This window comes from Anguilla anguilla, chromosome 8 (assembly GCF_013347855.1).
Source record: "Anguilla anguilla isolate fAngAng1 chromosome 8, fAngAng1.pri, whole genome shotgun sequence".
Taxonomy (NCBI): domain Eukaryota; kingdom Metazoa; phylum Chordata; class Actinopteri; order Anguilliformes; family Anguillidae; genus Anguilla; species Anguilla anguilla.
The window spans coordinates 46,280,494-46,386,318 of record NC_049208.1 but is presented as its reverse complement, the minus strand read 5'-3'; the positions used below and the strand labels follow the sequence as shown (position 1 = coordinate 46,386,318).

The 105,825-nt window shown below is 46.5% G+C and overlaps 2 protein-coding genes and 2 long non-coding RNA genes across 9 annotated transcripts; all 4 read left to right on the top strand.

Moving 5' to 3' along the window:
• Positions 1-6,413: 6,413 nt before the first annotated feature.
• On the top strand, positions 6,414-49,935 carry LOC118233319. 3 transcript variants are annotated; one of them, XR_004766514.1, is made up of 6 exons: positions 6,414-6,500; positions 18,672-18,742; positions 27,819-27,880; positions 27,982-28,154; positions 29,806-29,887; positions 49,737-49,935. It is a non-coding gene; the product is annotated as an uncharacterized LOC118233319 (long non-coding RNA). The 3 variants fall into 3 exon arrangements; XR_004766513.1 differs by having other exon boundaries at positions 6,421-6,643; XR_004766515.1 differs by lacking the exon at positions 29,806-29,887 and having other exon boundaries at positions 6,421-6,643.
• A 639-nt stretch (positions 49,936-50,574) lies between these two features.
• LOC118233321 lies at positions 50,575-53,022 on the top strand. Its single transcript, XR_004766517.1, has 2 exons — positions 50,575-51,427; positions 52,224-53,022. It is a non-coding gene; the product is annotated as an uncharacterized LOC118233321 (long non-coding RNA).
• Positions 53,023-69,613: 16,591 nt separating this feature from the next.
• LOC118233313 (vacuolar protein sorting-associated protein 72 homolog) lies at positions 69,614-76,119 on the top strand. Of its 2 annotated transcripts, XM_035428883.1 has the most exons (8): positions 69,614-69,738; positions 70,044-70,170; positions 70,667-70,819; positions 71,294-71,417; positions 72,166-72,326; positions 72,375-72,390; positions 73,403-73,547; positions 75,058-76,119. In XM_035428883.1, exons 2-8 carry the CDS (start codon positions 70,054-70,056, stop codon positions 75,476-75,478), a joined length of 1,137 nt encoding a protein of 378 aa, XP_035284774.1. In that variant the 5' UTR covers positions 69,614-69,738; positions 70,044-70,053; the 3' UTR covers positions 75,479-76,119. The 2 variants fall into 2 exon arrangements, with proteins under 2 accessions (XP_035284774.1, XP_035284772.1); XM_035428881.1 differs by lacking the exon at positions 72,375-72,390 and having other exon boundaries at positions 72,166-72,342.
• Positions 76,120-78,437: 2,318 nt separating this feature from the next.
• LOC118233314 (tropomodulin-4-like) lies at positions 78,438-99,505 on the top strand. Of its 3 annotated transcripts, none has more exons than XM_035428884.1 (10): positions 78,438-78,525; positions 84,951-85,126; positions 87,501-87,657; positions 90,715-90,837; positions 93,810-93,902; positions 95,827-95,957; positions 96,329-96,436; positions 97,029-97,172; positions 98,717-98,861; positions 98,965-99,505. In XM_035428884.1, exons 2-10 carry the CDS (start codon positions 85,016-85,018, stop codon positions 98,985-98,987), a joined length of 1,035 nt encoding a protein of 344 aa, XP_035284775.1. In that variant the 5' UTR covers positions 78,438-78,525; positions 84,951-85,015; the 3' UTR covers positions 98,988-99,505. The 3 variants fall into 3 exon arrangements, with proteins under 3 accessions (XP_035284775.1, XP_035284777.1, XP_035284776.1); XM_035428886.1 differs by having other exon boundaries at positions 78,473-78,525; positions 84,955-85,126; XM_035428885.1 differs by lacking the exon at positions 78,438-78,525 and adding an exon at positions 83,259-83,302.
• Positions 99,506-105,825: the final 6,320 nt, after the last annotated feature.

Sequence of the window (105,825 nt, the reverse complement as noted above, 5' to 3'; positions counted from 1 at the left end):
GCATGCGATCATTATGACATCATCGGGGGCCCCTTTTCCTGTAACAGGCCCAGTCTCCATTCATAGCTCAGTGCAGACTCCAGACTCACGCCACCTCCCCCCCCCCCCCCCCCCCCATTTGAGTGTGGTTCCTGGGGAAACCGTAAACTGCTGTGGGTTGTGTTAAATATGTGACCCTCTGAACAGAAATGAGTCTCATCGAACAGCAACCAGGGCTTAGACTTCAGACAAAGAGACAATATCTGTGGTTCTTCTTCACAAGTCTTTACTGGTTACATTTTTACATATAATCCATTAAAACATTTGGGTGTGTGACTGAAGAAATTCAGGTTACGTACTTTACTCCAGGGTACAAATGCTGCGCCTCAGCAAGGAATCAAACTCGCAACCTTTCAGATACAAGCGCAATTCCCGACCACATGCCCTTCCATTATCTTAACCAGGGCTTTAAACCAGTCTGGAAGTGGTGTGGGGAAAAATATGTTACAAATTACAAATGCCGATTTAAGCGAACCCTTGCGAAAGAGGTTTTCTTGCATTGCCCCTTTGAAGAGCAGGTTTTTTTGTAATGTTTTTCAAAATTCTAAGCTTTTTAGAACTCCATTTCTGTTAACTACCTGGCTTGTTACATCAGCATTAGAATGTTTAGTTAAGAACATTCTAATCACATATTTGTGATATCACACCTTAAAGGGTTTAAATAAACAGTTCCAGATTAGTGGCCCCACAATCATCACTCATAAAATTTTGAGAATGTAAGAGGTATATGTAATGCTCAAGTAGATTCACTAGTAATGAGATACTCTTCATACAGGACTTTACATAGATTATTCTACACCAGAGAAAACTACTAAAGATGAACCAACATGCCACAGGCTTGTGTTCAAAGCATTCTGACTAACAGGTCATTCATTTACCAGCTGTGGGTCTGCAAATATCTTCAACACCTATGGACAGTTATTGCTAAAAAGATCCTGGATAATCTAATGGTACAGATCCCATTCACCACATTTGCACGTATCCTGGTTGATTTGTCAAGTTAAAAGGTCCCAGAGAAACAAAATAACTTTTGTTCCGTGTTGGCTCCTTACTTGTTTAAAGCGGCAGAGAAAGTCGACTCAGCCTTTGAGTTTGAAAAGTACAAATTGTTCTGTGTGTGTGTGTGTGTGTTGCTAATGAAACCTGGCGATCACATGAATGGAGTGTATTGAGGGAAAAGTGGAAAAATGTGACCCTGTCTCCTGTCCACATCAGAGCCTCACGTGCGTACCGACTGACGTCTTGCGACACTATTGACGTTATTTCCAGTGGACAAACCCCCCCCCCCCCCCCCCCCGACAATCACCCGGATCCTAGCCAATCACAGTGCAGAACTGCCACGTGGCGGTGATTCACCCTCGCCTTGTCCAGTCAGGCGGGCCATTAAAACGAATGAACACTGAATCAAACTGCCCTAGGTATTATCATTTCCCACAATCCCTTTCACAACCTGGAAAGGGAATCCCAGAAAGGTCCTCCTCCTGTCCGTTCCCCATTCAGGTGTTACTTATTCGTGAATAGGGGTCACTTTTTTGTTACCACTTTGGACTTTAGAATTAAACTGAAACTTTTTCCAGTTAATTTTCAGTTTTCTGGAAAGAATGGGAAGTATTTGAATACCATTTCCTTCTCTCGCCTCCCTCCCCTCCCTGCTTGGAGGTGTGACTGTGGTTGGTGTTAGGATGAGTTTGGGGATGTATCTTCGGAATCGGTAGAAGGAGACAGCAGCCTCCGAGGGCCAACCTCCGCTCTTCCCCCCCAAAATAAATAAAACAAAATACACTTAAGTTCTTGGTCTTTGCTGATTCAGGGACCACAGATGCAACGCATATCATTTTCCATCAGCTCTTGCAGTTGCACAAGTTAAGGCTTACTGTAAAGCGACAATCTTACACCACACAAGCTGCAATCAAGATGTTTTGAAAGTCAAAAAAAGACCAGACCAGACTTCTGCATCACTGAACTCAGCCTGCTCTGAGAAATTTTTTTTTTTTTAAATCCATGGTGTCGTGGCTACCAGCTGATTCGAGTTTTTGGATCTTGTCGTCATATTCATGTCAAAATTTACTTCCTGTTCTTTTTCGCTCAGATGAAATAAGGACGTTAAGCAAATGTGTTTGTGTTCTGACATGACCCCAGGTGCTACAGTTGTGTGTTTTTCTTTTTAATCGTTGACAACACAAGCAAGAAGCAACTGCAATTATAGTTTTTTTCAATGAAAAGGTTTACTGTACTTGCCTGGTGCACTAGCTTTGATGTGATCAACATGGTCTTCATGCAGACTGATTCAGGTTGAAAACAAGGGCCCAGCGATCCTGATGTGCATGCTATGCAGCGTCGACGTCGAGGTTGCTGTTCTGCATGCGCGTCCGTTTATGTGCTTAGTGCGCTCTTTTTTTAACCAGAAAAATTCTTTCCGTTCAAGTTTACCGTGTCAGCGTTCCTCGGTCTTAACGCTTCCCATGTGACCAGCAATTTCTGCCTTTCAAAGTTTGCCGGCCCTCGTATTTTTTAAAAATCCTTTGCTTTTAAATCTGTTGCTAATTCCAATGCTGAAAACAACACGCGAAGCAGAAAGAAGCGCGATTTTCCTCTTTCAGCCGGTGGTAACCAACCCTGTTCCTGGAGATCTGCCATCCTGTAGGTTTTAATTTTAACCGTAATTTGGCGCACCTGACTCTACTAATTAGCAGCTCAACAATTAGCTGTTGAATGAGGTGTGCTTTGTTAGGGCTGGAGTGAAAACCTACAGGACAGTAGATCTCTATGAACAGGGTTGGGTAGCCCTGTCTAGCTGTTGAATGAGGTGTACTTTGTTAGGGCTGGAATGAAAAGCCACAGGATGGTAGATCTCTGTGAACAGGGTTGGGTAGCCTTGCTCTAGCTGTTGAGTGAGGTGTGCTTTGTTAGGGTTGGAATGAAAAGCCACAGGACGATAGATCTCCAGGAACCTGGTTGGTTACCGCTGCTCTAAGCTGTTCTGTAACTGAAATACACTGAAACCAATAATAAACAGGGCTGCTTGAAGCCAAACCCCAGCTGCTCGCAGCCCCAGCTGCATGCATCAACTTTAACTTTCACCCCCCCCCCCTCCCCTCGGCTTGGCTGAACCTGCAGAAGTAGGCCAGTCTGTCAGCTGTGTGGTGCAGCGTAGCGGTTGCACTACTTTCAGGTGCTGGAGAGGTTTATTTTGAGAGAGAGAGAGATGGAGAGACAAAAAGAGAGAGATGGAGAGATAGAGAGAGAAAGAGAGAGTGTGGAGGCATGCTGCTGCGTTTGGTCTCTGGGATTCTGCATCCCACCCCAACACACACACACACACACACACCCTTTGCATAGTCACCTCAATTTTCTTTTTTGCTCTGGTCAATGCAATAAAAGGCTGAGGGCACACTGAGGGTATTGCAAAGAATGTGTTTTTTAATGACAAGCTTTCGGTACAAGACCTTCGTCAGGTCTCTTTTGCTTCCGTCCCCTTCACCTCAGTTCACTGGAGCTAAGGCCGGAGTCCAGGAAGTCCTGCCGTTTCATTTCATTTGCATATCGACCTGGCAACCTGGCAACCTGGCAACCCCCCCCTCCTCCCCCAAAAAAATAAGTAAATCATTTACACGGCTTTGTTACCGTTGGCTCCTTTTTCAGTGCCTACATGGGTCTCCCCAGGGTTCCACGACGAAACGCACTCATCCCGTTCTCTAGTGTTCCACGGCATTTCCATTTAGGCACGCAGCCGACACGCTCGTCCCCAGCCACTTACAAAAGCCCAATCAGGGTCCCGACTGAAAGGCCGTGGTTGGTTCATTAGTGGCAGGCCGCAACAAAAGCCTGCAGCCTCATTGGCCCTTCTTGGGTGAAACTGAGGCTCCCTGTGTTACAAGTTGAGTACATATGTGATGCTGCCTTCTTGGCTGCTACGAGTTAAGTAATATTGAAGGAATCTACATGTCCCAAACACCCTCCTCGTCCCCCACCCCACCCGTCAAGACGGTAAGTGGAAACGGGGGGGGGCACAGCCTCTTTATTGCTGCCACAATGCCCTTCGATTGTAGGATTGTGTTATGTGAGTCTTCCGGGAGGAGATTTGATTAGGAAGCACACTGGGGTCATTCAGCTGAGGCTGGGGACAAGAACTTTCCAGAAATAAACACGCTTTTGACGCACCAAACGGAACTTTCTCCAGCATTCTCTGTGTGTCTTAATTACCATGTCTTTCCTGGGGAGGGGGGGGGCAGCCCTTTTGTTACCCCTTGAATTTTCACAATGAGATACTTCCTCAAATCCAGGGAGAGGCGATGGGTCACGTTTGATACCCTGGGTGGTGCACCAGATGGTTGTTAGTTTGAGTTCACTCATGCAGATCACCAAGGGCTGCTCAGTTGAACCACAAAAAAAAAAAAAAAACAAGTTGCAAAATTAGTTTTGTCGACAGATAACCGACAGATCAGGCTTGGCGTAATGGGGTGGCGGTGCAGTATAATGGGTGACGAGTTGGTCTTGTTACCTAAAGGTCACAGGTACAATTCCCAGGTAGGACCCTGCTATAGGAACCTTGAGCGGAGTACTTATTACCTGCATTGCTTCAGTATACATCCAGCTGCATAAATGCAATGTAAATGCCAGAGTTGCGTAGGTTGATCTGGATAAGAGTGTCTGATAAATGCCTGTAATATAATGTAATGTAATGTAATGTAATGACTTTTCTAGAAAAGACCCCAATGTGCCGCCATGCCCTCTCTACCTCTCTGCCCTGCTTTCGACGGCTCGTCAGACACAGACGCCGTGCTCGCGGCAAGATAGCATCTCTCTTCGCCTCCTGGCGGATGTCTGTTGCCACGGTTACCTGAAAACCCTCGAGCACCTCTGTCACCCGAGCAACGCCGCAACCTGGCAACCATGTTTGTGAGGCGAAGAGAAGCCTTTTCACCTATTTCCCTTTCCTGTTACATTTGTTTTCATCAAAAACCATTTAAAATTTTTTTGTTTAATGAAGGCCTGGTGATTCTTGAACATAGGCCATTATCCCTTTTTTATGACCAAATAATCTCATAATTAGTTTTATTTTAAATACGTTGGCATCATTCCAAGGACCTGGTTTCTCAGTCCTGTTATGTAACACGTAAAGGCTGGTACCACTGTTCACCCTCGCCCTACGGGCCCGACTCCTCCATTGGTCAGGGTTCAACTGAGGCGGCAGTGAGGGTAAAAGTTATTTGCGAGTTCATTGGAAGCCTGTAATATAACACATATATTGTTCTTCGAGTTGCTGCAGACACGAGAGGGAGGCCAAACAGCGCATGGCTCGTTCCTCGAAAACAGCCGCCACGGTCGACTCCAGCAACACCTCTTCTTCTCTTTCGATATCTGCTTCGCGCATCTCTCTCGAGCTCGAGCTCGAGCTCGGCTGATGACCGCAATCTGTAAAACTCGTATCTAGAGATACAACATTTCACCCACCGCCACCACCCCCTCCACTCTCCTCCTCTGCCCCCCCCCCCCTTCTTCTCGCCATGCCCTCAACACCTCCGCCCCTCCCCCCGATGCGAGCGCTGAAACCAACCCCACGATCAGCTGTTCACCTACTTTCGCGAGCGGTTCTGGAGCGAGAGGAAGACGAGGCGTGCGTCAGAGGCGAGGGCCGCTGAAGCGGGGTGGGTAAATAACTTCCCCCCACAGCGAACACCAAATTCAGCTGTTTTCTTTTTGCAGTTGCACACCCCCCCCCCCTCCCAAACCCCCACCCCATTGTTTGCCTGATGTCATATTTTTTTGTTGCATTGTTTGTCTTTAGCCTTCTATAAAGTGTGACATATGACCATCTGTATGGAGGGCTGTGTGTTCAACTTTTCTAAACCAAAAAAAACAAAACAAGTAAATGTTCCTGATGATGTCAACATATAATGTTTATGTCTATGTTAATAGGTCAATAAATTGCATTCATTAATTTTTAAATGACATTTATTTAATGCATTTAATTTAAATTAAAAATACACATAATTACAAGCTAACATAATAAAAGTATAATATAATGTTTTATAATATAAGTACTGCAATTGTTTATACACTGAGCACTATGAGTTCAGCTGACCATCTGCAGTCTGTACGAATGAACACAGAACATTTTGCTGTGTGTATGCAGCACTTAAAGTGTATGTTGGTACCTAGCACGTATCTAACACTCCTGGTTATTGTTTACAGTCAGTGCACATATCGCACGAGACAACTTGGATGGAGTCCTTTTTCGGCAAATTGTTTATTGTCAAGGAGACCACGCACTGCTTTGGCTTCACAGCACGTTCCGCTCTGGCCACCCTACGAGAGGGACGTGCAGGACGATGCTGACGTGCGCAATCCTTGCAGGAACATGTTCTCGGTATGTCATATGTTTTGAGCGCCTCTCAAAGATGCACGAGGGGTAGACGCGCAAGACACGGAAAACTGGCGACAACTGGTTTTGGGGGCAGGTGGGTCAATGAGTTTATTATCCCAGGGTCCTCGGGTTCCTTTAACAAACAAATAGAGCAGTCCAACTCGTCTTTGACACCGGAAACTTTTTTTGCAGCGTGAATTCACCTGACGATGCGATGGAAATATACAAGAGTTTTCGGTTAGTCTTATCTACCGATCTGCTTATATATTTCAAACCGATGCATTGAAAACGGCATATAACATAAAACACGTATTTTTAATAGAATACAATATTTTTAAAACACACACACATACGCACGCGCAAAACAAAGATATACGAAGACCTTTAACCCAATGTTTTAATGCTGTCATATTGGCTTTATTGCGTATTGCGTTCCAATACGCTGTTGGTGCCTAAAATAAATCGAGTGCTTTCCTTTTTCTTTTCAATATTATATATAGCCTATATAATTATTATTACAAGGCTGTGCCGTTCTGTGAGATTCTATACCTGTTAGGATTTCTTTCATTTTCACTTTGAATTCCATGTACATGCTTGTTGTTGAGGGTAGTTGCACTGCCACATTTGCACTGGTTTCCAGCTCGGTGCTGGGGAACTGGTCTTGCTGCCAATCTGTAGCTATGCCCAGGCTCTTGTTTCTCTTCATACATACATTACAACATGTATGAACGCTTCCATGTTGCCCGTGAAAGTCAAGATCATCCACCAAAAACATTATCATTATCGGTAGAAATTATAATGATAACCACACTGCTTCTACTACTGCTACTGCTACTGCTAATAATAATAATAATAATAAGAAGAAGAAGAAGATAATAATAAGAAGAAGATAAGATGACAAAGAAGAACATGAAGAAAAAAAAGAAGAAGATCATGAATGAACACTCAAATGTCAATAATGGGTCAGCAAGTCTCCTGTCCTAATGTAAAAAAAAAATGTAGGGCTGGGGCAGAAACCTTATTAGTTTAATTTCATATCATTTTAATGAATGAGTCCACGTTTCATTTTCAGAGGTAAGAGGTACTGTGCGCTAGTTTCAGGTGGAAGTGGTCATCACAGACGGGGCGACTTCCCCGTTTGGTACGTCCTCCCCAGCTTGACGTTCTCACTCCCACCACGCTAAACACTCCTGTGACGTCGGTGAACCACATCCCCGAAAAAGCAGTTTATTTTCGGGCATGGAAATGTCATTAAAAAGCTGACGGCGTCACCGGCGTCTCCACGCTCAGGTTTCCCCCCTCAGTCGGAGAGGAAAAGTACATCGCTGATGATGATGAGAGCTGTTTTAGAGTCTGGTTCAAGTTCCATGGCACCAAGGGTTTCAGCAAAGCCTTTCAAACAGCAGCTGCCTGACATCCAGATCAAAGGGACTCCATTGCAGTAATTAAGTCCCAAACCTTATCAAAGGCCAAACCCGAACTGGACCCCATATGTCGCCCCACCCCCAACTGGTTTGAAATATGAATTTAAATCCTCCTAAGACCCAGTAATTAATTTCTGTCCCCTGCAGGGGACATGTGTCTCTGGGCTTAAACTCAAGGACCTTGAGAGGGAGTCAAAAGGAACGAACCGGCCTCCTGTTTCACCACATAAGCGTTCTGTTCCCCTTTTTCAAAAGTCACGTGAACACCAACCGACTTTGAGGCGAAAAAGCTTGAATGAACAATGAGCGGCATAAATTCCAGGAAAGTAGAAGTAGCGACCGCATGTTCTGACCTCATGACCAAGAAGATGGCTTTTCGGGAGGGGTTTCGGGGGAGGGGGGGTGTTGCGTCACAGGGAGACGCCAGAGGGTGGCGAAACGTTCACAGAGTGGAGGCACACGGGTTCTGAGCTCGCCTGTTGATGGCGGAACCACCCCTTGTTTTCTGACTCCCTGAATCATTCCTCCCCAATGGCTCACAATTAAACCTCAGGCTATTATTTAGGTCACAGTTCACCAGCCAGTCGGTGTACAACAAGAACGTTTTTGGTAACTAATCGTTTTTGTCATACGCATTGAGGTGAGGTAACCTATTTTATTTTATTTTATTTGAATATCGGTGCCCAATTTGGGGGAAGTTCAATTCCCGCCCTAATTTGGAACGCTCATTGCATTATGAGCAACAACAGCTGCGTTTGGCGGACCTGAAATTGCGTGTCACCCTCTGGAGTTATCGTCCACGGTCGGCACTGTTACGGTCTGGATTCGGTTGTGGTGCCCATCTGTGCAACACAACGTGGTGCCTTAACCGAACGAGCCAACTGGCATCCCTGAGCAACCTCGACTTTTGAAATAATCAACTGAATTGACCAGGTTCTTGGTTCTTGGCCCAGGGCGGAGGCTGTTATAGGCTGAGTCAGTTGGGCAGAGGCTACGATAGGCTGAGTCAGCTAGGCGGAGACTGTGATTGGCTGTGTGGTGGTCAGAGTGGGGAATCAGGCACAGAGCCTCTCCTTGGCATTTCCACCTCAGCTGTTAACCCTTTCATTCTGATAACGGTACATTTTAGGGTCTAACAATGGGCCCCAGTCAAATCCAGCTTGATGACTAAATTATGGTGCATATGGTACTTTAGGCTTGGTCATGCCAGATTCCTGTCATTAGATCAGTTCTGCAGAACTTTTCTGTTTTTTTTGAAGTATCTCACTTGATTTAATCTGACTTCATCACTTTTCTATGTCATGGTTTTAGTCTTAGTGAAACCACTGTTTGCTCTTAAGAGGCATGTTACTAAATCATCATGGAATTTTCTTCATACATTTTCTCTACAGGAGATTGCTGTAATTACATTCTGTTGCACTCCTTTAAGAGCCTGTCAGTCTCCAGACTCACACACATAAAAATGGTACAAATCTTTTAAAACTATGTATTTTATAAATACCCCCCCCCCCTTCTACTCAATGTCTCATGTTTTGAGTAAAAAGTACTACAGGCATATGCATACAGTAGGTTTGGGGGGGGGCGGCTGGAAGACATGTTGCTCCCAAAAAATTTTTATCAATTGCTGGATTAGCTAGAATGTTTGCGAGACTTGACGCTTGACAGCAGGGGAGAAGTGTGTCTTTCCCTGACCACCGCTGGTAGCCTGTGGTAGCCTGGGAGAGTGCATAGCTAATGCAGCAGTATTCCAGTACATCAATCCGGATCAAAGTATCGGTTCGAAGGGCAACGATCTGATCCAGTCGATACAATGTGCAAAAATTGATCCGTATCTTTATGGATCGTAGCAAAATACTTAATTAAATGTTTGTAATCTCATGGTGGTTTTCTCTGTAGCAACTGTGCCAACATCACTGTTTATGTTTCTGGCTCCACATCATCACTCAAGATAGTGCCATTACATTACATTACAGGCATTTAGCAGACGCTCTTATCCAGAGCGACTTACACAACTTTTACATAGCATTTTTACATTGTATCCATTTATACAGCTGGATACATACTGAAGCAATTTCGGTTAAGTACCTTGCTCAAGGGTACAACGGCAGTGTCCTACCCAGGAATCGAACCTGCGACCTTTCGGTCACAAGCCCAGTTCCTTACTCACTGTGCTACACTCCGTCACTGCCGTTTGTCCTTCTGTTAAACGCGGTGTGAATACAGCCTCACTTTGGTTGTATGTGTAAATTGTAACAGGATTGCTTTTGCTGGATCATATATATTGATTGTTTCTTACTGTATCTGATAGTTTTAGATCGTACCGTAGCTAAATTCGATATTGACAAATATCGAATGGTAGCCTCCACGAATCAAAATCGCATTCTTTCCGGGTGACGCCTGAGGTTTACACCCCTACAGCGAACCCCGCGATAGGCTGGGGCAGCGGGGGAGCTCACGGGCCGATATCCCAGAATTCCTGGGGCCATTCAGTAACCCGTGAATGGGTGAATGAGAGGCATCGATTGTGAAGCGCTTTAGATAAAAGCGCTATATAAACGCGGCCCATTTAACCCAGGTAACCCAGGTAACCCTGCGCCAGCGTCCTCTGCTCACACCGCCCCCCTGCTGAGAACCTGAGATGAGCCGGCCGGCCTTGGCGCCGGCGACGGGTGTTCTGACCGCCTGGCGGAAAAGTAAAAATGCTGCCAAGGTTTTTTGACAGACAACCCAGACGGCGAGAGAGAGAGAGAGAGAGAGAAACAGCGTCTCGTCTGTCGCCCGAACCGTGGAAAGTCCCGCGAAGACGTCACGTCATTCGCGACCTTTCATCCCGGCAAGTTTTTTTTTGGCTCCAACCCCCCAACGTGCTAATGACTGCCTCTGCTGGTTTTTGTGCTGCACCTTTTGAACAGTAGCCGACTTGGGCCTTAGAAACTAGGTGTGCGGGCTCTTCAGCCAATCGGTGACTTGAACTGAGCAGTTTAAAAGCCGAAAAGTACCAAGAACCAACAGACTCCTGGACTGGACTCCTGCTATAGAGTGCATGTGGGTGAGAGGAGGAATGCCGAATAAGCCGATTTAAACTGGAGCTTCGTCTCAATTTGCATACTTGCATACTACATGCTGCACTCTGCACGTATTACATACTTTGAACGCGCACTGCGTGCAAAAATGTGAATTGCTATGTGCTACGAATTATGTTACTATAACACTGAGTTGCATCAACTCCCAAGGCATGATGGGATATCGTAAGTGAATAGTACATGCTGTCTCGTGCTTAATTTCTCACCCGTGCCCGAAGACATAGGACTGTGATATCAAACTAGCACACCAGCTAGGACGCAAGCAACCGCTCCTGTCTGTGGTGCTCCTATCTTCTTCCACAAGGCTGGCTGGTAGACATTGCCCAAGATGGGGTTACACTTTTCCCCCTCTATCTCTGTCTCTCTTTCTCTCTCTCTCTCTCTTTCTCTCTTTCTTTCACTCACTCTCTGCACTGCAAAAACCAAGAACATGTAAATCTCAACAATTATTTTGGTATTATATTTACACTTAAAACCTTATTTCTATTACTTTTTTGTTAAATGAGACAACACAAATATTGAAAATGAGATTAAACGGTTTTGTCTCATTTCAAGATTTGCCAATGGGGTAAGAATATTCCACTTGTCAAGCAAACAGTTGCTTAAAACAAACTAATACAGATAATATTTTAAGTCTCGTTACAGGATTTTGAGCCTCATTACAAGACTAAAGCACTTGTTAAGATAATTCTTTCCAGTGCTCTCTCTCTCTCTCTATCTATCTGCCCCTCTCTCTTCCACGTCCTCTTGTCTACGTGTTGCTTTTATGAACTCATTAACGCGTGGGATTAAATAGAATCTTCTGCAGGCCGCGGCCAGACTTTGGTCTCACACACGCTCTTCCGCTGAGTCAGCGTGGCTGGGCGGAGATCAGGTCAAGCTGTGCAGAAGTGTGCAGAAATGTGCAGTGTGTGTGGTGTGTGCAGTGTGTGCAGAAGTGTACAGTGTGTGCAGCGTGTGTGGTGTGTGCAGTGTGTGCAGAAGTGTGCAGTGTGTGCAGAAGTGTGCAGAAATGTGCAGCGTGTGTGGTGTGTGCAGTGTGTGCAGAAGTGTGCGGTGTGTGCAGAAGTGTACAGTGTGTGCAGCGTGTGTGGTGTGTGCAGTGTGTGCAGAAGTGTGCAGTGTGTGCAGAAGTGTGCAGTGTGTGCAGCGTGTGTGGTGTGTGCAGTGTGTGCGGTGTGTGCAGTGTGTGCAGAAGTGTGCGGTGTGTGCAGAAGTGTACAGTGTGTGCAGCGTGTGTGGTGTGTGCAGTGTGTGCAGAAGTGTGCGGTGTGTGCAGAAGTGTACAGTGTGTGCAGCGTGTGTGGTGTGTGCAGTGTGTGCAGAAGTGTGCAGTGTGTGCAGAAGTGTGCAGTGTGTGCAGTGTGTGCAGAAGTGTGCGGTGTGTGCAGAAGTGTACAGTGTGTGCAGTTTGTGCAGTGTGTGCAGAAGTGTGTGGTGTGTGCAGTGTGTGCAGTGTGTGCAGAAGTGTGCAGCGTGTGCAGTGTGTGCAGTGTGTGCAGAAGTGTGTGGTGTGTGCAGCGTGTGCAGTGTGTGCAGCGTGTGCAGTGTGTGTGGTGTGTGCAGTGTGTGCAGAAGTGTGCGGTGTGTGCAGCGTGTGCAGTGTGTGCAGAAGTGTGCGGTGTGTGCAGAAGTGTGCGGTGTGTGCAGCGTGTGCAGTGTGTGCAGAAGTGTGCAGTGTGTGCAGAAGAGTGCAGAAGTGTGTGGTGTGTGCGGTGTGTGCAGTGTATGCAGAAGTGTGTGGTGTGTGCAGTGTGTGTAGAATAGTGCAGAAGTGTGTGGTGTGTGCGGTGTGTCCAGAAGTGTGCAGAAGTGTGCAGTGTGTACAGAAGAGTGTGGTGTGTGCAGTGTGTGCGGTATGTGCAGAAATGTGTGGTGTGTGGTGTGTGCGGTGTGTGCAGAAGAGTGCGGTGTGTGCAGAAGTGTGCGGTGTGTGCAGCGTGTGCAGTGTGTGCAGAAGTGTGCAGTGTGTGCAGAAGAGTGCAGAAGTGTGTGGTGTGTGCGGTGTGTGCAGTGTATGCAGAAGTGTGTGGTGTGTGCAGTGTGTGTAGAAGAGTGCAGAAGTGTGTGGTGTGTGCGGTGTGTGCAGTGTGTGCAGTGTGTGTGGTGTGTGCAGTGTGTGCAGAAGTGTGCGATGTATGCAGAAGTGTGCAGTGTGTGCGGTGTGTCCAGAAGTGTGCAGAAGTGTGCAGTGTGTACAGAAGAGTGTGGTGTGTGCAGTGTGTGCGGTATGTGCAGAAATGTGTGGTGTGTGGTGTGTGCAGTGTGTGCAGAAGAGTGTGGTGTGTGCAGAAATGTGTGGTGTGTGGTGTGTGCGGTGTGTGCAGAAGAGTGAGGTGTGTGCGGAAATGTACGGTGTGTGCAGTTTGTGCAGAAAAGTGTTATGTGTGCGGTGTGTGCAAAAGTGTGTGGTGTGTGCAGTGTGTGCAGAAGAGTGTGGTGTGTGTGGTGTGTGCAGAAGAGTGTGGTGTGTGTGGTGTGTGCAGAAGAGTGTGGTGTGTGTGGTGTGTGCGGTGTGTGCAGAAGATTGTGGTGTGCGTGGTGTGTGCGGTGTGTGTGGTGTGTGCGGTGTGTGCAGAAGTCTGTGGTGTGTGCGGTGTGTGCAGTGTGTGTAGAAGAGTGTGGTGTGTGTGGTGTGTGCAGAAGAGTGTGGTGTGTGTGGTGTGTGTGGTGTGTGCGGTGCGTGCAGTGTGTGTAGAAGAGTGTGGTGTGTGTGGTGTGTGCGGTGTGTGCAGAAGATTGTGGTGTGCGTGGTGTGTGTGGTGTGTGCGGTGTGTGCAGAAGATTGTGGTGTGCGTGGTGTGTGTGGTGTGTGCGGTGTGTGCAGAAGATTGTGGTGTGTGTGGTGTGTGTGGTGTGTGCGGTGTGTACAGAAGTGTGTGGTGTGTGCGGTGTGTACAGAAGTGTGTGTGGTGTGTGCGGTGTGTACAGAAGTGTGTGGTGTGTGCGGTGTGTACAGAAGTGTGCGGTGTGTGTGGTGTGTGCGGTGTGTACAGAAGTGTGCGGTGTGTGCAGACGTGTGCAGCTGGACTCGGTAAAAGTGCTAATCCAGCCCTACGCTGCAAAAACAACAAAAATATGTCAGCCTTAGCAAGTATATAAAAGCCTTATATTCAAACTTTTTTTGCTAAATAAGACAAAAAGAGGTGAGTCAGTTTCACCCATTAAAAAATGTGGCAATACAGTAAGACAGTTTAACTTGGAGACTGGAGGGGGGGGGAGTCTTTTGAAACCCTTTTCTTCGGAGAGTGTGTCATTTGTGCACACGGTCTTTTTGGATTTTTTATGTCTTCTCGATGGCTCTGTTCTCATCAGAGAGGGAGGGGCAGACACGCCCCTTTCTTCCCATCTGTGATAGCTCTCCTGCTTAACGATGCGTAATGTTACGTAATGTGTAACATAACATAATGACCAGAACAGGCCACTTAGCCCAACATGCTTGCCATTTTCCTCCCACTAAAGTGTACCTACCTGCTTGGTTTACCTACAAACTACATAGTATCCAACCCCGTATCAAGCCTGGTCTTGAAAATCTCTCAGAGTCTCTGCCTCTACTACGTGACCTGGCAAACTATTCCACACATTGACAACTCGCTGCGAGGAAAAAAATATTTCCTAACATCTGTGCAGAACTTACCTTCTGCAAATTTGCGTTTATGTCCCCTCATTCTACTACCAGAAGTCAGCCTGAAGAATTTCTTGTCGTTCACTCAGTTAATCCCTCATATGAATTTTATGGCCTAAACCAAAGAGTCTCCTTTTACTAAACCATGTGGCCAAGCCCGAGTTCTTTGGACGAGCTCCTGAGCTTCAGCTGGACTCCTGCTCCTACGGGTGTGGGCAGCGAGTTGAGAGACACTGTTGACCCGCCAGGAACCACCCGGCTGGCCCCGTGCCTTCGCACCTTCAACCTGCCACTGAGGAAGACGAGCTGCGAGCGCGTGGGCGCCGTCTTCGCTCTAACCGCTCATTGTTCTCGCGGGCGTGCCCGATGCTCGTTAACGCTCGCCCTGTGCGGTTATGACAGGTGTGCCTCGCGCTGTTGAATTTGCACAAAGTACCTGTCGATGGCTATGAACGCAAACACACCTTGGTTGCGTCCATGCAGTAGAAAGTCCCGACTAAATCCTTCCAGGGCAAACAGGTTTTTGCGGCTTTCCTGTAACCTGGCCCAGAATGATGTCTCAACGTCTGCCTCGCTTCAAACGAAATTAAATCAAATTAATTTGGATGGGGAATTTCACTCTCGTTATCGCCATCAGTATCATCGTTATCATTAACATGTATCACAATGCACAATTCACAACAGACCATGGGCTCCCATTAAAACTAGTGTAGGGCCTCCAGCTGGGTAGCAGTGTAGTTTAATGGGTTCAATGGGTAAGGAACTGGGCTTGTAACCTAGAGGTTGCCGGTTTGATTCCCTGGTAGACACTGCTGTAATGCCCCTGAGAAAGCAGCAGCGCTCAACCTGATTTGCTCAACCTTCAATGTATATCCAGCTGTGTAAATGGGTACTGTGTAAAAATAATCACCCAATTTGTACCCGACCTCACTACTGCTCTTCTGGCTGAATGGAAGCAAATCCCTGCAGCATTGCTCCAACATCTAGTATAAAGCCTTCCCAGGAGAGTGGAGGTTGTTATAGCAACAAAGAGCGGACCAACTCCATATTAATGCCCATTGCCTCACAGCTAGAAGGTCTCAGGTACGAATCCGGCCTGGGTCTTTCTGTGCAGAGTTTGCATGTTCTCTCTGTGTCCGCATGGGTTTCCTCCAGTCACTTCTGTTTTCTCCCACAGTCTAAAAACATGCAGGTAGGCTAATTTGAGACTCTAAATTGCCCATAGGTACGAGTGTGTGAGTGAATGGTGAGTCACACCACCTGTGACCCTGACCAGGATAAGCAGGTGTAGATAATGGATGGATGTTATTACTACACTAATGGGCTCAGTGCTGATTCAACTCAGACAGTATTTGTGTGTTTGTGTGAGTACACAAGGGCTAAACATGTACTCTGTCAGAGTAAAATGAACTCTATCAGAGTTCATTAAAGGCTGTCACTGCACACTAGCGCACAGCACTTCTACCATATTTTGTTGTGTGGTAGAGTGCAGTTACCTGTGAAGCAAAGCTTCCTTGTAATAAAAAAAGAAAATTTGTGACATTTTTTTAGGGTGTGATGGGGCTTGTGGTGACGCGACTGTGGCTGCTGAAAATGAAAATGAAACCGATCGCTGCATTTTAATTTTTATTTCACACGAATGAAAGCCGGTCTGTGCGCTAAAAATGTGTTAACGTGAAGATGTGTGTGTGAGAGTGTGTGTTAGTGTGTGTGCGTGAGTGTGTATTAGTGTGTGTGTGTTAGTGTGTGTGTGTGTGTGCGTGTTAGTGTGCATTTGTGTGTGTGTGTGAGTGTGTATTAGTGTGTGTGCGAGAGTGTGTGTGTGTGTGTGTGTGTGAGAGTGTGTGTTAGTGTGTATGTGTGTGTGTTAGTGTGCATTTGTGTGTGTGTGTGTGTGAGAGAGTGTGTGTTAGTGTGTGTGTGTCAGTGTGCATTTGTTTGTGTCTGTATTAGTGTGTATGTGTGTGTGTGAGAGAGAGTGTGTATGTGAGAGTGTTTGTTAGTGTGTGTGTGTGTATGTGACAGTGTGTGTGTGTGTGTGTGTGTGTGTGTATTAGAGTGTGTGTGTGCGGCCATCCTCACCTCAGGCCCTATATAAAGCCTACAAGGCCACGGATGGTGCTGGTGCTGGTCGGGGAGCAGTTGGGGGAAATGGGCCGTGTGAACCACGCCTGGGCGGCTCACAGCACCTGTCCGTTTCCTTTCAATCAGCAAAAAAATATCATAACACTAGAAAAACACACCCGTGTGTGCATGGATGGGAAACGAGTTGTCTGCCTTTGTATGTGTGTGTGTGTGTGTGTGTGCGCATGCATGTGTGTGATACACGTGGGAAATGAGGTGTGTGTGTGTGAGTGTGTGTGAGTGTGTGTGTGTGATACATGTGGAAAATGAGGTGTGTGTTTGAGTGTGTGTGATATACGTGAGAAATTAGATGTGTGTGTGTGTGTGATATACGTGGTTAATGAGGTGTGTGTGTGTTTGTGCGTGCGTGTGTGTGTGTGTGAGTGCATGTGTGTGCGTGTGTGCATGTGAGTGTGTGTGATACACATGGGAAATGTGTGTGTGTGTATGAGTGTGTGTAAATGTGTGTGTGCGATACATGTGGGAAATGAGGTGTGTGTGTGTGTGTGTGTGTGTGTGATACAGGCGGGAAATGAAGTGCGTGTGTAAGCTCTGGAGTTGTTTGACAGTCTGTCTCCAGAGGTCTTAAACTCGTGACTAATGGAGTATATGGTGACAACAGCGGCCTGTGTTACCTTTCACCTGGTCCCTAACCCATCTGAAACCCTGCCTCTGTGTTACCTTTCACCCGGTCCCTAACCCATCTGAAACCCTGCCTCTGTGTTACCTTTCACCCGGTCCCTAACCCATCTGAAACCCTGCCTCTGTGTTACCTTTCACCCGGTCCCTAACCCATCTGAAACCCTGCCTCTGTGTTACCTTTCACCCGGTCCCTAACCCATCTGAAACCCTGCCTCTGTGTTACCTTTCACCCGGTCCCTAACCCATCTGAAACCCTGCCTCTGTGTTACCTTTCACCTGGTCCCTAACCCATCTGAAACCCTGCCTCTGTGTTACCTTTCACCCGGTCCCTAACCCATCTGAAACCCTGCCTCTGTGTTACCTTTCACCCGGTCCCTAACCCATCTGAAACCCTGCCTCTGTGTTACCTTTCACTCGGTCCCTAACCCATCTGAAACCCTGCCTCTGTGTTACCTTTCACCTGGTCCCTAACCCATCTGAAACCCTGCCTCTGTGTTACCTTTCACCTGGTCCCTAACCCATCTGAAACCCTGCCTCTGTGTTACCTTTCACCCGGTCCCTAACCCATCTGAAACCCTGCCTCTGTGTTACCTTTCACCCGGTCCCTAACCCATCTGAAACCCTGCCTCTGTGTTACCTTTCACCCGGTCCCTAACCCATCTGAAACCCTGCCTCTGTGCTACCTTTCAAACCCTGCCTCTGTGTTACCTTTCACCCGGTCCCTAACCCATCTGAAACCCTGCCTCTGTGCTACCTTTCACCTGGTCCCTAACCCATCTGAAACCCTGCCTCTGTGCTACCTTGCAAACCCTGCCTCTGTGCTGGAACATGTAACAGCCGGGCGGATTATTGACAGCTAAACTCTGATATGACTCGTGTGAGTCATTGTGACACTTTGGCGTTCCTTTACAGAACTTAGACTCCAGAGGCCCTCGAGCCAAGTTTAATTTTGACAAGCCCCCCACGCGCATCTCTCACAAATCATAAAATTGAACTTTCCTGTCCCTGGAAGATTCATTTCTCTGTTTTTCTGTTCCATCCTAAAAATTACTGGATAGTATTTCTGTATCAAAATAACCAACGTGGAAAATTTCCAATCGCTCTTTGTTTTATCTGACAGATTGCATTGTTTACCTTTTGTATCTCTTCCAAGGCCCACACTACTTTCACACTGAATCCGACGGACCAAGACAAGCCATTCCCACTCCTGGTATATAAAATATCCTAAATTCAATTCAGAGATGGATGCGGCTGAAAGTTTAGGGTATTTCCCCGGGTCTCTGAAACCCTCCCTCTGCCCCCAGGTGATTTGCATTCTACTATCAATCAGCGGCAGCTGAGTTTCACCCTTATTTATTTATTTGCAGAACAGGAAGCTGGAGTGAAGGAAAAGCGGAACCGAAGCTGGTAGACAGAAGCAGGTCTGACCTCAGGCATGGTGAGGTTTAAAAAAATACAAAACTTTTTTTTTACGAGAATGGGGAAGAGTCTCTGACCCACTGAACCAAACCATTGGCTTCTCTTTTTTTCTGTTTGCGTCAGACAATCAGAGACATTTTCAGGTTCCTCCTGCCTGTTAATGGTGTGTGTAGTCGCGTGGGGTTTATTAAAATCTTTTAGCCGAGGTCTGAGAGAGAGAGATGGAGGGTGACAGAGAGGCAGAGAGAGAGAGGGAGAGAAAGAGAAAGAGAGAGGGAGGGAGAGAGAGAGAGAGAGAGGGAGGGAGACACAGAGGCAGAGGGATAGAGGGAGAGAGAGAGAGAGAAGTGGGACACATGGTATTGGATGTCCCACTTACTCTCCCATTATCGTAAGTAGGCCATTGCACGCTGCAGAGAATCTTCACAATCCGGCGTTTTTGAACCGAAGGGTAATCGGGTTCTCCGAGTGCTACATAAAAAATAAAAAAATTCTGTGTTACTATAGAAACGTGTTTTGTTTGTGGTCCTGACATGGAAAGGACCCCCATGAGTGTCCAGAAAGGGTGACGTTACGCACCGGGGGGATTCCCAGGGGCGGTAACGGGAATGGAGCTGCTGAATGCATCCATACTGATCACATACAGGTGAGATCACATACAGGTGAGGAGATCACATACAGGTGAGCTGATCACATACAGGTGAGGAGATCACATACAGGTGAGGAGATCACATACAGGTGAGCTGATCACATACAGGTGAGGAGATCACATACAGGTGAGCTGATCACATACAGGTGAGGAGATCACATACAGGTGAGATCACATACAGGTGAGCTGATCGCATACAGGTGAGCTGATCACATACAGGTGAGGTGATCACATATAGGTGAGGAGATCACACAGGTGAGCTGATCACATACAGGTGAGCTGATCACATACAGGTGAGCTGATCGCATACAGGTGAGCTGATCGCATACAGGTGAGCTGATCGCATACAGGTGAGGTGATCACATATAGGTGAGGAGACCACACAGGTGAGCTGATCACATACAGGTGAGCTGATCACATACAGGTGAGCTGATCACGTACAGGTGAGGAGATCACATACAAGTGAGATCACATACAGGTGAGGAGATCACATACAGGTGAGCTGATCACATACAAGTGAGGAGATCACATACAGGTGAGGAGATCACATACAAGTGAGATCACATACAGGTGAGGATATCACATACAGGTGAAGTGATCACATACAGGTGAAGTGATCACATACAGGTGAGGAGATCACATACAGGTGAGCTGATCACATACAGGTGAGGAGATCACATACAGGTGAGGAGATCACATACAGGTGAGCTGATCACATACAGGTGAGCTGATCACATACAGGTGAGGAGATCACATACAGGTGAAGTGATCACATACAGGTGAGGAGATCACATACAGGCGGACTTCACTGCATTTTCACAGTCTCTACCATTAAATCCACTTTAAAATACGACTATTTAAACACAAAATTCTTTGCAATTATTTTCGACTTCCTGCCCCACCTCCGCCCCTGTTGTTATTGTTGCGCGAAGCATGTGACAATCGGCAAACAGAGAGGCGGAATTGCGCCACGAGACGCAGCGGTTGAAAATATTTTCGATGTGGGCCTGATGACCGGGCGCGAGCAGGATCCGGGTGAGGAACAGAACGGCGCGAGGCGGTGCCGCGTGTTTGCGTTTCCGCCCTCTTCCTGTTTGCCTTTGGTGACTTAGGCCCGGTCATGCGGCTCGGTTTTCCAGGGAAAGCCAAGTACGCGGTGGGTAAACTCTGCCGCTGACTGCGCCTGCATGGACAGGCAGAGCTTGCGGGGGCCATTTTCAATCTGCCTCCCGAAATAGCCTAGCACACCTTCAAGCGCTCAGCTACCTTAGCACACTGGACCTTTTGCATCTTGGACTTGTTACTGCAGCATCAGGCAGGCTCAATATGTGTCCAGTGCCATCTTAAGTGCCATCTTGAAATGAGTCAAACTGTCTCACCTCATTGGTAATATCTGTGCCCTATTTCAATGGTCTCCAACCCTGGTCCTGGAGAGCTACAGGTTCTGCTGGTTTTTGTTCTCACCTTAAAATCAGCACCCAATTGAGACCCAGACACCAGGTGAGTTGTGTAATCAACTGCTCTAATTGATTCATGAAGTGCAGAGTCACTATGAAAACCAGCAGACCCTGTAGCTTTCCAGGACCAGGGTTGGAGACCACTGCCCTATTTCACAAAACAAATAATAGAAATAATTACAAAATATAAGGCAGGCTCCTGTATAACTTAATATGATAGTGGTGGGGCCCAATATGAGATCCTTTCATGGGGCTCAAAATCACTAGTGGTGCCCCTACATGTGTCTAAATATGGGATAATTAAATATGGGATTAAAAAAAAAAAAAAAAAAATTGAAGGTTTAACATTTAACTTATTACACTATGCTTAATTATTTTCAGCTTTCACCAGCGTCCTTCGTGAGTAACCATTCACATCAGTGTAGTGACGTGCGACGATTTTATCAGTGAACATGAATTTTGCGTTTGCCAATTAGCCTACTCCGTCCAGGATGGAGACTGAACATGGGTCCTATTCATCTGCAAGCGAAAACCGAAGAGAAAGGTGGAACGACATCAGATGTTTTGAGACACTCGGCCCGCACGCAACTTGAGAGATAAATCAATTCAGATGGAAAAAATGTGACTTAGCCAGCTACCGTTAAAGTAGCAACCCATACCTTTGCTAACCTGGCTGATTCATTTGCTCACGTTGCTAACCAGGAAGTTTGTGAGCACGCATTCCAACTATAGTAGACGAGGCCCTTAACGTTTTTAATTTCACACAATCAGTATAAATATTTTGATTCAAATATTCGCTGACGTTCAATAAACGAGTTCATATTTAGTACGAGATTCAGTTTGATAAACCGACTTTTTCTGCGACATTAAAACGAGTCGGCTATTTCTCCAACATGCCGACAATAATAAGAGAATTGCTCTGCCTGCACCATAAATGCAAAACCTTGAACTGAGTATGCAGTTGGATATTATCGGGTTCTCAAACACTGGTCTGCTTACAGCTTAATGACTATGGTATGTCTTTTGGTATGTCTTCTGGTATGAGGTTAAGCAATCATCTCTCGCTGTTGCAAAAGATTATGCATTGCTATACAGTGAGTTGACTGCATGCTTTACACTGTTGACATAGTTCGTCCTTTTTCATCTCATAAAAAAAAGAAGCAACCGGTATCGTCGAAGTCCCCGCTCCTCTTTCTGTGTTGTGTTGTAACAGCGGAAGCTTCTTCTGCACTTTTGCAGCTAGAAAACATTTGTAGATTTGTGCATTATTTCACACCCATGCCCCACTCAAACTGACAAAACTATCCAATTCAATCATTTACAAAGAAAAAAAAGGAAGATACAATTTTGATTCAGTGCCCCTTTCTCTTCTTTTGTAATCTCAAAATTAAAATTTGACATCATGGATAGTGGGGGCTAACCCTAACCACACTTCTTGACATAATTGACATGGCTTCAGACTGAAGCTTGACTGAAGAAGGACGTTCCAGTTGCCTAATACACGTTTCCTCGATTCTTCCATCCTCAATTCCTTTCCTCGCATACTTTCCTAGCATCCTCCGTTGGGTGGAGCTAAGGAAGCGAGGAAAGGACACGAAGAAAGGATACAAGGAAGTTATATAGGTGATTGGAAAGAGCCCATGGGGGTGGTGGTGGTGGTGGGGGGGGTCCTTTGTTCTGTTAGGAGCAGATAGGTGGCCAAGAGGAAGCCTGTCATGTATGTTGCAGAGAATGGAAGATAGCGGGACCCCTCTCCACCAGTGGTGAGTTTCAAGAGTGTTATGGGAGAGTAGCGTGTCCGTTGAATAATCGATGTGTGGAATAGCCTGCCAGGTCACGTAGTAGAGGCAGAAACTCGGGATTTTTAAGACTAGGCTTGATACGGTATTAGATACTATCTAGTTTGTAGGTAAAGGAAGTGTTTTATTGCCCATAGATCTGGTATGGAACGGCCTGTCAGGTCACGTAATGGAGACTGTAGAGGTGCAGTGCTGGATGCTGCCTAGACCAGGTCCTGAAGCAGCCGAGATGTTTTTCTCTCCGGCCAAACCCCAAACTGCACGCTTGTATTAATTATTAGGCTCAATGGACGCAGTTTGGCATGTGCTGGAGGACCCTGTACCGGGGGAAGGGGGGTGTGGACGCGGGGATCCCGATATAAATCGCCCTGTGACACTCCAGAGAGCTTTGGCAGGACAGGATATCCTACCGGCTGCTGTGTCCGCTCGTGGCTCCGGTCCAGGAGAAGCTGCACGCTCTGCCAAGAGCTGAATTCCTATGGCTGTCCGGTGTCTGGACACGGCTGAGATGCTTTATCTCTGTGTTCTTCTACACGGTGTTCCTCACGCACGTGTTCACCTTGTGATTCTGTGTGTTGCTTGTGTTGAGCTGCACTTGCACCCCTCCCCGAAGAAGAATTAACTTGGAGACACTCAACATGTTCTTATGTTCTAGATGGGCTGAATGGCCTGTTCTCCTCATTTTGCATTTTTATGTTTTTATCCATATTTTCCATTTGAGTCCTTCCTGTCTAAAGAAGGGTGCATTTCCTCTGAGTTTCACAGTGTGTGATCCCTCGGACTGACGTATGAGAAGGTTGACGTGAATGCTGTCGTGGCCGACCGGGCACTCGACCGCAGCCTACCCACACTGCACAGCGGTGCGCCCGTACCATAGACATGCACATTTAACTAGACAGGCAGGGCAGGCACACTTTCAGCTAACCTAAGCTTGTGAAGTCGCGGAAGTAAGACTGTACTGCACGTGTTGAGGGAAAAACATTGGAGCTCTGATTAAAGTGAATGGGGAATATCTGACTTTTGAAGGCAACACAAAATGTCCTCGATTGTATTTTGAAACTCGATTGATGTCTGTTCCATTTCATATGAAAAGCAGATTGAAAAATATGCATTATGTAATAAAATATGCACAATTAAATAAATATTTTCCCAAGACATCTGGACCAAAACAACCATTGTTTCAGAAACTGCTGCTGCACATAATGAAATTTATGACCACAAAAAAAGGGCCGATGAGGTTTTCTTTGGTAGTTAAATCACCTCGGATTTCTACATTGAAGTCAATGGGCAGCAAGCGCTTTTGCCCTCAACACGCGCAGTAGAGGCTGTTTCTCGTTACTTCCTGGACTTCACCGCCTGGCCCCTCCCGCCCTGTCCGGGCTCTGCGGCCCGTACGGTGGGGCGCGTGCGGTAAACGCATCGGAACACCTCCGATTCTCTCTGTTTACACGCCGCCGAAAATCTGACCATCACGCGGGCCTATTCCAGCAAGGCTGTCAGTAGCCTGCAGGGAGGGGGGTGGCGGTGGGGGTGGGGGTAGGGGGGGGGTTGTTTCGGGAAGGGGGCGGGGCAGCCGGGGATAAGCGCACAAAAGCTCCCATTTAGCCGCGCGAGCTAGCCGAGGGAGGACAGCACGTCCCGTTTCTCCCGGCCCGTGTGACAGATGGCGTAATGTTTATTTCTGTTTTACGTCAACCCCCCCCCCCCCCCCCCCCCATCCCCACCCCCCCCCCCACACTTTGAGGCCCGCGTCAGCCCGTGAGAGGAATAGCCGTGCCGCAGCAGGGCTCACCTCTATTTACACGTGGTCTACTGGGCACAAGTGCAGGGCTATTGCTGGTAAATGACACCTTTGGGGGGAAAAGGGGGCCGGATTTAACCCTTTGAAATGAGCACGGCCACGGATCTATTTTTCTCTCTGTCCCTGTTATTGGGTAATTGGAAAATAACTGCCATTTGCCACGGTGCCGACAGGCTGGGAGATGCATGGCTATTGGGGGGGGGGTCGAGGGGTGGGTGTCGTGGGGGCGGGATCTCTGAAATCAAATCAAAAGCGTCTTGTGCTGTTTGCACACCAGCGAACGTGACGCGTGGCTATTGCCGGGATGTGTCATGTGCAAGCGTGTTTGTGGACATGCATGGAGCAATGGGCCTTGACAAGCCTCCTCCTGCTCCGGTCCCTGTTATCTGTAACCTTTTTTGGCGGATGGCGACACCGCGCAGCAACTTATTTATTATTAAACACTGCACACGCTTCGGGAAGCCGTTCATTTTAGGAGCATGGTGACTTCACGGTTTGGGTATTTGATTTCAGCTCCTTGGCTGGCCAGCTTAATGGTGTGCTAGAGAGAATTTTTAACAATAGTCACTTGTTTATTTGCATCCGTTAACCCCTGCTGGCTGTTCATTGGCTCACAAGCTGACCTGCACTTGGATAACTGTGACATCACGATAGCAGCATCGGTTCATTGGCTGCTGATATTCAACTGACCTGCTGGTAAAAAAAAGACAGAGGAGAGCTAGAATAACCCCATAAGGTCTCCAAATAGGTTGTGTTTTAATACCTTACAAAAGCATAGCAAGGCTTAAATCGTAAAGATGTAAAATGATACGCAAAGATGTCCGTCTCTCAGGACAATGCTGGCCGTGTCCTCCAATCTATTTCTGTCCTTATGGTGTTTTTTTATTTCTGACAAACCACAGCGTGCTGAAAGGTTGGTAAATATTTGGTAAATAAATTATATTTTGGAGCATAAAGAGTGTGCGCCATTCTTTTCCCTTTTTAATTATTTTTTGTTCATCACACAATTTCCCACATGTTATACACAGTGTTCTTTTCAGGTTTACAGAGGGCAATTTCTCATTTTGCTAAATTTCTCTTTTTGGTTCAACAGATGTTTTTTTTTTTTCATGTCTTTTATTCCCAGGCAGCGAAGCGCTCCCCGCTTCTGCTGCACGTCGCCAGCGCATACGCAGAAAAGCCCGCAGACTGAGGGCGTGTCTCCGTCCTCGCCTCTGGCCCCGGGTTCTGGAGTATTTTGGGCTTTGCCGCTGGGGCGGGCACCGGGGAACTGGTCTCTGGCGATTCGGGCGTCTGAGGACCTCGGTCGATTGTTCTCCCTCGCTACACAACCTCGCCGCCGCGTTTGTTCCAGTGACGTCCCTTTGTCTCGCCGTGCGACTGGGTAACCGAGGCACGCCTGAGATATAAATGCAGCTCGGGTTCCTGAGAAGCGAAATGCGCACCGACCTGAATTTGGACTCAGCGCTGAGAACGTCCGTTTGTCTTCCAGTGCAATTCGAACGCTGCCAAATCCGCGAGGGTGGAGATGTGACTATCTTAGCTGACCTCCCGCCCTTGTCACGCACGGCTCGAGATAATCATGGCCTGACAAACCAGGCGTGTTGTCGAAGGTTGCAGCTGCGCTGGGAAGAATTTCCTTATACCTCCAAACCGCCGTAATCAAGCAACCAGCAAACAACCAGCCGGTCAATCAATGAAGCAACCAACCAATCCCTCACTCAAACAGATGAAGCAACCAACCAATCCCTCACTCAAACAGATGAAGCAACCAACCAATCCCTCACTCAAACAGATAAATCAACTGACCAGTCATCCAACTGATCTGTTTTATTTAGAGTACCTACAGTATAATTGCACAAAACGGAACATATTATATAGATATTCATGCAGCGCTCTTCACGAAGAAATAGCCCACGACATGCCAAGTGTGGCTGACCCTATTGCAGGGTGGAGTAGGCCCTGCGCCAGCTCCCAGCATGACTAGACAGTTAAATACGCAGAACCGCGCCGTCCGTGTGACTGTCGAACAGCAGGCACATTGAAATATCCCAGCTATTAGTGGAACGGCGAAGCCGTGCTGCGACCTGGCTCTTATCGGTCATTGGCGGTCGGTAGCGGGGCCTCTGGTTTGCGTCTCTCCGTTTAAAAACCCGACCGACCGGGCGCACGAATTCCTGCCTGCATTCTGGGGCGCGTGACGTCACTGTGACGTCCTCTTCCTCTTTTCACCGGGGCAGCGCGTTTGTTTTGGCAACGGGAGATGCATGACCTGATACTGCGCGGTTGCTGCCGCAGCGCGGGGGGGGGGGGGGGGGGGGCAAACCGCAACGTGCCCGCGAGCTGCAGCTGCTGTGGCATGCGCGTCTAAATATGATTTACGCAGAAATATGGTTTTCGCAGAAATATGGTTTAAAAGCATCTGACCCCGTTTTTTAAAAAAGAATTCACGGGAAATTCCTCGATGGTGACAACAAAACACGCGTATCCATGGCGACGCAGACAGCCTCGCTGGGACGGGCCGAGCCACACCCCCATGGAACGTGTCACTGGTGGTCGGCCGAAAGGTTCGTGTGCCTTTTTGAAAGTTGTAAAATCTCCAATGCATGACTACAAACACGTTGTCCATGGCAATGGGGACTCAATGGGAGGGGCCAATCAAAGGCCATCAGCCTGGCGTTCATATTTTGGGGCCTCCGACGTAAATACTGGTGCCCTCGTTCTGCACAATCCTCCAAAAACAACGCCGCCATCTTTAAAAATACAAGACAGCACTTGCGCGGCAAAGGTTTGCAAATCTGCTGCATTTCCATTAAAACAACCAGCAAGGGAGAAAAATAAATAATAGAATTTGTTAATTCACTTGTTAAGTGAAAAATTGAGAAGGGAAGTGGTTAGCCGGTTAGTCGGCGAGACCGACAAGCGCGAAGCTGCATCGTTGGGTTCCTGAGTGTGTGCGGAGATGCAGCCGTTGGGTTCCTGAGTGTGTGCGGAGATGCAGCCGTTGGGTTCCTGAGTGTGTGCGGAGATGCAGCCGTTGGGTTCCTGAGTGTGTGCGGAGATGCAGCCGTTGGGTTCCTGAGTGTGTGCGGAGATGCAGCCGTTGGGTTCCTGAGTGTGTGCGGAGATGCAGCCTTCCTCTGCCTGTAAAGGTGGAGAACATGCAAACTGCAGCCTTTGTGCGACTGCAAACGTGCACTTTCGCCCCACTGGAATTGAATGGGGAACCAGACATGCTGGATGTGTAACCCCCCCCCGCGTGCGCGAGCTAGAACCAGCCCTGCGACTGCAGCGCAGTCTGTAATTGTTTATGTGGGTCAGGTTATATAACACAACCCCCCCTCCCCACCCCCACCACCACCACCACCACCCCCCCTTTGTGCATCCAGGAAATGCTGAAAATAGGGAAGCGGTGAAGGAGGAAGAGATGAGATGATGTCGTCAGGAACCAGTGGGTGCTCTTCTTCCCTGGTTTTATTTCTGTCCCCTGAGGGGAAAAAAACAAGAGAAGAAGAGTCCTGTTAAAAATGATCATTTTTTTAAAAACCACAGGTACCTCCAGAGGAGGAAACCAGCAGACCTGGGAACGGCTTCACCCGCGTGCCTCGCATAGCTTAGCGGAGGCCGCCGCCAACGTCTGTTTCAGCGAGACGGGCGGTATGCGGTGGTGGAGTGGGAGGAGGAGGAGGAGGAAGATAATTTGTTGGAAGAATGTTCTGCCACAGGTATGCGCTTGGGTAAAGGATGAAAAAAAAGACTTTGGCATAAGAACAAGCCCCCCACCCCCCCCACCCCCCCCCCCCCCAACAGCCATCCTGCAAGCCCTGCCATCGAGCTCATATTAGAGAAAGCCACACTGCATGAAGTTCTCCCTTCAGTTTGACTGCGTGCACATTATGCAAGCGGTGGCCAGTTGCAGTTTCAAAGAAAAAGAAAAAGCAAGAATGCGTCTGACTAGCTGTTGCATGACAAGTGCATTTTAGGTCCTGTTCTTTTTAAAATTATTTTATTTACTTCCAGTTCAAAAAAGATTTAGCCTTGCTGCAAAACAATTTACAAAACTCTGGTGCATACTTTGCAGAAGTACCTACTGGTAACTTGCTAGTTACTCATACTTTTTTCTTAACATACTGCTGCAGGTCATGCACTTTCACCAAAACTTTTCAAAACATGTTTCCTGTCCTTTCAGAAACACGAATGGTACAAAATCAACTTTTCTTATTTGAAAAAGAAAACTGTACCACTTATTAAGCAAACTCTCTCTAGAAAAGTCTTACAGGGAGGTTGGGCGGAACTTTTGGAGGAAGTGGTTGCTGATTGGCCAGTCCTTGTCTGCCTGGCCTAGCAACAGCCGTCCCACGTTGCTTTAAAAAGCAACGAAAACAACGTTTCCCATAAGTCAGCTGACCGAAAAGTTGCCGGGGGGAGGGGCTGACAGGTTGAAAATTGAAAGATTTGGCTCTAACTTCTAAACTGGCCCTCCGGGGGCTGGTCTGTGGATTGAAACCAGAGCAAACTTGTGGGCTTTAAACGGTCACCGCGACGACAGGGAATGCATCCACGTGTTCCATGACTCCTGGAGAGTCTGGGGAGAGTTATAATGCACTGCAGGGCTGGCTGTCTGTGAATGTGGAAAGTTTGTGTTTGCAGTCGAATGAAAGTTTTCCAGCTGTGATCTCAGCCTAGCAGTCATGTGCAAAGATCTTTCTTTATTTATTTTTTTTAGTGCTGCTGGCTTTTAGCTAAAAGCATCAGCAACCAGCATGAGATATTATTAACATTACTGTATTATCTGCACTTTATATGCTGTATGTTTGTTTTGGTTATTTTATACATGACCTTGTACTTAGTGACTTCACCTTCCATTTCTGCTAATGTAACATGAGTGCTGCTGCTATTACAACAACAGCAGCAACAACAACAACAACAGAAATGGTGACCCTTAACATACATAGCTAAACACCCCCAGAGTTATAACCTAAAGTTATCTCTGAACTGCTTTTTAAATAACTGTCATATATCTCAAATAAACCGCTGCTCATATCACACGGTCGTTGAGCCCGGGTACTTATTCTGTCGGTCTGTGTCCCCATACTGTTTTGATGGATGATTAGATCCTGCTCAGAGGGCGGTGCTGGTGAGCAGTGGACGATAAGCTGCAATCGAGAAAAAAAAAAAAAAAACTTGGGGTGGGAGAACTTTCGTGTGTTACTTGTACTTCTGACTTTCAACGGTTGAATTTCTTCCTCTGAATTGGAAGAGAATGGGGACTGGATTTCCCACTCATTAGAATGACGCAAGCATCCAAAACCCTCAACTTTCAATTTCAATTTCAAGTCGGTTCAGTTCAATGTATTTATTTATCACGTTTTACAGATACGCTGTCGAAGAATCCCCCCAAAAAACCAGCAAATGAGAACTCCCCAGTAGAAAGAAGGAAAAAAAACACTGAACTGTGGTGAGAAAATACTCTTGGTTGGGAAGAAATTTTTTTTGGGAGGGGGGTGGTGGGGGCAGGGGTGATTAGGGAGTGGCTAGAGAGTGACAGTTACCCCTAAATACACACAGTGAAGTGCATTATGGGATTGAGACTTAAATTATTGCCCCAAACCACCAAATCACCAAATATCCGCAGAAGGGTGTTATTACATAACATATAAATAAATAATATTTCAAATATGTATAAATAAGGGCTGGGCTTTTCAGTGTGGATTCGTCAATAGAGAGTGAATAAAAAAAGGTGTTTATGTAATTGCGTTAGGACTGTGATCGAATGAGAGCAGGAGGACATGAGGCTGTCATCACTACGTCTCCTAATCACTCATACTTTACTGTTATCTCAACATTGATGCTCCTTACACACACACTGGCTAATGTTTGAACAGAAACATTGTTGTACCAATGGTGACATGGCACTAGGCGTTTACAGTATACAACGCACATAACTGTATGTGTGCGGGTCTATTAGAACACTGCCAGCCTGGATCGCCACCGGTTTTAGTGGGTGTGGCCAGTATAGTAGAGTATAATGGGTGAGGAACTGGTCTTGCAACCTAGAGGTTGCAGGTTCGATTCCCGAGTACGACCCTGCCGTTGTACCCTTGAGCAAGGTACTTAAACTGCATTGCTTCAGCATATATCCAGCTGTATAAATGGATGCAATGGAAATTTTGTGTAAGTCGCTCTGGATAAGAGTGCCTGCTAAATGCCTGAAATGTAATGTCTACAGTATTGTAACCAGTGTGGTTGCCCGGCGACCAACCCGATTTTGACCCCACGACCTTCGCTGCCTCTCGTAGCCTCTTAATGCTAAAAGCGGGTAAAACCTTTGTGTCTTAAGCAGGAGGGACATCGAGTCAGAAAAAGAACAGCGCACGTCGCCTATTCGTCACACCCAAGGCGGACCCGCCCGGTTTCAAATGTTTGCGTGAAAAAGCACGCGTGTCCGGAAGGTTCCTCGCTGTGCGGTGCGGAAGAAGCCATGTCCGCTTCACAGCAGGAGTTCAGGCGAGGCTGGGAGACACACCCAGGAACTGACCCTAGCCTGTCTGCCGCCCTGGGCGAGATTTCGGAGTGGGGTGGGAGGTATGGGGTGTGGGAGATAATGATTTTGGACCTGTTTGGCGTCCCCCTGGCACCCAAGGCAACCGCTATGTTGCGTATGGCTAGAACCAGCCCTGGCAACCACTATGTTGCGTATGGCTAGAACCAGCCCTGGCAACCGCTATGTTGCGTATGGCTAGAACCAGCCCTGGCAACCGCTATGTTGCGTATGGCTAGAACCAGCCCTGGCAACCGCTATGTTGCGTATGGCTAGAACCAGCCCTGGCAACCGCTATGTTGCGTATGGCTAGAACCAGCCCTGGCAACAGCTGCACACATAAGTGCACCAGCTAGCAGGGCCCTATAAACAGACACTGACAGTGTTATGGGGTCTTTTACTGAAAATGCAAAGCAAAACAGAAATGCTACTTTTTTTTTTGCACTGATATAATTACATATTAACATACAGTATTTATTGTGGTAGTTTCATATTTGTTCCACCTCAGCCTCAACCTGTATTCTTTTTATCTATTTATGGAGCTCGGCACATGGATTCGCCCACACCTCTTATTTGCTCCCAAACTGAGACCTATTTTTGACTCAGCCCATTCATACAATGATAGATTAAACGCTTATGAATCATTGCATTTATTATCGAGGGTTCTTATCTTTACAGGACAATAAAACAAAATAAAGAAACATGCATGTGACATTGCAAAGTTAACTGCATGTAGTCTAGAGTCCATTTTCTGTATCCTAACCCGCCCCCCCCCCCCCCCCCATTCCCTCAGGCTGCATTGTCATTCCAGCATGTTTAACCATTTTTAGTGTGCGATCAGAAATATGGGATTAGAATGTTCTTAACTGGACATTCTAATGCTGATGCCACAATCACTACTGGTAACTGAAAGCAGTGGAGTCATAGAACACTGACTTAAACTTTTCAAAAAACATTTTGTAGCAGTCGGTCTGCTGGAGAGGCGGGCTGGTCTCGGCTGCGCCGGCTGGTGGAGAGAGCACACGCACCTGGGCTGCGTTAGCTAATCAGCCCAGGTGCTTATAGGTGCGCTGCTCTCCACAGTTCGGGGCCGAGACTGGGAGCTAACACCGAGAGCGCAGTTATGATTTTCGTTTCATTTTTTTTTTTTTAGAGCGCTAAAAAAAAAAAAGAGAAAAATCATCCTCAGCTGGGATGCTGGACCTGGGCTGGGTCAGCTACGGGCGGCGCGCGGGGAAGGGGTCGCGCCGTTTTACTTTCTTTTGTCTGCGTTATTTTAGCTTGTCGTTTTAGTTCATTGTTTTTGGTCGGAACCCGTGAGGGGGAAGGGTGAAGAAGGGCGTTTATTTTATTTCATGTTTGTGTGGGTGCTCTCTCTCTCTCTCTCTCTCTCTCTCCGTGCGACAGACAGCGGTTTTCCCCAGCCAGGGGCGTCACACTGGTTTGTGACACATTCCTACCTTTTCAAAGGGTTAACTGACACGGTGCTTGGTAGGACCGCACTGTTAACCTGCTATTCAGTGCAACGTTCTACTTGACGCTAGTTCTCGCAGTTTAGCTGTTTTTTTTTTTTCTTCGAACAGGATCAGGTCTCCTGTACCGTATCTTCTTTTGCCCGTGCCCTAAAAATAGCCTTCCTAACCTGCCATGGAAACAGGCCAGAGGCCAGGGGGGGGGGCAGATTCTCTGAAACCTGGCGCAACCGTGAAATCGATCCCCGCTTCCCCTCGTCCATAATTCAGTCTCGAGCAGGGGACCCGTCCAAATAGGCGCGCTTCAGACTGCATTAAGGCGAGCAGGGCCGCTGGCCAACCTCGAGGAACGCCAAAACTGATTTCACAGCTCTTTATGTGAGGTAAATGTCGGAGTCTGAACGACGATGGACCCTCGTTCCATCAGCCTTTTTGAATTATTTTAACTTTAGAGCCATTTACAGCGTGAGGTGTTATTCACCTCTCTGGCAGGTCAGGTGAGACATAATCATGCACATTCTTGTCTCAGTCATTGATCGCTGTCTCTCTGTCTCTCTTTGTCTCTATCTCTCTCTGCATCTCGCTCTCTATCTTTCTCTGTCTCTCTGTCTCTCTGTGTGTGTCTCTCGCTATCTCTCTCTCTCTCTCTCTCGTTCTTCTAAGAAAATTGAATCCTAAACCTGCAAAAATAAATAAATAAAATGTAAGAATGCGATGACGCGGGTCTGTGTACAATGGAACACCAGCGTCATTGTGATCCTTCTCCACTGTCCTGGCGGCACATTTCCAGGGTCGAGGAGTTGCCAAGGAACTCGCCAACGGAAGAAATCTGAAATAATAGCGGACAGCTGTTGTGCTAAGCCGCCATGGAGACTGATTTATTTATTTATTTATTTATTTTGGTTTCTGTGGTGGGGCCAGCAGAGCCCATAAGGGTGATGTGAGGGTGTGAGATGTTTTGAAACTTTGACCCGGGGTTAGAAGACTCAGATCATTCACTTTGCAAAATAAAAGCGCAATTTGCCAACCTCTGCACGCCCTTATTTGTGGAAAGGCCAGAGAAATACAGGCGGGCAAAGACACCAGCTTACACAGCTTAAAATTAAAGCCTTTTTATGGATCTCTACCTGCTGAATGAGGTGTGTTTTGTTTGGTTTGGAGTGAGAACCTATTGGACAGTATATCTCCAGGAATAGGGTAGGGCAGCCCTGCTCTACCTGCTGAATGAGGTGTGCTTTGTTAGGGTTGGCGTGAAAACCTATAGGACAGTATATCTCCAGGAACAGGGTAGGGCAGCCCTGCTCTACCTGCTGAATGAGGTGTGCTTTGTTCGGGTTGGAGTGAGAACCTATAGGACAGTATATCTCCAGGAACAGGGTAGGGCAGCCCTGCTCTACCTGCTGAATGAGGTGTGCTTTGTTAGGGTTGGAGTGAAACCCTACAAGCCAGTAGATCTCCAGGTTTGAGAGCCTCTGTCTTAGAATATGTCCATAACTTTAGATACAGAAAAGAGGGCAGTAATTATTTCTTCATATTAATGCTGTTATCATGGAAAAAATAAACTTAATATACAATCAGCATAGTAACCCACTGAACCTCTTATCTGAGTGGTGCCTGATCCTGCTCTGCCCAATCTGAACGGGCAAACGCACTGGCCTGGTGGCATGGAACACAAATTCGGCGGCTTTTGTTTTTCGGATTTCCAGGGAAGGTTCACAGCCCCGGTGTTTTTTCTTTTGCATTCCAGGCGGGGCTTTTTTTGAGTGATGGTGCCCCCCGCTCCGTGCAGTGTTATGCTGCCTTTAACCCTTACCCCTTACGGTGCACATTCACAGGTACGGGATTAGAATGGTCTTGACCGAATATTCTAATGCTGATGTAAAAATTGGTACTGGCTACTAAAAAGGCAACGGAGTCCTAGTCCAAGGGGCGACATAGCTCAGGAGGTAAGACCGATTGTCTGGCAGTCGGAGGGTTGCCGGTTCAAACCCCGCCCTGGGCGTGTCGAAGTGTCCTTGAGCAAGACACCTAACCCCTAACTGCTCTGGCAAATGAGAGGCATCAATTGTAAAGTGCTTTGGATAAAAGCGCTATATAAATGCAGTCCATTTACAGAATTTAAAACAAAACAAAAAAAAAAAAACACCCCGAAAAACACGCAGGGGTTAATTTGTGGAAAATCAGCAGGCCTGGGAACAACAGCTGGTTTCCCAGAAACTCCCTTCCCCTCGGGCTCTAGTGGACGGCTCCATTGTTCTCCTGTTGATGTTGATTCAAAATGTCCCGGGCAGAAGTTGGAAGGAACCACTTGGGATCACGGCTAAGAATATCGTTCCAGGAAATAAGCGCATTCTTGAGCGGTCTGTTCCGGATTTCCTCCACCGCGTCATGATGGCGAGTCTCCGTGCCAGAAAAATCCACGAAAACAAGCGGGGCGCAAGTTTCTGTTTTTTATGAACCGAGACTTTCTGGACATCAAATTCGCTTTCTGTGGCTTTTTTTCCCAAAGGCTTTGCGGATTTGTTTCCTGGCTTTAAAAGGTGTTTTCTTGCTCCCAGAAATATTAAGTTGTGTCATGTGAATTACCCATAAGCATCATCCTATTCTGGTAAATTACAGACTTCGAGTCTTTTGTTTTGCATAAGTACACTGCCACTTTCAGTTTGACACACATTTGAATATGTTGGTCTGGATAGAACTGGCATTTGTCCTGGGCTTTCACTTACCGTCAAAATGCTTTTGCTTTAGTTTTGTTATCTTCTCGTCTAAAACAGATGGACGAGTTCACCAAACAACGGAATGATTTTGCCATGCTACAAAAAAAGTATGTGCAAACAAGTATTTTAGTCTTGTAATTTTTTCTGAAGTCGAAAATATTAGCTTGTGTGGTGTGGGGATGGCTGGTTTAAGCAGCCACAACTGCCCTGGGTCAAGATAATTAGACCGGGCTAATTAGATAACTGGTTAGGAATTAGATAATTGGCCAGGCTAATTGGACCCGGGAACAGGGGTGGCTGTACCTGTGCGTAGTGAGGCAATCAGTGCGCACAGGTTAAATCTGCCATCCCCACCCACACAAAGGAGAGCCTCTCGGTCATGACAGTGTTAACATCTGCTCTTTGGCTGTAACATCTTGCCACCCTCGTAAATGAACGTGGACTGTTTGAACATCATCTCCCTGTGTCTCTGTGCTGGAGGGCCCCTTGGAAAGCCACTTCGGTGCCCTGTGGCAGGCTTGTTTGCCACAGCTTGTTTTAAGTAACTGTTTGCTTGACAAATTAAATTGTCTTACCCCACTGGCAAATCTTTAAATGACTCAAACTGTTGCCACCTCGATGGCAATATCTTTGTCTTGTTTAGCAATAAAGTAATAGGATTAAGTTTTTAAGTCTAAATATAAGAATAAAATATTGTTAAGTAAGATTGACTTATGTTTTTACTTTTGCAGTGCAAACTGTGTCCAAAATAATCATTGTTCTTTTTGAGTAGCTGGACGTCAATGCTGTGGTTGGATCAAACCATCCTTCCTTCATTCACATACCAATGAGCACTAGTCTCTTTCATATTTTACACATAATTTCATAGTGCCACTCATGAGGCCATCTTAGACGCATACTTTGGTGATGTTTTCATCTTGATTATTGCACCTATCCTTGGAAATCGTGGAGTCATCAACGTCATAGGTCATAGGTCATTGACTGTATTAATAGAATGACTGCAAAAGATGCAAGGATTATGACCAGTGCAAAACCAGAGTAAGGATGTAAATGAATGTTTGTTTGCTTAATGCGATGCTCAAGTTATTTATCTGGCCGCAACACCATCTTCATCAAGTCAAATTGGGGCGAAAGTGTGGTATAATGGATAAAGAACTGGTCTTGTAACCTGAAGGTCACAAGTTTGATCCCCGCACTAGGGTCCCGAACGGCTAGGACCCTGCCGTTGTATCATTGAGCAAGGCACTTAACCTGCATTGTTTCAGTATATATCCGGCTGTACAAATGGATGCAATGTAAACGTAAAATAAAAGTTGTGTAAGTCGCTCTGGATAAATGCCTGTAATGTATATCAATTGAATAAATCAATTGAATAACCAATCCCTGGACCTGGGAGCCCCATGGTGGGCTGGTTTTCTTTGTTACTCAACACATAACAGATGAGTTAAAGCAGTTGATTACAGGTAGCTCACCTCACACGGTGCCTTAGATCTGAATTATGACTGGGCCTATGGTTTTACTGCAGACCTGAGCCATAATGACATCAGGCGACCAGAGTACACAATGACTGTTGAAACTGTATGCTCACAGAGCGGTAGTTTCGTGTAACAGAACTCAACTTTGCAGGTTATTTTAGGTCTCCCATTCTCGACAGCCCTCAGTGTGCGTTTGCCTAATTAGCGATCCGGTTACATAATTAAGGGTTTCAGGTGAACTAATAAAAGCGGAAGGATATTCGTCACCGCGGCAACCGGGGATGCATGTTCCTGATCTGAAGCATTCACACCTGTGACACAGATCCTTTAAGGCTGACAGCATACTCAACTCAGTGTTCTTAGTGTAGAAACTTCAGCGACTCTGTCGCAGACGACCAAACATCACGATTTTAGGTGTCGCTCGTACATGACGGGGTCGGGGCCGAGAGCATGTCGTGGCAGCGGAACGGTTGGTGACGGGTGAGAGGCTAGCGCTCCATCAGAACCCCCCGCAGTGCTGGAAGCAGAAAGAGTTGAAGGAAAGTTGGAGCAGAGTATCTGGTTTGTCTATAGAATCTGTGCTGGTCTCAGCACTGAAACAGTGAAAACCAGCCGCTTTGTTTCTTTCTCTGGTTGGATGTGAAGGTTCAGCACCCTCAGCTTGTCATGAGCCAGAGAAGAGACGTGTCACCCATGCAAAACCAACCACTCTTCCACCATCTCACTTCCACCATTTTGTTTACATCCATATTGTATGGTGGAGGCCTGTTTCTTGATGTGTAGCTCCCCTATGTACGGCATGTCTGTAGCTAATCTGTAGTTGCAGGAGGACTTTGGCCACCATAAGCGTGTCAACCAGCAGGTCCCAGCAAGCCTCCAGGTCAAAAACAAAACGCCACCTCCCGTTCCTTTCCCCTACTTGTTGATTGGCTGGTTCCGCGGCAACAACAATAGACCTGCGTGCCGTGGCCTGGGGCCTGAATGGCCAAGGTGTCGAGGGGTTGAGTGGGGGCATGTTTTTATAACCTGGAGGCTTGCTGGGGGGGGAGTTGTGATAGCGTTGAGTGATAGTGTTGTCTGGCTACAAGGCTACAGGCCCGGGCTTGTCCATCCGGACGCACGCCGCCGTTGCCCTGTTTGGTCTGCGAAAACCATTAGGCCCTCCTGGTCGCGCAGCCCCTAGCCCCTCTGGCCTCGCTCTCCCTGTTCTGGGTGAGCGGTGAGACCAGTGAGGGGTGCGGGGGGGTGGGGAGGGGGGGGGGGGGGGGCGGCAGGGCCTCAGCCGGGGAGTCCCGCGGCGTTATGAGCTCGGGAGGGCTCGGATTTCAAAAGCCCCGACTCCCGACGCCTCCGCCGCGCGCAAACCGTCTCGAGAGCGAACCCCGGCGACGGCCCGCCTGCCGTCAGCTCTGCTGTCTGCGGCGCAGGCCTCGGTGCGCCAGAGCGTTAACCCTCTGAAGAGTAGGCTTTCTGGAATGTTTGTGTTTTTTTCAGTGTTCTAGAACTCCATTGTTACATCAGGATTAGAACATTCCGTTCAGAAAATACTAATCACATTCCTCGTGGGGTACCTGGGCTCAAGCAAGCAGATGACATTATGGCCTTTGTCAACACAGAGAAGTATTTCTTTTTTTTTAAAAGGCAAGGAGATGATTCTACTGACGGGAACTGCAGTTGTCAGAAATGCAGAATCACTCTGAAATCACTCTGAGTTAATCTGAACCAAGATATAATAGAAAAACGGTTTTCAATAGCCCTGCTCGGTCTTCTGATGCAGAGAAACAGACAAGTGTTGTCAAAAATAATGTGTCTGTCATTATTGTCTGTCAAGTGTCTGGCTTCCCTAAATCAATCAGCCTGCCAATCATTACGGGGTCTGATGGTCTAGCTAGTCTATTGTTAATCAAGCCTCCTTGGTTTGAATAGCTCTTGATTACTCACTCCCAGTTGCTATTCTGTAATTACGTAAGTGCAATGCACATCAGTGGCAACAAGTCATTGCCTATACTCATCACGCCCATTGTCCTTTTTTACAGTGTTTGAGGCTTGAGTGGATCTCATCAACTCCAGAATCTTACAGAATGTAGTGTCTCTCTGTGTCTGAGTTGGTCAACAGGTCAGACTGCTTGCGGTGGAAAATAATTGAGAACAATTTGGTAAATATATGATTTGCTGCTCATTTTCTGTATTGTTTAGCAATTACACAGAAAGACAGCCAATGACTGATTGCTAGTAAGCAAGGGGTTGGTGACCACTGACGCAGAACGAACACATATAAACACACACACAGGCTTGTTCAACGCATGCACGCGTATACACATGCATGCACATACTATCTCAACCATCTGGTTGCCAGCTTGACCATCTCCAAACCAGCCTCAGACCAGCTGGACTTGGTAAAACTAGCGTGAGCAGTGTAAAAACCAGACAGGAACCCAAACTGGAATTTCCACCAGGGCAGCGATGTGGTAATGTCTGTGTGGTTGCTAAATCAGAGTCTGGTGATGCAGACATTCCTGTTGCCAGAGGTGGGGTTGATTAGTCAGTTGGTCTGTGGTGAGCTGCCTCTTCATGTCAGGCAGTCAATGTTTGCTTGTTATTAATATATTTGCATTTTTCATCTATCTTGAGTTATTAATAAGAGAAGAAGACTCCTGGGTCTGAAGGACTGTTTTTGTTTGGAAGGAGCAGTGAGGTCAGTGTGGGGATGTACTCCAAAGTGGCTCTTGAACAAAGCAGTTGTCATGAATGGTCAACAGGTCAAAGGTCATAGCTGGTCATAACAGGTCAAAGGTCATCCTGACCCAAAATGGCTAGCTTAACCATGGAATCATGGAAAGTGGTGGCTTTGATGTCATTTTATTTTTTTTATGACTTTATAATTTCTAAATGTGGGCATCTAATGTGACATGAAACATTTAACCACATTTCTGAACTGAGGATGATGGGATTAATTGATTCAAAGTATCTATTTGTTTACCTTCGCTTCGCCTGACTGGTGAACTCAGTTGTCATTTACAGTAACAACCTGGGGATTCATTGTGAGTTAGGAACGTAAGCAACCAATCAGATATAGGGGAAAAAAATGTGTAACACACCAGGTGTAGGGAAATGTGTTAAGGCGGAGGTCCATGTATATTGGCTTATACTTGAATCATGAAGAACAAAGCATCTCTGACAGGGAAAGTGCTTTATCTGAAGACACTGGCCAGTCTTTTCAATGCTTTCAACAAAGTGCAGGTTGCCATCATGGTTCAGCAAACAGATGTTCAACTGAACCTGAGACAGGAGGCATAAAACCCCATCCTTCTGTTTTCAGAAATAAAAACACAAAAGGTCACGCGATTCTGATCCAGCCACATCCTGGCTGCCGTTAGATGAGCTAATCAAGATGGCGTCATTCGGGCCGGGCCAGCACAGCGGCTGCTGTTGTTGCAGGTTATCGCCTGGCTTTATCCCGCTCTGTTAGCTGCTTCCGCCGTGAGGAGCAGAGGGGGGCGTTTATAGCACCCTTCGCTGGGATTGCGAACCCTGACTCACCCTTGTTATCTTTTAGTTTAAACACTACCCCCCTTTTTTCCTGTTTTGGTTGTAATTGTTATTATTATTTTTTACCATCAAGCTCTACCATTTTCACTCGGTGTTGCCAAACAGGAACAGGTGCAGCCAATGAGAGGCCGAGGGCCGGGTGAGCCAGCAATAATAAACATGTGAAGCACGTGGACGTCAGTTTGCCCAAGATATTCACCACTCCCCTGTTTTCACACACCCTCCTTTGATTTCAGTATGTATATCTCACAATAGAAATATACAGGTTTTTTTTTTTTTTGCAATAGAAATCCATTTTCTAACTGCAGAAATAGATGGATTTTTAAAGTAGATGTGGATGTTTTTACAATAGAAATAGATTGATTTTTAAAGTAGATGTGGATGTACAATAAAAATAGATCAAAGTACAAAGGAAAGAGAGAAAAGAGGATAAAGGATAAAAGAGTAAAAAGGAGAAAAGGAGAAATAAATACTGTCCCTGATTTTTCTTCTTTAAAAAAAAAAAAAAACCTTCTTGGGGAATGGGTTTTTTTGTAGTGCCAGTAAGCATATTTTACCATTTGTTGATGTGTAATGCTTTTTCATAAATGTAGGACACATGAGGTGGTGTAGAAATGTCATATTTGCCTGGACTTCACCTTCGGTGAGTTATTACGCCCTGAAACTTTACGACTTTCCACGGGCACAACTGAACGCATTACCCTTCCGCTCGTCTTTGTCTTTGCTTCCCATTTACAGAAATAACAAAAACAAAAACATTGTAAAACACTAAACACATTTTTCAGCGGGGCCTTTCCAGAAACCCGTATCTGCCATTTCGAAAATCGCGTCACGTACAGAAACCGCAAGGTCATTACTAGCAAGTGCATTCCCATGACAGGACGGTGAGAAAATCGCTCGGGGAAAAAAAAAGAGAAAGACCGAACCAAAACAGCCGCAGCGTGGGAAAGTTACGGCGGTTCCCAAGAGTGCTGATAAAAGCGCGAAGCGTGGGAAGCGCAGGGTCGCCGCGTCCACAGCCTGTCACAGGTGGGAAGCCGACTTTATCACCGCTCGGTGCGGTCCGATCATAAAGCACGCGTGACGGCTTTTATTATTATTGGGGGGGGGGCGAGAAGGAAATTAAAACAAGCCGTGCCTAATTCGACTTCCGTATTCCCATCGGTGTAAAGACATTGCCGTCCTGTCAATCATTGACCTGCGTTTGACCTGCTGCCATCAGGGATGTTTATGTGGGACAGACGGTTACCACAGGGCAAAAGGCTCATTACAGTTCCCCCCCTCCCATTCCCCCCCTCCCATCCCCCCCCCCCCCCCCCCCCCCCAAGTAAAGAAGGGCCGTGGAACCTAGCAACCAGCACTTCTGCCGAGCTGTAAAAACATTAAAGCAGCCTTCTTCTGCTCGACCACTGCGTGGAAACTTTAGGGATGGGAGGACAGGCAGGGTGCTCAACACGTGATACGGCCACATTCCTGCCATACCCCCCCCACCCCCCCCAAACCCCCCAAACCCCCTGGCCTAGGATGCCGAGAACAGTGAAAGCTAACGCCTGTTAGAGTGTCCTGTTACAGTGACTCCATGTTATTAACCAGCGGCATTCAAACTAACATCTGCTGCTGGCTTGCTCAAGACCACAGTACAGATGGAGAAGGATGAGCAGGCCTGACGAATCCACCTAAAGGCGCCTTGAGGTCCTAATCTCACAGTAGCTCCTTAGCTCCTTCTTTTTATTTATTTGTGTAGTTTTGTTTACCAGTATCGGGGATTTGAATGGATGAGCGTTGAACATATTGTGCAATGGTTATGTCTGCTCAAGATGCCCATTGTGTTAATCACTGTGCTACTGTCTGCACGTGTTGTGTTTTCCTTAGTGTTACCTGTCGAGGGTGAATAGGTAACATGCAGCTTGACGGCTAACTCTGGGACAGCTGACCCGCTGTGCGCTGTCTGTCAAATAAATAGTTAAATCAAATGAACCCGGAGAGGAGAACCAACTCTGTTGATGGTTCACTTGAGTGGTTAAGGTTTTGTGTGAATTGCCCCAAGCTATTGTTCCTGACAGTTTATATAAAAACACAATTTTAAAAAAAGTAAATACAAAAAAAAAAACAATTTACACTAGGGGGTGAGTTGTGGATTAGCTGTGTTTATGCAATAAAAAACAGAGGCAGTGTTTACCTGCAAAACAACCCCAAGCTCTGGTTTAACGTCAACAGTGTCCTCACGCTGACTGGGGAGCAGCGGTCCTGTTCAAGGCCAAGGGCCGTGTTCTACCTGCGGGGGTCTTCTGAATCTCTCGACGTCTAAAGGTCCCTTGAAGGTACAGTAGGGGGTCCCAGACTTGATATCCATACATCCATTATCTATACCCGCTGATCCTGGGCAGGGTCGCGGGGGTGCAGGAGCCTATCCCAGCATGCATTGGGCAAGAGGCAGGAATACACCCTGGACTGGCCCCCATTCTATCACAGGGCACACTCACCATTCACTCACCATTCGCACACTCACCATCCACTCACACATCCACTCACACATCCACACCAACAGCCAATTTTTCAGCCTACCTGTATATCTTTGGACTGTGGGGGGAAACCAGAGCACCTGGAGGATACCCACGTGGACACGGGGAGAACATGCAAACTCCACACAAAAAGGCCCTGGCCAGATTCAAACCCAGAACCTTCTTGCTGTGAGGTGACAGTGCTACCCACTGCACTATTTTTGACTCATGATGGGGGTCCCCTGGATGCCTTTGAGCCTGGTTGAGGGGGGGTCCTGAATCAGAAAAGGTTGAAGACCCCTGGTCTAAACCGAACCTTCGAATGCTTTGTGTGGGGATTCTAGGAGACAGTTGCTGAAACTCAGGGCAAGGGTTTGGGTTCGGTTGGGCCTTGCCTAGCTCTAGTTATCCGGCCCTCTGGGAACCCTAAACCCAGCAGGCGTTTGGGGAATCCAGCTGGAATCACCAGGGGGCTTTTTCTCAACTAAACTTCCAGGTCCAGGTGGGGTACATATGCAATTATGTTTATGAAGTTACAGTTTTGATTTTGCCTTACATTAACAGCTTGACCTAAAATGAGAGCTTGTCTTTGAGCTGTATGTATATAGTTCATATAAACACACATGACAGAAAGCAGCAATGTATGAAGTCATTCATAGTTTTTCCCCCCCACACAGACACAGATATTTGTCAAAGTTTAATCTAAGGCTCTTCATAGCAGACCACATCGTCTATCGACTTGTGTTACAGGAAGTGCAGCAACATGCAAGCAAATTCAAAAAGGAAAAAAAAAACAATTCTTAGCCGAAAAGTGGAGAATTTCAGAGAACTGGAAGGCGGACGGAGCAATGCATTGTGGGCCTGATTGAATATAGACCTGTTAAAATTGTAATTTAAAGAAAAAAAAAGTCAGACTTTTCAATCATAATTAAAAAGAAATGTCAGAAGGCAGCACAGCAGATGTCAGACTTGTTGTCTGGTGTGAAAATGAGAGCCGAGCGTTTCCCGTGTGCGCCGCCGTGCCGCAGCTGTGTCTGTTTTTCTTCTCTTTTTTTTTCTCGTTCACAAAGAGTGATGCACTGTGGGAAGAGTCACCTTAGGCCGATGGCTTTGGAAACCTCTCGGGCACACGCACGAGAACGAAAATGATCGCGGTAATTGCCCGCTGGAAGGACGACTTGGACGGGGTCTTGTTAATTAGCAGGTGTCTCACACAGTGGTCACACCTCGTTTTGAAAGCCAGACGGTCGGACCTCGAGAGGCTCGATTTACCATCTGGAAACTGCACATGACAGTGGCAAGCCATGCCTACCATTGGTCATATTCTCTTGTTACCATAGCAGCTAACACTAAATGTTCTTGCAATGTTGCTAGAATGTTTTTTCAATGTTGTAACATTGCCATTACATTGCAGCAGCATTGTGAGGATATTTTGTTTAGCTGGGATATTAAACTTTGGCAATCTCTAATTTGCAAAGACCTTTAGCACATACAAATCAAATAATGCAACCACTGATTGGTGCAAAACAAATATCCTGACCAATAATGTTATTTGTTTTTGCATGTGCTAAAATGTTTTGCAAGTGTTGAAGGTCTGAGTAGATCATTACACTTAGGGCTTAATTTTCTAAGACCTTTAGCACGTGTAAAACCTTTTAGCACACTCAAAAATAATTACACAACCAGTGATTGGTGCAAAACAAATACCATGACCAATCATAGGTGACGTTATTGGTTTTGCGTGTGCTGAAAGGTTTTTCACGTGGTAGAAGTCTTAGTAAAGGACAAATACGCTCCTGTTCTCGGCTGAACCAGCGGCCGGGGATCAAAAAAAGGTTCAGGAGCTGACTCAGGGCTCAGTAATGCAGTACCCCTCCCCACCCCCCCCCCCCCCCCCCCCACCCCCGCCAGGAAGAATGAGAACCAAGCAGAGCTGCATGAGGACTCGATTTCCTACACCGAGGGCGGCCGACCCAAGGACCTGTCCCTACACCGAGGGCGGCCGACCCAAGAACCTGTCCCTACACCGAGGGCGGCCGACCCAAGGACCTGTCCCTACACCGAGGGCGGCCGACCCAAGGACCTGTCCCTACACCGAGGGCGGCCGACCCAAGAACCTGTCCCTACACCGAGGGCGGCCGACCCAAGGACCTGTCCCTACACCGAGGGCGGCCGACCCAAGGACCTGTCCCTACACCGAGGGCGGCCGACCCAAGAACCTGTCCCTACACCGAGGGCGGCCGACCCAAGGACCTGTCCCTACACCGCTTTCTCTCCGAGAGGGCAAGCCACCACCCCCGCCTCGCTCACGTAGGCCGCATCGTTCCGCCCAACAGCACCCCGAAGGACCGTCGCCACGGCGACCCTAGCATCAGTCCTGCCCTGGGGGTGTTGGGTTTCGGCAGGTCGTGTACCTCTGCAGCTCTGAGGGGAGGGTGTCCAAACGGGCGGCCAAACAATTATCGACACATTCAGAGAGCGGATGTTTCTTTGGCTCTCACCAAAACAAATCTATCAAGGTTTCCAGGTGCGTCTGCTCCCTTGTGCTGGCGTGACAGAGGCCAGATTTGTTCAGCTCTCTTATAATGTGCCTTCCAGACCCTGGGTCCAGTGCATTATTTGCTGATACTTTTGGTCATATAGTGTATATCTTGGGGGGGGGGGGGCTCCCAATATATTTAGTCCCGAGCCTGAGAATTCATAGCTGCGTTTCTGCTCCAGGTAATGTTTCACAGGCTCATGTTCAGTAAGCCTGTAGGTTTACAATGCTGTGGTGAGTATTTAATTGCCCATCATTGTTCCTTCAGAACTTCTTGTTCTCAAAATTCAAGTCTCTTGTGAATGTGGGTTATTCACAAAGGCCAGCAAAAGCACAGGTGTTTCCGTCGCTCAGGCGCTGATTGCCGTTTGGGCTTTGTGGCGCCTCTTTGAGAACATTTATGAAACGGGTCGGGTGAGCGTCTGGCTTTGTCGCAGGTGCAGCGTACCTGTCTGCTGCCGTGGCAGTTGGTCGCTCGGATTGTGGGTTGGACCTCGAACCTGTGGGGTCTGAATCGTTTGCTTCAATTCCACCTGTCTGCCCCCCAGGCGTCAGAAGCTGGCTCTGACTTTATCCAAACCCTCACACTCATTGGACTAGGGTAACTGGGTGTGGACACAAAGTCAGCCGATTGGTTAAGGGCAGTGTGAAGAACCGCGATTTTACCGCCAGTGAATCTTGGAAAACCCCAGTCGATTCCTCGAAGCAGGCCGTCCACGTCGAATCAGGGCAGGAAGCCCATGGGAGGGAAAGTGAAAAGCGGAATAAAGGGGAATAAAATAAATAAATCACCCTTTCAAAAAAAAAAAAAAAAAACCAACCGTCACCCGTGCTGGAAAAACAAATCCATATATCTTTCACGGTGAGAAGAAAGGGCCTGAGCACTCGAGGGCGGGGAGGGGGGGGGGGGGGGGGGGGGGGGGGGGGGTTTACACTCGATATGCCCTAGGGTCCTCTCAACGATGGCTCATGTCTGGAATTCAAGAGTTGAGTGCACCCCCCGCCCCCTCTGAACTCTCCCCGCCTCCCCCACTTCAAAAGAGTCTGGCGACACCATGCTTCAGACAACTCCTGCCACCCATTCCGTTTTTCGGTCTTGTGGGTGTGAGGGTCTGAAAGGGGGGTGGGGGTGATGGGGGACCGTGGAAAACAAAAGCGTGACCAGAGGAGAATGCATGAGCTCTGCTGCAGTGGGCTGAGGCCCGACTGCTTCCCGAAGCTCTCAGCTAGCTCCAGTTTCATCAGTTATTAAATAAAAAGACATTAATATTACTTTTTTTTTTAATTCACCTGAAGCTCATATTACCAGAAGATCAAAACAGAACATGCCTGACAAACTGAGTGCCCTTGTGCATTTATGAATGGCTTCATACAGCTCTTCCAGTGAGACCAGGGTAATGTTCGTCTTTCTGAAGGAATACTTTGACGAGATTGTCATTATTATCACCTTTTATCCTTTCCTTTTTTCAGAGGATTGCAGAGAGGGATGCATCACAGTACCCATACAATCTGCGTTGATTCAAAGAACAACAACAGTTGTTCGGGTCTTATTCAGCCCTTTGAAGAGTACATTTTTTGCGATGTTTTTTTTTTTCCAGAAACTGTATGTCTAGTAAGTGTTCCAGAACTCCCATTGTTTACAGTTACCAGCAGTGATTATTACATTAGCATAGAATGTTCAGTTAAGAACGTTCTAATCACATATTTGTGACCTCACACCTTAAAAGAGTTCATTGTTTCAGACCAGCCAGACCCAGCACAAGCTGCTTTGAGAGACAGAGACGGTGGCCAGGAGACACAAAGGGGTTTGTGGAATTTGAAGGCCCCCGCTGCGTGGGGGGGCAACACAAGCTGACCTAGATTAGGGCATTTCTCCGAGGCAACACTTTGCGAGAATGTCAGGGCCCAAATCTGGGGGCTTTGCAAAGGCTGAGTGGCTTAATCCTACACACTTACCCCAGATACTGCGCATTACTGTACATCTGCACCAGAAACATGTTCTTTGTGTCTGCCTGCAACAAAGCTGGAAGATCACTCTCTATGTCTCCCTCTTCCTCTCTCCCTCCCTGTCTCTCTCACCCTCTCCCTCTTTCTCCCTTTTTCTCTGAACGTCATTCGGGTTCATGAAGTTAAAGAAGAGTTACTTCCCTGGAGCTGACGGTGGGCCATCCTGGTCCTTCTCCCCAAGAAGGGGGACCTTTGTCTTCTTAAAAACTGGAGACCTGCAGCCCTTCTCTGTACAGACTATAAGATTTTATCAAAGTGTCTAGCTAATAGGGTAAAGCTGCAGCTGGACACCTTGATACATGGAGACCAGTCATACCGTGTGCCTGGTTGGACAATCAATAACAACCTCATTTTATTATGGGACTTGCTGGTGCACCCAGAGCAGCATGGGATAAATGTGGGTTTGCTGTCCTTGGACCAGGAGAAAGCTTTCGACAGGGTCAACCACAGCTTCCTCTACAGTAATAATTCAGGGGCAGGCAGACATGCGTGAAACACTGTGAAACAGGCCCTATCAGTTTATGAAAGGGCTTCTTCAGCACGGGTGAATTGGGGGAAATGCGAGGCATTATGGTGGGGCACGGGCGAGGAGGGGGATCTTACTAGGTTGCCACAGTAGGGTAGGGGAGGGATTAAGTGTTCAGTAGTGTTTTTGGGAACATCTTTGTTAGGAAATATTGGGAGGGGTTAGTGGAGAAGATGTGTGCTAGGTTGTCTAGATGGAAATAGTTACTACCCCAGCTATCCTATAGGGGCAGTGTGCTGGTTATAAATAACTTAGCTGCTTCAGCACTGTGGCACAAGTTAGCAGTACTGGACCCTCCAAGTGGATTGGTGGAGAATATCCAGAAGGTTTTTTATCAACTTTTTCTGGTCTGGGCAACATTGGCTGAGATCACCAATCCTTTTGTTGCCAGTACAGGAGGGGGGACAAGGACTCATTAATCAGGTGCAGAGTGGCTGCTTTCCGACTGTTGGCGGTTCGTCACCTCAGAGCTGATGGAGGGCGGCTGATGGCGGAGCAGGTTGCAGCAGCGATGGGGTACCATTCAGTGCATGTTTGTCAGCAGCTGCTGGACAACCTAGCTGCTACCCTACCTACCACAGCCGATGCCTTTCTGGACCAGAGCGAGACTACGGAGAGTCGGAAGCAGGAAGGGCGACCTTTCCCTGAGGTGTCAGTCGAAGTGGCAAAAGAAGGAGGGGGAGATTCTCTCTTTCAGCACATCAGAGCTGGGAAGGTTCAAAATACTTGGAAAAAAGGCCCTTTACATTATTTGGGTGAAGGTGCTGAATATTTGTGCTTTCCAGGGGCCTTAAGGAATCTAAATGGAGCTCTTTTTTAGGACCATACACTTCCTCGAAAGGTAGCTGGCGGGTCTTGTACAAGGTCACCATTGATAAAAGATCAGGTGATCTGCAATGGAGGATTGTGCATGGGACTCAGAGACACAAACAGACACAAGACGCACCTGGATCCAACAGTGGGCGAGGGGTGCTCTTTTAGTGGGGTGTCAGAAACTGCTTTTCACATATTTGTTGAATGCGCACGTCTGGAGGGTGTCTTGCGTTTAGTTAGGGAGTGGTGCACGGTGTTGGGTGGTGGGTATTCTCAGGCACTATGAGCCCAGATACAGTGGATAGCATGGGCTCATCGGAGCCTGTATATTACAGGCATTTAGCAGACGCTTTTATCCAGAGCGATTTACACAACTTTTACATAGCATTTTACATAGTTGTATCCATTTATACAGCTGGATATATACTGAAGCAATTCCGGTTAAGTACCTTGCTCAAGGGTACAACGGCAGTGTTCTACCCGGGAATCGAACCTGCAACCTTTCGGTTACAAGCCCAGTTCCTTACCCACTGTGCTACGCTCCGTCCGTGTATATGTCTTAGGAGGGCTTGTTCACAAGCGCCTGCTTACTGAGTTAGCGTTTTTCACTGTGGTGATTTATGTTCAGGGTTTCTGGGACATGTGGAGAGTGGAGGGGTTGTTTATGTGCAGTGAATGACATAAAGTATTAGAATTGCTCTTCTGAAGTCATAGTAGGATCTTTTCTCTTTTATTCTGTACTATATGTTTTCTGTTTGTGCCGTTTTGTTCAATATCTTGTCTTTTCGTTTCTTCAAGTTTTGTTTTTTGTAATGGTCTCTAATTGAGTGTTTATTACATTTAATTATGTATGCATTTTTATTTTTTGGTTTTACTTGTTTCTCATTTTATTTTTCTTTAAAATAAAAAAATAAAAAAATATTTTTTTCTCTGCATGTGTCTGAGTGGGCATTTGTGTTAATGTGGTCTCTCTTTATGTTTTGTCTTATGCAATAAAGGAGACCCAAAAGTCAAAACAGTATTTCTCCTCCTCTCTCTCTCCCCCTCTCTCTCTCTCTCTCTCTCTCTCCCCCCTCCTCTCTCTCCCCCCCACCCTCTCTCTCCCCCTCTCTCCCCCCTCCTCTCTCTCCCCCCCACCCTCTCTCTCTCCCTCTCTCTCTCTCTCAGGGCTGTGTAAAACAGACCCCCTTCTGTTCTGCTAAGAGGCCGCAGCTGCTCAGGTGCCTGAGGTAATGAGGGGTTTGACTGATCCCCAGGTCGCTCGGCACACCCAATCGGAGTGGGCCGGGAAAGCAAGCGGAGGATCAAAGCGGATGAACTGGGATCAGGCAGGTGAAGGGACACCTGAGCCTGGGTCCCTGGGCTTCCCGGCTCCGGCCAGAGGGGCCTGCCCGCTTTTTGTTTTCATCTGAGGCGGGCTACCTGTAAGTGGGCCACTCTGAGCGACCGCTTAAGTGCTGACTCCGCCGAAAAGCAGCCCGCCCTCCAGCTCTGCAGGACCAGGGTCCCTCACAGCGCAGCCAGAGTTATCACCGGAATCAGGAAATTTGGGCGTATCACTCCTGTCCTGGCTGCGCTCCATTGGCTTCCGGTCAGCTTCGGGATCGACTTTAAGACGCTGCTGCTGGTTTTTAACGCGTTGCATGGTGATGGCCACTCCTACCTTTCTGAACTCCTGTCTCCCTTGGAATCCCACCGCTCACTGAGGTCCAACAGTCGTAGCCTCTTAGCAGTTCCCAGAACTCGGCTCCGTACTGTGGGTGATCGAGCTTTTTGCTCCATGGCACCACGCCTTTGGAACAGTCTGCCCGATCACCTACGTCTGGAACAGTCAGTCTCGGCATTCAAAGCCGGGCTTAAAACCCATTTTTATCAGTGTGCCTATGCCTATTTTTTGCACTTTGTTTTATTGTTGCCTTCTGTGAAGCACTTTGAGATCATCTCTGTATGATGAAAAAGTGCTATATAAATAAAATCTATTATTATTTTTATTATTATCCGATCACAGCGTTTGTTTTCATCTTTTTTTCTGGAAGACTGTCAAGAAGAAAAAAAAAAGGCTTGTCAGGCTTTTATCGGTCACATAACTCCAGAATGCCCCGCCCACATTCCTTTCCTCTGGGAGAAAAACACCGCAGCGCAGCAGCAAGACTGAAAAAAATATCCCTCAGGAATTCGTCAGTAAATCAGTCACTTGAATTTCGGTTCATTGCCTGAGTTGACTGACTTGAGAGAGAGCTGATGCGCAGCTCTGCTCTGGAGACTGTGCTGTTCTAACAGGCTGCCTGTATGAAGTCGCGTGTATAAATGCAGCCATTAGCTGATGCCATAGCGCTTTATCTGTGCAACATGCCAGTCATGGCAGTATATTGTAAATGGATGCCAAATGTTATGGCTTGAAGTGTTACCGTGTATCTACTCCTATACGCCTATTTTATCAGAGGTGGAAAATGTCGGTTCAGAAATGATAAGTCCACCCCAATATTTTGTTCCAATCAGCAGGGTTTGCTAAATAGTGCAATTCTTCTGCCAAGAAGCAGAGGTAATTAGTGAAATCAGCTGGCTGAGTTAATGGGTGAAAGAAACACACGGCAGGTCTTTTACTTTCTGACCCCTGGACTTTTCCTCCCCTGCTTATTTTCTTCGCAAAATGCTTTTTGTATTTATTGTATTTCGCAAAATGAGAGCCAGCTTTGTGCCATCCTGCAGGCATGTCAACCACAGACAGCCCTGGCATCCATCCATCCACTGGCACAGAGCCTTAACAGGATGAGCCACCCAGCACACCGCTCGTATAAGGATATGATTCCACCTCGTCTTATATTTATTTATTTCGGGTTGCTTCCTCCTTCCTTCATGTAAGTGTCTTTGTCTTTACTACCTGTGCATGCCAGCTTGTCAGAAAGAGAAAGAGACAGTGTGTGTGTGAGAGAGAGAGAGAGAGAGAGAGAGAGGTGTTTGATTGTATATTGTACATTGTATTGCCAATAAAGCCATTTGGATTTGAGAGAGGGGGAAGTACAAAAGAGAGGGGTGAGAATGGAGGGGGGGGGGGGTGCAGAGAGAGAGGGGTGAGGGAGGCTGGAAAGCGGTTATTAACCCTTTAATCGTATGCTCACCTTTCAAAATCAAATCAAATTTTATTTGTATAGCGTATTTTACAACAGTTGTCACAATTCGCTTTACAAACAACCCTAGCCTAAACCCCCACAGGAGCAAGCCTCAGGCAACAGTGGCAAGGAAAAACTCCCTGTGGCAGATGGGGAGAAACCTTGGAAGGAACCAGGGGAAACAAGGGGGAAACCCATCCTCAAATGGGTTCTCAAATAGCGAATGTAACCTTTGCTATAGGCTACATTCGAACTCATGCGTGATCACATTGAGAAACTTGGTGGGGGCCCTTAAAGGGTTCAAATAAGACTGTGTGTTGTTATCGCTGTCATTACAGAACGTTCCGTGTTCTGCTCTGTAATCAGAGCGGAAAATCTGCTGAAAGCGGGCATTGCTGAGCGGAAAATTACCGCGGCTGATCGAAGCGTACGAAACGAAAGGCACGACGTATTCCTCTGTGACATTTTCCCGCTCGAACCGCAACGGTTTCAGGCTCTCCTTTCTTTCTTTTCTCTCGGTCCTTCCTCTTCGCTGCCGTATGAGGAACCCGTCGCTCTTGGAGGAACTTCCAGAACATTCTTTCGGGGAGTTCCTCCTTCCTCCAATCAAGGGACGGACGGACTGACCGCCGTCACTGGTGAAGAAAAGGGCATTGCCGTGAATCTTTGAAATGACGAGACCAACTCCATTTCTGATTTATTCGTTCTGGACTAGCATCCAGCCAACAATGTTTATTTCAGGCCCTGTAAATACAATGGATGAGAAGCAGTTAATAAGGACATCATTTTAGATCAATACTTACTGCAAATTATAATACATAATTGTCTCTCATGGTAACCTTATGTTAAAAAAATCTCCCGTTTGTCTTTTAGACAGTACATACACCTCATTTATGATTATCTGCGTACATATTTCATGTGCGGTAAATATGCTATATTGCATTGCTGTTGAGTGTGTCCAGCTCAACCCTGTAGCCATTGTCAAAAATGCGGCAATTGTAAAAAAAAAGTTATAAAAAATGTAGGATTTTTTTTTTTTTTTTTTTTTTAAGAGAAAAGTACCCATGGTGCCATGAAAAGTACCAAAGAGGTAAAAACCAACAGGTAATTCCCAGTGGTCAGTAATAATTCTACCGTTGGAATTTACCAGCTTTGCCAGGCTGGGGATGATTTTGCAAAAAAAAACCAAAAACAATAATTACCTAGTATAACATTTATGCTGTAAATGTTTAACAAGCCTAGCATGCCTTTTTGATTCAGTGGAAGTTCCAAAGTCTAACCACGCAGCAAACTCAATGCGCCTCCTCCTTTATTACAGAGAAATAAATGCAGGTGCAACTGTGTGACTTTTTTGGTCTCTTGCTCAACAAAAGAGATTGTTAATCTGGTAAGTGCATATAGTATCAATGCCATATCCTTCACAACGTCCCTTAATGAAAACATGTGAAAGTGAAACAGAGCCAGGGGGGCACGGTGGTCCTGGGTTCGAATCTGGCCGGGGCCTTTCTGTGTGGAGTTTGCACGTTCTCCCCGTGCCCGTGTGGGTTCCCTCCGGGTACTCCAGTTTCCTCCCACAGTCCAAAGACATGCAGGCTAGGTTAACTGGAGACTCTAAAATTGCCCATAGGTTTGAGTGTGTGAGTGAATGGTGTGTGTGCCCTGCGATAGATTGGCGGCCTGTCCAGGGTGTATTCCTGCCTCTCGCCCAATGCATGCTGGGATAGGCTCCAGCACCCCCCACGACCCTGACCAGTATAAGCAAGTATAGATAATGGATGGATGTATGGAAAAAAAGCCACTGGAATAATTGTTTAGTCAAAGATATTAATTTGTGAAACAATTTGAATGCATTTTAGCTCATATTAACCGAACCAAATTGCCCTTACAAGCCATTTCACCGTGTGGTGCTCTTGGAATTAAACGTTATTTAAGATTTCTTCTCCTCAGCCTTTTGTTTGAAGTGGCTATGTATAAGCCTTGGAAATGAGGGACTTGGGAATCATTTGTATGTTTCAAGTGAAACTTGTGGCACATCTCGAGAGAGACGGAAAGTCCAGGGGTCAGAAAGTAAAAGTCCTGCCACGTGTTTCTTCCACCCAACTCAGCCAGCTGATTCTACGAATTAGTTCCACCTCCTGGCTGAATAATTGTGCTGATTGGTAAATTCAGGAGATTGGAAGAAAATGCTGAGGGGGAAGGGGGTGGGGGCTTTTGCTTCCTGAATCTGGATTTTCCCCCTCCACACATCACTGAGGATTACCACTTTCGCCTTTCACATTACCAGCAGTATGGTTCTCACCAAACATTGCACGGAATCTGTGTGAGAAAGAAAAAAGCTTGTGATACTTGCTGCTACTTACACACCGTAGGCACATTACTTGAAAAATTTAAAGCAGTTAGCTCACAAACCTGTACCAGCCTTGACAGGAACCCCAGAGGAGGGCGGAGCACTTGGTAAACCCGCCCACTTGGGAGCCCCACGCCCCCACTAAGCCTAATTTTCCAGTCATAGCATGCAGGTATAACAACATATGTAAAAGGGGAAGAGCACCACGAGCGATTTATGTGCAGACTTTTCCGGTTTGAGTGGGTGTGGTTTTTGTAAATATTTATCCCTGCAAACATTCATTTTCAAAATGTCAAATGTTTCACCCGAATGGGAATTGTGAGAAATAAAAAACTAAATGGATATGCTTAAAAAATGGGTAGACCTTGTGGCACAGTCAGTAGGGTGGCCTACCATCAGCCTTCAACAAATCCACCTGCCCAGCCATGATACTTTCTGCACTGTGATCCTGCCACTGTGATCGTTATGAATTTATAATCATTAAGTTCGTTCGTATTTATTTACATGGATCAGACTGCCCAGTCACTAAAGAAAATAATAATTGCAAAAATGTAATACCCAACTAAAAATATCCAACGGTGAAGTCCAGCCTAAAACATAGCCGCACCTTCTAGTTATTGATAAATCATTAAATGTTTATTGTAAGACTTTTCCACTTTTCCAACATGCGGCGCTTTTAAAAAAAATGTTTAACAGTGCTTGGAATGTGTTTTGAGCAAATGATCGCTGTCTTATTTCACAAGACAGCCTATCCATTCGAATTATCTGGAAACACCTCTCGTTTAAAATGGTTTCAATCTCGTGCTTTTAAAAATTTTATTTATTTCAAATGCACAGCTGCAGAATGCTCTCTTCCGTTTCCTTTTCCTTCTTCTTTGAATGAATATTAGTGCATGACTCCCTTATCCAGAGCGCCGTGCAGAGCGGATGTTTACACACACGGTTTTGTTCTCGATGTTCTCGTCTTATTTACATCTGGGCGCGGTTCATGATGAATAAGAATGCGATGACGCTGAAGGATTATGATGATTAACGTTCAGACAGTCGGATTGTGAACACAGTGGTCATGTTGTTTAAGAATCTCCAAACAGACTGAAAATGACACGGCTGCATATGAGTCCTTATAGGTGTGGTCTGTGTGCAGTGACACTTTCTTCCTATTATCCTTAAATTTCCATTTAAATTACACTCAAAATAAAAAAAGGTTTTCTTATTTTTTCCTCGTTGCAAAGTTGAAAACCCTTGCTTTTCCATGACTTGCATGAGCATGAGTAATTCTGCGCATGCATTAGCGTTAGGAATGCTGTGTGGATGGGCACATAATGTTCCTGCTTAATGTGTGTTTATACAGCTGGACAGTTACCCACATCCGGTGCTTGACGGAGGTGAGTCATAATGGGAAGGTATACTGTACATGGCTTGACACAGTGGTTTCTCTTTCACCAGGGCCCTATGTGTGAACGGATGGGAAGGGCCGGCCCTGCCATGCGCACATGGTTAGGGTCGCATTTCGTGAACGCTGATGTTACCGTCTTATTATCCCACGATTCTTCTCCTTCCTCTTCTTTTTATTCTACTTATTTTAATATTATTATCATTAGTGGTATTCTCATCCCCGCCAAGTTACGCATTATTATTATTATTATTATTATTATTATTATTATTATTATTATTATTATTATTATCCCGTTTGATAAAGAGAGGAAATGAGGGGAAGAGATGGAGAGTGCAAAAGAGAGAGGGTGAGTGCATGACCTCACAATGTGACAGAAGATCAAGGCGAGAGAGAGAGAGAGAGAGTCCAGTCTGGTCTGAAATGCAGATGCATGGCACACTTAAGAGGATGTACCCTCCCATGTATCTCCCAGGCTTATGTAAGTCCCTGCGAAGGGCACACGAGTGCAGCCGTCAATTAGCCGCCTGCAGCTGCTGCCCAGAACGTGTCGTCTGTGTCCGTTTGTAAAGAGATGTTCCCCTTGCTGTGTCCGTTTGTAAAGAGATGTTCCCCTTGCCGTGTCCATTTGTAAAGAGATGTTCCCCTTGCCGTGTCCGTTTGTAAAGAGATGTTCCCCTCGCCGTGTCCGTTGGGATTCCCGGCTGTTTGTGACGCGCGTGGGTGTCGCATAGTTCACGGAAAACGCGCTCGCGCCCCGAGGCTGTTATTGTACTGTATTCGTATAGTAATGAATTTGTCATACGTTCGAATCGCCGCGGGGTTCTGCGTTTCTCGGATTGACGCGCTCCGGGGCAAGAGGCCCGTGCCCCGGCACGTCAGCGGCACATTCCTCGGCTGGCGAGCTTTATTAAATCAAGCGATGAGACTGAAGTCGGTTGGTTAATTACAGATGGAATGCGGGGAAGGCTGCAGACCTTCCCGTGTTTCCGCGATCGTTGTCCTTCGACCCAGTTAGCGCTCGTTTGAACACAAAGGCGGCGAGCGAGTTCTCGAAGAGCAGCGCGCCGCCCGCGTCCGTCAACGGCGGCGCCTTCAGCCACAGCCATGTAAAGATATAACGCCGCGGCAGCATCATTGTGCTTCTGCAGTACGTAACTGAATGCGAACACCGCGCTAGCTCCGTGCGACGCTTTCACGCATAGAGATTTACAAGGAGGTCAGGAGGTAGAGAGAGTCATCGCCAGCCCGGTTGTTTTTGACGGTGGCCTACTAGTGACGCACCGGTCGTTCAGAACGTTTTGAACCGGAGAGGCAAGCGGGCGAGCGTGTGTCAGGGTACACGTGCTGAACGCGCTCCTCGCTTTCCCCCGCGCGCGGAGTTTATAAACAGAGCGCGGCTCGCGGCTGACACGTACGGAACGGTCGCGCCCGCAGGGAGAGGCGCGGGGGGCGCTCGTGAGAATTCCAAAAACGGCGCTCCCATGATCTGGCAGGCAAATCCGCCGCCGGCGCATCCTGCGTCTGTCCGCACCGTCCTTTCCGATTTGAATCGCAATTTTGTGTTAACCAAATGCTCGGATCGTGAAAACACACACACACACACACACACACACACACACACAGCTCATGCAAGTTCACATGCCGATGAAGTAAAATGCACGGCGCCGAACATCCGCTTAGGGGCTGTGCGCGCGTGTCCAAAAATAAAAAATAAAAAAAAACCCCTGGTTGTATAGTGTGAACTTTATCAGTTATTTCGATTCAGGGGGGCAGTTTCGGATGATGGGTTTCCGAAGAAGAAAGCACCTGACAGATGTAATTTCGGAGGCTGCGTCGGCCAGATGTGGCCCAGCAGCTGTGCGGGCGCTGCAGTTGCGTAACTTATTTTCACTATGAAAGGCCCACGTCCGGCATGTGGTTGAGCCGCACAGAATCTGTCCTGCTGGGGCACGGGCCAGCCGGTAATCCCTCCAGCCCCCTCTGATCCGTCATTGGACGACCGGTGGTCTGTTTTTCAATGAAAATCCGTCCTTCTTGCAGCTGTCCTCTGCAGTTTTTCCCTCTTCTTGTGTTGTTACAGTCAGCAGTTTTCTCCCTTGTGGGGCAGATTCTGTATTTAAGCTGATCTCATCTGTCTGAGCTTCTCCCAGCCTGCTCTCTCCGTCCGGACCCAGAGGAGGACCAAGGATGGGAAAGCACACAGCTGTTTCCCTTTAAATCCTGTGTATTTGTGTGTGTGTGTGCGTGTGTGTGTGTGTGTGTGTGTGTGTGTGCGTGTGTGCGTGTGTGTGTGTGCCGGCACAGGCCTTCGTATGTGCTTGTGCGTGTACTGTATATACGTGTGTATGTGCGTGCACATGTGTGTTTGTGTGTGTATGTGTGTGTGTGTGTGTGCGCGTGTGCACAGGCCTGTGTATGTGCATGTGTGCTTGTGTACTGTACGTGTGTGTGTGTGTGTGTGTGTGTGCGTGCATGGGCTTGTGTATGTGCGTGTGTGCTTGTGTACTGTATGTACGTGTGTGTGTGTACATGTGTGTGTGTGTGTGTGTGCGTGTGCACGGGCCTGCGTATGTGCGTGTGTGCTTGTGTACTGTATGTACGTGTGTGTCTGTGTGTGAGTCTGAATGCGTATTTGTGTGTACAGGCCTGTGCATGCGCTCGTGTGTGTGTCTTTGTGCATGTATGCGTGAGTGCATGCACACGTGTGTACATGTGTTTGAGTGCACACGCGCTCATATGTTTGGGAAAGCTAGCGCACGCGCGCACGCATGCATTGCGAGGGAATCTGCAGTGCCATGCGCGCGTGACTGCACTTCCCCCCCCCCGCCCCCCCGCCCCGCAGCCGAACAGGATGTCCACGGTTACATAAGCCTGGAATGTTGCGCAGTGATTTCACGTCTCTGGCCCCGAGCCTCGGTCTGGCCACGGCGCAGTCGGCACACTCTGTACTGAGACGCAGGGGCGGAACCCGGGGCCACGGGAACCAGGGGCACGGGGGACGTGCCTTAACACGCGCGGCAGCACACACAGGGCCACAGTGCCAGCGGTGGGCTGAGGCAGCGCTGCACGGCACACCACCAGCATTCACACACACAGACTGATGGGCAGACAGACGGATGGGCAGACAGACTGACTGATTGATTGCTAGATATATAAATAGATTGTGTTATTGCTTGTTAGATAGATAAATAGATAGATAGATGGACAGATCACAAGGTTAGGGGCCGTCTGAAAATGCCTAGTGTTTGAACAACAGAAAACTTGTGGGTCATGCGTGGGCCGTCGGTGTCACTGTAGGGGACCTCCCAAAAAGCCCAGTGGTGCAGTTTCCTGTATCTCCTCGCTCTCTAAACGCAAACACCACGGAAAAAACCACCACTGCTTCTCTCACTACCTACAGAGATACCATACATGGCTGTATGTGACCTTATTTTGTTTTTAAGACTTTACCGAAACTGGGTTAACCCTTAGGTTTTTTTTTTTTTTTCCAAAACTGCTGTCTGGCTTTGCGGCGGGTCTGTCTGCCACAACATGAGTGGGATGTTGGTTCCATTCTTTAATCTCAGCAGTGCATGCAGCAGGGCAGCCTGGTGGCAGGGTGTAGACCCCCTGGTGGGTATATGGGGATGCTGACGTGTATCTGGAGAGCTTGGTCCCTCTATGAAAAAGTAAAGAGATGTTGGACCCTTGGAGAAAGGCCCGTAACCCAAGAAACGGCCCTTCTCTCTCTCCCCGCAACCGCACCCCCCCCCCCCCCCACCCCAATCTCAGAGGACAGTCATACTAGAGATGGATTTGGGTCACGTCCTGGCTGTTCGCTGCTAAGACAGTTATGAAGTAGATCTCTTAAAGCTGGACTGAGGTTCTACTGGTTTTCTTTTCTTAAAAAAAAAATAAAAAAATAAATCAGCTACCAGTTCAGCCCCAAGAAACTGTGTAATTAATTGTTTTAAATGATCAATTACTGCTTAGTAACAACAAAAACCAGCAGACCCCGCTTGTCTCTGGGATCAGGACTATAGACCCCTGGGATAAGGCCACTGCTTGAGACGATGCCATTTGAAATAAACAAGTCAGCAAAGGTTTTTAAACCCTCCCCTTAAAGATATCCTTAAAGGCACCGGTGTTCACCGGAAAAGAAAACAAACAATCCAGGTAGCAGGGACTGTGGGACGTTAGTGTTTGTTTCAGACCACAACACACCGCACCGCATTGCATATTTATGTCATAACAGTGGCAGAATATGTCCCGATGAAGTTATATGTCATTAGTTTCAGAGGGAACATATGACAGCTGCACTCTGGATGGGTTACATTAGGACAGTTGTGGGACCAAACGTGGCCCTGTCTGTGGGGAAATATGTTGTCAAAAGATATATTGAAAATACAATGATAAATATATTTCACAGCAATGTAAAAATATGAATAATTGTAAATTCCGCAGGCTAATGGTGGATCGTTCACTCTTACAGAAATTAAGTGATATCAATATATAGAAATACAAATATTAGCGATATATTGCAACACTTCACAATATTACCGCTTTAAAATATAGCAATACATCGTTATATTTCCAAAAGTCCACATATTTTCGATGCACTGCAGAACATTCAGTTTCTTCTAGGGTGGGCAGCGCATATCTTCATTGTTTTCATTGCGTTCTGTTGAAAGATGATGAAGGGCACAGTGCTGTCCTTGATAAGGGCGGACCATCGTTCGGACGATAATTAGACTCCTGTGCAGTCCCTCGCTGTGCAGTGTGGGCTGCAGGTCAGTCAGCCTCTTCTGCTCCGTCAGGAACATTTTTGGATGATGTGTTGTGTACAGAGGAAATAAATGTTTAGAGACCAGTGCTAAAGTACAGTGTGTGTGTGTGTGTGTGTGTGTGTGTGTGTGTGTTTGTGAGTGAGAGAGAGAGTGTGTGTGTGTGTGAGTGTGTGTGTGCATGTGCGTGAGTTAGAGAGAGAGAGTGAGAGAGAAAGTGTGTGTGTAGTGTGTGTATGTGAGAGAGACACTCACACACAGCTCTCTCTCTGTTGCTCTGCTCTTTCTCTCTCTGTTTAGGGACCAGTGCTGAAGTAGTTTGTGTGTGTGTGTGTGTGTGTGTGTGTGTGTTTGTGTATGTGTGTGTGTGTGTGTGCGTGTGTGTGTGTGTGTGTGTGAGTATGTGTGTGTGTGCTGCTTTCTCTCTTGACTGAACCAGAAAGAAATGTGAATCAGGACTCTTGTCCTCTTCCTGCTTGTTTTTTATTATCCCTTCCCAAACTTCTCCACTCATCACTTTTTTCCTCTTCTTTGTTTTTTGTCACATTCTTTTCCTCTCCTCTTCACCATCCTGCCCTTATTATTTCCTTCTTTCACATGCTTTCCTTTTTTGTGTTCCTTTAATTCAAAGCCCCTCTCTCCTGTTCTTTCTCTCTGCGCTACCTTATCCTCTCCCCCCCCCCCCCACCTGATTCTCTCCTTGATGGCTCACCCTTTTTAAACGCTGTTATTTTTGGTTGAGTTTGGATTCCTTTCTATAGCCGCGTTTCCACCAAAATTACCCGGAACTTTCAGTCCCAGGAACTACTTTACCAGGAACTAAAAGGTTCCTTCAGCCAATGGTTGTCTGCGTTTCCACCGGGGTCTAAAGTACCGCGAAGATTAGGCAAATTAGCCCACTGACGTTGTCGTCGGTCCATCTGTCATATGATTTCTTCTGTAACCCCATACTACCACCGAAGTAGCCTACATTATTTTCTAATAACCGGGACAGCCCGGAGGGGTTTATTCCACTTATATACGGGTTACCAACAATGACTATATATGGTTACTTTTGTATTTATTGATTTTCATATATCCTCTCAAACACATTCATTAACAGCAGAAAACATGCACACGTTGTAAACAATTTGCTGTTTTATTACTTTCTCGTTGTCAATTCCATATAGGCTAATCGCAAAATGACAAGAATAGAACGAAAACTCGGACTTGCGTGAAAATGTAAATTAGTAGTGGTACAGCCACCGTTTGCTTTCCTTCGAAGTTACTGCTAGCCGAGCAGCGAAGTGTGCCCTCCAGATGCGAAACATGCACCATAAATGAGTCCATAGTCTTCCTGGTCTTTTCGTGGAATTGAAAAATGGCAGTAAAATTGAGTAAAATTACGGCAGTCTGAAAAAGCTAAAGCGAAGATTACTAGAATTAACCTGTTATTTTACCAGGATAAAAAGTGCGGAAGGTGATTTCCAGTTTGCTTGTACTGTATCACCAATGTTAATTATGCAGAACTACCGCATACCTCACATAACTGTATCAAACGTTTTGAGTCAATTACAACGGGCTAACAAAGAAAATCCGGAAGAAAATATTCAGCAACCGATTAATCCGTTTGAATGTTTTGGTAGCCTACGTAATATGCTGTCCCAGCACGAATGCTTAGCATTTTATAAAACGAATACTAAAGCAAGAAAAGAACAGAAAAGCACACGTTATAATTCCAAGACGTTGACAGGTTATAACCAAAAGTAGGCTACTGCGCCGCATAACATACACGTTTGATTTGAAGTTATTATGAAAATAAATTGGTTTGCCGCTGCATATTTTCAAACATGGCGGGTAATGGCGGAAAATAAATACAACACAAATGCTACGAGTACTCGACCAATCAGAAATGTTCAGCGCTGCAAGCTCCACCCAAAAGGTTCCTGTACTTTCGGAAAGTACTACCCCCCGAGCAGGAACGTTTTGGGGGGTAAAACAAAGCCCCCAGAACTAAATTTAGACCCTAGTTCCTGCGGTGGAAACGCACTGAGTTCCTCAAAAGGTTCCTAGTTCCGGGGTATAGTTCCTGCGGTGGAAACGCGGCTTATGATGCGCTTCGGCCTTTAGTCTCCTCAGTGTTTACTCTCTTTACTGTCAATATTAATATTCTTCTTTGCATTCTTTTAATTTATTGCATGTCCTGTTATTTTGGTCCTTTCACACTTTTAAAACTTCTCACATTTTATGTCTGTCTTCTTCTAGCTCTTCCTCTTTCTTTCTTTCTTTCTTTCTTTCTTTCTGTCTCTCTCTCTTTGTATTTCTCACTCTCTTCTTTTCCCTTTCCCTTGTTTAGTCTGCGGTTCAAATACCTATCCATCAGGCTGCCCCAACATGGTAAAAGACATGAGCTGTGAGAGAATAAGAGAGATAAAGAGAGAGAGAGAGAGAGTGTGTGTGAGAGAGAGAGAAATAGAGAGAGAGACATTTGACACTCCTTTATTGCAACCAATCAGAGCATCAGCAATGTCTATACATACACTTAAAAGCTAAATAGTAACCAAAAGTAAACAAGACACACAAAATGAAAATAAAAGAAAAAGGGACTGTTCCAGACACCACATGCACCTTAAAGCAAACACATGTATCGCCTCATCAGACAGAAAGAGAGAAACAGAAATTGGCACTAATCATGGGTAAAATATAAACTGTTTGTTTTCAGGTCCTCTTGTCTTTCACGGGGTATTTTTGCCCAGCGCTGTTTTAAAAAAAAAAGGTTTTTTTTTACCATGAGTCACGAGATGGGAATAATTATTTCAGCTCCAAGAACATTTAACGTGTTCTGTGCTGTTCTGTGCTGTGCTGTGCTGTGCTATGCTGTTCTATGATGTGCTGTTCTGTTTTGTTCTGTTCTTTTCTGTGCTATTCTGTTCAGTTCTGTTCTGTGCTGTGCTGTACTGTTCTGTTTTTTTTTTTGGTACAAAATACAAAAAATTACATAATATAATCAAGGTAGTGTTTTCCTTTTTTGTGTGCAACCTACACCAGTTCTTAGTTTACATAGTAAAATATTCTGTGTTAATTCAACTCCAGGACGAGTCCAACAGGAATCAAATGTACTCTGTCAGAGCAATATTTACTTTAAGAGAGTTTATACAACACTAATTGATTTCCTGTGTAGCATTTATGTTTTTATGCACCACCCCCACTCTTTTTAAGCCTAGTGGTTTTCAAATCATGTGCTGTAGGCATGGCAACAGGTACAGGGAAATGGATTTGCAACTGCGGAGCCTGGCTAGTTTTGCATCCATGGTTGTGCTCAAACCGCTTCATTGACATATCTCTCAGCGCAGACGGTCGATTAGCCAGATCTAAACCGTGTCACTGCTGCAGGGAGTCTGGTCCAGTGGAAACCGGTAATGGAACAGGGCAAACCTGTCAATGATCCATTGTAATTATCGCAGAAATATTCGGTTTAGACAGGATGTGCGTCAACAGGCCAGCTGAACGTGCGGCGAGCTCAAGGCTGTTTAAATAAACATCGCTCCCTCTTGGCTATATCGTTCTGTGAATATGTGGGTTCTTTGGCTTGGTTTCATAGGGGAACCCTTTTAAGTTCTTTATGGAACCCTGCATGGTAGGTGTGAAAAGTGAATGCTCCCAGATTTAACCATTTTGCCCGACAAAGAACCCTTGAACTAGACATGGTTCCTATGGAGACATAGGAGAGCCTTTTGGAACCCTTCCTTCTTAAAGAGCAGGTTACCCTTGACAATGTAGAATTTAAGAAGTATAAAAAAGTAAATTTAGAGGGAGGGGAGGGGGGAGTTGGGAGAAAGCAGGGGTGGAGTTTGTGTGGAGGGATTATGTTCTGTTTTGTTCAGCGTGATTAGGGATGTGCGAAAATGTTACTGGGAAATGTCAGAAACGAGCCTCGATCAAAATCCAGACCAGAAAAGGAAAGAAAAGCCCACAGCAGGCGGCTGAAGCTGAGTTTCACTATGACCGCACGCTCTGGGTATTTCTTATGGCTACAGCACTCCGGACCGTTTTACTTATTTCATACAGAAGTGCAATCACTCCCACACAGAGGTGCTGTTACCACTTCAGCAGTGTTTATCGGCCTGTTTCCTCTCAGCCTTGGTAATGTCTACCGTAAGCCCTGACATGCCCCCAGCATGCTTTGGGCTGAAAGTCATCAAGGGTTGTGTCATCAAGGCGCGACTGCCCCGCCCGCGTTGTGAACAGACGCTGCTTTATCCGGCGAAGGAGTGTTTCGGCTGGCCTGTCACTCAAGTCCCTGTGACGTAGCAAAATATTGACATTGTGTTGCTAAGGGAGGAGGGGAGCGTGGTTTTGGTTAACGTCATGGCATAGGAGATTGGTCGTATTTAAGGTGTGAGGTCACATTGAGAATGTGAATAGAATGTTCTTAACTGAACATTTTAATGCTGATGTAACAATCACTGAGTAAGCAATGGAGTTCTAGAACACTGACTTATTGTTTTGAGAAAAGAAAAAAAAAAACATTCCATAAAAACCTACTCTTCAAAGGTTTGAAGGGAAATTTTGGTATGTAACTGACAGAAGACCTGGATGCTCTGAACGAATGTCCACATGAAACTCTGTACATGTCCCCCCTGTTGCAAAATAAATAGAGAACATAATTTGCAAAAGAAATATTTTTTTCTCTGAGTTTGAACCATATTTATATTTTGTCTCTGCAGTTATAAAAAAACAAGCCATTCTGAACTACAGGTCCGGAGAGTGCACTGGTTCACTTTAAATGATCTCTCTGTTCATTGCTCATGACGGCACCATTATCATTAATCTTCACTAAATTTATACATCCTAGACTCAGTCAGAGAGACTACACATGAAACACAATCAGTTAATTCAACACAAAATGTCTTTTAAATTGGTCTAGAAACTATCTGAATCACAGGTTACTTATGACTTTACGGAATATTTTACTGTGCTAATCTTTCCCTCTGTGAAACCGTGCTCTTCAGAAACACAGTTTAAATCAATGCAGTAACCCCATGAAGAAAAGACATTAGGCCCACAAGCCGAAATCATGCATAAGCACCGAATGAACTGCACTTCAACAAATTCCACATGACGATGTTGATGAACCTATCCTGTGAGAATATCAGAACTTTAACAAGGTCTCCATTGGTGCTGGTCTGTCTGCTGTAGATTAGGTGCACCAACTACTCTGCTATATGTGTCTGTCTATCTGTCCGTTTGTCGGTCGTTGAAACTGTTAAGCTTCGGGTGAACTGCCTTTGTACATTTGACCTGGTTTCGTGCCTTGCAACCACAGCGGGTGAATTAAAAAAAAACATTTTAACAGAGCGATTTGAGGCACATGTCTGGGTGCATGGGTGGTGGACATCAAAGCTCAGGTGAAACCATATCCCCTGTCTAATGGAGCAGGCATGCTGGCCCCGCCCCCGCTCCAGGGGGGAGAACCTGGGAGAATGATCACATGACCTGCCACAGGAATGCAATATCTTTTGTTTAAACAGCACCTGGAGAGCAGGACTGAGAGAGACAGCAGGTGCTCCAAACACACACACACACCCACACACATACGCATGCGTGTGTGTGTGCATGTGTGTCTGTGCATGTCTGTGTGTGTGTGTGTGTGTGTGTGGGTGGGTGTCTATGTGTGTGTATCTGTGCATGTCTGTGTGTGTGTGTGTGTTGGTGTCTATGTGTGTGTATCTGTGCATGTCTGTGTGTGTGTGTATGGGTGTGTGTATCTGTGCACGTCTGTGTGTGTGTGTGTGGGTGTGTGTGTGTGTGTATGGGTGTGTATGGGTGTGTGTATTGTGCTTGCGTCTGCACATGCCAGCCCTGCCTGGTTTACATGCGGTCAGAGTTATATAACTCATTATTTTCCCTGAGCTCTAGACTGTGTGGTGCACTGTTAGTGGAGTTGGCAGAGCGGCGTGGAACAGCCCACACTGCTGTTAAGAACAACAGCTGGTTCTATTGTGTTCTGTTGCCCTGCCCGTTGACGCTCTGCCTTCTGACAATAAAGTCATTCTCATCCCACCGACCACGTGGTGGCCACCTAGTGGCCATGTATAGAACAGCAACTTGTCCCTGGGCAACTTTGGTCGTGACGGGCCTCACATTCCTGACTTTCGTTTTGCCTGACATGAGTTATGATTGCCTGTCTTGGCTGTTTATTCTGGTTGTGACTTGTTTAATTAATATTATGATTAAGAAAAAAATTCCAGGTTGGTGTAATCCCTTGGTTGTTATAGAAAGTTCAGGTTAAGTGTTAATAAAAAAAATTCCAGATAGCACAAACATCGCCCACAGTACATGTATGCGATGATAGCACTGTCGCTCTTCTGCGCAGTCCGTAGGCAGCCAAGTATCGATATGAATCTGCGACGTATAACATGAAGAAAAACAGCTCCGACAGAATGTCAGAAGGGACAGCCCCACAGCGAGAGTTTCAAAAGTAAACACCCGAAAACCCAAACGTGGGCCATAAAATTAACAACAGGAAAAGCGGTTTGCACGCTGGAGTGCGTGTGCATGCGGACGTGACACGCGGGCACGCCTTACAAGATAGGAAAAACCTGCAAGCAAAGCCTATAAAAATCGATTTGAAAAGGCTGCAGTTCACATTTTAAAACGGCCAGATATCTTAGCCTAAATTCTTCTAAGGGGGGGTTTTTAAACCCACTAAATGACGCACCAGCCCATATTCAGGCTGAAGTGGGGTTCTTTTTGCATTCATTCTGTGAAATCCTCTATCAATCTGGTCACATGATAGCCCGTTTGAAAGTGTTAAAGCTCACAGTTTTATACTCGTAAACTATTTATGATACCGATATTTTAGCGACAGTGGTTTCTTATGTTGTAACATGTGGGGTGGCAAAACAAGCATGGGAGGTCCTCATCCTCTTTGGGAAATCCACAGAGACACACATCACCATAAAGTCATAGTCATAGACCATAGTCATTTTTAGCCCCAAAAACGTGATAACTCAGACAATCCTCAATCGATTGTCCAATGTCCACTAAGAAATTCTCTGGAAGAATTATTGCTGTCCGTTTTGCAGTCGCATACAGGCCGGAAATATTGTGTACAAAACAATGTTGTTATATGGTTTGTATAGATATATTCTCTGGAACAAAACAAGCCCACCAATAAACTGTCCAGTATTGGCCAAGCACTTCCTCAATATAGCCAATGGGACCCGCTAGGACTCAACGTGGTCTGGATAGGGGAGGCAGCATAGTATTATGGGTACGGAGCTGGCCTTGTAACCTAAAGTTGTACTTAACCTCTATTGCTTCAGTGTATATCCAGCTGTATGAATGGATGCAATATAAATGCATTTTATATATTTTAATAATGAAATTGCATTTCTAACAGTGTATTGGTTGTTAGGCTTACAGAAAAGCACACGCATTGTTTTTTCTGCGTAAACAAACCATATATTTTTCAGTATGCATGCTGAGAACATTGCTCACGAGGCTCAACATTCTTGAGATATTATTCCTACGTTTTTTTCTAAGGAGGACAGAGAAAACAACTTTGACTCCACAGTAGAGGGCATTCTCAGTGAAGAACTTGATCCCATTTTATATCAGTAAGCATCTATATTCATTCTTAAAATAGTTTTACATGTTGATGCAGGCGGATGTTTGAGGTAAATTTCAATCAATGGACCTCAATTAATTGATTTGAAAACTAGAAAGCAAATGCATTTATTTTCTACAGTCTTTCAGACCGGCTGCTGACAGAGGTTGCAAGGGAAGAGCAAGGAGATGGAGGGGGGAAGGACAGAGAGGGGGAAGGTCACAGGCAGGGGGAAGGACAGGAAGGGGGAAGGTCACAGGCAGGGGGAAAGCAAGCCACTATATCTTCCACGAGCATATAGTTTAAAGTATATGAAATTTTACACCTCTAAAAACCCATAGGCTAATATAATTTGGTTTCCAAGTGACCTTTAGGAGATACTGATTGGTGGACAGTAGTAGTAGGATATAACCCCTCAATCTTTTCTTGGCAAGCGATTACTGCATATTGATCATCACATTTAAGAAAACCCAACAGCCCTAAAGTCAGTCTTGGGCTGAGAAGGTCACGCGTTCACTCTTTCAAAACGTTATACCTGACGCGTGCTTTTTCTTTCCAAACCGAAAACGTGCGGCAGGCCACCCTCACTGTACATCATGAGAAAGAACCTTCCATTCTAGTTCTTCTTTCAGAGTTTTCTGGTGCCTTGACGATGAATTCGAAAAATGCTGCTGGGGAGCATTTTGAAATCAGTGTGCACAGTTTCATTCGACATGGCTGTCACGTCCTACACGTGCTCGCGAAGCTGAATGAAAACAACACGCCAAGCACAGGGTATGTAGATCTGTGCCTGTGTTTACAGCACTGCAGCCTCATGACGCTAAGATGGTATCTGGGGTGGCAGTATAGCATGGTTGTTAGGGATCTGGGTTTGTAACTGCGTTTAGCCACTAGGGGGCAGTTGAAGCCTTCGTCAAAGTACTTTCCCTGAATTGTACCCGTAAATACCAGCCTGTAGAAAGGGGGTGTGTATACAGTTGTGTAAATTGCTCCGGATGAAAGCATAAAGCACTAAATGTAACTAAAGTGACTAAAGCACTAAAATGTAAAAACAAAAAAAAACAAAAAAAAAAAACATAGAATTTCACTGTGCTGATGGTAACCAGGCCCTTGGGAAGAAAATATCCAATTGTGCTCCCCGGATCACCTCTGTGCCACTCGAAACTGTGCCAAAAGTTCAGCAGCTGAAGCCTATATGGTCTTCTGATGTGACTATCTGTAACCTAGTGGCCATTTCACGTCCTTCAGGGCACATAGTGCTATTGGGGTTCCGGAGTCTGATTGGCAGAGAGACGTGTCCTTTACTGCTGACAGCTGGTTGATGGTTGAAGCTTTAACTTTTAAAAGTAAAAGAAAGTTCAGCCATTTCCTGCATGCTGTGAATTCAGGCATGATTTATGACATTTAGTCCTACAATACACTCTGATAGGCAGAGTGGAGGTACATTTTTGTTCTTTAAGGAACAAATTTGCCAAATGTACCCTCACTAAAAGTGCTTTTGTCGGATGACTTGCAAATCTGAGCCACAGAGCATCAGGTGCAACTCTGGCAAATCTGAACACATGTGCGACTGATAAAGGATGGAGCACTACTGCCATCTCCTGGAAAACGTATGAAATGGCATTGGACGGGACGCTAAAAGTCTAAGCAGGGTTATCTATATGTCCTACGACAAGAAGTAACACACACTGACATAAAAATAATAGTATAGTATTCCTAAGTGCTTTAAAAGTATGAATAACATTAAATGCCGTGTCCGATATGAAACTGGTTGCTGGTATCGGACGGAGGTATCCTGCAATCTTCCAGTTTTCACTCCAGCACGGTAGGTGGCGGTATGCACTTTTAATTTGGAAGTTAAGGTTAGAATTCCAAACAAAGAAGACGGAGAATGGCCGCTCTGGCAACGGACAAGAAATGAATAAATAGCTTGGTGATTTCTGTTTCTTTTGTTAATACACAGTAAGGCTTCTTCATTTCTTGGCTTTTTGACAAGATAAATGTTTGTGTTTTATGAAATGTGTGTTGTTCTCACCGAAACTGGTCTGGATGTCATGCGTTATCTAATTAGATTTCTAGCTTGCCTGAATCATGCTTTGTTGTCGTAGCTAGCTCGCTAACGTTAACATCAGTGGTTTAATACAGGGCAATACAGTACTAACCGTTTACCGTTAGCTTTTGTAGATATATTGTATGTTGGTTGTGTGTCACTTACCTTCCAGACATACATTTTTTTTTTTGCTTTTTCTTGATTCACACATAACTAGACCGATCAAAATGAGTCTAGCATTCAGTAGGGCACCCCGTAAGACGGCGGGGAACCGCATGTCCAAATTGTTGGACGCCGAAGAAGAAGATGAATTTTACAAGACTACCTACGGTGGATTCAATGATGTAAGTGCAAACGATTTAACGTTCCATATCTTTAAAATACGCGTGGCTAGTTTGTCGAGCTGAATAATTAATGAGTATTTTAACTGAAAGAATGTAGCAGGACATCTGAAATAACAGATCAACGGTATCAGTCGTATCTTATTAAGTGAATGAATGACAGCTCTGCAAGCTTGCCTCTTTTTAAAAAATTGACAGCTTCGACTTGCTGTGGGTAACTGTATGGACAGTACATGCATGGATGATTGACAAGTCGACAAAGCATCATCCTCACTGTCTTTGCTAACGAAACGACTTCTGCCACTTTGAAAGGATAACACATCTCACACTGTAAAGTGTCCAGTGTTAACATACCGGAATAAAGCCATAATGTACGGCGCCGGACACATCCCGTGTATTCTCCGTACCTGGAAAGTAATGTTCATGAAAAGTATATAAGCTTCCACGAAAATATTAGGTGTATCCCCGAGGTGATAAATTGCGTTCTTGTTCCGATTAGGAATCGGGAGATGACGAGTATAAAGGTGATCAGTCGGACACGGAGGACGAGGTGGACAGCGACTTCGACATCGACGAGGGCGACGAGCCCGACAGCGACCTAGAGGAAGACGAGCCTCGCAGGAAGAGAAGAGTTGTCACCAAGGCCTACAAGGTAAAAAATGCCCCAGGCATGTATGTTATGCCCGCACCATGTAGGCAATGGCAGGTTGCAGTCTGTCTGCAGTTTTTTCCGGCTCAAAAGCACCGCCAACGTCCTATTGATCTGTCAATGTTGACTATTTCCGCTAACGGCTTACCAGAGATTGTACATGGCTGGGTGAAAAATTGTTCATGCATTGCTTCTGTCAGATACTTTTTTTTGGAAAAAAGACTAATCAAAATCAAAAACACAGTGTCATTGATGCGAAGCACAATGGGTGCTAATAGCCTCCCCTTGTGGAGAATCTTCAGCCTGCTAAATGTGAGTCAGTCAGTCAGTCAGATCCATGAAGTGCTTCACATCTAAAAATTGGATTATATTGGGCTGCTTAAACTAAAGGACTTGTCTACGGTGTTCCTGGTTGCCTTGTACTGAGCGCGCTCAGTGCTGGGTGTGACGTATGTGAATTCCGCGCCGGTTCCCCAGGAGCCCATAAAGGTGTCCAAGCCCAAGCCCAAACCCAAGAAGCCGTCGGAGCCGCCTCGCAAGGCCGAGCGTGCCAAGGCTGATAAGCACCTGCCGCTGGAGCTCCAGGAGGACCTGGGAGAGAGTACGTGTCCCTTCCCCGCCATCCCGGGACCTCCCCGAAACATGCAGTACAGTTCACCTGTCCGCCAGTGCCCCGCAATTACCTTGTTTAACAAAATATGCCTTGGGCCAGATTCACAGACGCAGATTAAGGATATACCGGGACTAGATTGAGTTTTGTTAGGAGAATTTCCATTCAAGATTGAGTTTAGTCTAGGCCTAGACTTAGGCTCTGTCTGTGAAGCCCATCCTTTATGCTTTAATTCAGTGCAGGTCAGTCTGAAGTCATACCAAAAGTGCAGCCACAACTTGCTCTATTATAATCATCTTTAGAGAATTACCTGTTCTGTTTTGCCTTTCCATTTTAGTTTGATGTTTTCCAGTTACTTTTTTTTGTCTTTACATAATCTTAATTTTGTAAAGTACCCACAATTTTACTGTATTGTGTTGTGAGATGCTGCTCCAGTTAGTCCCTCCCCAAATAACATGTTTTGCTTGCTTAGTATGGTGTCCTGTTTGCTAGGCATACATCAGGTGTGGCAAATAGCTTTAGTGCAATGGTTTGCAACCCTGTCCCTGGAGATCTACCATCATGTAGCACTCATTCAACGTCTAGAGATCTTGTTCAGCTGCTAATTAGTTGAGCCAGGTGTGTCAAATTTGGGATGGAATGAAAATGTACCGTACAGGACGATAGGTATTCAGGAACAGGGTCAGGCAGCCCTGCTTTAGCCTGTAGTTTATGACGTGTTGTCTGTCGCCATCTGCAGGTCGTAAGTCTGTGCGTCAGTCCACCACAGAGCACACGCGGCTGACGTACCTGCGGCTGCAGGAGAGGCAGGTGGCTCCGCGGCGCAGGAAAGGGGCGCACCATGACCGCCCGCTAACTCAGGATGAGCTGCTGGCGGAGGCCAAGCTGACCGCCGAGATCAACCTGCGCTCATTAGGTGAGTGGAGCTAACGGGTTAACCCTAACCTTAACCTCCGCTCGCTGGGTGAGTGGGGCTAACGGGCTAACCCTAACCTTAACCTCCGCTCGCTGGGTGAGTGGAGCTAACGGGCTAACCCTAACCTTAACCTCCGCTCGCTGGGTGAGTGGGGCTAACGGGCTAACCCTAACCTTAACCTCCGCTCGCTGGGTGAGTGGAGCTAACGGGCTAACCCTAACCTTAACCTCCGCTCGCTGGGTGAGTGGGGCTAACGGGCTAACCCTAACCTTAACCTCCGCTCGCTGGGTGAGTGGGGCTAACGGGCTAACCTTAACCTGCGCTCGCTGGGTGAGTGGGGCTAACGGGCTAACCCTAACCTTAATCTCCACTCGCTGGGTGAGTGAGGCTAACGGGCTAACCCTAATCTTAACCTCCGCTTGTTGGGTGAGTGGGGCTAACGGGTTAACCCTAACCTTAACCTCCGCTCGCTGGGTGAGTGGGGCTAACGGGCTAACCTTAACCTGCGCTCGCTGGGTGAGTGGGGCTAACGGGCTAACCCTAACCTTAATCTCCACTCGCTGGGTGAGTGAGGCTAACGGGCTAACCCTAATCTTAACCTCCGCTTGTTGGGTGAGTGGGGCTAACGGGCTAACCCTAACCTTAACCTCCGCTCGCTGGGTGAGTGGAGCTAACGGGCTAACCCTAACCTTAACCTGCGCTCGCTGGGTGAGTGGGGCTAACGGGCTAACCCTAACCTTAACCTCCTCTCGCTGAGTGAGTGGGGCTAACGGGCTAACCCTAGTCAAGCCTTAACCCAACCATGTACTCACTGGGCGAGTGGAGCTAACGTCCTCCACTCACTGTGACCCATAGCAATGTAGACATGGCAAGTCAAATTCATGGAGTTGCGCTTACTCTCATAATAATGATCCGTGACTAGTGTAATTTTGGTTCCGGGGGTTTCTTATAGGACTAAATGATCAAATGCTGTTGAACGCTGAGTGCTGCCAGGAGTCTGCGGTCTGAGATTTTCCGTTACGGTTGTGTTACGGTCTCTCCGTCTCCCGTCCGACCACAGAGAACTACGAGCGCCTGGAGGCGGATAAGAAGAAGCACGTGAATAAGAAGATGCGGTTCGACGGTCCCACCATCCGCTACCACTCGGTCCTCATGCCCCTGGTGACCGACGCCCACCTCAAGGAGGAGAACGTGGACGTGGAGGGGTAGGGCGAACCTCCCGCAAACCCTGAACCCCGTCCCCATCCCTACCCCCACCACCCCGTGCCCTGTCCGTCACACCTAAACATCCTTCAAGGGTTTTAACCAGGAAGTGCCCCACGGCTGGTTTTTGGGCCATTTGGTTTTTTCGAGTCGTTTTTGGTTGAGCCACTTCAGGGAATGTGCTTAGCTGATGCGTGCAGACCTGCCAACCTGCACGCATTTTGTGTACCAACCACACAATTCTTGGTGAAAATACGCAGGTACGAAATGCCAGCTGAAACTACGCAAAAAAAATAAATAATAAAAAACATATATATTATTGTAATTTAATTACGGAAAACAACCAATTAATACAAAACAATACCGTACATTTATTCGGTATTTAAACATCCCTCGGATTGAACCAGATGCTACGACCTTGTGCTTGTGGTTCTGTAACCCCTCCCTGACCCACTCAACATCCACTGATACGCAGCGGTACTTTATTATCCATCGAGGCGTAACGCTGCATTGCTGAGGTAAAATGGGAAGTGGGGAGTAATAATCAAGCACAAAAATGTGACCGTAATGTTAACATATAAAACGTTAAAACATGTTAGGTAACTTTACGTGATGATGCATTTCAAGAGGTATATCCTAATGAGATACATTTGTGTATATAGTTAGCCGTAGTAGTAGCTCGCATGCGATTTAGCCTCGTTACGAGACGTGTGAATAACTGATGGAGTAATTTAGCTGCAGTAACTCAAACGCTACGGAGACTTCCTGTTCAAACTTTGAATCGCGCACGCTCTGTTGGAGCATAGTGACCATTGCAAAGGTGTTTGACTATTGACCGCTAACGTAGCAAATAATTAATTATAATGAAATATTAATCATGAAAAATTTGTTTTAAACAGATGTACTCAAACTTTTGACTTGGAAGTATATCATAAGCCCAGTGCAGTGCAAGTTATATTTTAGAATCAGGTCAAATTATACAATTTTGCCTGATCACTTTAACAGTCAAAACTAGAATTATGAAGAAAGGCTTGTGTGTGCGTGCAAAGCGAAGTGGTGCGAAAGCATGTGAACTAAGCGTTACACTGACTATTGTGGTACTCAAAATATTTTTCTAAGGTTGGCAGGCCTGTGCGTGTAACCAGGCGCCTTCCCTGAGTTTCACCTTCCTGTAGAACCGCCCTGTGTCCATGTTAAACACTCCATTTGCAGCTCTGTGCACTCCTAGTGTGGGAAATGCATTCATAAGTAAATCTGTGGAGGAGAATGAGTTGAATGTGCTTAGAATGTACAAAACAATGTCAGTATTCCCCTGTATTTGCTGTTGCGCAAACAACCAGAATTTCACACAGAGTCACTGTGCCGTACACACACACAGCCCTGGGAACTGAATAGAGTACTGTCTGGAGCAGTTAGGCCGGTTCTGTAATTATAACTCTTTCCTTTTCTTCCATTCTGTCTGAGTTCTTGATATAATAATATCTGATAATTCCCCCATCCTCCCCCTTCCAGGTTGGACCAGGACACCCCACAGGCCCCGCCCACTGCCCCGCTCCCTTCCACAGAAGCAGCCACCTCTTCCTCCTCCTCCTCCTCCTCGTCCTCCCAGCAGCTCCCAGGCGGCCTGTGCGCCCGCACTTACCTCACGTTCAGCGACGACGAGGCCTTCGAGCTGGTGTTCCCCCACGCCCCCCCGCCCCGCCCCCCCGTCCAGGAGGTGTGCCCGGTGACCCACAAGCCCGCCCTGTACCGCGACCCCGTCACCGACATCCCCTACGCCAACACCCGCGCCTTCAAGATCATCCGCGAGGCCTACAAGAAGTACGTGGCCGCCCACGGTCTCCCCAACGCTTCCGGAAGCTTCTCCGGGGACGGCGGCTCCCGGGGCGCCCGCCAGAAGATCGTCATCAAGCAGAGCATGTCGGGCACTTAGCGGGGGCGGGGCGGGGCGGGGCGGGGGGACACGCCCGTACGTTAGCCCCACAAAAAACCCTGCGCAGGGACATCTCGAACTTCTCCCGGATCCCACCCGGATCTGTCACTCTTCTGACTTTTTTCTGTTTTCAAATTCCTTTTGATCCTCGGTTGTGCGCTCTGTGTTTTTTAAAAATCATCAGTTCTGACTTCCTGTCTTCACTTCCTGTCGCCTCTGGACTTTGTGAGAGCGTGGGAACGAGACTGGCCTTTCTCTCTTGCGTCCCTGGACTTGGTGGTCTGCTCCCGCGAGTCTTCTATGGTTCTGACATTGAGTGCCCCCAGTGGGACAGTCGTGATAGAGTAGCACGAGGTGCTAGTTCTGTCAAAGCATCTGTGGAGAACATTGCAGTTCACAGTTTATTGATTTTTATTCTGCATTATGTTTCATGCTGGGTTTATTAAAAACATATTTTTTATGTTGTAATGTGTTAAGGGTTTTAAGCACGCTGTGTTTTCTGGTTAAACACCGTCTCAGAAGAGAGTTAATTGGCAGCTGTTCAAGAGGATAATGATGTTTGTTGAACTCCATTTCCCATAAATCTCCTCTCTAGCAGAGAAAATGAACGACTGAAGAAATAAAACGATTTTACATACAAATTGCAGCTCCATTCAATTAACTTCTTTTTGCACGTGTCATCTTCCCACTGTCATATCTGGGTTCTTGTGTGATGTCATGGGAATCCTCACCAATAGCTATTCAGGAGGAGAAGCAAGGTGTTGTCAAATGCAAAGTGTGAAAGCCAGTCGTGTAGCCCACAACTTGACGGATTCAGGCCTGTAACCCCTGGGGAATGCCCCCCCCCCCCCCCCCCCCCCCCCAGGTAAGCTCCTGTCGAGTTATGGTTAGGTTAACAAAAAAAATAACCTCTGACATTTTAGAACTGATTATGTTATGGGATTCCGGATACCTGGTGATGCAGTTCCGGTTTAAAGTGTTCCCTGTTTTGCCTTTCTGTGAGTGTTGTCTGTGAGTGTTGTCTGTTCTGAGAAAATCATGGGTTGCTGTGGTCTGTGAGTGTTGCTTGTTCTGTGAAGGTTGCAGGTTCCTGTTGTCTGTGAGTGTTGTTTGTTCTGTGAAGGTTGCAGGTTCCTGTTGTCTGTGAGTGTTGTTTGTTCTGTGAAGGTTGCAGGTTCCTGTTGTCTGTAAGTGTTGCTTGTTCTGTGAAGGTTGCAGGTTCCTGTTGTTTGTGAGTGTTGTTTGTTCTGTGAAGGTTGCAAGTTCCTGTTGTCTGTAAGTGTTGCTTGTTCTGTGAAGGTTGCAGGTTGCTGTTGTTTGTGAGTGTTGTTTGTTCTGTGAGGTTTGCAGGTTCCTGTTGTCTGTGAATGTTGTTTGTTCTGTGAAGGTTGCAGGTTCCTGTTGTCTGTGAGTGTTGTTTGTTCTTTGAAGGTTGCAGGTTCCTGTTGTCTGTGAGTGTTGTTTGTTCTTTGAAGGTTGCAGGTTCCTGTTGTCTGTGAGTGTTGTTTGTTCTGTGAAGGTTGCAGGTTCCTGTTGTCTGTGAGTATTGTTTGTTCTGCGAAGGTTGCAGGTTCCTGTTGTCTGTGAGTGCTGTTTGTTCTGTGAAGGTTGCAGGTTCCCGTTGTCTGTGAGTGTTGTTTGTTCTGTGAAGGTTGCAGGTTCCTGTTGTCTGTAAGTGTTGCTTGTTCTGTGAAGGTTGCAGGTTGCTGTTGTTTGTGAGTGTTGTTTGTTCTGTGAAGGTTGCAGGTTCCTGTTGCCTGTGAGTGTTGTTTGTTCTCTGAAGGTTGCAGGTTCCTGTTGTCTGTGAGTGTTGTTTGTTCTTTGAAGGTTGCAGGTTCCTGTTGTCTGTGAGTGTTGTTTGTTCTGTGAAGGTTGCAGGTTCCTGTTGTCTGTGAGTGTTTGTTCTCTGCAGGTTCCTGTTGTTTGTTCTGTGAAGGCCACTGATAATTGATAATTAACTGTCAGGATCCGGTCAGAGGACAGACTCTCTTTCCCCATGTTCAGATAATGGATCAATGGCTGTATTTTCATCTCAGGTACTCTTGCACTTCACCTCTGAGTCAGTCTGCGCTCGAGCGGACGTCAGTGGCTGCAGAATTGCCCTTGATTGGGAGAGTCCTGATTGGACGCTCAGCCAGACCTGCTTTGACGCGAGACAACCCCACTTCTGTGACATTTCCCGAACGTACGTGTTAACAGAACGGATGACTCACTTCAGGCTGTTCGGCCGCGAGGACAGGAAGTCAGAAATAACGCCAGATGAATTCCCACTCTGATGTGTTGAATGTCACTGTTAGTGCATTATGGTTTTAACACAGAGGCTCAACACGCGAACTCCTCGTTTGTAGACCTTTTAACAGGGCGTGGTTAAATCTGGATTATTTATGAGGGATTAAATGCAAATGTGTTTTTTGAATAAGTGTCTGCCCAGTTGATAAATATTATAAAGAGACGTGTAACTTGCTATTTTTTAATAGTTTGTCATTTTTAATAGAGGGAATCAGGTTAAGTATGATTGAGGCTACCACAGCAGGGTCTCGTCCGGGATTTGAACCTGCAGCCTCTGAGTCACAACCACGTTAAAGGTGCTATACAAGCACCTCGAGTTGCAGTAGCAGACTGCCGTCTCTAGATGTCAGTGTTTCCCCCTGAATATCCCCCCGAAGCTGTTAAGTTTGATGCTGATAAGCACATTGGCCGATCCCCGCCCTCTCTCTCTCTCCCTCCCTCCCTCTGCTCTCTCTCTCAGAGCTGAAGCAATAAAATGCTGACCTCACACCGTGCTCCTGGTATGTCTGTCTCAGCATTGCGCTCAAAGCGAAGCAATGGGAGAGGAGGGAGGGAAAACTGGGTGGGTGCGGGGGAGGGGTGGGGGGGGGCGTTTCAGTGGGGGGGTCAGAGGGGTGGGATGTGGGGGTTTGGGTGGGGGTGTCAAAGGGTTGGGGTGGGGGAGGTTTGGGTGGGGGTGTCAAAGGGGTGGGGTGTGGTGGGTTCCAGCTGCCGGCATTGCCTTGCACAGGGTATCAGCACAGAGACGCTGTGTGAAGGTAGGCGAGAGTCTCTTTTTCTCTCTCTCTTTCCCTCATTCTCTCTCTCTTTCTCTCATTCTCTCTTTCTCTCTCAGTCTCACACTTTCTGTCCCACGTGGGGACTTTTTGCATGGATGGTGCTGTGCTTTTGTGAATGCCTCATTGTGGTATGCTGCAGTGGGACCATGCTGTAGTGCGTGTGTGTGTGTTTGTGCATGTGTGAGTGTGTATGTGTGTGTGTGTTTGTGTGTATGTGAGCTGATGGGCGACTTGCTTTTATCAGAAAACCGATTTTCGGATAATGGTCTCCTGAAGGGTTTCTTCAGCTGCGAAAACGAATGCTTGCTCTCCTGCGATTGGGTAGATCTGAAGCTCGCTCTGCTGCGATTGGATAGATCTGCTGCTCGCTTTCCTGCGATTGGGTAAATTTGCTCAATTATGAGGGATTTCACAGCTCTGTGGAGTAGCCTGTCAGAGGGCTGAATTCTAGGGTTTACACTCAGAATAACATGCACTGTTCGAATGACTGGCTGTAGCCATGGTGTACATTTGGTGACGTAAAAATCAGTGTTTAACGTTTCTCAAAAAGCCTGGCGATTGTAAATCTCTGCGATGGAACCTCTTGAGGTGTGTCAAGACATGATCACCGCCATGAGTCAGCTTAGATGGCCTAGATCATTTTGGGATTTCAGAAGTGGTTCTCATTGTTTTCGCAGGTTTGTTTCGCCTCTTGTTTGTTTTGTTGCTGTTGAAATGTGTTTTGGGGTACTGTAAGGCCCGGGGGGGGGGGGGGTCTTGGGATGAGGGGGTGGGACAGCAGCGAGGGGGCAGCGGGGGGGATTTGCACCGGTTGAAGTCGCTAATTCTGAAGAGGCTAAAATTACTCGGGGGATGATTTTGGAATCTTGCACCCGGCTGCCGAGGTGGAGGGCGTGGCCTTGTGATCGGTGTGAAATCTTATGGCCCGTCAGTCGCGGGATGTGACATGTTTGCGGCTGTCGAGCTGCGTGTGTGTCTGTGTGTCTGTGTGTCCGTGTGTGTGTGTGTCTGTGTTTCTGTGTGTCGTTTGTGGGTGGAGCTATCAATAGCAATGTGCTATCCCCTTAATGTTAGATATGGGTAAATCAATAAGCCCTATTCCTTCTGTTATGTGTGCATTTTCTCTAATGTACATTACCTAATGGTGCAGGGTAGCAGGACAGAAATATGATAAACAGAAAAAGTGCTGTATTCATTTATGGCTGTCGGAACTTCCTGAGAGATGCAAACACAAAAGGAAAAATACCTGTTACACACAAATGGAACCCCATAGCAGTGAAGTGCTTGCGGCTGCTATGTTAAAGAGTACATTCATTCATACATAGGTACACAGGACCTGTTTTAGTACCTGTGTTTTCTTGCATACGTGCTGTTCGACTGAAGTGTTGCTTGCTTTAGCTGGGCCTGTGTTTTTGTTGCTGCGTGTGATAATCTCTCAATTTATCTTGCAACGCTAGACTTGCAAGTCACTCTGGTTGAAGCTGCCTGCTGATGAAATGAATAACTCATCACTGTTTCCACTGCCAATGATCATAAAAATGCCATGATTATCATTCATATGTATTTGTCAAATACCAGCTCAGCTCCATAGTCCCCCCCCCCCCCCCACCACTCTTGTTCTACCTCCCTTGGTTGTTGTTGATGTGGTCTGTTCTGTGTAGAAGCCCTGCCTCTACAGAAAGTCATTGTGATGTCATGAACAGAGAGGGGCGGGGTCTGTTCACATTCCCCTTTGATTGGTTGTTGATGAGGTCTGTGTAGGAGTCCCGCATATACAGGACGTTTTCACTTAAGACTCAAACTGTAAATTTAGGTGAAATGCTGCAATGAACTGCGTTGCATTTTATAGTGCTGCAAATCAATAATCAGAAATGGAAGCATCATAAAAGATCTTAGTAACAGCTTTCAAGGGCTCTGAGATTTTCTTGAGTACTAGCACAAACCGAAGATTTTCTCTAAAGCATTTATCCTGTCTTCTTGACCTACGTTAACTCAATTTTTCTTAATTCTTCTCAGATTTTGGTGTGTTTTTATTTTTACCTGTAGAGGAAGGTCTTAGGAGAACATGTGCAAAGGAACCTGGGAAAGGTCAGAGGTCATGAAAGTTGTGGATTGACTCAGTGCCCCTGTAAGGGGGGGGGGGGGGGGTGGCGGGGGTCACTGAGTCAATCCTCTGACACGTCTTCAGGCTCTGTACCCTCAGCATTTATGACTCCAGTTGCCGTCTTTCAATCAAGCAGTCAAACCTTCAGACAAGCAAAGAACTGCATTAATGGAACCTCATCCTGTTTGCAGAGTGCGGTGCAAGTATCTGTTCATTGCAGTGTCTAAACTGTTATTTGTGGTGTAACAAAATCCAGAGTGCATTGGGGTTACCAGCACCGAGTTTGTGAAGACACAGCAAAACCGATAACGACACATTCACACCAGTTACATTAGCAAGACAACACAGGATCTAAGAATTACCGAATTCCTCCATTCAATGGGGAGATAATTCAAATGAGTGTAAATCTGGAGTCTGCGTGTGCTTTCCTGGGAAAGAGGACTCTGGCCTGAGTTTGCGGGGCATCTCATTATCTTGACTGCTTGTAAGAAGCATTTATATTGCCCGGTTGGCCTGTGTTGTGGGGAACGAGAGCCATGTTTATTCGGATGCGCTCTGGGGCTTGTGTGACCTGCAAATAGCCCCCCCAGATGGCTTCTGTGAGGTCAGGTGACCAGCACTGTTCAGTTTCCGCACTCCAGTCCATGCTGCTCCTTTAATGGCCCCCCCCCCTTTTAACCTTTTCAGGTGTGAGATCACAACGATGTGATTAGAATGTTCGTAACTGAACATTCTAATGCTGATGTAACAGTCGCCACTGGCAATTGATAGAAAATAGAATTCTAGAACACTGGCCCTGAAAACATTACAAAAACCTCCTCTTCTCTTCAAAGGGTTAAAAGGGACTTGTGACACAGAAATGGTGAATGGTGGTAGTTACAGTTAATGCCTTATTGGGAAGTCTCAGAATCTCATTAAAGCGTAATTGCACTCACTCAGTATGTTTACATGCACAGTTGAAATCGAGCTATATTAATAGCAATTGTTTTATTGTTGTTGTCCCAATATACATGACTCAGAAAGAATCGATTTATTGACCGGAGGTGTGTCTGACTAAGGCTTCTTATAAATCCCGCTTCCTCCAATTTTGTCGCAAATTTTTTGAATAGTTCGTCGTTCTGCGTTTTTCTTCCATCCATATATTTTGGGATATTTAACTCCTTTAGTTGTGATAGCATGAAGTTGGTCTCCTTGTCCGTCCATTATTGGGAAGTCTCCAAATCTCATTAAAGAATAAATGCACTCTCTGTTTCAGCCTAGGTTCGCCTACTGCACTGTTTGAAAAATACAGAAAAATGCTTCCTGGGGTGGGTGGAGCTGGTGTGTCCATCTCATTTGCATAAAGTATTCTTCATGTAAATGAATTTTTGCAGCATAGTTGCATCTAGCTCATGAAACTTGGATCAAACTTTCAGACTATGTGTTGCTGATCAAATATGAGTCAAGATTCAGCAATTACGTGGTTTTCTTTTTCATCTCAACTGTTTTCAGAAACATATTTTAGTGGACTGTTCAGGTGGAATATGAGAGGGTTTATGAGCATGTCGCCTCGTTTCTCTGGTTTGAAAATGTTGAGCTGAAACCGATCTAGCCAATCGGGTGCCAGCAGTGTTCCATCGTATTAAAAAAGTAAACTGATGAATTTGTGGGCGGCAACAATTTTCCTGCTCGATGTCTTGATTGACGTCTACATGACATAGTTGTACCTCCAAAGTGGTAGTCTGATATCACGATTGGGGCGGGGCCAAAGCGGAATGCAGAAAGCATTTTCCAAGCATTAGAGAGGGCAGCACCAAGACGTCTTCAGCTTTTTCATGTCAAATGATATTATTTCAGAAATGTTTAAATAACGGCATGGATTAAATGTTTAAAATAGGCATACAAACATGTTTACGGCTTTAATAAAGTGATCTAGGGTGTAATTACCCTTTAATTTGTTTCAACATGGTGCAATAAAATGCAAAATGACAGTTGCCAAGTCAGTTTGAATGACTGTATATTTCCTGGTGTTGGGTGTGATAATGGCTGTGGTTTCTGTTTGTCCTGAATATGAAAGCCTTTTTATCAAATATATCCATATTAGGAACTATCTAATCTCAGTGCAACTATGGCAACTCAAATGTCAACCAAGCAACAAAAACGTCTGTCCTTTGAACAGTTGACTTTCGGACACCTGTGGATGTTTTAGTCTCCCCAGCTTGGCTTCACTCAAAGTCAGAAATGAGATATTCCAACTCATTGATCTCTTTAATCTAAAATGGCCGCCAAAGGTGGTGGTGGGTGTAAGGCAATGAATGGGAAGGCTTTTGGCATCACCACAGTCAAGGCTTTGCAGGGTGTCGTTAGCCACTGTTAGATACATGTCAAACTATTGGTTGAAGCGGAGATTTCTGCCCCTCACAGGGAATGACTGTGCATTCTGGAACACTGGATGCCAGGTGCACAGTTTGTGCCATGTGAGAGAGGTTATTAACCCTTACTGTAAACACTGCAGTAGCTTCAGCACAGGTGCACTTCAGGGGAAGGAAGATGGGGGTGTTGCCTGTCTCCCCCCCTCCCCCCTCCCCCTGTTACATTCACCCCCTTTATATTCTCCATTACTTCGCATTGGGTCATTTACGCACCAGAAGGTGAATATCGTTTCAAGAGAAGGTGAAGACTAGTGCCTCTCATGGGGAATACAAAATAGTTGCCTTTTTCGTGATATATAACAAGCTGTGGTGTTCTACTGTGATATATAACAAGCTGTGGTGTTCTACTGTAACATATCACTAGTTATGATGTTTTACGATGATTTATTACAAGCTTTGAACTTTTACTGCGATATATCACTAGTTATGGTGTTTTACTGTGATGTATAACAAGCTGTGGTGTTTTACTGTGATATATAACACAATTTAAATTTTTACTGTGATATGTAACAAGCTTTGGTGTTTTACTGTGATATAGAACAAGCTTTGGTGTTTTTCTGTGATATATAACACGCTTTGATCTTTTACTGTGAAATATAACAGGCTTTCGTGTTTTACTGTGATATACAACAAGCTATCTTGTTTTACTGTGCTATATAACAAGCTTTGAGCTTTTACTGTGATCTATAACAAGCTATGGGCTTTTACTTTGATATATCATAAGTTGTGGGCTCATACTGTGATATATCACAAGCTTTGAGCCTTTACTGTGATCTATAACAATACGGTGCTTTACTGTGATATACAACAAGCTGTGGAGTTTACTGTGATGTATTTTGAGGTGCCGAATGGAGAGGCATATTGTGGTATGTTACAGCATTAGCCTGTGGAACTTTATTATTTTTCCCCACTAAGCCTACTTACGTTAAATATGTAAAGTGTTGGGGACTGTTGCAACTTTGACTGAGGCGGCTATAGGATGCCTGCAGAGAGCTGTGTTCTGGCTGAATCGTGATTATTGTGAGTTTGTTTTCGAGCTTGCTCCAGGAGCCAAACGCACACCCCGTTTATCAGGGTCCCCACATCTGTGGGCAGTAGCCGGGGGGGGGGGGGGGGGGGGGTGTGGGGTGGGGGGTGGGCGGGTTCTCGGCTGGGTGTGTGTGAACAGTGATAAATTAGCACAGGCTGCTCCGATCTCCTCTTCCATGTAACACAAAACCCCTACCCTACGAGTACTGGCGCTGTTCCTCTCTCTCTCTCTCTCTCTCTCTCTCTCTCTCTCTCTCAGTCTCTCTCTCTCTCTCTCTCAGTCTCTCTCTCTCTCTCTCTCTCTCAGTCTCTCTCTCTCTCTCTCTCTCTCTTTCTCTCTCAGTCTCTCTCTCTCTCTTTCTCTCAGTCTCTCTCTCTCTCTCTCTCTCTCTTTCTCTCTCAGTCTCTCTCTCTCTCTCTCTCAGTCTCTCTCTCTCTCTCTCTCTCTCTTTCTCTCTCAGTCTCTCTCTATCCCTCTCTCTCAGTCTCTGTTAATATATTTTAATGTTTGATACTGTGTGTGTTGGTGTTTCTCTGGTCCTTTTTATCATTATCATTATTACTTTTGTTTAGTGCAATGAATTTACAAATGATGCTCTAATAAACGGGCATCAAAGTCTCGGTCTCTCTCTCTCTCTCTCTCTTTCTTTCTTTCTCTCACATGGTCTCTCTTTCTCCCTCCTCTTATCTTTCTGTCTCTTTCTGCCTTGCTTTCTCTTGCCTTTGTAGTAGGAGGCTTCTGTCCTTCTCCATGTGCAGAGCTTATGTGCTGCATACGATCCATTTAATACGATGCAGTGTTTTCTTTTCCCCCTCTGTCTCCTGCCCTGTACCCTCGTGCCCCAATCTTCCCTCCGCAGACAGTCCTCTACCCCCAGGGTTCCCCCCGTGCGCATAAGGACAGGAGCCCGGCCCGCCCGCAGACATGTCTAAGAAGAGCGACCCGCGGGACATCGATGAGGATGCCATCCTCAAGACCCTCTCGGCCGAGGAGCTGGAGCAGCTGGAGATCGAGCTCGCCGAGATGGACCCAGAGGTAGGAAAGTGGGGGGATGCGTCACTAGCAGGCCTCATTGTAGGCCTCAGTCTCACTGCAGCGTGTGTACACACCGCACACCACGAACCTTCCCTGTTCTACACACCACCTGTTTACATGCTGTAGAGCAGAGCTGACAAACCCTGTTACTGGAGGTCTACCATCCTGTAGAGTTTAATTTCAACCCTAATTTGGCGCACCTGACTCTACTAATTAGCAGGTCAATGAGAATGAGGTGCGCTTTGTTAGAGTTGGAGTGAAAACCGACAGAACAGTAGATCCCCAGGAACAGGGTTGGACAGCCCTGCCGTTGTCACTGTCAACACTCTGATGAGTATGCTATGGTCATTACATTATATTCAGTTAGCAGACACTCTTATCCAGAGCGTCTTAATGTACGGGAATCTGAGTGCATTAACCAGGGTTATAAAAGCAACTGAACCAAACTTGCCTATCTACACTCCCACACCAGCACAGCAGGGATATACATTCCCACTATTTTGTTTGGCCTTGTCTTGTATTATTATTATTATTATTAATAATAATAATAATAATAATAATAATAATAATAATAACACAATTATACTTTTTATTTATATGGCACCTTTCAAGCATGGAGCACAAAGTACTTTTCAAAGCAGATAAAAAAAGGTTTAAAATGACATTTGAATGTTCGGTTAAGTTTATTTGTGACTTCACACCATAACAGGGTTAAACAGTGCTTACTCTGTCCACACACACTAATACTGGACAACACAAACAGTAACATGAATTTGTTAGTAATTAAATAACAGTAATGAAATCAAAGGCCTTCTCTCCTTCTCTGTTAATCTCTCTCCCTGAATAAAAACCGGGACACATTCTCCTCATGGTTTTTGATAGGGGCGCCCCTGAAATTACAGCTGTTTGGTCTCCTTCGCCGTATCGCGTTGCGTTTATAATTAGCCTTGCCGATGCCTTCGCCCTCGTCAAACCTGAGGCCTTGGCTCTGTAACCACGGAGACGAGTGATCCCCTCCACCCTTTATGTAGAATACTCAGGACGGCTGTGGCGTGCAAACGGAATATGATTGCAACAGGAGGACGATATCAGCGGGATTAAAACGGGATTATGGGAATACGGAACTGTAATATGGTAGGAATGCATTGATTTTCCTGGCATGAGATTCCAGCTAGTTTTACTGAGAGGCACTTTCCTGAGATAATGTAATCATCTGACCAGGCTTTTAGAAGAGACAAACACATAATGGAAGTAGGAAGCATCGATTGCCTTGCATTATCTTGTGTTTTTTGTTGAGAGAGAGAGAGACAGAGATGCTTCACTCTCAAATGAAGGAAATGATGGTGAAATTTTCCGACCACAATAAAAATGATTGCTGACGGGTTCCCAGAATCAGAATGAACAGCAATCGGTTTGATTTTCTGGCCATTAGAGGCATGCAGTCGATGGGCTACTGTCTGAAGAATCCAGCAATAATATAACTTATTAAATTGTCCATGACTGTTCATTAACCTTTATTTTCCACCACACGTTTTCTGGATGTTGTTGACGTTTTTGGTCATATTATAAATACCAATAACATGTGGTGAGGTGTGCATTTTGGAGTGCACCAGGTAAGACCCCCCCCCCCCCCGCCCCCCGCCCCCTGCCCCCTGCCCCCCGCCCAAAGGCAAGAAAAGCTCTGTGCCGCACCACTAGCCTCTCACACATTTCCATCCATCTATCCCTCCATCTATCCATCCATCCATCCATTTTCACCTGGTCAGGGTTGGAGTGGGGGGAGCTATCCCACAATGCAGTGGGCGAGAGGCAGTAATACACCCTGGACAGTTTGCCAATCCATCGCAGGGCCCACACATTGTTCACTAACACACTCACCACATTCGCCTCCACTGGTAACGATGGGTTAATGTTGTCTTCGCACTGAAGGCAGTGATGCTACTCTGCATAGCATTCCAGCCATTTAACAGGCATCCTCCTCCTCTATTTACAACGCAAGAGAACGTCCAGTAAGATCCCAGCTGATTAATGCGAGCCATAATGGCAGACCTGGTTCAGTAACATTCCCAGATCTGTCTTTCCCACCCTGTCTGCACACCTCTGACTCGTAGCAAGAGAGGACAGTTTCACTTCCTGACGGGCTTTTACTGCCTCGACCTCTCGATGACCACCCCCCCCGAGCCAACACGATTGGTCGGAAAAAAGTATCGGTTACCTCCCAAAAGGTGGGCAGCGTTTATACCTTTGAACTGCGCTGCCCGTCCGGCGTACCAGGCTAGCTTTCGACAACCACGGCTCCTCGAGGGATCCGATTGGCCCGCGAGCCTGACACCCCCCCCTCCCCCGTCTCCCTGTCTCCTCTGCGCCTTCCCAGAATGCCACGCTGCCGGCGGGAATGAGGCAGCGCGATCAGACGAAGAAATCTCCGACGGGCCCGTATGACCGGGACGCGCTGATGGGGCACCTGGAGAAGGAGGCCCTGGAGCACGAGGACCGGGCCGACCTGGTGCCCTTCACCGGGGAGAAGAAAGGTGACCCCCAGAATCCGACTGCATCGTAGACCGTCCGACACTCGAGCCAAAATGGCGGCTTTCACCTCCTTTACGGAGCGTGTTCTCTGTGCAACCGTGTGTATATATCATCTGTGTCATGCAGCTTGACTGTCCATTTTTTGTTATGTTTAGGCTTTAAAAATTTTTTTTTTTTTTACACATTTTGAGAGTTGCAATCCGGCTCTGTCTACTGTCCGTGTTTCACAAGTGATCGAGTAATAAAGTTGGTTCAAAACCCACTCCGGAAGAGACGTTAAACCGAGATCTGGACTCACTGTGCTCATTAAAGGTCCCCTGTCACTTGTTTAAAAACAAAACAAAAAAACAAAAAAAACCAAGAGTTACTCTTTGGTGTCCTGGCAAAATTACCAACCTGACTGCATCAATTAACAAATTTCATCTTTATTTCTATTGGCTTGATAATTCCCCCCTCTCCACCACAGCTGAATTGTGGTTAGCGTTCTAGTTCAAAATGGCTGCTGTGCATCACCCAGGTGGGTGCTACTCATTGGTGGTGATTGTGGTCAGTTTGCCCCACCCCCTCCCCAGCGATGTGGCCCCCCCCCCCCCCTTCCTGTAAAGTATAAAGCATGATGTGGTGTATGTGCTACGTGAATGCAAACCCTCATTGAGTGACATAGAGCCGTATGGCTACATTGAAAAAACAAAAATTTCAGCACAAATAATCTGTGATCCATTGGTTCAATCACATTTTTGAAGGACCAGAAAATGGTGGCTTGATTGATACACCCTGCCCCCTCCCCCCACAACAAACACGAAGATTGCGTCACCCCTCACTGCTAGTTGGAGGTGTACTCTGACATCGGACTGATTTTATTGGGTCACAGTCTTTATTCTCCTCCCCCCGCCCCAAACTTTCAGTTCGTGATGGTGATGATGTCACAAACTCAATCCCCACGGTAACCCCTGGATGTACGTTCTTCACAAGCACGGAAGCATGAAAGCATACCTGCAGATCCCTAAAGTTCTCCACCCCAAACCTGGTCACCACTCAGCACCCGGGCCTTTTCGGGGTGCACCGTAACCCCAGAAAGTGCCGCTGTGGCTAAAAAGGGAGGCTATATTTAGGCATCCCCTCTCGTCAGGGGACAGCGGCTGGCGGCAGTCGCCACGGCCATGGAGCGCGCCCGCGTGCTACTTTAGTTTCTCCGGTCCGTGCGGCACCCTGAAGTTCAGCGCAGCCGGGCGGGTTTCTTTGGCAGAGCGACAGGGTCGAGACCTCGCCTGGCCTCCCTCCCCCTCCACCCTGTCTTCCTTCCTGTGAATAGTAAGGCTCTGTATAGCACTGCTTCTACCACAGAGGGCGTGTAAGGGTTCTGCCAGTGCCTGAGTAGCAGACAGGCAAAAGAAACCCTCGCTGGGGTGTTTTGCTCGCCCCCAAACGCCCCACTCCTCGCCCGGTTAAAGCTCCCATAACCTCCCGTTGCGGAGTTCATGTGACGTCATCACGATTGCCTTATGACGCCGAGCGTGCTAATGCGTTAGCGGATGCCTGTGCAGCGGAGTTGGGAGACCCGAGCTAGCGGGTGAATATCCGCTACGTGCCGTAGCAGTTAGAGGGCACTTGGTTCTCCTCGTCTGGGGACCTTGGTACTCAGCTTGGGGGGATAAGCCTGTCTGTGAGGCAGAGCAGCCAGTGGAGGCTGTGCGATAGACCTACTCCCTGTTTCACTTGGGGATATGAATGAATGGGCCAGATTTTGATTGACTTATTTTGATTGGCCATAATTCAGTGTGTCCTTTCCCCTGACTGATGGCTTAATATAAGCAAGGCTTGGACATGGCTGGGAAGTGCTTGGATGGGAGACCTCCTGGGGAAAGTGGCGTTTGTGGGCCAATGTAAGGTGGTCTTCCCTCAGGGCCAAGCTTAAAGCCATCAGAGTGACGGGGACACTGAACCGTATGAGGTTCTGTCGTTTGAACGACACCTTCATATCAACGGGGCCAATAAAGATTTGTTGCCACTTGTCTCGAGGTTGTGGGGCGTTCTCCGAGATCTCGGCTAAATCCTCATCCTGGTGGTTTGATCACATTTGGATTTGTACCCTTGTGCGCAAGAAATCGAAGGGTAAATAGTTTTTGGCAAAATTCCGTCTTTAAATAATTGATTAATCAAAAGTCTTTCCCTGAAATACTGCGTGACGTAATCTTTAATCACCAAAAAAAACCCTTCTACCGTGCTCCAGAGTCGTTCAGTCGTTCAGACCAGCGATGTCGCTAGTTTGATGCTAAAGACACAGCAGCCATCGTATTTTCACGCGTAACAGGCCTGTTTATACGCAGCGGCAGCCAAAGAGCAAAGAGCACGCTCAGATTTTTGCAGCGGGTTCCCTAATTGACCCAAATCTGCGTAGCAAATTCTGACGTATCGTGTTTGCGGACTCCGCTTACTGAAAGCACGCCCGGGGTTTGGAACCCGAGGAAGCGTATATCATTCTGTGATTTCACTTTACGAGATCTTGACATGCGGTACAGCACGGCTGCTGCAAATCATCTGCAACATATCAACCTGCATTTATCGTTTGGAGACTTGGCCACACGCAAGGTCCAGCAGACTTTAACGCTCCACGCCATGCAGCAATAATATGCGTACGCCTCGGTGGATAGGCAGAGTCTGTGTTTGACTGGCAGATGTTCTGCAGTTAGCTTTGTGCAGTGGTGCTGGAAAGCAGCTGTTTTCATCACTGGGATCTCAAACCTGCTTCTTTTTTTTCTCTAGAAGCGTTAAAAAAATTATTTTTTAATTATTGCCTAGTGAATTACAGGAAGAGGGAGTGCGGGTCAGACAGTGAGGGAAAAACGCCACGATCATAAAAACTGCACACGGAAAAATGAGTTGGACACGGAAGTGCACAGAACCTAAGCATGCTTTGCAGTAACTGACCACATTCACCCTCACTGTTCACCTCTCCAAAACGAACCTATCATAGATATGGGATAATCATGTGTGTATCTGTGTGTATGTGTGTATGTGTGGTGCGTGTGAATGTGTGTGTGTGTGTATCTCCTCCACAGGGAAGGCCTTTGTTCCGAAGGCTGGTTCAGGACAGATACCTATTCATGAGCAGATCACCCTGGAGCCCGAGCTGGAGGAGGCCCTGAAGAACGCCACAGACGCCGAGATGTGCGACATCGCAGGTACCTCATCCCTCCTTCGTCCTCTGCCCCTCCCACTCAACGTAGCCCCTCCCCTTCCCTCTGCCCCGTCACTCAACATAGCCCCTCCCCTTCCCTCTGCCCCTCCCACTCAACATAGCCCCTCCCCTTCCCTCTGCCCCGTCACTCAACATAGCCCCTCCCCTTCCCTCTGCCCCGTCACTCAACATAGCCCCTCCCCTTCCCTCTGCCCCGTCACTCAACATAGCCCCTCCCCTTCCCTCTGCCCCTCCCACTCAACATAGCCCCTCCCCTTCCCTCTGCCCCTTCACTCACCATAGCCCCTCCCCTTCCCTCTGCCCCTCCCACTCAACATAGCCCCTCCCCCTTCTCTCTGCCCCTCCCACTCAACATAGCCCCTCCCCCTTCTCTCTGCCCCTCCCACTCAACATAGCCCCTCCCCTTCTCTGAGCCCCTCCAACTCAACATAGCCCCTCTTTTGTCCTCTGCCCCATCACTCAACATAGCCCCTCCCCCTTCTCTCTGCCCCTCCCACTCAACATAGCCCCTCCCCTTCTCTGAGCCCCTCCAACTCAACATAGCCCCTCTTTTGTCCTCTGCCCCCGTCACTCAACATAGCCCCTCCCCTTATCTGAGCCCCTCGCCTTTCCTCTGCCCCTCCCACTCAACAGAGCCCCTCCCCTTCCCTCTGCTCCTCCGCCCCTCCCACGCATCATAGCCCCTCCCCCTGCCCCTTCCCTCTGTCCCTCCCACTCAAATTAGCCCCTCCCACTAAACATAGCTTCCCTCTTTCCTCCTCCCCTTTTTTATTTTTCCCTCCCCTCCACCCCACACGGCTCCACCCTCCCTCCCTCTATCCACACCCCACCCTGTTTTCTCATTGACGGCTCTTGTTACTGTAAATGGAAGTGGGCGTCGGCCAGCGTAGCCCTGGTTCCCGCTGGTCTGGGCCCAGCGTAGTGGATGATGTCACTCAGTCTGTGTTTCCAGACCCTGAGCAGATTTGTGGAGCCGGAGTAGGCTTTGCAAAGCCTTTCCATGAAAGGCCTCTGTGGTCTTGAGTCCTGCACTGATTTGTAAGGGTTATTATTTCTCACCTTTTATGGCTTTCCTTCCATCCTGAAATAAATGCTTTGGCATTTCACCTTAAGATCTCATCAGATACATTGCCATTGCATTAGGTCGAATTGTGACCTCACCTCCACTGTAGTTGCCTTGGCAACTGGAATTCTGCACCCTCCACCCCGGCCCTCACCCCTCTCACCTGACTAGAACTGTCCTGGTGACCAGGATCATCGCTATGGTGATGGCATCAGTAACACAAGGGATTCTCTGGCTTGGGAATCACGGAAAAGTCCAGAACTGGAACGGGCCACAACAAGCAGGCGTTTTGCTTCTCTTGTGGGGCCCGGCGGATTAGCCGGTCCGGCCCGCTCGTTGAAGTTAACGGGGCTGGTTCTGGAAAGGGCCCAGAGGAGATTTTGGGGCTTCACTAGGCCGTGTAATTCTTTTGTTCGGTCGGTATTTTGGCAGGAGTTCTGTTGTCAGAACTGGCCAGCGACCGGGAGGATCTGGCATAGACATAGACACATCTTTCTTTCCCCCTTTTCTTTTAAAATGAAAGGAAAAGAACAAACCGAACTGTAAACAGAACTGAAAACCTTCCACCTTTTTGTTAGCGCCCAATGGCACTGTAAACGTTTCTTGAAGGCGAGCCATTAGCGGAACAGGTCTCAGGTCCCTGTCCTCTCCTCTTTCTTCCTGTCAGTCTTTCATTCCTTCTTTCTGTCCCTCCTTCCCTAAAAAGGGCTTCCTTGATTTAGGAGTGGTAGCAGTATAATTTGTTTTTTTTTTCTTTTCTTTTTTTTTTAGGAGTGGATTGTGCATTTGCTTCTGGTGACATTGCTGCAAAGCATTGTGGGAAAGGCCATTAAAAATGTAACATTCCATTATTACAAAACAACCTGAGGCAGCCTGATGATGAATGCTGTTGTAGATGTTTTTTTTAATTAACTTTTGGACACCACCGCCTCCCATTCCTCTCAGTCTCTGAAAACAATTTCTAGATGTGGGGACAGCATTTAGCAGCTGGGAAAGGCCTAGCTTCCTAACCAGAGCATTAATAATTCAATTAAAGATGGAGGAAACGGGATGTACGTTCCCCTGAAGTATTTATGTTGCAGTGATTTATTGACAAGACAACGACGCTACGACCTGCTCGGTCTCACAGAAAGGTGGCCTGTCCAGGACGGGTCACTTCCTCCGTCCCCAGGGGCAGCGGGCGTACAGTGCTTAACCCGAATCACGGCAGTAAAACTTTATCAGCTGTGTAAACGGCCCCTTTCAAAATGTCCGCTTGCGCTGAGTAATGAGCCAGCGTGGGCGGCAGGTAGGAGGTTAAGGGTGTTTATTTGCCACCGCGGTCACTGCGGTCACTCGATCACTGCGGTCGCGTATTCCGAGGGTTGGTCTAATGGAACCACCCTCCCCAAATCCCTCCAGGCGGTACAGTGGCAATGATGTAATCGCGGTTAATTGAGGTTAAGTACATCATAATGTTGTACTGGACTACCTCCCCTGCACAACAGCACTCCCTCACAAATGCAGACATTGACTATTTCATATGATGGTTCAGGAGTTCCCAAATTTGGGAGTATGGGGGTATTCTCAGCAAATATGATGATGATAATGATGATTGTGATGATGATGATGATGATTATTATTATTTAATCTTTCATATGTTTTATATCAGTCCATTATAATAACGGTGTAATTTAGCTAGATGTTTACATGTACTTGCATGTTAAATAGAACTGTACTGCAGCCTGTAGTTGGTAATTGATGAAGCCGTGAAATTTTTAATGTTGTTTTGAGGTGGGGGTCCTCAGCTGAGGTTGGGGCGGGGGGGTAATTTAGGCGTCCTTTAGATGTAGAAGTTTTGGGAAAACGCTGTGTGTTTTCGGTTGCTGAGGATTTGTCTCTTGTGTCGGCAGCCATCTTGGGAATGTACACGCTGATGAGCAACAAGCAGTACTACGACGCTCTGGGCCTCGAGGGCAGGATCGCCAACACCGAGGGCATTAACAGTGAGTATTTACCCCCCAGTGCAACACTGAGGGTCATTAACAGTGAGTATTTACCCCCCAGTGCAACACTGAGGGGCATTAACAGTGAGTATTTACCCCCCAGTGCAACACTGAGGGTCATTAACAGTGAGTATTTACCCCCCAGTGCAACACTGAGGGTCATTAACAGTGAGTATTTACCCCCCAGTGCAACACTGAGGGCATTAACAGTGAGTATTTACCCCCCAGTGCAACACTGAGGGCATTAACAGTGAGTATTTACCCCCCAGTGCAACACTGAGGGCATTAACAGTGAGTATTTACCCCCCAGTGCAACACCGAGGGCATTAACAGTGAGTATTTACCCCCCAGTACCACACCGAGGGCATTAACAGTGAGTATTTACCCCCCAGTGCAACACCGAGGGGCATTAACAGTGAGTATTTACCCCCCAGTGCAACACTGAGGGCATTAACAGTGAGTATTTACCCCCCAGTGCAACACTGAGGGCATTAACAGTGAGTATTTACCCCCCAGTACCACACCGGGGGCATTAACAGTGAGTATTTACCCCCCAGTGCAACATCGAGGGGCATTAACAGTGAGTATTTACCCCCCAGTGCAACACTGAGGGCATTAACAGTGAGTATTTACCCCCCAGTGCAACACTGAGGGCATTAACAGTGAGTATTTACCCCCCAGTGCAACACTGAGGGCATTAACAGTGAGTATTTACCCCCCAGTACCACACCGGGGGCATTAACAGTGAGTATTTACCCCCCAGTGCAACATCGAGGGGCATTAACAGTGAGTATTTACCCCCCAGTGCAACACTGAGGGCATTAACAGTGAGTATTTACCCCCCAGTGCAACACCGAGGGGCATTAACAGTGAGTATTTACCCCCCCAGTGCAACACCGAGGGCATTAACAGTGAGTATTTACCCCCCAGTACCACACCAAGGGCATTAACAGTGAGTATTTACCCCACAGTACAACACCAAGGGCATTAACAGTGAGTATTTACCCCCATTCCAACGCTGAGGGCAATGACATTGAGTAGTTACCCCCCCCGCCCCATTCCAACACTGAAGGCCATGACATTGAGTATTTACCCCCGCATTCCAACACTGAGGGCAAGTATCTGCCTCTTCCTCCAGTGCAGCACTTATTAAAAATGTTTTAAAAGACAAGAAAAGTAGTTCTAGTTTTTGACCCTGTAGGGCAACAGCACAATTTCAGTAGGTTACAATCAATATGATATTCAAAACAGCCCTCATTCACCGCGGTTGAGACCGTACGACAGTTACTCCTCAGTCTGGGCTGGCAGTTCATTCGCCAACAGCCCTTAATTATTCATGTGAGGTCACCCATTAGACAGCGACTCAGCAGAACATTTACTCCAGGTATCGATCAGCTATCGATCCACTGATGAAAAAGACTAAGGTTGGCAGACACAGGTGTGGATTCAAATCTTTGCTGATCTCATTGACATAACAGAACCGCAGTCATTGACTTTCTCATTGGTCAAAACATAGCGTTTGTTCCAAATGCATCCCCCTTCCCCCCAAAAAAGGGGGGAACATGGAGAGGGCGGTGTTATTATTATAATTCCAGGTTTGACAGAGGGTCTAGTGGTTTTGTTTTGTTTTATTGAATAACTTCAACTTTCAGAATACGATGACCATATAGCAATCTGTATTTGGCAGGTTTGGTGGAGAGTCTTGCAGTTTAGTTTTTGATATGCCTGCTTTTTTTCCTGTGAGTGCCAGTAATTCATCAGGGCCATATTTTCCGGGCACAGATGAGCATCAAAGATTGTTCCACACAGGACAAGCCATTTTGACCCCAAAATGCAGGATGTTCTGCCCAACCCAGGCCATTCACCGTGGCAACCTGAGGATTGACGGCGAGTGTGTGTGTGTGTATGTGTGCGTGCTGTGCAGGCGTGGTGAAGCCCGACACCTACAAGACCTACCCGGACGAGCCCCCCAACCCCACGAACGTGGAGGAGACCCTGGAGAGGATCCAGGGGGATGACAGCAGCCTGACGGAGGTCAACCTCAACAACATCAAGGTAACGGTGGGAGGACAGGGGAATTGTGGGTACGCCGTCGCACCCTCGCACTCCGAGGATCCAGGTTCAGATTCCAGGTGGGACAATGCCATTGCACCAGTGGTGGGTGGTGAGTGGTGGGTGGTGGGGGTGCAGAATTCAAGTTGCCATGGCAATTACAATGGAGGTGACATCGCAATTCAGTGACATCACAATTTGGCCCAATGTGATGCCAATATCTGATGGGAGCTTAAGATTAAATGTACACGGACCACATCACAACACTGAAACGTCATGTAGAAATGTTCAGCATCAGATGGAAATCATATTGTCCTGTACACTCAAATACTAATATTATTTTAATAATGTGATCTTTCCGGTCCTCTCTTCAGGACATTCCCATCCGGACTCTGAAGGAGATCTTCCACGCCATGGCGACCAACACCCGCGTGACCACCCTCAGCATCGCCGCCACCCGCAGCAACGACCCCGTTGCCATGGTGAGTGACCTCTCCAGAGACTACCATCTGGGGGAGAACGTTGTTCATCCCTCTGTCCATTATCTAACCTACATATTCGTGGTCAGAGTCGTGGGGGGGCTGGAGCCTATCTCAGCATGCATTGGGTGAGAGGCAGGAATATACCCTGCTCAGGTCGCCAATCTATCGCAGGCGACATGCACCATCACTCACACACTCATACCTATGGGCAATTTAGAGTCTCCAGTTAACCTAGCCTGCATGTCTTTGGACTGTGGGAGGAAACCGGAGTACTTGGAGGAAACCCATGCGGACATGGGGAGAACATGTAAACTTAGAACACAGAAAGGCCCAGGCCAGGAATCGAACCCAGGACCTTATTGCGACAATGAGGTTCGCAGCCCTTTTTATACATTTTCCCCCCATATAAGATAGTTACGTATGAGACATACTTTCCAAATAGTAATATATTTTGCTACATTATAGTGATTACAAATGTAATTATTTGGCATGTGGTATCTGTTTCATATGAAGCCACTCTCTTTATTTGTTTGCTGTTGTGTCTTATTATGTCACTTCCTGTTGTCTACTTCCTGCCCCCCCCCCCTCCCAGGCTGTGGCTGAGATGCTTCAGACAAACACGACTCTGAAGAGCCTCAACATCGAGTCAAACTTCATCACCGGGGAGGGCATGCTGGCCATCGTCAAGGCATTGGCTGAGAATACAACCCTTAATGAGATTAAGATCGACAACCAGGTCAGAACCCATACCCTCAAAACAATACATACTTATGATAGACAGAAATTAGTTTCCATCCTGTTCCAATTTGATCTTCTAATATTTAAATCTCCTGTCTCCAACACATTTCGGTCATGATATTGTCAACAGTAAAAATCAGAAGTAAGATTTATTCCTGATAATAGGAATTACATCATTTATTTCATTGCTTAGTTTTCTAATTATACTTTCAAGAAATTAAATCTGCTGTCACCAAAATTCATTACCTCTTTGATGAGTATATTTTTTGGAATGCTTCTTCAAAGTTCAAAGTCAGTGTTCTAGAACTCGGCTGCTTTCAATTACCTGTAGTGATTGTTAAATCAGCATTAGAATGTTCAGTTAAGAGCATTCCAATAGCATATTTGTGACCTCACATCTTAAGGGGTTAATAATGGAACTGAATTCGCTAGTGTTCCACTAACTGCACTTTCTCTGCCCAACAGCAGTCATGCCATACCTGTCACAGGTGTTTAATAAACTTCCCCTGTCATGTGAGCCTGATAAGTGCACGACACTCAGACGGCTATTCCGTCTTCATGAGCTCCTGTGGTCGAGGCTAATACACACTGACCTGGGCAAACTGGAAACTGTCTGTACCCATAAATCTGTGAAAGTACACACAGGCAGCAGACATTCGCTAAAAATGGACGACCTTGATGTCGATGCATTACATTACAGGCATTTTGCAGACGCTCTTATCCAGAGCGACTTACACATTTACATTGCATCCATTTATACAGCTGGATATATACTGAAGCAATGCAGGTTAAGTACCTTGCTCAAGGGTACAATGACAGTGCCCCATCCGGGAATCGAACCTGTGACCTCTACCCATTATACTACACTGCCGCCCTCGATGCTACAGTTTTTTTAAAGTTTTTTTTTTTTTACCTCTGGTGTGTTCAGTTTTGTCCTTGTTAGCATGTCCTGATTTGGAGGGCTTTACAGTAGTGACAGGTAAGGGTCTGAACGCGTGCCCTTCTTGTAAGGATTCCCAGCGTCTTAGTCACCGGGCCACCTTTTGAACAAAGGACAATGTCTTGGTTCTGAGGGACGAAGTCTTTTGATTGGTTCATTCAAATCTGTGATTAACAGCACATTGTAGCTGCACCCGCAGTAAGGTTCTTGGAAGTCTCTGGGAGCTCATTCCAGTCGCTTATTTCATCTGTCCTCGTCTCCTCAGGCCTCGCCTGACTGGGAAATTGATCAAGGTCCAGCCATCTTTAAGGACATTCGATTACATTAAATGCTCCTTGGCGGCTATATCTGTAACTGACGTGGCTTCAGACCAATGCTTCAAAGTGCAAGGACGTTCCATTAGCCTAAAACACGTCTGTCCTTGTATCTTTTCCTCGCATCCTTTCCTTGCGTCCTTCGTGAGGTGGAGCTAAGGAAGCGAGGAAAGGATACAAGGAGGCCAACTAAGTGATTGGAATGAGCCCACAGTACCCTTCCCACTGGGATTCCAGTCTCTGACTCCTCCCCTTCCCGTGACATGTGACCCTAATCTCCGCCCACAGAGACAGAGGCTGGGAGACTCAGTGGAGATGGAGATCGCCACCATGCTGGAGAACAACCCGAGCATCATCAAAATCGGCTACCACTTCAACCAGCAAGGTCCACGAGCCAGAGCCGCCATAGCCATCACCCGCAACAACGACCTCCGTGAGCACTGTGCCGTCAACAACAACAACAACAACAACAATAATAACAATAATAATAATATAATAAATAATAACAACTATATTTTTATTTTTTGTTCTTTCAGTTCGTCAGAACAGAGTAAGATGAGGGAATCCTCCTATGGAGGACTGATTGGCCTGCCAGCCCTACCCACATTGCCCTGTGACTTGCTACTGATGCCCGACGACAGCCCCCCGAGAGAGAGCATCGTCCTTGGCTGGCGTCTAATGTGCCCCCAAAACTGCCATGTGCGTCACCCTCTGTGCCTTTGTTCGATCGCTAGCTTTCTCTGTCCCCCCCCACAAACCCAAACCCAAACCCAAACCCCCCAACCCCCACCCCCCCACCCCCGCCTGTCAGAGAAATCTCATTTCATTAACCTGCTCTAGCTAGCCACTGCCCTTCCTGCACTTCCTCCTGCGGGAAATCCATATTTCGCAAATCGGCCATCCTCTCTGTTTAGGTCTATTCGTGCGCTCCATTGTGTTTCACTCTGAAGAAAAAAGGACATCCAGGAAACTAACGATTTGTTGAGATACCTCCGCAAATATCACGTTCGCAGTGCGCCAGGTACTGACAGAAGTGTTGTGTTCTGTAAATAATTTGAATAAAAAATGTTTACGTTCTTTGCGCTGCATACGTGAGCTTTCCTGCATGTTCATGCTCTGAATATGTGTAAAAAAAATATTATTTGTGTAAACAAAGTCTTAATGGTCTGTGATTCGCTTATCTGTTATTTTCAACTCCACTACTGTGTTTCTGTGACACGAATCATAATGGTCTCCTCTCCACACATGAAATTTATTTGTGCGGTGTGGTTGTTCATAGCACTTCATCTCGGCTGTGCTTGGCATTACGTGGCCTAAAGTTGTGGGGCGTTGACCACACTTTCAACAGGCCCTGTTCGCGGAAAAACAATGCTCACAAACCCACCGGGCTGCAGTTACTGCCTAGCATTACTGTCAAACCAGAAAAGACAGCCCGTATGTCTGTGGCTCGTTACTCTGCGCAAGCTGTTGGAGGCATACGTCCTATAGGTCCTCAGGAGCTGTAGCAATGCATCATGGAACTGTGAGGTCACATATTCTACAGAATAAATTGCACTGGATCATGTGGTCAGAATAAATTGCACTGGATCATGTGGTCAGAATAAATTGCACTGGATCATGTGGTCAGAATAAATTGCACTGGATCATGTGGTCACTGAGTGTAAGGATACATAAAGAAACCAATGAATCATTTCAGAGGAACTGATGCGCGAATAAGGAAGTTGAATGAACCTGTTAAGCAGTGACCCATGGAGTCTGAGAGGTTTTTTTAAATGTGACCCTGACGGCGAAAATGGTGGCAAATGCTGCAGGTGAGGTACTGACTAAACTCCACTTAGAGTTACAGTATTCCCCTCCCCCACTGTCCCCTCACTTATTTTTAACCAGGGACCTCAGATCAGGTGAGTTGGGCCAACGGGGACACCGTATACGGTCCGTGGGGATTGTGTTACGAAGCGCTCAAAATACCCCCCGCGTTTATAGCGACGCGGCCAAAAAGACGCAGGCGACACCCGCCAAGACGCGGGGAGATTTATCCACCCCCCCCCCCCCCCCGAGGGGAACAGCTGCTAACCTCTTAGGAATTTCTCTGGCCCAGCTCGACGGCTTCTGCCCCGCGGGATTCTGGGAGCTCCTGGGATTTCAGCGCGGTTTTGCGCTTTTGCTGCAAGCCTGCGTTTTCAGCAAACCGGGACAGAAATTGATGATGATGATGGCGCCATGTTGTCGCGGATACCGTCAGCCGCTGTAGTACCTGCAGTTTTTTCCAGGGCACCGCGGACGTGATTTTCCAGGACCCGAAATTAGTTCAGGGGTGCAAATGACGGAAGAACCCGATCAATCTGCGGCAATGTGCTGACTGGGTTGCTATGACAACAATGCTCACCCAGCAACCTTTAGTCTGGTTGACTCAGACTGACACTTTGAACCCAAAGGTCACACTAAGTTTAAAAATAAAGAGTAAAGAGTAAAAAACTTTTCGGTATGTTCTAGTCTGTTCCATGGGATTATTTGGAGATGACGATACAGGAAAAAAAAAATATGTTTTTGGTTTTTTTGTTAATTTTCAGGAACATATTGGTAATGCACAAATTTAAAAACACCACTTCTGGTTTGTGTAAAAGAAGAAGAAAAAAAACTCAACCCTATGTTCCTCCCAACAATTCAGAACGTTTTAATTCTTCATTAAAAAAGTACGATTGACCATTTGCCAGGAGGTCCGATCGTAACTCAGACCAGCCCCTCCCACTTTCAGTAGTAGCGGGTTCGGGAGGAGGGCAAACGAGGGGACCCTGTGGATAAAACAAAAACGCTAACCTGCCGCACACACCCCAGATTAACACTGATACTGACCCATCTGCTGTTGATTGGAAGTGAGCTGTCTGGGGCTTAGTCTCCAGTGACAGAGCCAACACAAAGAGCGCAGAAAGTAGGAAATGCTGTCCCGCTCTGTCCAGCAGGTGGTGTTGTTGAGCCTGGGTGGATCCTCCACCTGCGCTCGTTCTTTATTAGGCTGTCAGGATGGGGAGAGATGTACAATAACAGGTCCCCTATTTTAGCCTTTAACAAATTTGCCCTAAAATCCTACATCAATAACTAAAATGGTTGGACTTTCTGTTAGGGAACGGCAAACCGACATACATATAGCAGACCTGGGTCAAATACGTATTTGTTTTGGATTCAAATACTTTTCTACTCTTTACTGATCTTGTGTGGTGTATTGTAACCAATGAAATACTCTCAAAAAGTGCCTCTGCCTTCTGGTCATATTGACAGGCTCAGTTACACCAGGCAAGATCAATAGAGCACAGAAAACTATTTTAATCCAAAACAAATATGTATTTGCCCCAGGTCTGATATATAGTTATATATAGATACGCAACTCCAGCTTTCTTTCTATCATCTCTTTTCTTTAACATACAGGAGGTTCCTGTTGATTCAAGTGTTTATTGGTCCTATTTTATAGCAAAGAACATTCAGTGCCACAGTGATGTACTTGTTCATACCTGTTAATGAATTATCAGAAGAAAAGGAAGGCAAAGCTTCCAACATTAAGACTGCTGAGCATCTGGTACGTCTGTATGATCTGAGGTAGAGTTGGAATGGTTCAGAGGTCAGAGGTCAAGGGGCAGGCTTCGTAGCTTACAGTGGAATGACTGGCAGCCACTGATGGAGGTAAGGAAAGGGAAGACCTAGGCAAGCAGGTGGATGGGTGAGCAGCTGAGTGTCACTGCGTTCAAGTGTCACAGTGACACCTAGTGGTGAAAGATGGGGCCTTCAATTAATAAAGGCAGTTGTCAGGTGGCATTGCTTTGGATCCTGGGAGTAGTTGTTCAAGAAACGGTTACATTTTGGGAGAAACTGCCAAATCTGGCAAGCCTGACTGATAGGTGAGGGGTTGAATGTTGTGGCCAGGTAAAGGAACAGTGGTAACATGGGTTCTATTCCTAAACACAGCCATGTACCATTTATAATGGTGTTTTACCTTCATTGACTCTGGCTTTACGAATGCACAGCGTACTTTCAGAAAGCACACCGTGAATCTCCCCAGATAAGAAACTGACATGTAGCAAAAGCTGTCATCCGGAGCAACACCATGTACACTTTACATGCAAACATTTATACTGCAGGATTCTTAATAAAGTAATTCAGCTTAAGTATCTTACTAAAAGTACAATGGCAGGGCCACCTGGGAACCAAACCTGTGACCTCAAAAGAACAATTTCAGTTCCATACCCATGATGCTTTGCTGCCATCCCAGAAGATGATGTAAGCAAATAAATCAGTAGTTCCCGACCTTATTTCTGGACCTCGCCCATTCTGTCGATTTTCATTCCAACCCTGATTGGGCACACCTGATTCTACTAATTAGCAGCTCAACAAGGTCTCCAGCTGTTGAATGAGGTGCGTTTTGTTGTAGTTGGCATGAAAAACTACAGAACGATTGATCTCTGGGAACAGAGTTTGGAACCACATAAATAGAAGCTAATATCTGCCTGGAAAGTTGTTTGTTCACAAGAGCCATCTGCTCTCGACAGTTGGCGGTAAATGAACACAATATGGGCCGTCTCAAATATCTGGAAACGGCAACATCGGTTATATTGTCCGTTTTTCTTGCGACTGCTTAGCTGCAAAATTCAGGAAGTCCGACTTGGAATGTCTGGCTTTCTGTATCTGTTCCGATATCATGACTGAATTCATGACCGGAGTACATGACGGAGACGCCGTTAATTTCTGTAAGAAGATTGTGAAAGGCTTTCCCCCCCCTACGCGTTCAGATTACAGTACTGCGCAGAAACATGGTATTATCAATTTATATCACACCTGTTCATCAGTTTACACCATTGACCCAAGAGATATTGACAAGATTTAAAGGCCGTGTCTAATTTGGGATGAAATCTTATACTTACTAGTTTAGGTTTTAAGCAGTTTCAATTTTAAATGTAACAAAAATGTGAAACATAATTCAGCTACCCCTACATGGGCTAGCACGTGCGAGTTCAGAGATAGTATCACGGTACAAGAGTGCTCTTCTTCCCACTCGATTTCCCCGTGATTAGAATCCAATCAGAACACAATTAAAACTAACAAAATAAACTATCATGATTGGTCTATCGGTTGAGGTGGGCGGAGCAGGTGGCTATCACTTTGTACAGGTCTGCAGTTTTCACTCCAAATCAAATTTATAGAATTACTTGTCATTTTCTATAGCTAATGTACATTTTGGTGTGGTGTTAGTGTCAAAAAAACTAAAACAAAATCAAAACATTTACAAATAGGCAGGCGCAGCCTTATCAAACAAAATAAACTTCACCATACGAGAGCTCAGCGCGTACGCTAAACTTCAAGTTAAACTTCAAGTGGCTCCCAATCATTTTTCTTTTGTTAAAAAAAAACAAACTAAAATCATGAAGACGCCAAGGAGGTTTGGGATATCAGCCATCCGGCCGTGGTTACCCAGTGCTGGTATTGATATCCACCAGATTGGAGACTGACTGGGACTACGTGGGGTAAGTGGGAACACGCGGGTGCGCTTTCACAATTGTAAATTCACCGTCCACGATCTGTTGATCTGCAATGTTTTATTGACACACGCATTAGCATTTGCTGTCGGATATACGGACTGGAAAGATCAATAACAACACGAGATCAGTGGCGAACACAGAAGGTGCATGCTTGCGCTCTTGAGCCAATGTCAGTATGCACTGAGGATGCTCCGCTGGGTCGACAGATGGAAAGAGACTGAGGTAAAGTTGGTTTCATATTGCACATTCACATTCGGCTCACATTAGGCATTTTGTGCCTTAGTTAGAATTAACACACAGGTTCCTGATTACGAACCTGTGTGTTAATTCTGCTTAGATCAATAACTTTGCCAATATTTGACAAAAACACCTCAAACCAATTGCAGATTATTCTTATAATGCCTGGCCTTGTTCCACAACCTTCGATTATCACAAGTAATTGATTGCAAATTTATTAAAATTCAAGAAACACATAATTAAAATTCAAGAAATCAATTAAAAATACATTTAATTCTGCTTAGATCAATAACTTTGCCAATATTTGACAAAAGCACCTCAAACCAATTACAGATTATTCTAATAATGCCTGGCCTCCTTCCACAACTTTTGGCTTATAAATTTGCAATCAATTACTTGCGGAAACCAAAGGTTGTGGAAGAAGGCCAGGTCCCTAACTAAGGCACACAATGCCGAATGTGAATGTCTGTTGAATGTCCAATATGAAACCAACTTTACCTCGGTTGGAAAGAGAGGGTCAGCATTGGCAGGAGGTATTAGGCCTACAGTGTGTAGTTGCCGTGATTAAATTCTTGGCCAAGAAATTACATTCTGTGGAGATGAACTGAGAACAATCATGGGTCAGCAACATTGCTGACCGGCGAGTCCCAGCTGCGGAGGGAGTTTGATTTTGAGAGCTTGATGGCGCGGCCAGTTTGCGAAGACAAAATCAGGAAAGAAGATCTTATACAGGTAAGACACATTTAGTGTTCGCAGTTTCTCAGTCATTGGGGGAATATTTAGTGCAGCACGCGCTGCTATGATAACGTTTTGTTGGATAAATTTATCAGTGTCTTTATATGGTGGCTTTAAACCAGCTTTAGTACATAAACTACCACAGTCTGTGAGGTCTGTCCTGAAAGCTCCATTCGACTCTGCTACGCGGTTACCTCAAGATGGCATTTTCAGTGTCGCGGACCTATTCTCAGCCGTCAGTGGCCTCTCGCATGCTGCTACTTGTTTTGGGTTGAGTGGTTTCCTGTGTACGCAGCTGCTGGCCGGGGGTTATGATTTGAGCTGTACGTTCCCGTGTGATTTTATGTGAGTGAGGTGGTGGGTGGTGCTGCTTGCTTGTAATGGTGGTATACCCCATCTCTGCTGGTCTTTGTCGAAATGTGCATGATTATGGCACACTAGCCAGAGCATACCAACTTGGCTATGTTCAGTAAAGTGAGATCTGTTCTGTGGTTGGAGAAGGGGGTTGGGGGGTATTTACTTTTAATGCACGAAGACATAGGGGTCTTAATTGACCCCTACAATCACCAACTCTAATTAAGGAAGTGAAAGAGTGCAGTGTTTGTTATTAGGGGGCCATACACTGTCAGTGTATTGGCACTACAACTGGTTCAAACAATCATTTGAAGTGTTTTTCATGAACTCTAATGGGCCTGATTTACTGAGACCTTCAGCATAAACCATTTCGCACATGCAAGACTAATAACACGATCAATGATTGGTGCAAAACAATTACCACAGCCAGTCACCGGCCATGATAGTGGTTTTGCATGCGCTAAAAGGTTTTTGCATGTGTTAAAGGTCTTAATAAATCAGGTCATCTATGTCTTACAAACTATGCCATTATTTATCTGAAAAAAA

What these genes read in the sequence shown, in the direction of transcription:
- LOC118233313 (XM_035428883.1), top strand. Translation starts at nt 70,054, where the DNA reads ATGAGTCTAGCATTCAGTAGGGCACCCCGTAAGACGGCGGGGAACCGC. An exon ending in CCTACGGTGGATTCAATGAT is followed by an intron (nt 70,171 to 70,666) that starts GTAAGTGCAAAC and finishes TGTTCCGATTAG; the next exon opens with GAATCGGGAGATGACGAGTA. An exon ending in TTGTCACCAAGGCCTACAAG is followed by an intron (nt 70,820 to 71,293) that starts GTAAAAAATGCC and finishes CCGGTTCCCCAG; the next exon opens with GAGCCCATAAAGGTGTCCAA.
- LOC118233314 (XM_035428884.1), top strand. Translation starts at nt 85,016, where the DNA reads ATGTCTAAGAAGAGCGACCCGCGGGACATCGATGAGGATGCCATCCTC. An exon ending in CTTCACCGGGGAGAAGAAAG is followed by an intron (nt 87,658 to 90,714) that starts GTGACCCCCAGA and finishes TCTCCTCCACAG; the next exon opens with GGAAGGCCTTTGTTCCGAAG. An exon ending in GCAACGACCCCGTTGCCATG is followed by an intron (nt 96,437 to 97,028) that starts GTGAGTGACCTC and finishes CCCCCCTCCCAG; the next exon opens with GCTGTGGCTGAGATGCTTCA.